Source organism: Lytechinus pictus, unplaced genomic scaffold (genome assembly GCF_037042905.1).
Source record: "Lytechinus pictus isolate F3 Inbred unplaced genomic scaffold, Lp3.0 scaffold_19, whole genome shotgun sequence".
NCBI lineage: Eukaryota > Metazoa > Echinodermata > Echinoidea > Temnopleuroida > Toxopneustidae > Lytechinus > Lytechinus pictus.
Genome location: NW_026974140.1, coordinates 12407244 through 12524634, shown reverse-complemented (window position 1 = coordinate 12524634; position 117391 = coordinate 12407244). Strand labels below are relative to the sequence as shown.

The 117391-nt window shown below is 36.1% G+C and overlaps 4 protein-coding genes across 6 annotated transcripts; 1 reads left to right on the top strand and 3 right to left on the bottom strand.

Annotated features, from left to right (window-relative positions):
• The first annotated feature begins 2221 nt into the window (after window positions 1-2221).
• LOC129260653 (replication factor C subunit 3-like) lies at window positions 2222-16568 on the top strand. Its single transcript, XM_064114121.1, has 8 exons — window positions 2222-2403; window positions 6512-6649; window positions 7256-7323; window positions 7864-7961; window positions 8339-8520; window positions 11350-11486; window positions 13064-13232; window positions 13948-16568. Exons 1-8 carry the CDS (start codon window positions 2317-2319, stop codon window positions 14137-14139), a joined length of 1071 nt encoding a protein of 356 aa, XP_063970191.1. The 5' UTR covers window positions 2222-2316; the 3' UTR covers window positions 14140-16568.
• A 265-nt stretch (window positions 16569-16833) lies between these two features.
• Window positions 16834-59253, bottom strand: LOC129260881 (transcriptional regulator ATRX-like). 2 transcript variants are annotated; one of them, XM_054898874.2, is made up of 26 exons: window positions 59043-59225; window positions 54881-55100; window positions 54007-54032; window positions 52275-52373; window positions 51093-51481; window positions 50425-50544; window positions 49942-50054; window positions 45991-48984; window positions 45345-45506; window positions 44351-44599; window positions 43050-43190; window positions 42235-42412; window positions 36496-36633; window positions 35878-36053; window positions 35183-35422; window positions 33260-33405; window positions 29468-29631; window positions 29033-29204; window positions 27949-28063; window positions 25951-26066; window positions 24757-24934; window positions 24299-24331; window positions 23550-23702; window positions 22755-22955; window positions 22294-22404; window positions 16834-21442 (listed from the first exon to the last, which is right to left on the bottom strand). In XM_054898874.2, the coding sequence occupies exons 2-26, from the start codon at window positions 54899-54901 to the stop codon at window positions 21137-21139; spliced, it is 6741 nt and encodes a 2246-aa protein (XP_054754849.2). In that variant the 5' UTR covers window positions 54902-55100; window positions 59043-59225; the 3' UTR covers window positions 16834-21136. The 2 variants fall into 2 exon arrangements, with proteins under 2 accessions (XP_054754849.2, XP_054754850.2); XM_054898875.2 differs by lacking the exon at window positions 52275-52373 and having other exon boundaries at window positions 59043-59253.
• A 6268-nt stretch (window positions 59254-65521) lies between these two features.
• LOC129260882 (UDP-glucuronosyltransferase 2B33-like) lies at window positions 65522-73254 on the bottom strand. Of its 2 annotated transcripts, none has more exons than XM_054898877.2 (4): window positions 72222-73254; window positions 68330-68549; window positions 67593-67812; window positions 65522-67114 (listed from the first exon to the last, which is right to left on the bottom strand). In XM_054898877.2, exons 1-4 carry the CDS (start codon window positions 73074-73076, stop codon window positions 66829-66831), a joined length of 1581 nt encoding a protein of 526 aa, XP_054754852.1. In that variant the 5' UTR covers window positions 73077-73254; the 3' UTR covers window positions 65522-66828. The 2 variants fall into 2 exon arrangements, with proteins under 2 accessions (XP_054754852.1, XP_054754851.2); XM_054898876.2 differs by lacking the exon at window positions 72222-73254 and adding an exon at window positions 69499-70690.
• A 2327-nt stretch (window positions 73255-75581) lies between these two features.
• Window positions 75582-97747, bottom strand: LOC129260883 (protein dachsous-like). Its single transcript, XM_054898878.2, has 18 exons — window positions 97586-97747; window positions 95970-96113; window positions 95248-95484; window positions 93098-94102; window positions 91815-92093; window positions 90443-91420; window positions 89836-90075; window positions 89408-89542; window positions 88652-88861; window positions 87891-88263; window positions 86780-87028; window positions 86165-86304; window positions 85658-85870; window positions 85194-85429; window positions 84467-84749; window positions 83754-84040; window positions 83160-83298; window positions 75582-82356 (listed from the first exon to the last, which is right to left on the bottom strand). Exons 1-18 carry the CDS (start codon window positions 97662-97664, stop codon window positions 79649-79651), a joined length of 7935 nt encoding a protein of 2644 aa, XP_054754853.2. The 5' UTR covers window positions 97665-97747; the 3' UTR covers window positions 75582-79648.
• Between the last annotated feature and the right edge of the window lie 19644 nt (window positions 97748-117391).

The following is a 117391-nucleotide window of genomic DNA, read 5'->3' as shown; positions in this document are numbered from 1 at the left end:
GGACAATCATACAACTCTCTGTACTGAAATCCGACAAGGCGAGCATAGGAGACTGAATGCCAATCAAGAGGACTTTAACAAGAACACACCGTTAACCATTGCCTCAATGGACAATGGACATAAGTTGTGTCGAAAGATGTCAAGATTTTAGAGAAAGGCTAGGAAGGCTTGCACATTTTAGAGCTCCAAAGCATCAGTAAGGTAAAGCTCAGAATTGCTACAATGCATTAAAGAGGACCAGACAAACCTATAATACATAATTTGTTGACAGGATTGACAATGATCCAGGCTGTAACAATTAGCATGTTGGGTCAATAGCTATGACTACATTGGAATAGCATTATTAAAGGAAGGCAAAGATTTTTAGTCTTAGTATTCACCACTGATCATGATGATGATGATGATGACGCTGCTCTACAAGTCCTGTGACCCAGTCCTGACCCAGATATGGCCAGATAACATATTGTTTAGTCAAACAGGTGTAGCCAGACTACTGAAGAAATTGTTAAAGAAAACACCCTGCATGAAGCTTCTAGGCCAGACGGAATCTCTGCTACACTTCTCAATGAGACTACTCATCAGATCTTACCTGCCATAAGTTTGCTTTTCCTGGCCTCCCTTTATCATTTTCATACGGTGAATTTTCAACAAAGTATAAGTCGTTCCCATCCATATAAGAAAGGGTTGTCAACTCTAACAAACTACACACCAGTTCAAATACTGTGCTTTGTTCTTTCCGATCCCATCATCTTGCCAGACTAACAACGCGGCTTAGGAAGCGAAGAACATATTTCCAGTATTTTTCCTTGAATATAAACCATATTAGGATAGATTTGAATGCTTAGTGATAGCAGCATATTAATTTGAAAAACTGATATGTTTTCACTGCAGTCAATGTGATAAAAATCAAAATTTCTTGACATTTTCCATATAAGGATACCTATTTGCATAATATGCAAATGAGGCAGATTTGCTAGCTTTTTTAAATAAAGACATCGAACTTATTTATTCATCATGAACTTTTGTTTAAAATTACTTGCTGTGGACATTTAATTTGTAATCTTTGGATTAATTTCCTCATTTTTTTTAATGGCTAATTTGCATAATATGCAAATTAATTTTCAGGCATTGGGATGAATTCTCATGCTTAGTGATATAGTAGCATATTAATGTCAACATTAATGAAATGTTTTCAAGCAGTCTATATGAGAAAAATCACAATATCTTGACATTTTTTTCATATAAGGATGCTTATTTGCATAATATGCAAATGAGGTAGAAATTTTTGCACTTTTGATTAAAAACATTGAATTCAGTTATTTATCATGAATTTCCATTAAAATTAAATTGTTTTGGACATTTAATTTGTAATCTTTGGATTATTTCCCTTCTTTTTCTAATTTTTCATGGCTAATTTGCATAATATGCAAATTTCATAAATTTCCACTGCTTGGATTTCTTGGGACTTTTAGTATGTTGTTTAGGGGACCTTCCTGGAAAGCATTTCAGTGGAATATCTCGTGTTGCAATTAGTGGTGGGTTACCCCCCTATTCTGGCTAGATTGACTGGACTATTTATTATTTACAATACTTTGATCATGGACCCTACTTTGATCGAGAAGATGCGTTAAAACGAAAATTGCGATCCACCCACCTTGAACGAAATTAAATATCGATACGGGATGAAGGCCCGGTCGCTTCTTGTAGGATTAATATTGCTGAAAACTACTACTTCATGAGCTTGCGTGAGGAGTCATGGAAGCTCAAAGTGCTTATTTTGCCAAAATATATCAATACTTCTTTTAAATTTGTCTGTTGTTGGCATTTGTATATTTCAGGGGCCGATTGCACGAAAGGGTCTTTCCAAGGACCGTCTTTCGTGTCGCCCATCTTTTATGATACGCCATGTGAAACGCATTTCAAATAAATTATCTGCAAATATATTTTATTTGTCCGTTAAAATAAACAAAATATTTGTTTATAAAATGATGTGATATCTCATGAAATTGTATAAAATTTGATTTAAAAGCAAGCTTACGAATTTTATTTGTTTATCATAAATTTCAGAAACACCCCGCTTATAGCGCATCATAAAAGATGGGCGACACGAAAGACGGTCCTTGGAAAGACCCTTTCGTGCAATCGGCCCCAGGAAGACTATTCCAGTCATTGGCATTGATTACTCTTTTCAATTTTCGCGAAGACTATTATAAAAGGTCATGACCTTTAGTTGCGGGAAATTCGCAAGTTTCGCGCGATCAGTCAGTGTTGTATGCATACATAATTCTAAATCACCATTAATTTTAGACTATCAAAATGAGTTTATGGGTGGACAAACACAGACCAACGTCATTATCCAAGCTCGATTATCACAAGGAGCAAGCATCAAATCTGAAAAAGTTGGTGAGTAGATGTATTCTGGGTCATAAAGTATCGATGGTGATGTGGTGATGAAGTCGCTAGCTTTGCCTTTGTTCGGTCCCATATACCGAAAATCGTGTTAATGTTAGTTGAAGTACGTAGTACACACCCGAAGAATCAAAGGTATTTTATAATGACTTGTTGTGGTCATCATTGTAAAGGAGAAGTATTACTAATCAGATATATAACTTCACTTTTTAAAATACTGATTAGAGTTTGCAGAAATCAGTTCTCAAATTCAAAAATGACTTATTTTCATGGCATAATTTCTGCCTTCGTCAACAATGACCAATGTTGGTTGCTCCAAAATATCACTTGATTTGTTTAACTTATCACACAATTTTGTAAATGGAAAAGAAGTTCATTTCCCCCCATTAGGCACTTATAACCTTATTTTTACACGAAAAATAATACAAAAATTAAGAAAAATCATGTAAGAAGATGAGCAGATACAGATGATCTTGTCGCCATATTTCCGTCTTTTGATTGATTGATTGAATTTATTTTTTTCTTCATTTCATACAAATTGACAAAGTTAGTAGGAACAAAACATAATATGAATAACAGAAATGAAAAAAGGGAACTCACTGGAAAGCTTCGCTTGTTTATGTGAGTCCCCTGAAATAAATAACTGATTAAAATTGATCATACAAATAGAAATTAAGAATGTTCAATAGAATATTTGAAGAATACTAATGGGGTCAAGCTTCGTATGTTATAAAATAGCTATATTATTTCAAGCATCGCGATTGGTCAATACGCGTCACATGACATCCAACTTTTTTTGTGCACTGCACGGGAGTGCAAAAGGTGTGCAACGAAAATTGACATTGCACGCTCGAGCAAACCAGTGCGGTAGAAGTAAAAATAAAAAATAATTTTTTACGAAAATACTCTACCCAGAGGTCTGTACTACACCCGGAAGAAGAAGTCCAACAAAACTGTACTGTAACTTTTTAAAAAATTGTTTCTGTGTTGCTATTTTATAAAACAGATAATGCACTTGCTCTGTCGTGCGTAAAAGTAAATGCAGGGAAAGCTCGGTTTCTTCAGATGGAGCACACTGGGCACTCGCCGCAAGCGGCTCGTGCACAGTGCGACTCCTATCTAAAGAAACCTCGCGTGCTCTGCATTTCCACTAACGCACTCGGCTGCATGCATTATTTGTATATTAATGCACTATAAAAAATTAATACAATCAAGTCAATATTTTGATACCCATGGCATACAAAAATATATACAGTGCGTCTCAAAAAAAACTATACACTTTTGAAATGGCTGCCAAACAAAAAATATGTCACCTTGGGGAAAAATACCTATATATATGAAAAGCCAATAAATTAAACTTTAAAATGACACCAAAAAGTTGGAAAACTATTCATGCTTGAGTGAGCACTACCCACTTAAACAAAGGGTATGAAAATTAGGGTGGTCAGGAATTAGCCTTCCAATTTCTTTCAGTTTTTGAGAGGCGAGTCCCCTGGAACTTGCAAAGTTGAGGGTAATGTGATAAATTAATGATCAATCATTATTAATTTAGGTTCTTAGAGCTAATTTCAAGAATTATCCAATTTAAATTTATGCATGAGTGAACATGAATTACATTTTTTTAGAGCATCATTTTGACCTTTTCACGTGGATCTCAGCAATGTGTTAATGGGAGTCACAATAGGGATGAGATATGACTTAGGTGGGGGAAGAAGGTTGATGGGACAAAGGCCAACAGAACAAGCCACCCCCCCCTCTCTCTCTACCCCTTCCTCCCATCCTGAGAGACTAGCCTTTGCTATAGGGCGAGCAGGAATTAGCCTTCCAGTTTTGTTTAGTGGTGAGTCCTTTGGAACTTGCCAAGTTAAAGGTGTCATGCTAAATTATTGATGAATTGAGATCAGTTTTTGGTTTTACTTAGGCTAATTTCATGAGTTACTAAATTGAAATGCAGTGCATGAGTAAACAGGAATTTTAATTTTAGTGTAGCATTTTAAGTTTATTATGTGGATCTTAGCAAGTGTGCTTGTGAGAGTCAGAGTAATGTGATGGTACATGTACCTGTTGCATGCAAGGGGGGTCAGATAGGGTAAGACTGGGTTAAACAGTTAAAAGGGTGTTCTTCTTTGTTTTCTCTTACAAATTCCCTCCCCTTCACCCCCTCTTTCTCTCTTTCTCCTGGATCATGGTATTCAAAACTTAAATGCTAAGTGACTGATGGTTGATGGGTCTTTTATTTTCCATTGAATGATTCTAAGAAATTTACTAATTATGATGATTTATGAATTCATTGAAAAAGCTGAATAATTGATTGATAATTTATTGAAAAAGCTGAATGTTTAATTGATCACATTGATTTACTAACAAATTGTTGATCAAATGGTAAAAGTTGATGACCGAATTCTCAAAATTTATCAAATTGACAGTCGGCTCTGGACTTTATGCGTACATGTAATAGCATTCAGTCTCGATCTAAGGGAGTCTAAACATTCTGTTGACCTTTTACCCATTAGCTTACTTCACCCATTTAAGTCCTATCTCACCCCTATTCTCCTTACTTCAATGAACACACTGCTGAGATCCACATGATAAAAAGTTAAAATGCTACACTAAAGATTACTACTGACACTCACTCATGCATGAAATTTCAATCTAGTAATTCATGAAATTTGCTCTAACAATTTAAATTGATCATTAATTTATCACAACACCCTCAACTTTGCAAGTTCCAAGGGACTCGCCTCTTAAAAACTGAAAGAAATTGGAAGGCTAATTCCTGCCCACCCTAATTTTCATACCCTTTGTTTAAGTGGGTAGTGCTCACTCAAGCATGAATAGTTTTCCAACTTTTTGGTGTCATTTGAAAGTTTAATTTATTGGCTTTCCATATACATTGTATATAGGTATTTTTCCCCAAAGTGACATATTTTTTGTTTGGCAGCCATTTCAAAAGTGTATAGTTTTTTTTGAGACGCACTGTATATACAAGATAACGATTCAAATATTGTATGTAAGATAAATTTAACAAGACAAGAGGGAATATTAACAGAGAAAAAAAAACACAAAACAAAACAAAGACAGTGTACCGAGGTTCGTAGCCTAGTTCGTAGCCTTGTTCGTAGCCTAGTTTAATTAGTTACAAGACGCGTATAAGAGAGGGCAACGATATCATTATCATGAGCAGTGCCAATTTTTTTAATAAAAAAAAAATACTTCAAAAAGACAATCGGCCGATAAATATCATGAATTATAAAATATTTGCATTAGCTAATTTATATCTTACAATATTTATTAGCTAATGCAAAAATTTTACAATTCATGATATTCATCGGCCGATTGAAGTATTTTGAAGTATTTAGGGTTAATGAAAATAATAGGCCTACAGTCTGGGGAAATAAATGTTCAACTGAAGATGGGGATAAGTTATAACACAAGCTCAATCACACATCAAACAAGCAGATGGAGAGAAGGAGATGGAACTTAACTTGGAAGACAGGAACATAATTGAACTAAACTTGATGAAGTCTGGTAGTGCACTGATTTATTTGCTGGGTTTCCTTGTCTCGTTAAAACTCAAAATTGCATTATAAAATTAGTAAATATTCAAATTACACAAAATCAACAATGAAAATAAAGAAAATAGAGGAGCCAACTGAAAGTGGAAAAGTGTATAAAATAACCAATAAGAGATAGAGGATGGAGATGAATAAGATATTGGGATGATTACATAATAAGAATGTTGAACAAAAGAATCAGATGTGGGAATGTAATGGACACATCTGAATAGGAAAAGAATGACTAGAGAAGCAGGTTGAAAGTCAAATGGAAGCATCAAGAATGTAAACAAAGCTGAACTAAATACCAAAGCTAAAACCTAGAAGTACAAATAACTAAACTATAAAAGGAAACCAAATGTCAAAATACAGTCGGATGAATATAGTGTTTTATTATCATATGAATGGTGTTTTTTGTGAATCATTATTCAATAGTTGTTTTCAAAGTTGGCATTGCTGCTACATGTATATTGAATCGCGTAATGCAGGCAAGACTGCCAGAGGATGATGGATTCAAAAGCCTTTGTTTTTTTAACATTATTACACAGGTGCAATCGGGTGATTTCCCTCACTTGATGGTTTATGGGCCATCGGGTGCAGGGAAGAAGACTAGGATTATGTGTGCTCTAAGGGAGCTGTATGGATCAGGAGTAGAAAAACTTAGAATTGAACATCAAACTTTCATGGTAAGGATATGCACGTAATGGTTAAGAAGCAGTTTCAAGTCTTCATTCAAAGTTTAGATTTATTCAAAGTGCATCTGGGCCAGATCGTATGGTTCTTGTGTGTGTGGCACATACAGTGGCGGACCGTGACCTAAAGGAGACAAATGATTGGAGGGGCACTCTATTCTTCGTGAACAATGCTGTGCCTATCCAATGCTTTGTCTCCTCCGGGTCACGGTCCGCCGCTGGGCACATATACTTCAATAATTCTGTATAAGAGTTATGTTCCTTGGCTAGCTCCATCATAATTTTTAGATGATGTTTACCTTCTTTCCATGATTTTGTGTATTCTGGATTACATTAGATTCATTAATAGTTACTGGAGCTCTTTTCCAAGTATGACAGCTATTTTCAGCTACTTCTTATGCAACTTCTATTCCTACTATAAACTTTAATTTGACTACTGCTTCTAATATTGATATTAATATATCACCTGAATGAATTATTTGTAATTAGTGCTTGGCTTACATCTGCATTTTGTATGTTAATTTTTTTTCCATTTGTTTGATTAGATTGATCAACCATTTACTAAATTTGTATTTTGTTTGCCTCTTGTTCCCTGCACAGACACCATCAAAGAGCAAAATTGAAATCACTACAATTGCTAGCAACTACCATATTGAAGTCAATCCAAGGTTCGTAAATTTTTCATTTAATTCCTTGTCAGATTTAATAAAGTCAGCCAATCTATTCATCTCTCTCATTTACTTTGGGCAAGTCAGTCAACAAATAAAAAAAAATCCTGGACTCCTCTTTTGATGCATATTTGAAAAGAAAGGAATGAATATTTTGCATGAAGATGAAGTGAATCCTCTGTCTCGGAATTCATTACAAAAAGAATTAGTAGCAGAAAATGCAACAATCCATACATTTACATTCTGTCAGTCATGTGTTTATCTAAGATGGGGTTCCATCTTATATTTTCCCACAAATTTAAGAAAATCAGAATAAAAAAAAGAGAGAAAAAGAAAGTGCTCAATCAATAAGATTGATTACTAAGTCAATAATATCTGTTTATATTTTTGTATTTATATAATTTTTTAGGTCAACAAAGCCCAAACATCTGTTTATTATTTTAGCCATTCTCATATCCTTAATAAGACCTTAAATTTGGTCTCATTTGAAAATGTTTCTGAATCATCTCAGTAACTTGTGTTTCATCTTCCTTTCTTCAGTGATGCAGGGATCTATGACCGTATTGTGATTCAAGATTTGATCAAGAATACAGCTCAATTTCAGCAAATGGAAACATCTTCACAAAGAGATTTCAAAGGTTGGTTTAAAATATTGTGATAATTGTTTACAACTACTAGGACTATTTGCCCCTTTCCCTATTTCAGTGGAGTAATTAGGAGTTGTAAACAAATATGGCCCTGCCCATACAGAATAGAACAATATGATATTACATCCAATATTAATTCAAGCACAAAAGTTGAGAAATCATGCTTGGGATCTCATTTCCATCATGCCACTTGGTTTATTAAAAGGTTTGATATTATGTGAAAGTTTCAGTTTAGAAAAGGAAATTTAGTTCTTAAACTTGTTATCTTTGACAAATCTTTGACACTTAATATATTTGTTTATTTCATCTGTCTGCCATTTATGAATCAAAGAAGGTCTAAACGAAATATACAATATCTTTCTCTTCAGTTGTGGTGTTAACAGAAGTGGACCGTTTAACCAAAGATGCACAGCATGCATTGCGTAGGACAATGGAGAAGTATACTTCCACATGTCGTCTTATTCTCTGTTGTAACTCAACTAGTAAAGTCATTCCAGCTATCCGGAGTAGATGTCTTGGGGTCAGGGTGGCAGCGCCTTCTGTTGCTGAGGTAAGAAGAACTTTAAAAAAAAAATTAGTTTCCTTTACGCCAATGCAACATGCTTCAAAATGATCATGAATATGGTACTGTGTTTGCAGTGTTTCTTGAACTCGAACCCAGTCAATAGAAATACTTAATCTTTGTTTGCTAGACATTTATAGATTTTTTAAAGAATAAAATCACTTGACAATAAAATAGAAATAGTGCAGGGTGCGACATAAGCGCTTGCCCGATTGCCCAAGGCAAGTAAAAGTTAGAGTCGGGCAAGTGTTTTGAAACAAAGACAAAAAGTAATTGCCCGAATCGGGCAAGCAAAATTCTCATATAGAAATAATGTTTTAAAAGATTCCCCATATTTCACCATGAAAAATATAGAAAAGAAATAGAGACATAAAAGCCATATCATTTTCTTCTTTCAAAAAAGTTTATAAGTATTCGAATTGCAAAATTTGTGCTATTTTGTGCAAGAGACACACAGCTCAGACACAGTCATACACACACACAGAATCAATGGCATGCAAATCTAGCATACTGTACCTAGCTAGCGCCTGGCCACGTCCACGCAGCCCATATGCATGTAGTTAAGTTTCTACCGACGAACGAAGTTTGCACTGGAAGAAATCTCCTACAGAACTATCAAAATTCACATTTCTTACCAATGGAAACTCTTTGTAATGTCCATATTTCCAAAAAATTGGGGTAACTCTGTCATTTGTAAGCAGAAAAAGAAGAAATCATCACTTCTGTATTGCTTCAAAATGATCGGGTTTCGAATTATATCGTCTGTATCACACACACTGAAATACATTGTTTGACAGTCCCACATATGCATTTGTGTGTATGTTGATAAACTTGAATTGGTTTCTCTCGTAACTATTTTTTTTTTAGCTAAAAAGAAATTGATAATTTTTCTTCTTTATTTATAAGTGGATAGTTTGAGCTTTCTTCCTCTCTGTTTCTTTCCTTCTTTTCAATCTTTCCTTCTTTTCAATCTCTCTTTATTTCTTTAAATTTCCTTCCTTTCAATCCTTTTGTTCATTTTTCTGTTACGAGCTGTCGTTTCTTTTTGTCATTCTTTTCTTTCTTCTGTCATTCTTTTCTTTCTTTCTTTTTTCCATCCATCCTTTGTTTACCTCTTGAATCCTTCTTTTCCCCTTCCCCTCATTCTTTCTTTGTTACTGTCTTCCATCCATCCATTCTTTACCCTTCCTTTTTTTTCCTTTCTTTCTTTAATTCTTTTTTTTCTTTTCTTTCTTTATAATTTCTTTCCTTCATTCCTTCCTTTCTTTTTTCTTTCTTTCGTTCTTTCTTTCTTTCATTCTTTCTTTCTTTTCTTTTTCTTCCCCTCAGTCTTTCTCTATTTTTTTTTCTTTACTTCTTCCTTTCCTTCCTTCTTTCTTTCCCTTCTTTCTTTCCATCTTTCTCTTCCCCACAGCCATTCTCTCTCTCTTTCCTTCTTTCTTTCTTTTTTGTTCTTTATTTCTTTCTTTCTTTCTTTTTCTTTTTCTTTCTTCCTTCCTTTATTTCTTCCTCCTTTCTCTTTTTTTTTTCTTTCTCTTGTTATTTTCAGTGATTTTCCCTTTTTTATTGTGTCTTAGTCCCCTACAAAGTACATGGAAAATATATGAGATTAGGAAATTAATTAAAGAGCATATTGACCATATTTTTTGTCATGATGTAGAAGATAAAAATTAATTAAAAAAAAAGAAATACAATTACAAGGTATACATCAGTAGTAATGTTGAAAATGATAATAAAAAGCCATCAATGGTATGGAATGTAAAACTGTAAGCCTATAACTTGTTTTGAAGCAATAAAACTTTGTTTTGAAGGATTTTTTTCGGGCAAGTGAAATCTACATTCGGGCACGTATTTTCCAACTATTTGAAAATTTACTTGCCCAACTGGGCAAGTGCTTCAAAAAAAGTTATGTAGCACCCTGTAGTGCATTGCAGTCATAACAAAGTAATTTTGAGTGTCTGGTATTAAGAATCAGAGTACATATGGGGATGAAATGTAATGGATAATAATCATCAAAGGACACATGTAAGGGTATAAAACCAACACTACAGTATATATAACAGAATCTGAACAAGAGAATAGGAAATGTGTGTAAACGCAATATGAGCATCAGTTTTAATAACACACAGCTTACAAGTTAAAAAGCGGAATAAAAAATCTTAAAAGGCCCATCTTAAAGGATAATATAAAAGTAATGCTGTATCTCTGTTCACAGAGTTTCATCTTTTAGATGGGGGTTTGACACTGTGACTTCCATTTGGCGATTGATGTTACCTGTTTGATACAATGTGATTGGTGTGTTATTGCAAAAAAAAACTTAATTCAATATTTATTCAATTCCTTTCAAACATACGGATATCATACAATTGCATAGAATTGAGCAATTGATAATGTCAAATATTAGATTAAAGTATAAATGATCCAAAACCAGTACAAGATACAAGAAAAAAAATAGAACAACACAGTAATGGAATTTGGCAGTTATTAAAACCAAGATGGGATTGTCTAGATGACAAACCTTGATAATTATAATGAATTAAATGTTGATACTGGTCGAATCATTGTCTGTTGCCCTATCATAAAATCTGTCTATTTTGGAAACTGATAATTGTTAAATAAATAATTGATTGTCTTTCTTCTTTACAATACAATCCTCCTAAATTATACAGTATATATCTAGACCATATTTTTCATCCTTTCCCTTGTAACAAGTAAGAAGTTTTTACTATCCCTTCAAACTGTAAATTCTGTTATCATGGTTTTGAATCATGAAGATATCTGGTTAATCAACATTTTTGTTTTCATTGTAATACACAGATCACCCAGATCCTCCAGAATGTGTGCAAGAAAGAAGGATTGAATCTCCCTTCAGAACTTGGCAAGAAGATTGCTGAAAAATCAGAAAGAAATCTCAGGAAAGCCATCCTATCATGTGAAGCATGCAAAGTACAACAGTAAGTAAAAAAGAAAATATTGAAACTAGTTTGCATGACTATCTTTCAAACTTTCTAGGTAAATATGATGAATGACCCTGACCATCATTTGCGAGACAAGACCTCATATCCCAAGTTTGGGTAAATCCTCTTTTTTTTTGGGGGGGGGGGGGGGGTATTACAAGATAATCTATGAAGTGAGATTCTGAGAGACTATTCATGATAGCCACATTAATAGGATGAATAGAACAGTCAATATTTATATAATTATATTATATGAGAATAGAATTTTATTTATATATCAGTAGAAAGGTGACATGAATGGGCACATAAGGCCAAAACATTTGCAATTTGTCCAAATGCATTCTCTACAACTGTTCAATATTTTGTTTGAAATTCATTGTGTATATAACACAATGTTAAATGTTACTTAAACTCAGTAAGAATTGTTTGAAATCTGTTAATTTTTAGTGCAATATGTTGAAACTGTCTATTTCTGTTACATGGAATTACCCTTTTCTCTTTGTCTGAACATTAGTGAAAATATTGAACTTTGTTTCACCTGGTGTTTCATAAAGCTGTTTGTAAGTAATGAACAACTTTAAGCATGACTGGTCACTCTCCCTTTAGGGTAAATGTTCCATATGTAGCTGACTTAATACTTAACCCTTATTAAACTGGGCGGTTTGACCCCCCTCGACAAATTTCGCCGCTTCGCCGCCATGCAAATTTTTTTTACCACGCCGCTCACTGACTTTTCACTTTCAAGTCTTGCGCATCTTTTGAGACCAAATTTGCAATGCCCAGATATGCGGTTCCGCAATTATGCGAGATTTTGTATTGTCAGTCCCATAATTGCTCAAAAACGTGATTACATGTACAAAGTCAATGCAAATTGTGCTTTTCAACCAAAAATCATAAATGTATGATTATTTTTATTTTTACTTTTTACTTTTGTTGGTTTAGATGGCTTTATTTCATGTTTTTTATGATCGCAAAAGGGCCCCCAACAAAGTTCATCGAAAAAACAATAACAAAGGTTTGAAAAAACAAAGAAATACATAAGAATTGAAAAAAAACAATAAGATACATAGGAAATTATTTATTTTTCGGCAATATTTTTTTAGATTTTTGTTAGAAATGTAAGAATCTATATGTTCACCAAAAATTTGCACTCTACTAACTATATAAATTGAGTTAAGGGCAAAAAAACAAAATTAGGGCAAATTTCATATGCTTATTTGCATAATTAATTAATAAAAAAATATAAGCTATTAATTTTTTGAAAATTTTACTTTTCAGTCTTGCAGTTTACATCCGGCTCTATGGGCGTGCAAATTTTTGCCGCATTAGCGCAATCAACGGCCGAGATCTGAGGGGGGGGGGCTCAAATTGACCCCCCCTCCCAGTATATGTTGGTCTGAAATAGCCCAGTTAAGATAGGGTTAAGAACATGTTCCGGTTGTGTGCCAAGTTGTTTGTAACTTTATAAACAGCTTCATGAAACATCCAACTGGTCTGAACAAGAATTTAGAATCGAGCACTGCAAAAAAAATAACCATCAAACCTAATAGATGTGGCTATCATTTATAAATCAGGTATCCATTCAGTGCTGATCAGGACATCCCTGAAGCCGACTGGGAGATATTCCTAAGAGAAACGGCCAATCATATCATCCAACAGCAGAGTCCTCGACAGCTACTAGAGGTCAGAGGTCGTATGTATGAACTCTTGACCCACTGCATCCCACCTGATGTTATCCTCAAGGTAAATTGAGAGAGCGTCAATTGCATTAAATCTATTTTGGAACTAACATAACTACTGGTGGTGATTCTGGAGGTTTGCAGCAGTAGTAGGGGATAATGATGTGGTAATGGGTTGGGTGGGAGAGTGCTCATAAGGAATATTCCTGTAATGTTTGGGTTAGGTAATTACACTATGCACTATGTATGATTCTGATTGGTTATATCTGTTCTCCTTGTCTGGTGATGAAATCTCATAATCGTTAGATTTAATATCAGCATGCTCTTTTATTGTTTTGTTTCCAAAGTCCCATAGGCAAATGTGCGTATGAAGTAGGCTACCATCAGTTTACATTAATACGATGCCTGCATTGCATATAATTTGGACCCCTTTTTGACATAGCAATGACTGCATTGTACAATTGTGCTGGATGCTATTTGAAATTTTTTGTTCTCTTGCAGTTTTCATATAATGCATAAGACAAGATAGTCGTCCAATATAACTTAGAATGTGCAGTTACATACATACATATAATTTCTGTCATAAATCATATATCTCATCTAGGCCTACGACTTTGGTGACAATATAAACTAGTTTAAGAAGGATTATAAATCTATATACTATAGAGCATACACAGTTTAAGTCATAATACCGGTTGCCGAGTTATTTCAGCAGATTTCACTAATTGAAGATATTACCTCTGAAACTTGAGAGATTTGTTTTTTCCCTCCTCAATCAGGGACTTCTCCGGGAGCTCCTGAAGAATTGTGATGGTCAACTGAAGACGGAGATTACCCATCAGGCCGCTTTCTACGAGCATCGTATGCAGCAGGGTAACAAGGCTATCTATCATCTTGAAGCATTCGTTGCTAAGTTCATGAGCATCTATAAGAGGTACCTTGAAGAAGGATTTGAAGCCATGATGTTCTGAATGTATTGATAGATAGATATTCATGACCCCTAAATCTGCTGAGAGCATGACGTGGAAAGAAGTATATGGGACTGGATCAGTGACCTATTGTATGTTTTCATATGCAGGTCTGAATGGCTTTTAATGACCCTTAAATCCTGCTAGAGTATAACATGAAAAGAACTTTGTGGGACTGATGAGGAGAAATTGGCAATGACCTCTTGTTTGTTTCATATGAAGTTATGAATGTTTTCATCAATACCCTTCAATTGGTCATAAGCAGTATCAACAAGAATTATGATTGATTGTAATTCATTTTTCTATGCTATGATCTGATGCAGGATTGAATATATGAGATTTATGCTGAACATTGTTCTCTTTCTTTTACCATGAGCCATTGCACAGAATTGAGTTTATTTTCAACCAAATTGAAGATCACTTCATATTTTTGAGCTGGGATAACACCTTTTGTGAATTGGGCCTATGGTTGAGAAAGGGAATGGGAGTCACTGAAGTCTAGATTGTATAATATATATATAAATGTAACCTCAAACACAATTGTGTAACATGACAGTGTGCATGGGTTTGATATTATAAAAATTGTTCTGTCTATAACAATGGATCAATTATACTGCATGCAGATTTGTGCTGCACCATTTCAACCCCTTTCCACAGACCTCAAGATGATTATAGTTTCAGGTTGTTTTTTTTTTCCCAATGTCAGATATATGAAATATTGAACACAATGAGAGTATTGCATTGCATTGTCATATGAAAAAAAGAAAGAAAATTGCCTCAGTTTAGGACTAAACTCTACATGGTTGACCATTGTGCTTGGTTTAATCTTGTTGTGAGCCTTTATGTGATAATGTGAATATTTTGTAAAATTGTACAAGAGAAAAGTTGATATTCTATGGGTAGAACAATCGGCAATGAAATTTGAGCAAGTTTTTTAGACTGGGGGGGAGGGAGGAGTTTCACAATGAGTGCATGACCTAAAGTCTTGCTCGAGAGCTAACATGCACATTTATATTTGCTTAGTTATGGTCCCAATATGTATTAAGAAATTCATATATATTGCATGGGCATTTTATGATTTCATTTTGTGTACATGTATTTTTTTCTTCTGGTTTGACCTGTCCCAGTGAAATCCAGTCCAAAAGAAACAATCTTCCAAGGATTATAGCAAACTAATGTTCTCAAATTATTTTGAGTATTCAAAAAGTTATCAGTGGTTTTGAAGAACTGATCCTAGCGCCACTAATACCCCACATTTTTCTCAAATGTTTATTTTCATTAATTTAGAGATTTTTTTAAATACCAGTCACAAGCTTAGAAATTAGAATATAAATCGTAATAATGGTGCAAATTTATTCCTTCTGAAAGTCATAATACAATAAGAGCTGATGAGATCATACTAAATTAATTTTATAGAAAACTAGTTACAACTTCAATCACAAATGATACTTTTTGGCCAAAATGAAGTTGTAATATGAAGTAATTGTTTTTTCAGTATTGTGTTTGCAACAGGTACAATTTGCTCACTCTTTAAAAGTACTTAAGATTGTTATAAAACATTTGCTTTAGCATAATCATGCCAAGATAATTATCTTTGACGTTCCATTCCATTAATTTGAGAAAAACCAACATCTGGTATGTTTACTTATCATCTTTCAATCCTGAAATTTAGTTTTGCTAAAGAGTGATATTTAAAGGGATGGTCCAGGCTGGAGATATTTATATCTCAATAAATAGAGTAAAATTCACAGAGCAAATTGCTGAAAATTTGATCAAAATCGGATAACAAATAACAAAGTTATTGAATTTCAAAGATTTCTAATATTCCGGTGAAACAGTTCTAGGCACGTCTTCATGAATATTCATTAGGTGGTCTGATGATGTCATATCCCCACTTGTTCTTTTTTATTTTATTATATGAAATAAGGTTTATTCAAAAAATTTCTACCAAGAACTTAAACAATTGGATTGACAACTGATTAAGTGCATTAATTATTTATTGCCGCAACTTATTTCATCACAATGGAGACATATCATGTACACATGTATGAACAAATGAAACAATTATGATTTTATGTAATAACATAAGGAAAAGGAAAGTAGGGATATGACATCATCAACCCACTTAATGAATGTTCATGACGATGTGCATACAACTGTTTTCACAAAATATTTATAAACTTTAAAATTTGATAAATTTGTTGTTATCCGGGTTTGATGAAATTTTCAGCATTTTGCTCTGTAAATTTTACTTAATTGATTTAGATATAAATATTTTCAGCCCGGACCATCCCTTTAATGGTGTCAGACACTGTCCAGGCTTTAAGAGCCCTGCCTTAGAGAAGAAAAAATGGCTAGACAATGTGAATGCTACACATTTGAACTTTAACATGTACCTTATATGTTAATAAAATGTAAAATCTTGTACAGAATACTAGTATTTGCAAGCCATATTCTGATATTTAATACAGAAAAATGCCATGGTGAAAGTGATGATGGAGAAGAGTGATGAAATTATGATAATGGTGATGGATGATTGCAAGATAGAAATGATGATGAAGTTGGAAAAAAAAAGCTTTGAAACTTATGCCAAGACTGATCCCTTGTTCCGACAGAAGGAACTTGCTTTATAAAATTATAAACAGGTTCATGACGGTCATAAATGCCAACACAAAAAACATGTCTCACTCATAAAGATAAGTGAATGTTGACGCTTTTAATTTAAAATGCCTTTTTTTATGACATACATAACTTACATAAAACTGTTGTTTCTTAAAATACTGCATGAGGCCTTTTAAACAATAGAGCAACATGACAACAAAATAAATTAAGTCACAAACTGGTTAACAGTTAATACATGACCAGCACATGGGTCATCTAAAACATTCAAATCCTACACAATTGCTATACATCCGCACATCACATCCATACATCAGGTTGCCAAAGACATTCTTTCTCGCATGTAAAATATGAATATAATGTACATTTTACTAGTATGAGCTTCTCGATTAACTTCTTCGCTGGACTAATATGGATTTTTTCTTGTTTCCCTGTACAATAATGGAAACCTTGCATATGAACTCACTCCGATGGGATAGAAATATATGCTAAGAGCCGATACATACAACCGACTGCCTACATGCATTCTTGGTACATGTACACCACAAGGGGGGCAGCACACATAATCATTTTAAAAACCTTTGCAGAATGGGATTATATAAGAGATATTTGCTGCTTCATAAGTTATGCTTTATTAATTAAGCAAGGTAATTAAGCTAGGAAGTTGTTCTAATTTATTTGAACCACATAAACTGAGCAGAAATATTCTATAGCTATGTATTTTCTGTATTCAAGATGACATAAAAGTTCCAATTAGTGAAACCTTCCCTCATTTAAGATACAGGGGTGGAATCAACAGCTTTAATCAATTTTAAATGAGATAATAACAATTTTCTGATATCATGATAGGCTCAAAACTTTTAAGATTAACTTCAGCTGTAAGTGACTTCCATTTATCTGAACATCAAATCACTCAACATTGGCAGATCTGTATGACATACCATACCAAAGCTAGTGAATGGCTCACAAAAAAAAAAAAAGATGAATTTGGATTCAAGGTTCATCATGTTTAATTAAGACAATATACTGAGAAAAGTCAAATTTTGTTAAAAGCTTCCTTGAAAATAGAATTGGATTATGACCAAAAAAAATCAATTGAACAAGTATAATAGCAGCAATTTTCCCCCGTCCAAGTAAAGGCAAGTTTGTTTCAATTTGAAGAGACTGGTAAAAAAAACAGTTTTTTTTCTTATTTTATTGATATTAAATTAGAATTTATAATCCTTTCAACATGACTAATTTAACTACTGAAGGTGCATCTTTTGTTTTTCTTTTATTGCATTTTGTGTTCATTCATTTTGACAATACACGTCCTTTCAAAGTTTGATTTTAACTGCCAAGAGTGCAGCATATAAGGAAGAAATAAACAATGGTGAATTAACTGTCAACATGAACAAATTATCCTCTCTGAATCATCTATCATTACTAAAAATATTTTTGGAAGACCAATCTGTTAAAAAGGAAACATCTTCTTATTTACCAGAACTTCTCGCAGAATCATGAAAATAGAACTGTCACAAAATGACTTCACTCACTATGAACACCAAATTTTGTTAAAGTGTATGTATCATTTAGGAGCAGGGTGGGGAGTAAATGGTCTAGGCTGAAGACTCAATCACATCACATCATGGTAACCATAGCCTACATCAATAAGCAACCAAACTGGTGTTGATCCAAACCTGGACTTATCTGATAAAGACCTAGAACTGGATATCAACTTTGCCCAGGAACTGAACAGCACCCAGATCCACTTACCCAGACCCCAACCAGGACCAAGAAAATGGAATGGACACTAGCTTTACCCAGACATACACCAAGACCAGGACTTAGAACTAAACACTGACTTGACCCAGAACTCAGCCAAGACCAGGACCTGTAACTAGACTATAAAATGACTCAGATCTCAACCGAGACCAGGGTAAACAAAGGTTAGCGATTAATCCGACCATTGATTTTCATGATTGATTGCACATTATAGTCAATGCAATCAATCATAGAAAAATGTTCTACAATAATTGCTAAGCTTTGTGCTACGGGCCCCAGGACTTGACCAAAACTTAGAACTAGACACTGACTTGACCCATACCCCCAAATATGACTATAACCATGACATAGAATCTGATCTGGCCTCACTTAGACCCTGTACCTATTGCTTCACAGATGAGCTGAATTCAGCACTTCGGTAAGAAAAAAAAGAAAAAAGTTTGCTTTAAAGTCTAGTCAACATGAACGAGAATGATGATTTAGAAAACTAGAAGAAGTAGAGAATTATGGGGCTTTTAACAAAGATAAACTAATAAGTGAAATTCACAAAGAATTGTTTATAATACAATGCGCATTCAGCTCAGGTCTCTGTCTATAAATGCACAAACGGAATACATACTAATTTAAGCTTTTGCGTTTTGCTTCTGACGATTTCAAGACAAACCTTTGCGAATTACAACCAAATATTAGTATCATGTTCACAATCATTCACATGCCTGAACAATGAGTTATAAATAATACAATGCACTGTGTATTCAACATTTGATATCAGCACCTACTACAAATAATTACTAGGTAATCAATAGGAATGTCTACATTCAAAAGCCACTTAGTAATATAAAATATATCCACAGCATCATTACAAAGGAGTATTCATTACAATTCCAAGTCATGGATTGATTTTGATTCTCACAACCATGTTATAATCATTGCCTAGAACAAGCATAAATGAGCAAGGTTGTTGGTATATTCTTCAATAGACAGTGTTCTTGCATCAAAATTAGCAGCTTCAATAGCTACAAGAAAAAGAGCTAGATTTGAATAAACTTGTAAAAAAGGAATACAGAAATTGCACAAAATCTACAATGTGATAAGATACTATAGATAGCAATATGAAACCCCGATAATGAAAAATCTCAAGAGTGCTGAATGGATTTTAATATTAGGATTTAATTCTACTTTTTATATGAACCGTCTTAACAGCATAGGACCTTGGAAGAAAGAGAGCACTTTATAAAAAAAGGCCATGGGAAACATGTAATCTTTAACAATATCGTCAAATTTTGAGGGCAGCTCAGAAAAAAAGCTCTATTTCTAATATAATTATAGCAATGGTGGCTACCTCATATTTTCTGTAAACAGTTTCATAATTCCTGCAGAGAACTCTTTTTTAGGCAAAAGAATGTTGCCATTTATGTCATAACTCTGAAATACAGCTTTATCTGAGCTGCTGTCAAATATTTTAATTATGAGATACAAGGTTTTAATAGTCCTTCCGACAACACATTTCAACTCGGCCATTTAACGGATCCATGGTTTAAGCTTTTGTGAAGTTAGTTCAAAATAGTTTATCAAAAACATTTCTTGGGGGAAAATTTACAACATGACTTAGTCATCTATGGGAGCAATGGAATGCATTTCTTCTGGTAAGACTAAGGAGATGTTGCACAAAAAATATTTGCAATCGATTTTAAAACTCAGTTGCAATATACAAGTGATAGTTCAATTTTAAGTACAGCAAACCAATTTATACGAGTTAATGCAAGTATCACACCAGCAATCCATTGCAAATTTACAATTAATTACAAGAATTATAATTAATTCAAAGTTTTGTGCAAAGCCCCCTAAGATTCACCGAACATCATCATCTATCTTTATTTCAAACGCAATTCATTATCAAGTCGATTGAAAATTGAAATACTTCCTAAGGATCAGGGTGGGGTTCACAAACACATCCCTAGTACTATATTAATTTCGAGATGTGTATTAATTGTCAATCAATGGTTAACTCCATGGATGAATTCCTTTAAATCCAAAAACAGTGCTGCTTCTTCTGGTGTGTCTTTATAAGTCAGAGTAATCATGTGTTGTTACTTTACGTGGTTTTAGAGTCAGGCTCGGGTGCCATAGAATAGAACACAATCATCATATCTAAAAGGCAGTGCAAGTATACAAATATTTTACCCATCTGCAAAAATAAGTACTTTTTTAAGATGAATATATCTAAACAATGAAAACTCATGTTGACATTTTATACTTTGCCTCATGTAGAAGAATCTGCATCACTCACTACTTTGATTAATTACCTATCAGTATCTCATTCTCTTGAATACTGACAATTTAGTTTCCCATATGTCAATCTATAATCTGATTGTAATTAGCACTTCAATAATCAGTCATATTTATGTACAAGAGCTGTTTTCCCATGACTGAATTACATAAATACATTGGATTAGTCTTTATGAATTACGGTGTAATAAGTATGTGGCTCACTTTCTATACAAACACCCATCACTATAATATGTCTCATTACAACTAACAACAAATACTGTTCATCTATGAAAAAAATGGAGAGAAAGATCAGCATGACTTGGCTAGTATCAGTCTCTAGGGGTCTTCAAGGGGCTTTTCCTTCAGAAGACGATGCCCTGGAATTCGCTTGATTTTGACTGAGGAACCGTTCCCGTTGCATTTGTTCTTGCAACCGCTGTTGCTGCTGCTGTTGCTGCAAGAGAGCAATCCTCTGCAGTTGTTGCATGCTGGCGGAGCTGCTGGCAGAGTTGGGCAATTCTCTTGCTTGTTGCAGCATGAGCAGTCGTTGAAGCTGTTGCTGCTCCCGCTGCATCTGTTGCTGCCGTTGCTGTTGCTGAATTTGTGCTCGATACATACTCTGCATCTCCAGTAGGCGCTGCATAGTAGATGCCTATAACAAAACAATGAATGATTGAAACTTACAATTCTTAAGTTACATTCACCAAATTTCCAACAATCAAAATGATAGAGGAATTCTCATAAACACAAAAGTGTCTACGTCAATCATATTGATACGCATTCAACAAAGTAAAACACTCATCACCACGAAAAAATGTACTATTGATTGATACAATCGAACAAGGGTTAGATTCTTTATGAGGCTAAAATTTGAATGTGTTTCATACTGACATGTTGTGCACTACCGCTCACTCCAGCCATGGGCGGTATACCTAGTTGACCTTGAGATTTCAAAGTCATCTTTCTTGTATTGTTAATGAAACTAACAATCTTATGGATGATTACTGACCTGTGGTGCACTACCGCTCTCTCCAGCCATGGGCGGTATACCAGGTTGACCTTGATATCATTTTCAATCTCATAAAATGGTTATATTGTTAATAAAACTAACAATTTGACTGTATGTCTACTGACCTGTGGTGCACTACCGCTACCTCATGCCATGGACAGTATACCAGGTTGACCCGATAGTCCGATGTCATCTTTCAATCTCATACAATGGTTTATAAAGCTAGATTGACTGTGTCTGCTGACCTGTGGTACACTACCACTCGCTCCAATGAAAAGGCGGTATGCCAGACTGACCTTGACAATTCAATGTCATCTTTCAATCTCATACAGTGATTTATAAAGCTATATTTGTTTACTGACCTGTGGTGCACAACTGCTAGCTCCTGCCATGGGCGGTATACTGCTTCAACCTTTGTTCAATGTATTCTTTCAATGTCATATTAAGGTTTTATTGTTAATAAAACGTAACAATTTGACTGTATGTTCACTGACCTGTGGTGCACTACCGCTGGCTCCTACCATGGGCGGCATACCAGGTTGACCTTGATAGTTCAATGCCATCTCACCCATGCGCAAAATAGACTGTCCCTCTTGGTAGAATCTCTAGATGGGCAAGACAAGACAGACATTCATAAAGGTGTGTTACCAGAGATGTAAACAATAAACTATTGTATATTACACTGGAGACAACAATGACAGGCACCATAAGTGAATTGATATTCCTGTATAAACAAGATTCATTTGGCATTTCCCTGAAATTTGGAGTCGACAATCCTACATGTTTATCTCTGAACCTTTTTTTTGTAATATTCATATTTCCAGTTCCTAACATCCAATTGAGGACAAACGATTCTGATTACAGAAACACACTTGGAATCTGGAAATTCAAAGTGCTGGCATGACTCTAGGCCACTCCATAGATATAATATAAACTGATAATAATTGGAGCTAACCTCCATATCTTGTGGATCGATTTGCCTTGGTGGGGGCATGTTAAACTGTCTGTTCTTCTCAGCATCGTAATCGTTCCATGCCTCCTTCCTCTCCTCCTCTGTCAGTTCTTCTTCCATCTGGTTCTCCAATAATGAATCATGCTCGTGATATTTCACTATCCACTTGCTCTGCGTCTTGAGTAGTTCTGCCAGGAAATAATCCTACAATACACAGCAAAGTAGAGGGATGTATCAACTATGACTTATCAGCATGGGCATTAGTGGCACTTGTGCAAATAACAAATATCACAGTCTGCCATAAGAGAGTTTTGCAGGTAAATTCAACTGTTTGACCTTAAATGACCTTTCACCTTACCATGTGAACCCCGAAAGCACCATAACTTCTAACCAACCTTTTATTTATTCATTCTAGTTATGTCTAATATCTGGAAAAACATACTTCTACCCAACTGACACATGTACAAATAGATGTGTACAATGGAAAATGCCCATATGGCTACTATGACAATCAATATTATAAGTATAAGTTCAAATTAAAATAATTTTAAAAATAAACATACCATTTTACATTTGATATAGGATTTCAATGTCTGGGATCTCATTAAAAAGAAAAGGAACTAATCAAATATCTGATATATACTGTAGTCAACTGTCTCATTATCTTTGGAGAATTGTGGTGATTATATTTCTTTGTATGTAAAATCAATGCCATTTTCTTGTTTGTATTACTTGTATCGTTTGTAAATTCAAAGGTCAATTAAATTTTGAAAATACACAAAGAAATATTTGACCAACCTTAGGTAGAACAGGAGTGGGTCTTTCAGGTCTGTTGGGGTCATCTAGTCTGTCTGGTGTGAAGTTATAGAGCTCTGAGAGATCAGCAGATGTGAAGTGACGTTCAATCTGGTGTTCATCAACTACTCTCTGTGATAGTGACTGCTTAATAACCTGTGACAAGAATACAAATACTGTAGATTAATCATCAATATAACAGCACAATATAGTTCCCCTTGATAAACTATTTGCAATAGCATTGAAATTAACAGTGAAATACTGTATTCAAAGGTAGTAGTAGCTAAAGGATAATTGGCATAAAACTGAATGGCCTCATTCTGTCTGAATTCCCACAAAGTATCAAAGCAAGGCATCATTATATTCAACTCATGAATGATCATATATCAATTTCACAGTCTACACAATGCCGCAGTCATTTATATTTGCATCTCCCCGAATAAATAAGGACATGGATTGCAGAAATATTCACACCAATGGAAATTACACAGTGGCCAATGGAACATGCCCATGCACAGGACTCATGACATTTTACATATTTTAGTCATTTCTGAACCTATTTACTCCTCCCCCCAAATGTAACATGTTGGACATTTGTGATCCACTATCTATACATGCCTATGTAATCAACTTCTATCTTTCTTCTAGCTGACAGAATATGAAAACAGAATATCCTCAGCTGTATTGATATACATTGATTTATTTCCAATGTATGCACTTTGTAAATAATTCAATATCACTGTAAGTCTTACCTGTCTGTCATAGATCTTCTCCTCCATTGTACCCTAAAGAAAAAATGAAAGACATAAACAGGTCAATAAATATATTTACTAGGACTCAAACCTGGTTAGATGATGAGTAAATCAATGGCATATGTTTATTACAATCATAATCATCATCATTGTGAATTTCAATGCACCACAAATACAGCAGGCATTGTGGAAATGACCATGACACGCCCTCTTTGGTGATTACCAGGGAATCATATACATCAAATATGGTTTATTAGGTGGTACAAATCAATTATTGATTAATGTAATACTCCACCAAAGGCTTAAAAGGATAGAAAAAAGTGAATAGCTTAGTAAATGGTACATTTGCAAATTGAATGAAAAGATAGCAATCATTGCTTTGCTATGGTGCACCATAGCAAAGCTGGAGTGTAACAATACAGGAATTAACACAACAGAAATGTATGAAATCAGCATACCTGTGCGATAAACCTATAGATGAAGACTGCCCTCTCTTGACCAAAACGGTACACTCTGAATATAGACTGAATGTCATGGCTAGGATTCCAGTTGGCATCAAAGATGATTACACGATTAGCTGCAATGAGATTGGTTCCTAGGGATCCAGCTCGGGTTGAGATCAGGAATAGACGTGCTCTAAAGAAATAACATTTATGTACTGTATTTGAGCATGTGCAAGTTAATTGATAACATTTAAAACAATCTAAAACAACTATGTGACTATAGGCTATGGTGTGTTATACAATTATAGTTCAAATTTGGATCCACTTTAACAGAATATGATGTGGTTAGAACCATACTGTGTCCCAAGTGCTCTCCCAATTCTAAGTGTGATGCGACCTCCTCAGTGAGTCTCCTACCAAAAGCATAGATGCACTTTTTTCCATACCCACAAAACTCTCATACACATAAATTCTTCTATAAAAAGTTATGAAAATCTAAAATCTCCAATCAACGTCAAAATAAACTAATGCATGCTTGATATCATTCATAAGATTATTCAATTTCCTGTGGAATTACACCATTTTTCAAAATCATGCCATCAGTGAAAGAGCAATATTCAGAAGAGTTGAATGAATACTAATAGTTATAATAGAGTTGATCAAAATGTTCTTTAGTATGAAGTTGTGTCTTTGTTGGTAAGATGTCTTATGGTTCCTTGAGATAATGATTTGGGTTGTGGTTTTGTAATATTGTCCATGTTAGTTTGTTATCTGTTTGCATGTGCATTAAGAAATAGACATGGCTATTATATAATACAAAGTAACTATTGAATAAATATTAATTTTGATGTTAGAATACATGAAAACAAAAGCTTCATTTTAAAAACTAACTCAACAAGTAGTGACTTCCAAAGTTGTGTCATTTTGTTGCTTTTAAAAGTTGACCATACCCGATATTTCAAAGCACTACACCTTCATATAAACCAAATTCACACAAAGTAGAGAATCATTTTGAAAAATAATTGATTTTGATGGTATCAATCACGCATTGATTATTACAAAATAGGGGAGAAATCAAAGTCAAATTTCCAAACTTTGAGGGGTTTACACCAAGTTCACCTTGGAACCCTACACTAATACATAATATATCATTCCAAGATAACTGAAGAAAACTGAATAGGATTCATTTGCTATAAGTGTTCTACTCACCGTATATTGTCAAGATCATTAAAGATCTCCGACCATCTTCTTCTCAGATGAGCAGCAGTGGAGCCATCCATTCTAAAATAATCCTCTCCTTTGATCCAAGATCCAGTTCCTCCAATCTATATAGGTAATTAATCAATCAGATACTTCAAAGAAAAGCCATACAAACTAGTAACTATCAAAATATACAAAGCTACAAGAGAATGATAATGTGATCATGGCGCAAGGAGAACACTCTGAAAGAGGGAAAATGCTGGCCAAAATAAATGGTGATAAATAATAAACAGCTCTGTAACTCTTTGTGCATTGTCCCGTAACCTCCGTTTGCTGCATTGTTGTAGTAGCTTGCAGTGAACCCTTTTATGTGGTATAATACTCTGTTAGAGTGCTATAACGTTTATCTTAATATTTAGAAAGGAAATGTGTAGTAAACTTGTACATTGTTTTAAGGGCTGTCTTTTATGTATACATTTATTGGATTACTGATGTCATAAACCATAGTAAATTAGTTTTTCTAAAAAATTTCTTCTTACCTTTCCTACAAAACTTTGTCCCTTTTTATTTTGATTCTTGTGTTAGTGACATGAATATTTGTATTCACACCAAAATCATAATAATCTGACATAAATAGCCCATACTACCATGTGAGAAAAAAAAACTTGACACCTCACACGTTCAATTTAAGAATGAAAATGTCATGAACACATAATCATTATATATGGCTGGAAAGAGTAATTTCCCAAAATAATTTGATACCATATTTTATGGGGTATGTGTTAACACTTGGGTGATCAGGAGGCATTGTTTGCAGTGATGTAAATTTTGATTTTCGCCAAACTAAGGCATGACTGCAATAAATGAATCCAGATGCCAATGATGTCATAATCTATGAGTTAGTAAACATATTTGCAAATCACTTTTCAATGAAATTAACTTAAGAATTGATTCTAAAAATGATACTATTAAACAATTACAATGTAAATTACTGAAAAAGTGTTTTGAAATGGATTTTAATGCAACTCTTGTGGATTATGACATCAATGACATCTGAATCAATTTATTGCAGTCATGCTTCACTTTGGCGCAAATCAAAATTTACATAACTGCAAAGAATACCTCCTGATCATCCAAGTGTTAACACATAAATATGATATCAAATTATTTGAGAGAATATACTCTTTAAAACCATATATAATATGTGACCATTACACATTTTTTCCTTAAATTGGGGATTTATGAGGTGTCAATTTTTTTACTCACAAGGTATAGTGAAAAAGGAAGTAAATCTCCACCCGGGGAGTGTTTCATCAACATTTTCATCCGACAAGTTGTCAGATCTGACATCTTTCTCTGATGTTGATTGGCTGAGAGGTACTGTTACTATGGTAACTGTCGGATAAAATGGGACTTGTCGGATAAAACGTCCGACAAGTCCTTTCATGAAACGCCCCCCTGGTCAAAGTATCTCTGACAAAAGCACCTCTTTCAAATAGGTACCATGCATCATAACTGTTTGTGACGAGGGCTTTATTGATTTTCTCTTTTTTTTTTCAATGCACTTCTTGGGTCTAATGTACCGATATTTTTATTTCAATTGTATAGAAGGAATAATAACTCTCCCACTTAGTGGTTTTGAAAGGGAATGTATCCAAAATAAAATATGAAAACTACAAAGCCATCAGACAAAGGGGCATCAATGGGGGAGTAAGTGGTTGTGCAGAAATGTGAACGAAACATGGCTATGTGTGCGTATTGATGCAAACAAAACACATGAAGAGTTAAATTGCTCTTCACCTAGGAGCCTATTAAAAGGTACACTACATATTACCCCAGCTTTAGAACCAGCATTTGGTGTACTCAAAAGAAAAAGGATACATTAAATGCCACATAATTAGTCAGATTCTATGAGTCAAAAAGGGGCAATTGATTAATAATGCAAAACTAAAAGAAAAAAAAATAAATTCTTGAATAAGATATAATTCTAAGGTTTTGGTGACTAACCTGGTTTTCTAAATCTTGTTCTCCATCAGCTCGTTCCTCCTGTGCTTTTTCATCTAGATGAGCCAACATGTCTTCAATCATATCAAGAGATAGAAGACTCTGACTGAACACAAGACTGCAATTTAATAGAAACAGTCATTATTCAATCTCACTAATCCAACCATCAATTTATGAATCATAAATGTGAAAGAACATTGTTGAAATAAAACAGTTCGGGTGAGAGAAGAAAAGACATGTTTCCCTTACATTAACCCTAATAAGGTTGGGGGGGGGGGCTGATTCAGCCCCCCTCGATATTTTTTGCAATAAATCTGCCGCGCAAATTCTTTTGACCGTGTCGCTCGCTGACTTTTCACTTCAAAGTCTCGCGCAACTTTTGAGATCAAAATCGTGACCCCCAGATGCGCGGTTCTAAAATCACGCAACATTACACGAGTGCATACAGACCCAAAATTGCACAAAATCGTGTACAAATCCAATACAAATAGTGTTTTTAGCTAAAATTCATAAATGTATCATTATTTTTCCTTTTACTAATATTAAAATCAATCAATATCATCTGTTTTATGGTCAAAATAAAGTCCCCGACAATTACCATTGCAAAAACAATAAAAAAACAAAAAGTAAAAAAACAAAGAAATACATAAAAAAATTAGAAAACAATAAAATAAATAAACTAAATGTGATGATGAAATTTTTTAAAAGTACATTTGATCAGATTCCGTAAAAGTCTGTCAAACAAAAATTAGCATTTTAGGGGCATTATTTAATTAGAGCAAACTTTTGATTTCACATATCAATTAGCATAATCAATTATCAATGAGATTTTTCGCAGACTTTGATCTAATAGTTTTGTAGGTTATCCCATGGATAACGTGCGTGCCAATTTTCGTCGCGATCACGGCTGAGATCATAGGGGGGGGGGGGGAATCAGCCCCCCCCCCAATTCTTCTGGCTTTGAAATATCCCATTCTATTTTATAGGGTTAAATAACTTGAAAAGATTGCAAACTTCAGAACAGGCATGCAACTTTGAAACAGAACATCATTTCTCCACATGGTATTAACCACCAGATTTCACTTACACTTTCTCTCCCACACTCTCGGCCATCTTGAGAATCTCAAAGAGAAGGACCAGCTTTCCACTAAATTCCACCTTGAAGGCATCGTCCTCAGAGAAAAACTCAGAGTACCACTTAGTGACCTTCTCAGGTTCTGGGGGGATGTATACTTCAGCTGCAGACGTAGATGCCCCTTCTGGAAAAGTAACAGATTCAATATGTTAAAGGTGTTGATTGTATTGTTGATGCTAATTGATAAAGAGATCATTTAAAATAAAATATTCCATTTTCCAACTTCATGCACAATCTGGAACAAATAAAAACTTCCTCATGAGGCATATCTTTTTACAACACATCCAAATGCAATTTTTTTTTTACATAAACGTATCCTTGAAAGTTTTCAAACATTGCCGCCGCCGCTGCCACAACCACCACCACCACCATCAACATAAATCTCACCTGATAGTCCAACCTCCTTGGCCCTGCTCCTCGTGTTCCAAGACTTGACTACTTCCACACTACTGTCCGAGTTATTTCCATCGTTTTTGTCCTCTCCACTGATATCATCATCACTATCACTGTTATTTTGCCCACGACGTGATGATCTTGGTCGAGGAGAATTGCTACATGATTTTTTTTTTCATATTTGGAAATAACACATTACAAACAGTAAGTCGAAATGACATATAACCATACTGACATACATGTTTTAAAAGTAAAGTTAAACTAAATTTAAGATCAAATTGCTATTTTTGAATATTTAACAAATTTCACTAACTGTCAATAAAAAGAAATGGATTGATTTCACAAATAAAACATGTGAAACCAATTGCATGGTACAGTGTACATTGATATAGGGACAACGTTCTCGCCAGGTTCATTCTGACGCTTGGCGGCGCGAAGTGACGCAAGCCGCGCAGCGGCCTCGGTGCATGCGAAGCACGCACGGGGGGAGGGTTCGGGAGGTATTGAAAATATCAAAATCGACGAGCTTAGATTGCTGCTGAATGCACCACATTATATGTCTATTTGATGCTTCTCCGGCCCCACTGCCGTAACGATTGCGCGGATTGCGATTGAAGCAGAAAATCAAGGCATATACTGATATCAATTAAAAAAAGTTCGAAGGAAAAGATTGAAAGTCAATCTCATTTTATACTTAAAGTTATAGATTTATTCACATCGATGATATCGATAATTTTAATCCATACTTTCCAATGTCTAGATCTCTACATGCAAGAAAGTGCGATTAAGTTTGTGAATGCATGTTGCTTCGTAATATGTCAATGACCGACTACGTCTACGGACTGCATGCGTAGCCCTAGGGCCCTTGCGCCGCGCCATGCCGTTATCAAAATCCAAAGATTGTTCCGAGGCATATAGACACGAGGCTTCCAAATAATGGGCATCAGTATTCATGAGACGGGGTCCCCAACTTACAAAATTTGCATGTTTTTTGTTTTGTTTTGTTTTTTGATGTACTCACTGAAACTATAACTCTCATAATTAATAGACTTCTGTTGATGATGTTTATACTAATAATATCAAATCAAGATTTGTTTCTCACTATCAATTATTGCTCATCTGCAGAAACAACATGTTCATTTGTATCGTTCTTTACTCCCCCATAAAATAATGAATGTGCCCATCACGAGCGTGAGAAATATTTCTTTGATATTGCGATTTTGTTGTTCGTATCAATCAAAGGGGAGGGGTCGTGGAGAATGAAAAGGTGATATTGAGATCGTGTGTGTGGGATTGGTTAAGAAGTCAATATTCAAAGCAAATACACATATCTATACTACTGATTATGAGACGGCTGAATAATCTTTCTTTAAATGTAATTTTGGCGATTTTAAATTTTAAAAATATTAGTCTTGCACCATGAGTGGGAAGAGGTACGGTTTTCAATAAATTTCAACACAATATAACTATAGGTGCAGTTTTAAAGTTACAGAAATTCACGAACAGATTATTAAAAATGAAAAGAAAACGAAGTAAGAAAGATCTTAATTTTATAGCCCTCATCCAACATAAATAATATTTGAGGTCACAAATCAGCTGATTCGCACTCAAACAACAACAGGTCACGCACGTTGCACACATTCCAAGGGCGGGAATTCGGGGATTCCCTTTTTCAAGCACAATGATTGGCTCGACCCACAAAGTGAATGTGCCATCAACTTTGGTGCGTCTTGTTCACATTCCAACTCATTTCATAAATATCACCCACTCGCAGTAATTAGGCTAACGAAACTCTTTATAAAGCATAATTCCGATATAAAAATATATATAAAGACATAAGTGAAATTCAACAATTCATCCAACGATATATACAAATTATATTATACTATAGCAACTCATGTGGGCGTAAACAAACGAAATACATATCCTCTAAAACGTTCACACATATCAACTTCAATAATTCGTATTTGAAATTAATATCTGTGAATGAATTGTTAATTCCACTTTATGTTGAATGTGTACTTCGAAATCTATTGAATCATGTACCCCTCCCGACCCAAGGTGGATTTCCCAATCGCCATAAAGATTATTCAGCCACAATCACAGCAGACATATCCATAAATGAAAATTAATTTCATTCGCTCTGAACATATTGACTTCTTTTCGCCAATCCACCCCCCCCCCCTTATTCTCTCTTTCTCCTTTACACAGATTAATTTCAAATATTTTATTTCAAATTGTAATTGTTAAGCACATGTAGTTGAACAACAAATTCATTAAATATTCAGTGTGATGACTAAAAACATTTCTCGAGACAGTGACAGGCGCGTTCATTATTTAATTGGCGGGTAAAGAGCAAAAAAAGAACAATACAAATAAAAATACACTGTACCGAACGTATCTAACTTATATAAACAATAAGTCGTAATTTGATAAATAGTATGAATAATATTAATAAAAATTATTACTTAGGAAAATTATAATTTATTCAATGAATACCTGAAAATAAAAAAATCATTCAAATTAGTTTTGGACCCCATCCAATTTTGGAAGACTCAGATCAAGGATTTTGATGCCATGTGCGATTTGTATTCTGTACTGCAGCTGATGTGTGGCATGTGCATGTGGCAAGTGAGACAGAACTTGGTAGACACACCGTCGCGAAATTAATCAACACTTTCAAAAGATCGATGTAGAGATCGAGACTTTGGACATTATGGAGTAAAATCGGAATATAAATGTGAATAAATCATTTTGCTGTAAGTAAATGAGTTAGACATTACATCAATCCATTCCTTTGGCTTTGTCATTATTAACGGGATCTTTGAATTAAAACTTTCACAATTCGCTCTACGGCAGTGTCATCGGACAAGCATTCATTCATGTACTCAGGCAGGGACTGGATGAAATTGAGTTTCGATCGAATTTTGATATTTTTGGCACACTTTACTTTTGACAAAATAAGTGACAATATCAAATGAAATTCGTAACATCTGAATTTATTGCCCAAACAAGTTAGCCACGGCCATGGTACTCTTTTCCCCTCACTTTTTTTTAGCGTACCGGTATATACATTGTAGTGAGCAATGCGATTTGCAAATGCAGAATAAACATTTTCGCGCCTCTAGCCTACGAATCGCGAACGAGAGTTTGGGGCCTCGATCCGAGGTCGTATCGTATTTATATCATAGCGTAGACTTCGCTCTGAGTGAGTCAAAGAAATCCCGGGAAGAAATTGTGAACGGAATAATGGATAAGTTTTTTTTAGGATCTGAAAAGCTATTTTTAAAATATATAATTCAGTTTTTGGTGTAGATCTAGGCCTGTTTTACAGTTGGCGGCCACGGTTGTCGGGGAAGTTTACGGTTGGCGGATTTGCCCTGAAAATTTTCAGGGTTGTCGGCGCCCGCCAACCGTGACGCGTGGTAGCGAGAACGTTGTATAGGGAAAATGAATAACTTTATTTGAAGTGCACATTGTCATCATAATTAATTCTCAAAATATCTATATTTCAAAATTAGTCATAGTGATCGGCTCCAACTCTGACCAATGAAATCACCATTTACTTAATTCAAGAATTAAATCGGTTATTGAAAACAAAAACAACTCACCATCCAACTGTTAGTGTTCTAAATTGGCAATGTTGCATAAAACATAAATTCACACTCTGACATTTAAGTAAAACATATCAGTTTTTGCCATATCTCTTAATTTAGTTATTTCAAACACAATTTGTTTTCAAATTACAAACAAAAGTGTTGACAATTTGATGAAACCAAACCTAACCTGCTTGACTTATCAGCTCTCTTCTTAGATGACTTCCAGGGGTCTTCCAGGTCACTGTCTGATGAGATAACAAATGCCTTCATACTGTCATCATCATCCTCCTCCTCCTCGGAAGTGACAAAATCATCCATCTCTCGTTTAGCAGCCTGTCAAGATACAGCAAACAGCATATCTCATTTCATTTCATTTATCAAGTTAAACATATTTAGATAGTCTAGGGTTTGTAAATAAACACCTACTTGATAAGAAAATAATGATCGGTTTAAAACAGCAGCATAACACATGAACTCAACAGCAAACTTAACAGAGACAGATAATAAAGTAAATTAAGAGAATGTCTAGATCTTGTCTATATGTACAGGTCTGAGTATTCATTAAAAAATCTCTCTCTATTCATACACTTTGCCTTCCTTGCCCACATCAAAATGTCGCTACAGTAACATAACATTATTTAAATTAACCTAAAGCTAACCAATAAAATTAAAGAAAATAAAAGAACCCAACTGAAATGCAGTAATCCAATTCATAATATAAACCAATGAGAAATTAAAGACAAAAGTGATAAAGATGTATGGGTGATTATGTAATAATGAGAGTTGAAACTAAGGAGTCAGGTGAAGGATGGAATGAATGAAACACCTGAATAGAGAAAGAATGAAGATGACAAAAGAGAATCAGAGGAAAGGAATTCAATGCAGAGGAGGATGAATGGAAAATGGATATCATTAAACTCATAACTTAAGTTCAGACTGCAAGGGCAGAGCTCAAAAGAAATGCAAATTAACTCAAGTCTAGACTGAACAGAAATGTATAACTGCTGGAGAAGAAAACAAAGAGGAAACAAAAAAATATGAAAATGCCATAATAACTAATCCACAATGGATGCTGTAAATCTATTATCAAGCATTTCGTTGCATCTAAATATACAGTTGAGGCCAGAAGTTTACATACACCCAGGAAATTCAAAGAAAAGTTAACACTTGCCAAACATCATAAAATTGACTGTATCTAATAAAATATTTGTGCCATCATGACAAATTTGATATCAAATAAATAAGTATGTCATTGTTTTGTCATTGGGAGCTGAAAAATATTGGTGTAATTTTTTCCCCCCCAAATCTTCATATTTTAGACAACTTAAAAATAAAACTTGACAGAAACATTTCATATTTGTGCTAGTTACTTCTCAACACAAACATTTCAGAATACACTTGTTTGTTCAATGGTGACATATCATGATAGAAAATATAATATAAATCATAGATTTGACATGTCTATATTTCTGTGAAACAATGTTTGAAAATGTAATAAACAATAGAATGCATTTGGCATGAATATTACTCTTTTTTCAAAGAAAATTCCACCTGAAATATACTTTAATCCAAACGTCATCTCAATTATCTGAAAGAGCTGAATGATACCAAATTCATCATGGATATATTTACATTTATGAAGATATACTAAATTTTACAATGTTTGGCAAGCGAACAAATTTAACTGAATTCCAGGGTGTATGTAAACTTTTGGCCTCAACTGTACGTACAGTAAAATCTGTCGGTTGTGGTATATTTGTTGCTTCTTTCATCAAATTAAACAAATTTGCATGTACATTCATTTTTCCAGAACAGAAAGATATTTTCAAAGGATAAAATTCTTAGGTTTTTTTTTTCAATCAAGAATCCAAGATAGATTCAATTCCAACAATAAAAAAGAAATGTTCACGAGGGGTAAATATTTTAGTAAATCTTAAATATCCATTTCAAAAATAAAATTTAACACCATACTAGTTTAACTTTAAAACTAATTCTAGTGACAAGTGAGCTGATACATATAAAATCAATATTAAGGGCATAAAATCAAGGGTGGCATATCAATTTTAAGGTCTTAATATAAATTCTAAGGATTGATGAAATATCCACTTACATTTCTATCTTCTCTCTGTGTTGCAAGTTGTAGAAGCCTTGGATGGGTCCATACATTCATAAGAGACTGGTAATCAGCAAAGAGACTGGTACATTGAGTCTTGGTACCGTCATCCTTACGTCCAGACAGCGTGTTCAGGTAGTGTTCATACAGCTTTATCTGGACTTCAGATAACCTCACATTTATCACAAACTCGTGTTTGGGCGGCAAGAACTTGGTGAGGGCGGTGTAGTCTTTCCTCTGTAAAAATTTACACACAAAGAGGTTTTCGGTTTAAAATGTGATTAATCAGGTGAAATCAGTTCTGTTTGTACAATGTCTACTTAGATTGTTGCTCATTAGCAATTGGGAGACTGAAGGTGCAACATTCATACCATCCCACAGGTACCAACCAAAATATACCATTGCACAGCCATGCAGGTGCAACATGGGTAGGTCTATGGGCTAATTGCACACTACTGCTGCAGATGTGCACTTGAATCATTGCTCTCTAGGCATGCTGCTCAGCGTTTTACTTTTTGCTTGTAATAATTCTTTCTACATTTCCATGGATTACCAGACAAAAACTAGATTGTTTTTCATTTTTTGCTAGCTTCTGAAGTGTTGTACCACACAAAAAGCGAATATTCCTATTTGTGCTAAGATTTACAAGATTTTAAAGAGAGAGAGAGAGAAGACAAATGATAAATATCTACCTGTACACAGCCTGAAAGAAGATTGTGAAGTACATGAGCTCTCCTCTTCATAATCTTGACATCTCTAGCAGTAGAATCACTGTGCTGTCCATTGGTTATTGGATTCACAAAGCGATTCTTAAACTCCCTCATTGTACCAAGCAAGTTTGGCTTCACAAAGTGAACCATGCAGTGATCTACAACAAAAAGAGATCATCAAAAACATTATCATAATCACTATCATAATCATGATCATCAAAATTGAACCCTGTAGTGATAGACAATGAAAAATCATCACCAACATAATCATCATTGAAATTGAATATACAGTGATAAATAACAATGAAAGATTCTCATTACCACCATCATTACTCATCATTCATATTAGATAGGCATGATAGATCAGTCAGTGGTTTTGCCGATACTAACCCAATTCTTTCCCCTTCCAATGCACTCGGTCTCTATGCTCTATAGCAGTGTAAAACATGGTATGTGAATGTTGAAATATTGACGGGGAAGTATATTTTGCCTTATCATGATATCAAAGTAGGTGATTACCAAATACCCAATGATGCTAAAGATAAACTAAATTACTATTCCATTAGAAGATACAGTTGATTTATCAAACAAGTGACTTACATTCTATAAGGTTGTTCTGCAGCGGTGTGCCAGTCAAGCATATCCTTCTCAGTGTCTTGATGTTGTTCATTGCCTTGGAGATAGCTGAACTCTCATTCTTCAACATGTGACCTTCATCACATACTACTATATCTGGACCTGTTATAAGAAACAGATGAAGTTTATTTGGTAAATTACAATTTGGTCCACACCCCCTTTGTCTAATTTCCATTTGGTCTCATCTCGCTTGGTCTAATCCTAGTTCATCTACAACCAAGCAGTCTACTAACCATTTGGTCTAATTGACTTTTAGCCCATTTTGTCTAATGTTCAATTGTTCTAACATTGCATGATTACAGAACCTATTTATGAATCAATATTTCATTTGACAAGAAGACAAGATGGGCATTAGACCATCTGGACATTACACTGGATGGATATTAGACAAATTGATGGTTAGACTCCATGTCATGAAATAATACTTCACATTCCGTACTTAACCTGTATTCCTACTCACCAAATATTATCAAACTCTATTATTTTTCAGGCTATTGACTTTGCTAATATAATGAACTGTGACCTTGGAACTTTGTACAGTCAAAAATTGGAAAATGACCTGCAACTAAAACTTATCTACCTACGAAGCGTTAATATGAAAATCTTGCACTGAAACCAATTTTCATGAATATACATGTGGAAAGCCTAATCAGAATTTGAAAATTACATTAATTTCGGCAAGAGAAATGTTATATGTACCTTTCCATCAAATATTGTTAAACTCTCAGGCACGATACTACTTCCATATTTATTTTGACTATTTCTCCAGCTCTCTCTCTTTTAACTAGATGCTCGGCGGGTCGCGCGGCCGAGCACATGTATCCCCCGAACCCACCGCGTCATCCGTCATTGCGATAGAGCTCACACAGAAATTTGACAAATAAATACAATTATCATGTCGACAATGACCCTGCCCACATTTTGCCTGTGGGCAACGTTCTCGCTACCACGCGTCACGGTTGGCGGGCGCCGACAACCCTGAAAATTTTCAGGGCAAATCCGCCAACCGTGAACTTCCCCGACAACCGTGGCCGACAACTGTAAAACAGGCCTAGATCTACACAAAACTGAATACTATATTAAAAAAAAACAATCTGCTTTTCAGAACCTAAAATAAACTTGTCGATTATTTCGTCCACGATTTCTTCCCGGGATTTCTTTGACTCACTTACTACTACGCTATATACGATACGACCTCAAATCGAGGCCCAATCTCTTTTGTGGGAAGCGCGAAGATGTTTACCTCGCATTTGCGTATCGCATTGCTCACATTATTTACGTCTTTAAAATGGTAGTAAATGCGCTCAAAACAGGTGAGGGGAGAGGGGTATCGTGTGTTACTGGGTTGGGCAATGTAATTTAGATTATTACGAATTTCAGTTGCTATTGTCACTTATTTTGTCAAAAATAATATCAAAATTCGATCGAAATTTAATTCAATCTCGTCCCACTTAGCTACATTGACTACATGAATTAATATGAATGTTTTTCTGATGACACTGCCGTAGAGCGAATTGAGAAAATTATTCAAATTAATGACAAAGCCAAAGGAATGGATTGATAATATTAATAATGTCCAACTCATTTACTTACAGCAAAATGATTTATTCACATTTAAATTCCGATTTTACTCCATAATTTCCAAAGTCTTGATCTCTACATCGATCTTTTGAAAGTGTTGATTAATTTCGCGACGGCGTGTCTACCAAGTTCTGTGCCACTGCACTTGCGCTTGCAACGGCCACATTCAGAATACTAATCGCACATGGCATCAAAATACTTGATCCGGGGATCCGAGTCTTCCAAAATTAGATGGGATCCAATAACAAATTTAATTTGAATGTCTTTTTTTTCATATATTCATTGAATCTATTATAATTTTCATAAGTAATAATCTTTATTAATATTCACATTTTTTATCATTACGACTCATTTTTAATGTGAGTTATATGTACAGTGTATTTTAATTTGTATTGTTCTTTATTACTCTTTGCCTGCCAATTATTAAGTCATGAGCGCACCTGTCACGGGCCTCAGAAATGTTTTTAGTCATCACAGGGAATGATTTATGAATTTGTTGTACAATTGCTAACTACAATTTAAAATAAAATATTATTTGAAATTAATTTGTGTAAAGGAGAAAGAGAATAATGGGGGGGGGGGTGGTCGTGGGCAATGTATAGATGGAAATGATGGGATGTTTGTGACTTTGTGGGGGAGGGGATTGGCGAAAAGATGTCAATGTTCGTAGCGAATGAAATTAATATTCATTTATGGATGTGTCTGTGATTGTGGCTGCATAATCTTTATGGCGATTGGAAAATGCACCTTGGGTCGGGATCGAGGGGTACGTGATTCAATAGATTTCGATAGAAGTACACATTTAACACAGTGGAATTGGCAATAATTCATTCACAGATATTAATTTCAAGTACGAATTATTGAAGTTGATGTGTGTGAACGTTTTAGAGGATATGTATTTCATTTGTTCATGCCCACAATGAGTTGCTAGTATAATTTGAATATCGTTGGATGATTTTTTCAAGTTCACTTATGTCTTTGTTTTATATCGGAATTGTGCTTTTAATATAGAGTTATCTTTACAACGTCGTTAGCCTAATTATACTGCGAGTGGATGATATTTATGAAATGAGTTGGAATGTGAACGAGACGCCCCAAAGCCGATCGCACGTGATCTAATAAGTATTCACTTTCTTGGTTGAGCCAATCATTGTGCTTGAAAACGGGTTTCCCCAAATTCCCGCCCTTGGAATGTGTCCCACGTGTGTGACCTGTTATAAACCTTTTGTTTGAGTGCGAATCAGCTGATTTCGTGACCTCAATATACTCTTCATGTTGTTTACGCTGGATGGGGGCTATAACATTAAGAAGATCTTTCTCTTTTTTTTCATTTTAGTGTTCGTGAATTTCTGTAAATTTAAAAATACACCTATAGTGATATTGTGATGCAATTTATCATGAATCGTGTACCTCGATCTTCCCACTCATGATGCAAGACAATATTTTTAAAATTTAAATTCACCAAAATATACATGTAAAGAAAGATTATTCAGCCGTCATCAGTAGAAGTATAGACACGTCTATAAAAGTGTATTCGCTTTGAATATTGACTTCTTCACCGATCCCACACACACGATCTCAACATCCCCTTGTCATTGTCCACGCCACGACCCCTCCCCTATCGCTCTCTCCCTTCGACCATCCTACAACCCCACCCCTCTTCCTCTCTCTTTCACACACGCTTTATTTGTAGGCCTACATAATGTAATATGTAAAAATAGAAATCTGCTTTCCTGTCAATTAACCTATACTTTCAAAACATTTTAAATCGCAATTAAGAACAACAAAATCGTGATATTAGAGTATTATGAATGACTAAAAATATTTCTCACGCTCGTGATGAGCACATTCATTATTTTATAGGTGAGTAACGAACAATACAAATGAACACAGCAATAATTGACAGTGATAAAAGAATCTTGATTGGAAATTACTAGTATAAACATCATCAACAGAAGTCTTATGAGAGTTATAGTTTCAGTGAGTATCGAATAAACAAAACAAAAAACCATGCAAATTATATAAGTTGGGGACCCCGTCTCATGAATACCGATGCCCATTATTGGAAGCCTCGGAAGAAAACTTCCGAGGCTTCCAAATAATACCTCGGTCACATTTGCTCTACGGCGGCCGTACGGCGAGTCGATAACAGCCGTTTTATTCTTTTATTCAAACCACCTATATTTAGCTGGTACAAAAAATGTTAAAACGGCTGTTTTCGACTCGCCGTACGGCCGCCGTAGAACAAATGTGACCGAGGTATAAAGTCGGAACAATCTTTGGATTTAGTAAGGGCGTGACACGGCGCAAGCTCAAAGGGCTACGCATGCGGTCCGTAGATGTAGTCGGTCATTGACATAAGAAACAACACGCATTCACAAAATTAATTGCACCTTCTAAGGATGTAGCGATCTAAACATTGGAAAGTATGGAGTTAATTTATCGATGCCATCGATGTGAATAAATCTATAAACTGTAAGTATAAAATGAGATTGACTTCAAATCATTTTAAGTTATCAGTAATTGCCTTTCTGCTTCAATCGCGATTCGCGCAACCGTTACGGCTGTGTGGCCGGAGAAGCACTAAATAGACATAAAATGTGGTGCATTTAGCAGCAATCTAAGCTCGTCGATATGGATATTTTCGATAGCTACCGCGCAACACCCCCCTCCCGAACCCTCCCCCCGTGCGTGCTTCGCACGCACCGAGGCCGCTGTGCGGATTGCGTCGCTTCGCGCCGCCAAGCGTCAGAATGAACCTGGCGAGAACGTTGCCTGTGGGTACCAAATTGGATGACAATAATATGACGCAACAGCGTGACTCTGTAGAACCTATAATATTGTCCAGTATCACCCATTGGGGAATACAATTAATCTGGATATATTTTTTATACCTAACCCTACGACCCCCCACCAAAAATGATAGGCATCTTCGCTTCACCTTCTAATATTGCTTCTGTGTGCCAACTGTTATGACAAACTGGAAAAAAAGCAGAAGTTACAGGTTTTACAAAATTTTCCACAAAAATATGGTTACCATGGCAACCATGTCTCCACCGACTCCAAAATCATTAGGCAGCTTTGCTTTACCATAATGGACCTTCATGACAAATTTGAAGATAATTGGAGAAGAAATGCAGCCAGGAGAGCACTCACAAGAAAATCTCTATTTCCACAGAAACTATTGTTACCATGGCAACGATGTCTCCGCCCACACCAAAATCAATAGGCGGCTTTGCTTAATGGACCTGCATGCCACATTTGAAGATGATTGGAGAAGAAATGCAGCTGGTAGAGCACTGACAAGGACATCTCTGCTATTTCCTCAAAACTCTTGTTACCATGGCAACAATGTCTCTGCCAACACGAAACTCAATAGGCGGCTTTGCTTTACCATAATGGACCTTCATGCCGCATTTGAAGATGATCGGAGAAGTAATGCAGCTGGTAGAGCGCTCACAAGGACATCTCTACGATTTCCACAAAAACTTGTTACCATGGCAACGATGTCTCCGCCCACACCAAAATCAATGGGTGGCTTTGCTTAACCATAATGGACCTTCATGCCACATTTGAAGATGATCGGAGAAGAAATGCAGCTAGAAGAGCGCTCACTAGGACATCTCTGCTATTCCCCAAAACTCTTGTTACCATGGCAACTATGTCTCCGCCCACACCAAAATCAATAGGCAGCTTCGCTTTACCATAATGGATCTTCGTGCCACATTTGAAGATGATCGGAGAAGAAATGCAGCTGGTAGAGCGCTCACAAGGACATCTCTATTTCCACAAAAAACTCTTGTTACCATGGCAACGATGTCTCCGCCCACACCAAAATCAATAGGCGGCTTCGCTATACCATACTCAACCTTCATGCCAAATTTGAAGATGATCACAGAAGAAATGCAGCAGATAAAGTGCTCACAAGGAAATCTCTGCGGCGGCGGCGCAACGAGGCCAAATCCATAGTATCCTCCGAACTCTGTTCGGGGGATACAATAATACATGTTCATTGATAACTTGAATAAAGTTGAAATTATTTATTTGTCTAAGAAATTACAGAGGAGCAATTCATTGCCAGAATAGTCATTGATTTCCGTAATGAACATTTCTTGATCTTACCTGGATCTACAAGAGTTTTCAGGAAGACTGCCTTCAATTTTTTCTTGCGTATATGAGTAAGAAGAGATAGATTCCTGTACATGGCATAGCCCATGATCATTACACCACCCTTCTTGTGCCAATGATCAAGATAATCAGCTCTGCTAGCATTGTTCTTCACTGCACTCATCTCATATACCTACATTGTTAGTGATAGAAAATGGAGATTGGGAGTTTGGGAGATAGAAATAGAGAGAGGGACAGAGACAGGAAGACCAACATTTGATTTATCAATGGTTTATTCAAAGGTGTCACAGGGCCAGAAACTGAATATTTCATTAAGAAACAAGAGTGTCGCTAAGGCGAGCACATAATACGCCCGCCTGTAACGCGGAAAATGGAGTAATACAAAAAGTTTCATCTGTTTGCTTGCATGAGAAGAACAAAACGATTTCTAGTACAAAAAGGATATCAAACATTGAAAAGTATACAAGAAAGTGAAAATGTACAATTAAACCTGTATAAAGACCACTCAAGGGAGAAAAACATGAATATGAACAGGTAATCTTATGGTCAGGTTCCTTTTATATATGGAGAAATCTATTCTAGGGAAACCAAAGTTTGTGGTCAATATAAACTGGTTCTATACAAGTAGCCATTAAAAGTAAGTTTGAGTAGTACATCAAACTCATTACACACAGGTATTATCAAAGAAATGAGTCGAATGTCTAAAAATCTAATGATCGTCCTACGTATATGACATACAATATTATAACAAATATTGTAACAAGACCAATATTTTGGAATCATATTTGAAGAACCACTTTAATACTTACATTAATACCACTGTCCATATCTCCAATCCACTTCTCAAATTCATCTTCCCAGTTGAGTACAGTATTCAGAGGTGCTACCACAAGACATGTCTTCACATCTAAGTCATCATTGGTCATTATAGTGTGAAGGTAGGAGATAACCTGTACAGGTCAATCGTAAATCAATATTGTTTTTCAGGAAATGAACATAGGAGTATCAAGGCAATGACAAATTTCTTGCATTTCAGCATTTTTTATACAATATCTCTGCAGAGCATGATGAAAATCATCCAGAACCTAATTTTGGTGGAATCAGTCCTTTAGAATGTAACGATGTCAACACAGGTTTTAACACCCTTTTAGATATTACGTAACCAGGAGGCCATCGTGACGATATTTGCTTGAGCTGTGATTTACATGGAATGGCTTAAGCCTGATTTTCATTTTGTTAATCATTGCCAAGCTTGGGAAAAGTGTGGAGAAACAAGTATTAAATTAAAAATGAAATGTAAACCCACTTTCAATGATAAAAACTTAGCGAAAAAATGCTGGAGATGTCTGATATAAACTTTAGTTCAGATTTAGTTATGTCCTCAGATCCAGCTGGCACAAAAAGGGTAAAGGTTGTGCTTACTAAGTGTTGAAATTTCAATTTGGGTGGCAAAATTGTTACAAAATGCTTGAATGTATCCATTTTATTTCAATTGACTAAAAGTGCAAGGGAAATGTATGAGAAATGTTTCGCAGGGTAAGTTTGATTTAGCCCTTTCCCCGTGACACAGCGTGAAAACAAGCATTTCTGTGCAAACAGATTTCTGCGAGCTTTACAAAAATGGACAGTGCTCACTCAAGTGTAACATTCTGACAAAAATTTTACTTTCATTGGATAGATGAGACCCAAACCCAAGATTATATGTGAAAAAATTACCCACATGTTGTATATTTTTAATATCCCAGGGCTTTTTCAAAGTGTAAACTTTTTTTTGATACGCACTGTATAACCATCTATGCAATCAATCATAGAAATCAGCTCCTCGATCAATCGCTAGACTCTATGTTACTAGGCCCAGGGCAAGTTGAGCGGGTTCACCTGTAAAGCTTTACTCTCCTCTGCACAAACACACAAAACAGCAAACTCCTGGGCCCCGTTTTACAAAGAGTTGAGATCAAATGAAATCTATACTTGCAATAAATGTCAAATTCCTATCTCTTAACTACATAAATTAAAATCAATCGCAATGAGTTTGATTTCAATCTGCCACACTCTTTAGTAAGATGGGGCCCAAATCAACGTATTAGTGGAATGAGTTGAGTGAACTCACCTGTAGTGTTTTACCCAATCCCATACAGTGAGCCAGGATGCATCCTCCTCCTTTCTCTTCGGCTTTAGAGACAGATTCAAAGGTGCTGTCAAATATGAACTGGATACCTTCAGCTTGGTGAGGTTTCAGATGCGCCACGATGCGTTCATCCACCTCCAACACCACATCATCAGATTCTTTGTCTTTCTCTAGAATGCAGGTCTTGACAACAGCACTCTTCTCTGCTTTCTCTTCCTCCTCATTGATGATCTGCAGAAGAGATTTTAGGTTTACATCATACAATCTTAGCTGTAATACAAGTCTATCAGTATTTGTACCGTTATGCGCCTTCCCAAATTCTTGCTTCCCACAAAGAATTGATGAAAGAGGCCTGTAGATAATATTGCAAGGAGCAAGGATTGACAGCTGAGATCAGAAGGGCTCGTCAATATTCAAGAAATGGCCCAGTCCTTTTGGGGGTTAAGACACTGTCAATGTTAGGCCATTTGAAATGAAACCTGTTGCTTGCTTTTCAATTTATTCATATAATCCTATCACATAAAAACGTTCATTACACACAAATTTTAAACATGATGGCACCTTCCATCTGAAACAAAAATAACAACAAAACAAAGATAAGGCAGAAAGACTCTGCTTATTTGCATATTACTAAGCAATAACTGATTTTCTACCATAATCATTTTGCACATATTCCAAGTCATATGTGCAAAGATTTGGGTATCATGTTTTATATTGTTTGTGCGTTGTGATCATTACCTAACTGGAATTTATATTTAGAATAACAGGAAAAAGAGGAATACTTTTTTTTTCCTAACTTTACTTAACATGTACACCTATTATCTATCAAGTCTGAGTAAATTCCTTCATGCGAAATAATCTTATCATGTAAAAGTAGGCTTATTCTCTTCAGAGAAATATAACTGAAGGTTGCTACTGCATCTAACAATAACTGTTTAGAATCTTGGAAATTACTACATAGTTAAGATGGCATCACCTCTTTCCTCTTCTCTTCAATTCTTTTTCGTCTCTCCTGTTCTTCCATTTCAGCTGCTAGAGTCTCAGCTTGAAGCTTACTCTTCTTCAGCACCCGTCTAATTGTCTTACGTCCTTTCTTACTTGGACTGTCGTTCTCATCCCCACTCGAACCATCAGAGCCCTAGAACATCAAAACAAAAGAATCATTGAAAAAATAAATGACAGATAAGGTCAGGTACATGTACATGTACATATGAAAGTGCTATAAATATAGAGTTGATATTGACAATTGATAGTATTTTTGTCAAAGGGTCTCACCATACTTATATCATACTTACAGTTCATTTAATGACAAAATCTATAAACTTGTTATCCATTCCAGGGTCCAGATCTGCTTAAATGTCTGTTCTCACATTTCCTTCGGTTCTTCTACTCCCCATTGGATGCATTTAACTCCAACAAGATTGAAACAAATTCTTAAAAGTACAATCTTTCATAATAAATGTTTAAAGAAAGTGTCAAGTATGAATTTACTTTAAAAAACATGGGTTTTGTTGTAGAGGGAAACTCGATTTACCAACCAAGATCGTTATGTTTTATGACCAGTGAAATCGTTGGCTTCCCTACAAGTTTTCTGCTTAAAATAAAGAGACAAAAGTACTTGCCTTTTTCTCTTCTTGACTCTCATCTTGTGTCTTGGATTCACCTCCTTCCGTGTCTGAATCAGAAGCAACTTTTATCCTCCTCCTCTTCTTCCCTTTGCCTCCCCTTTTCTTTGGCTTAGATTCTTTATTGGAGTCTGCATCAGAGCTGGTACCAGGATCCTCCTTCTTGGCCCTCCTCTTTTTGGGTCTCTTGAGATCGTCAGCGGAGTCTTCTGTCGAGGTTGCAGTCTGGGATCTTGTCACTCTTTTCCTCTTTGGCTTCTCATCAGAAACATCATCTGATTCTGATGATGAGACGAAATCATCAGTGTCAATCTCTTTCCTCCTCTTCTTTTTTGTCGCTTTGCCACGTTTCTTTGGAGCAGCTTTCCCCTTTGTGCCTTTCTTTTTCTTCTTTGATATATCCTCGTCTTTTTCATCCTCGCTGGATGTAGAGATCTGGACACGAAGCAAGGGATGTGATTTCTTGGTACCTTCTTCTTCAGATTCGTCCTCTAAAGTTTCATCGTCTTCACCATTTTCTTCTTCTCCATTTTCTTCAAAATTCTCCTTCTCTTCTTCTTCATCCTCCTCATCATCTTTGTCCTTTCCCTTCTTATTCTTCTTCTTATCATCTCCTCCTTTCTTGCCATCCCCATCTCCACCACCACCACCAGTTCCATTCTGTCTACTTTCATTGGTATCCCAGTCTTCATCTTCTTCTTCAGGCTCTTCTTCTTCTGCCTTCTTTTGAGCCTTCTTCTTACTTCTTTTGGATCCAGCACCATCTACTTCTTCATCATCATCCTCCTCATCATCATCTTCATCCTCATCATCACCATCTAACTCATCCATCAGAAGAGTTTCTGCCATATCCAGGCTACTACCCTTCTTCTTACTTTTCTTGTTGAGACTCTTCCATCGCAGTCCAGAACAGTCATCACTCTCGCTCTCATCATCATCGGAGGAAGTATCAGTGCTAAGAACTTCCCTGCTCTTGGGGTCTATCTTTGCAGGAGATTTTCGGACCTTCTTTGCTTTCTTGGGTGGAGCTTCATCTGATTCAGACTCCTTCTCAACATCAGATTTTTCCTTCTCATTCACAACACCCTCTGCTTTGATATCTTCAGGCTTATCTTGGGCTTCAGGTACATCCTCAGATTCACCATCGCTATCACTGACACGGTCACGTTTTCTTTTCAAACCTTTAATGCCCTCAAGTCTCTTCAATTCCATTTCTTCCTCGGAAGCTGAGTCCATCTTTTGTGGTTCACATTTCTTCTTTTTCCTGCTTCGTCTTTTTCTACGAGATTTGGTATTACGATCATTGTTCACAGAATTACTCTCAGAAATGTCCTCAGAGGATTCACTTTTACTTGATTCAGAACTATGCTTGCTTTTTCTAGTAACAGCAGATGAGTCCTTCTTTTTCTGAACTTCTCCGTTCTCCACTTCCTCGTCCTGAGAGGCTACTGAAGATTCTCCACCAGGAATTCCATCAAACCCAGACTGTTCTTCGGGATTACTAGAGTCCTCTCCAGGTCCTTCTCTTTGTTTAGCTATCTGGTGGTGATCAGAGTCATCACTAGAGACAGGCTCTTTCTTTACAGCCTTGGAGAATTTCCTAGATAGCCTATTCCTTGCTTTTGCGGGAGATTTCTTAGGAGACCTAGTTGATTTCTTAGGACTATACTCTGATCCATCACTCTCGTCACTTGATTCATCATTAGATTCATTGATCATAGACATCAGTTTAGCTTCTTCATCCTCAGCTTGTGATTCTTTCCTTGTTCTAGGAGATACAGGAGTTACTTTCATTTTACGTACACTATGTTGGCTTGAAGGACAATCAGAGTCCTCACACTGGGCACAACCAGTATTTTCTTGAACGTCCATTTTCGTTTTATCAGGAGTAGCCCCTGTTTGTTTCTCATTTACAGGATCAGGTTTACTCTCCTTGTTCGAACTAGTTTTGGCCTGCTCCTTTCCTATCAGTTCTTTATCATTTGAAGAATCTTCACTGCTTTCTTTATCTTCATAGTCCTCATCATCGCCATCATTTCCATCCATTTCAACATCAGCTATGGGGCTATTTTGACTAATTTTCACATCATTCTCTTTCTGTTCACTTTCTCCCTTTGAGGATACATTCTCATTTGTTTCTCCCGTGTCCATGGACTCATCCACGTTTTCACATTCATTAACACCACCAGCACTAGAATCCATTAGTGGGATATCAGCATCTTTGACACCATGACCAGCTGTTGTATCCATTGCACTCCCCTTTTCCTCCATGGCTGTGCCTTTCTGCCCAGTCACTACCTCCTTCTTCTCAGTCTTAATCACTATCCCTTCCATTTGGGACTTTGATCTCCTCTCAGGGCTATCGCAGTCCTCTGGATCCGTTCCATCAAGGGCAGAATCACTCTTGTGGATATCACCATGGAGCTGCCTCTTCACGCAAGCTTGAAACTCTCCAAGGACGGACTTGACTTCAGCTATGTGCTTTAGGGAGAGATTCATCTGCAGCCTTTGCATGTCAGGCACCTCCTTCTTCAATCGCACCAGGCTCCTCATGAAGAGTGCCCTATTAGTGATGTTCCCGACAAGATACTGAAGAAATTCCTCAGCGATGGCTGCATCATGCATTTTCAACTTCTCCTTTTCCTTCTTCTCATTCTTTGGTGCTTTAGCCACCTTCTTCTGTACAAGAACATTTGCCTTCTCTTTCTCCTTCTTGTCGGTTTTAACTGGATGTAAAAGGAGAGCACTGCATTTGGCTACAAGTTCTCGGATGGGTGAAGGGTCACATACGTAGCACTTCCACTTCTTCTTTGATAATGTACGATTCCATTCTGCTCTTCCCAGGTTGCGCATGATGCAACGCTTGCAGAATGTCTTGCAGCAGAAATCGCAGCAAGAAAGGGAACCGCCTTGCCCACACCACCGACATTCCTCTTCAATGCCGTCTTCATCCGTCTTCCAGGGACCACTGTTGTAGAATTCCATACACCCCTGAAATGACACCAACAAAAAAATTTCTAGATAAATTTCCTAATACAACTGACAAAAAATGGAAATGGAAAATGAAAAGATTTTTAATTATTATTTAAACAATATCACACTACCAACATACCAGTCATGTTATCCATAACAAAGGCCCCTACCAATAAATAAATAAGGTTATTAAATGGTACATAACTTGCTTCTGGCAAAGGCAAGAGATAGGTGAAGATTCATATTAAAATCAGATCCAAGAAAGATATTCTTTGCCAAATTCACATAAACCAACTCGATCACATCTCTTAACACAATCTATAATGGCTTCTTAGTCTAAACCAATTTTACCCAATGCCATTCATCTAGTGAAATATAATCCCATACACTTTGAAGTAAAGCCATCATTTCTTATCAGGTATCAGGCTAAGTGGCTATCAATCTTTTGACTCGAGATTAACAAATCTGAACTAGATGGACTTCAACCAACAATGTTACTCCTCCATTGCCAGATCAGAAATAGATTGTACCCCTTATAGTTTTTTGGTTTTTTTTTTTTTTAATAGAAATTCAAGTGATGACCTGCTACCTTTTACCTTAATCCTTATATTTTGTGACTGAAAATTCTAAACAGATAATGGTCACTCCCTTATGCATACTGTATCATGAGCTACATTTCAGAGGTTGGCCTTGAAACAAGTATTAAGTTATCACACAAACAAGATAACTTCATGTATGTAAAGACTTCTGGGACTTTTGAACTCATGACCCTAAAACCTAATCAGGTCATCCTCACTTACATATGCATACATGAAGTTGATTTGTCACAGGTATCACTATTAATTGCAAGAATGAATACAGAAAGGACAAATTGATGGACGACCGGATTGTATTATATAATACCTCTTTCAATAAACTGCATTGGGTGGAGGTGCATAATTATAACATTTAATATATAAGAATATGAAATCATACCTTACAAAATACAACACTCAGAATTGGATGAGAGCAGAAAGTCCTTTTGTCAAATGGGTTGACCTGGGTTGTGCATGCCGTACAAAACACAGATTCTATGGTTTGAGGAGCATCTGCAAAAGATAAAAGAAAAAAAACATTACAAACTTATTTAAAGTATGGTAAACGGTTTTAAAGGGAAAATCTGGATTTACTCTGAATGCCAATCAACAGAAGAACAAGTAGGAAAATCATCTAAATAACTACTTTTTGTGCATTAAAAAGAGGTACTTTCAGGGTACTTGCATTTGTAAAGTGATATAAGGGGAATTTTGGGTAAATCATTATTTTCACTTTATTTTTACAGATATAATATTAATACTAACATTTGCTTAATAAGTATCATCTATGGAATTTGCCAATGTTACAATCTTAAACAGGGTCATAAAATTTGATTAATTAATTGCAGATTTCACATGTTATTGTTAATTCAATATTTCTTACTCTGATTGTTAGCATCTCTTCTTTCTCTCCGCTCTCGGGGAAACTGTTTTCTAAATTCTTTGCTCTTGTACCAGTCTTCCTCTCCATCTGAGGCTGCCTCTGGCTGTACAATGACTGTACCTAAGATCACAGGAAAATAATCATCAAATTCTTATTGCACTAATCACAGTTCGACCTTACACATTCCAAGAGTTGTTTAGAAAAGGAGGGGGAGCTAGCTCTTACATTTGTGGTCCCAAATTGTGGAACAGTTTGCCAGCTCATCTATAGTCTAGTACATCAGTAGAATGGTTTAAAAGACATCTAAAAAGATATCTATTTTTGTTGTAATGTAACCTTTAAGAGCTGTATTAATTCATTACGCCATAAATAATCGGCAATTTATTAGTAGTAGTAGCAGCAGCAGCAGCAGTAGTAGTATTCTTACTGACCATAGAAGTTCAGAATGAACAAAGAGACATAAGATCAGACTAAGTCCTAACCTGAAAGGCCAATAACGTTTCCTTAGCTGTGTGAACTCCAAAATCTATCACCTTGCAAACTGCATAACATCATCTCTTTAGGGAAACAAGAATCAGGTATTCATGACAACCAAGATCCGAGGGGGCACTCATAACACCCCCCACATGCCTCAGAAATAATTGTATATCCTTACATACTGTTCATACCTTCTGGTATTTCTTCATTGAATGTACTGTCTACCAAAGATCCATTGCACTTCTTGACAGCATCCTTGGAGCAATCGCTTTCCCCCTCCTCAGAATTCTCCTCCTTCTTTTTTATCAGTTGATACACAAAGCCGTTATTGACTCCCGTCAGGGCATTGATCGCCCTTTTGCTTCTAAAATCGGACGATTCAGTCGAGCCGTTGAGGCGCACAAAGTTGTTCTTTTTGGAGTCACTATTTGAAACAGAGCCTCCTATCCTTGTTTTCTCTTTCTTGGTCTTTTCGATGGGAGTACGGGATTGGGAGGGTTGGTTGATGAAGGGGTCTGGTATAGACTCTGATGAATCACTTTCTGAAGACACAATTCGTCGGGTCATGTGTGGCTTCCTTCTGCAAAAGGTTCAGATTAAAATGGGTGATTGATTTGTTCAGTTTAGTATGCTTGGATTTCCCAATACACGTAGATGCAACAAAATTGTAAAAGCTACATTATAATACGATGCCAAATAATATACATTCACGGGTTTTTGGCAAAAAAAATTCAACTTAAAAATCAAAATGGAATCAAAACTTAGAACATTAACAAAAATCAAAAGGACAGGCCACTTAATGCTAGACCACCAAAGAGGGCTTTTTAAAATCCATTTTTCATTATCATATTAGTATGAACAGGTGACATAGAAAATGTATTCCTGAATAGAAATGAGCTATCAAGTCAAAACATCAATATCTGAAATATATTGTAGGAGTCAATACAACGGTGCAGTATCTAGGATTACGGCACTTCGGGCAAGAATAAAAACTGCCGGATTTGCCAATGTATCAACACCTCGTGGGGCCACTCACATCGAAACTTATAATTATACAAACAGCTTTGATGGCGTGGAATGTGTTGTTATATATATATATATACTACAATGTAACAAACATTAAGAAATATCACTTTCACATTTTTTTTTCAAGATGCAACATATCTACAAATACATTTCATTTTTTAATAAAAATAATACAAGCATACAAGTGATGTAAGCAACAAGCATCAGAAGAAAAAAAACATGCACAAGAGAGAGGGAAAAAAAGTATGTTCTGCACAATTTTAAAGAATGGACCCTTTTATTGTTCATGTTTAAAAGCTTTCAATCAAATTTTAGTGAGAAAGAGAGAGAGGGGAATGGTAACCTACACAGGCATAATAACAGCTGAATCTGATGGATTGGGACATCCATCTTTGGAGTCATTTGATTTCAGTGTTGATACTTTTCTTGTAAATGCAGGTTTTCTCCTGAGTGAGAAAGCAGCATTTATAATAATGTAAACATTCATGATACAAAAAATATGAATGAAATAAAAGAATAAAAGATGCACTAATTAGTGAAGCAAAACATTTCTCAAAAATACATGTACAGCACTAAAAAAAATGTACAAGAGTGATAAACCAATGTCAAGGCTCCACATTAACTTTTTTTGGTGGTGGCCCATTCGGGCCACCAAAACCTTCAAATAATTTTTTTTGGTGGCCCGATATTAAAGTTTGGTGGCCCGAAAAATATAAAGAAAAACATTGAAAATTATTAAATGGGTAGAAATGGTTTTTTAACCACTGTCAAAAAAATGAAAGAAAATAATAAAACGGCAAAAAAAAAGTGTGAGAAAATTCCTTCCCTATATTTGCCAAAATGTTGGAAAAATTCACATTTCATATTAATGAAATGCCTTCCCAAAGTATTTACTTTCTCAAGAGTTGTTTAAGAAGTCATTTATAAACAAGAAAGAAAGTAACTGTCTGTTTATTTTTGGCTAGAAAAGACCGGAAAAGACACAGCTTCGAAAGAAACCAAGTAACAAGATACATACAAATGCACACGTGGGACTGTGATGTACTCGCCTATGTGTTTTTATGTGCATTATTTTCATTTGGAAATCGGTCTTTTTGAGTCAAAAGAGAGGTCATGATTCCTCTTTTTAATGCTTGAAAATAATCAGGATACACCAGATTTTGGCAAAAAGGTCTGTAGAAGGGCTTTTCATTGGTGTAAAATGTGACTTTGACTTGGATTTTCAGTTCTGTGGAAGATTTCTTAGCAGCAACGTTTCGTATTGCAGCTCCCTGAGTCTGAATAGGCTGCTGACTCACAGCTGCTTGAAGCATGCAAAGCTCACGCCAGCCGGCCGGCGCGGCCGGCTGGATAAAAGCTACTTAATGCTATAGCGGTAGGCCAATTTTGTGTGTGTGTTTGTGTGTAGATCAACAAAAAGGGCGCATGACGAACTGGCTTGCAATTTGAACTGTAGAAAGTTGATAAATGCGTGCAAAATGGGGAGAAAAATTGCGCTATTCTGAAAATTATTGGTTGCCCGATTCGGGCCACCAAAACTTAATATTTCTTCAATAATGGTTGCCCGAGGTGAATTTCTGGTGGCCACCGGGCCACCGCTAATGTCGAGCCTTGCCAATGTGATACCAGTCATTAACTATTTTTTTTTGGGGGGGGGGTTGTGCAATATGCATTCTTTTTTAGTTTACACTGAACACTCAAATAATTATGACAACATGCAATTTGTTCAAATCTTGGTTGATAGAATGTGTAATACAGTATCATCAGCAAAAGTGACAAACATGAACATTTGCATTCAAAATTCAGTAAAACCTGTCTATTAGGGCCAAACAAGAAAGCAACAAAAAAAAGTGACCTGGTCTCTAAAGACAAGTTCCATAACACATATTCCTTTCAAATCAGAGACAATTTTGGTAGCCAATAAAGACAGCTTTTCACTACAAACAGGTGGCCACTAAGACAGGTCTGACTGTATTTAAGTTATTGGTTCAATATTTTGTAAAGTGATATTTTAAACTTAACTTTTATCCCTTTTTAGATCTTTGAATAATGGTATCAAGATAATAGAATAACTCTTACCTTCTAGCGCCTTCCTGCACCTTGGGCTGATGAAAATATAATTTAAAATACTTGTGAAATATCTGTATAACTACTTACATCAATGTCAAATGTTTGCATAGAGTTTACAGGAATAGACAATGATTTTACTGAAACTATCTTGATATCTGAATAACTTATGTGCTTAAGGAAAAAAAATTGAAGAATTTGTAACAACTCCTGAATTTATCATCTGGCCATGTCAGGCCAACCCACACACTAACCAATTACATGAACATTCTTATAACGATCTATGTCACTACCAGCTTGGTCACTACAATAAATGTAAGTTCTAATTTCAAGCTTCTTATTATACTTACAGGGATTCATTTTCAATAAATAAATCATTTTCTATCATTACTGGCATTTATAGATTTTTTTTTTCATTTGGTGGGTGATAAAGACACAAAATACAGTAGTTCAACCTCCCTTCATCTGGTCATCATTTATCCAGACTAGTTCAAATCATAAAAAACATCAACCAAATGGTACAGCAGCCAGTGTTTAGCAAGGTGGTGTGGGGTGGAGGGGCAAAAAGATTGAGGCCAAATTATGTCATGACTAAAGAAGCAGTTTTCGAGGTAAACTGATGACTGAAGTTAATTGATAAATATTGCAGCATACGCAAAACAATTTTGAGAAGACTGATGCTCTTTGACATTGAATGTGGAGTGGAAAATATAAATCTAATTCTCACTGATGGGTGTCCTATTCGCACATGTATTTTACATGAGATGTTTTTAGTAACATTAAAAATCTGTTTCTAATTCTATTTCAGTGGGGCTGGATAAGGGGTTTGTGGGTATTGAGCCTTGAATAACAATCTATTTCTGAATTACAAAGTTGATTTACGTACCAGCATGATCGTCAAGACCATCTTTGTAAAAAGACAAGCTCACTTTCAGTGAACCATGATGCCAAACTGAGGAAGAAATGGCATGAAATGTGAAAATAATCAGTACAGCGAGTTGCGGGCAGCTTCTGCAATGGACTAAGGAGCAACAAGGGTTCAGTCACACCCCGTCTTGGCCTAGGTGAGCAATCTCACTGCATGTAGGTGTGTGTGAAAAGCCTCTCTGAAATAAAATTTTATAAAGGAAAATTCTCTTTGTGAGCAGGAAATACAATTGGAGCATTAAACTTTCACTTGTACCATAGATAATATTTTTGAATACATACATAAATTTAGATACATAAGCTCATTACTTTCATGTAGTGAGATCTGCTCGTACTTGAGAAGTTACGAGTCTTGTAGTCAAAGTAAATTAGTAGTAGGAATGGAAAGGTTGCATCACAAAAAACTAAAAAATGTCTTCTTTCAGGAGCAGGTGTGAAATCTGTTGATACATTGAAGGTACAATTAATCTCATTTTCAATTTTTCAAGAAAATGACATTTTATTGACCTTTTTGAAAATCACGATAAATGGGAAGCTTGTTCTGCTCGCATATTACATCTCACATGAAGAAATTGAAATTCCAATAACTTTCAATCTTTGATGGCTTTACCTTAAACCATCACCAATATTTTTTTATCATTTTCTTTTTCTGCTATATCAAACTTTTGTCAGGGTGAACTTGCCCAAGTTTGATATCTTAACTTTAAAGGAGAATCCAGCCTTGGCCATAAAATGTTGTGTTGGGTAGGAGAAAAATTAATTAAACAGAATGGCGAAAGTTTGAAAGAAATTGGACAAGCAATAAGAAAGTTATTGCTGCTTTAAAATTGAGATCACTAATAGTATGTAGATTTCAAATTGGCAACTGGGTAAGTAAATTATGACAAGGGGCAAGGACAATTTTCCCATAGGCCATGTACTTTATTATCAGGGATTTGTGGTTTTCTCCTAAGTACCCATTCCCCTGGGTCAGTAATCTAAATATAATCCAGGTAGTATCTTGTTTTATGTCCTCATGAAAGAAAAATATAATTTGAAATTAAACCTTTGGGAAAAATGACATTTTAGCCATAATATGTATTGGAGTACATGGAAGAGTAGTCCTTGCCTTACATCACTATGACATCCCATATGCGGCCAATTGGAAGTCTCTATGGGTATAGTGATTACCAATATTTACTACTTTTAAAAATTCATAACTTTCTTGTTGTTTGTCCAATATTGTTCAAACTTTCACCTATCGACCTTTCTGATTTTCTTTTTCTTATAAAAACAAGTTTTTATTTGGGTTGGATTCCCCTTTAAGGTTGTTTGAATATTTTTAGCAGGAATCAGGCTTACTTTTAGAATCCAATGTCATGAATCGATTACAGATGTGATACATGTTTCTCATGTGTGTAATGCCTCATTCTAAAGCTACAGTTAGTATCTGGCACTAAATAACTGCTAGGTTGTTCTTATAATCGAATATGACATTGGATTCTAAAGGTACTCCAAATTATACATGTAGATCTAGAGTAACACACCCTCAATTCGACATGTGCCGAGATTCGAACACAAAAACACGCACCAAACACATTTTTATAAACATACATGTAGACACTACCACCAGAAAGTCCTGATTTTAACTAAAAATATCCCCTTTAACAAGTCAAAAATTTTCCTCAAAAATGCGGAATATGTGCCATATATCCAGAGCACGCGGCGGCTTAGCTCAGATTTAAGAAGCGGGGTCGCCGAAAAATGCACCGAAAATGAGGAAATCCTTGGTTCTGTTCCAAGTACGATAACTTTTTCGCAAATTTAGGATCGTATCTTCAAAATTTCCAATCAATGAAAGAAAAAGAAAAAAAACTTAAACAGCATTGAATTTGCACAGAAATCAAGTCAAGGCATGCTTGCAGGTTGCCTTCATTCGACAGGGGCCACGAACGCAATGCAGGAGCAAATGACTGCTGGAACTTCAGGGTTGCACATCGATCGCATGCAGTGAGGCGCAATTCAGCGGCTCTCGCATGCATTCACTTTTGAACGCGCAATGCGATAGATGCGCTGCTTTGTCGAATGAAGGGCAGGGGATGTTGAATCTCGGCCGTGAACATGGCGATTCAATTCAAGATTTTATGTCTTGAGATGGAATTTGAAAATGAAAATTGCAATTAAAAATAGACAAATATATTTAACAAACATTGGTGCAAATATTTTGTGAAAATTTTTTTTTTGAAAAAAAAATATTGCAGAAAAGCTTAACAATGTTCATGTCGAATCTTGGATATGTTGTTAGCCTAGGGCCTAGATCTACATGTACATGTAGTTCTACATGTATGTTAGAGATTAAAACTTGATTCTATCTTCATCATATTCAGATTCAGTTTCTAACTCACCTGCTCTGATTTGTTCAAAGTTAGGTCTAACTTGTTGGTTCTAAATCTAGATCTAGACTAAGTTAGATCTAACGTTAGGTCTAAAGTTTATTTCTACAAAAAAGCCCCAGAATGGCTTGTTACGATCATCTGCGTTCGCGGAGCGGGAATGGCTGAACCCTTTAGAGATAACCGGGGGAGCTTTTCTCGAAAGGGTGGGTTGAGGGAGGGGAGTCAAAATAATGCACCTTTTTGAGACAACTGGGGGAGCTTTTCATGAAAGGCAGTGCCAAGTAGTCTCTTGTTCCAGTTACTTATTTGTGTGTCTGTGTAAATTTGTGGGAAGGTATGGAGGGCGCATATGAGGTGAGGTTGTGTGTGTGGGTGCATGTGTGTCATCTTTGGAACACTTTGACGGACATTTGCATTAAAAAAGGAAGAAAAGGAAAAAACACAAATTTTGTGCATTTTCATTATATAGGCTTATCTATTTTCAATATTCTCGGCGGTGCATGCGTTGACCGGGTTCTGCCGTACATGGTAACTATTATATAAGTACTATAGCAGCTTGCGAAGGAAAGCCAGTTTTAAAGTAATTGCTTCAGTGGTGTACAGATGAGGGGGGGGGGGGATTTTCGGTGCTTGCACCCCCCCCAAAAAAAAAAAATCACGACAAAGAAAAAAAAAGGGAAAGAGAAGGGTGAAATATAGTTTTCTGAATATTATTATACATAATTGTTTTTTTTAGATAAAATGTCTAAATTTTGGCTCGCTCACAACTTTTTTTTTTTATTTTGCCCGATATGCCATATCTAGCCCCTTCAAAATCATTGGCTCATTACGCCACTGATTTGTTTCATCACACTTCTATGCAAATGCTAATTTATTCAGAATAGAATACACTATTTCTCTTTAGAAAGTCATTTGGAAAAAATTACAAGCGAAGTTACATCAATTTTTAGTACAAAATGTTAGAAAATATTATGGAGAACAAAATAGAGGATGATTACAACTATTGAATTCATATTTTTAGTGTAATCTTAAGACAAAAAAGAAGGCTTCAAAAATATAAAGTGTCCGGACACCCGACCCCCCATCCTACCAAAGACAAAGTAAAAGTTGTGAGCGAGCAAGAAAAACTTATTTAAACACCCGTTTTTTTTACAAATTTTTTTTTTTAACACCGCAAAGGCTTGTGTGTTGTAAATTTGCATGGTTGTGATTTTAGATAAATGTTTTTTGTAATACTTTTATTTCTTAAGTGGTGAATTATTTTCTTCTAACTTAAAAAGTTAAACTCTTTCTCAACACCACTCTTTTTCTCCCATTTAAATTTTAATTTTATTCTCCATTGCCTTGTCATGTTCCTTTCCTCCCTGTTCAGTTCTGCACATATTCTCATTTTAACAAGCAAAAATAGAAGAAAATGTGTTTTTCTGCACTCTTTAAGTAAACAGACTCTCAATCATTCATTCCTGCAGAAATCAATCGTAAATTCATATCCAGCCAGTCGATTCGTGACCGGCGAACCACTCTCTCATGCACTGCGCTGCGCGCTGCTCGCTCGGCTTTCATGCCGGTTTTGTACACTATACGGGCAATAGGTATTGCATGCTAGCGCCTGTCAAAGCTGTACAAATGTGCATAAGAGCGCGGGAGATAATATACGGTAGTCTCTTTCTCAAACTCATATTAACAGATACGACAATCAATTTCCACAGATATCTCTTCTAAATGCGCTAATGAGGCTATATTTACCGTTATAATTATGACCACCGATGACCATTAAATATCAGTATACTACGTAATTACTGAAAAGTTGTAGATCAAGCAAAAAGGCCTATGAATATCAATTTTTCTCGAGTCATGCAGTTCCCAGCCACGGCATTTCCCCGCTTCCATTTTCTCTCCTAAACTAATTTTGCGCGAGCGAGCTGACCTAACATTAACCCGGAAGCGATTGGTCCTTGCATAAATTAACATTTTTTGTAAATGTGGTGAAAAGTAAAGGAGACAGAAAATGAATAAAAGTGAAAATAAAGCAATGGAAAATATTATGCAAATATCTGATACAGGTAATTGCACTATAAACTTCATAACATGAATGTTAATTGCAGGAAAAATATGACGTTATGATAACAAATAATCATTTTGCTTGAAACTTAGGCTATAGCAGACAAAATAAACAAAGGGGCAAGAACTGGCTATTGCCCATTGTCTATGATTTTCTTTTCGGTTTTTTGTAAATCACAATAGGACCTACATGATCGTTATCAGTTTTGTTGAAATTGTAATTTTTCGAATGTCATAGGAAAAGATGAATTGTCGTCCGATAGGAGAATAAAATATTTGTAGGGATATGTCGAGTCAGATATATTGGAGTTACAAATCCTGGGGTTGGGCCGGTCGGGCCGGGGGGGGGGGGGGGCTATATATATCTTCCCACATACTCTTCTAGATTGAAAATATACATTTTTTTTCAATTGTACGGTTATCCATCTTTTTTAATGGTTATAAGCAGGCCGGGGGTCATAACATAGGCCTCATTTTTCATAGGGATGCGCACCCATGCAGAGGCGGATCCATGCAGGATTTTCCAAAAGGGGCGCATTTTCCCGAGGAAAATTTGACAAGCAAAAAAAAAGAAGAAAGGTTTTCTCCTCAATTTTAAGGTCATTTTGTCCAGGCTTGCTCCCACTGCACCTACGGATGCAGAGAGGCCGCGGATGAGAATCTTGCCATCCGTTGGAAAACGTTATGTAGGCCTATCCGTTGCACTCTTTGCATACGTGTTTGTTTCATTCGCTCTATCCATCGAGCATCCGTCCGCTAGTGATTTCGCCCATTTTCTGGGGCGGATGAAAACGGATGGAGCCACTCCGAAATTTTGCTTGTCCGCTGTATTCATTGGCGGCGGAAGCATCAATATTAAGAGGGGGGGGGGGGAATATTTTCTCCATTATTTTTCCCAGTCAGCTGCTGAAAGAATTTTCTTTTTATTTTTGTTTAGGGGGTAGTCCCCATGCAGTAAAGTCGAAGTTTAAAGTACCAGGATTTTGCACCTCGTGGGCCAGACCTGATATTGGTGCCTCTGTGTCCTTTTCGAAAAATGGTGCCCCCATGAACATGGACAGGATGGTGTAGCTTAATAAACATTTTATGCGAGCGCGAGCTGAAAATATGTAATATGCTGACCTAAAACTTTTACAATATAAGTACTTTTGGTAATCATGAGCAGGAAGGGTATCTAACAAACACTTAATGGAAGCGCGAGCTGAAAATTTTTGATATATTCTAAGCACTTTTGTGACCATGACCAGAATGGATATCTATCTGAAAAAATAGATGCAAGCGCGAAGCGCGAGCTGAAAAATTTTGATATTCCATCCCAAAACTAGATATTCTAAGCACTTTTGTAATTAAGAACAGAATGGGTATCAATCTAAACTATTGATGCGAGCGCGAAGCGCGAGCTGAAAAAAATGATATTCTGACCTAAAATTTGGTCATTCTAAGCCCTTTTGGTAATCATGAACAGGATGGGTATCTAACTCAACATGCTATGCGAGCGCGATCGAAGCGCAAGCTAAAATTTTTTGGTATTCCACCCTAAAACTTGAGATTCTAAGCAGCTGAAATTTTAAATATGCTGACCTAAAACTTTTATAAGTACTTTTGGTAATCATGAGTAGGAAGGGTATCTAACTAACATTTAATGTGAGCGCGAAGCGCGAGCTGAAAATTTTTGATATTCCAACCCAAAATTTGTTATTCTATGCACTTTTTGTGACCATGATTAAGATGAGAGTGCGAAGCGCGAACAAATTTTTTAAATATTCTGACCTAAAGTTTACTTTTAGTAATCATGAATAGGATGGGTATCTAATTCAACGTCTTCTGCGAGCACGAGCTAAACTTTTTTTAAATACATTCCGACCCAAAATTTGCGATTTTAATCACTTATTGGCTCGATGAACAGTATGGTCATCTAACTAAACAATATTGATGCGAGTGCTTGTCAATTGTCATTTTTTTCTGAACAAAATTAAATTGGGAGATTTGTGTATTTCCATAGCAAAAACTGTCATTGTTTGCCTTCTATACAAGTTTGAATACAAAGTCATGTATTTCTTGTTTCAGCTGTTCAATATACTTATCTTTTTCCTTTTCCTTTCTTCTCTTTTTTCTTACTTACTTTCTTTCTTTCTTTTTTTTTCTTTCTTTCTTGCTTCTTTCTTTCTTTCTATCTATCTATCTTTCTTTCTTTCTTTCTTTCTTTCTTTCTTTCTTCCTTCCTTCCTACCTTCCTTCCTTTTTCTTTCTCTTTTTTTTTTTATAGGGAGAACGGTCCCCTCCACCTGAAATTTAGGGGGGTGTCCCTTCTGTACCCCCCCCCCCCCCTGCTTCCGCCGCCTATATATGGCTGTATCCGTAACACGTTTTGTATCCGTCGGCCAATGGGACCAAGCAGGCATTAATCGTGGAGTAATCGGAGAGACTATCAGATCGTAACAGATCACATCAGATCAGTCGTGGCAATCGTATCGATAGTATAAATTTTTTCAACTAGTTCAAAAAATTCCGCGATCTGTTACGAAAGGTATTGTCATGGCTTTCGTTTAAGCCCGTCTCACTCTTTGTGATCCGGTGCGACGCGATTTTTTATAAAATCGCATTTGCATTAAATATCAAAGTTCCCAGAAATAAAATTAAAAGTTTGGCTTATTGTTGCGGCAAGCACAGTCGGAGTAAAGTCCGACTCGGCTTCAAGTCGCAACCGATGATGACGTCATTACGATTTGGAATTGAATTTTGTTTTTATTCATTCAGTGAGGCTCTAACTGGACTGAATTTCGATTTCAGTAGTCTTACCACTATTCTGAACTCTGATCCGTAATATTTTATTAGTTGGAATACCCAAATCAAACTTTATCACAATTAATTTGAAATTCGGATCGCAACGAATCGCATAGTGTGAGACGGGCTTAAGGGATCGCACGCCGGGATCGCATGACAGTGGGAAAAAGGTATTAAGAAATTAAAATGATATCCATTTCTCTAATTATTATTTTTTTCGTAAGGCGCACCTCAATCAAAAGTGAAGAACAAGTAAGGAATAGCGAAGTTTTGATTGTTGAAAGGTTGTGCTTGCATTCCCATAACATGGGGTTTAATATTCCGCAGTGAATGGTCGAAGGGGGAAAAAATGATCCTCGTTAATGTGCCAGAATCACCATAAATCCCAATAATTATAATTGTTCCATGACTATTCTATTTTCTTCTGAGACGGTATGCACTAAATGGACTGAAGGTAATTTTTGGAAAAGAAATATACGGGGTTTTCGGTATAAGTGACAAACCTGCATATTTGAAATAAAAAACGGCAGCTGATATTTAAAAAATGGGAACTATTAATTGAAATAGAACGGAATACCCATGACCATTGACCGCGTAGAATTTTGCATTTTTGCAATATGTGTGTGCGTGGGCAGTGACGTATCTAGGGGGGTAGGGGGCACGTGCCCCGCCGACGCCACTTTCATGCATCAAGCGCAAAAAAGAAAAGGAAAAAAAATAACAGAAAAGGCAAAGGAATAAAGGCGCAGAACCCCCCCCCCCCCCGTCCTATATGCTATTAATGTCATGCAGTTTCCATCACATTTCATCAAAATATGAATCTTGTATGTTACACAGGAATGAGTATTCTTGCCAACTTTTGATAAGTGATATACGTATTCTCTTCAAGAATTCAAACAAACAATATTCCTCACAAGCAAATATCATAACTTTTTATCTGTCAGGCTGCGGGTTTGCATTTTGATGCGTTACTTACTAACTCTTCATTCATTCTTACAAACATTCTGAAATATGTATGTTTTTTTTTGTTTAATTGTCAAAGCTTTTCATCACGCGAAATCCTCTTCATTAAGTTTACAAACAGTCATTAAAAATAATGCCCATTTTTAGGTGAGGATATCACACCCAATAATACTAATCCTTCAAATTTTCTCCTTCAGATATAAGCATATTAAAAATGTCAGCTCATCCCTCTTGCTTGCATATGCTAGATACACATCTTTGGATTTCTTCTCCCTAAAATGTCACGATTTCGATTCTCAATACCAATAATTTTTAGCTCGCTCTTCGCACTCGCATTTATTGTTTCGATATGCACCATGTTAATAATACGAAAAGTGCTAAGAATATTTAGTCTTAATAAAACAATTAGGCTCGCGCTTCGCCCTCGTATTATCATATCGATTCATTTAATAAGACACCTTTCATCTCTATGAATTTCTAAAAAGGGACTTTTTAAATGGTCCGTTTTCAGGTCTGAATTTCAATAATTTTCGGCATGCGCTTCGCGCTCGCGTTCATTGTTTAGTTAGATGCACATCATGCTTATGATTACAAAAATAAAATAGAATATTCCGTCTAAACATCTTAATATTGATATAAATAAGATATTTGCACTCGCATTGATATTATGTTTTATTTTGACTGGTCGTGTGTTTACTATTACATGTAATAGTGCTTCCCACAAAAAAAAAACGAAACCGAGATTTATCAATCATTTATCAATATTTAATCACAAATACAATCATGCAAATTACCTATCACTGTAAAGCGTTTAAAGAGCCCCTCTTTCATCTGAAATGACTTATATTATTCTTCATTCACGCACAAGTGAGCAAAAGAAATTTGAAAAAAGGATACCAAAAAGTCACTTGGCGGGCGGTATCTGAGTTTTAAAAGGAAAATCACATTTTATAAAAGTTCAATATAGATCAAATATGCTTTTCAATTTGATACCTCACTTATGTTAACCGTGCATGCGATAGCTTCGGATTTAAACCGGTGAAAACACTTATGTTTAATGAAATTATGGAAATACAAGCATTGTTTCGAAGAAACAGAACTTTGTTTATTTCTTGACCATTTTCTGTGATTGAGGTATAAAATCAAAAAGCAGATTTTGATTTTTTTAGGCATGTGCTTTCGTTGTTAAAATTCAGATACCCCCGCCAAATGACTTTTAGTATATCCTTCTTCAAATTGTTTTTACTCACTTATAAATGAGTGAATAAGAAATATTCTATGTTATACCAGATGAAAGATGAAACTCTATATATACAAGTTGTCTATTGTATTTGTGATTAAGTTATGATAAATCATCGATAAATCCTGGTTTTGTTTTTCGTGGGACGCACTGTATACACTTCATGGCTTTAGAAACAAACTAGATGAGGGAGGGGTGTTTGATCAAATCAGACATTATAAAGAGACAATGTTTTTGTTTTTTCCCCTGTATATACATGCTCACTCTATATTCGAAAGCCTAATTTGGCTATCCCCCTATACATCTCCTTCTTCTACACTTTATTTTATTTTTGTAATTATATCATTCATGTGAACAACAGAGCAAGGTTCAATATACCTGAAATTATAGTGGGAAAATGTTTGGTATTAGATTTACAGGGCAAGTGCACTCCAATAAAAACTTTATTTGAATGAAAAATCAAACAAACATAACGCTTAAAAAATCATCAAAATCCGATGTCAATAATAAAGTCATGAATTCAGTTTTACTTAATTATTACACAAACCAGTTTCGTTCTGGCTGGTAGGTGTGGCTGAATGCGCCACACGCTATTTTTTTGTATTTCATTCTGTAAAATATAAAACAGCCCTAACTTATTATTTTCCTGAACATATTAACATGAAATAAGGATTAATTTCTCCTAAACTAATGAGGGATCACCTTTGTTGCTTGCACTATATTCAATCAAAATGCTTCCTTATTGTCAAATCTGCAAAAAAATGAAATTCTCATATGATAAAATATAAAAGTGAATGAGTGACGTAACCAGCTCTCATTTGCCTATCAATGTGGTGTTTTGTGGAAAATAAGCAAAACTTTTACAATTTATAACTTTCTTGACATCTGATTTCGATGAAATTTTCAGCATTAAGCTGATTTGATTTTTCTCTATTTTACTCAACTCAACTATTTGTTGAGGAAGACGTGTCCTTTTCGTATAAAAGTAGGCATAATAAGCAAAATATCAATGGGATTGATCCCCTCTCTCTCCTTTTCATTCTCCCCATTAAATTGTACATCTTTCCTTCAAATTAATTCACAATCTCATTCTCTTTCATATTCTAATGTTTTAAATTTCAATCTTTAACGTTGCATAAGATTATACTCACAGAGGGACAGATAATATGGACAATAATTATGATAGAAATAAAAAACATGAAAAATTGCCTTTTATTGAAATAAAGATTTATAACCATATTCATCATTTTTTATAATTATGCACTCCTTGCATTACGTAATAATCTTATTACCAAAATATACAAATATCAAACATGTCAAAGGTCAAACACAAAAGGGTTTAGAACCAAACAAGACCAAGCGGCTTCTTTTGAGACTTCAGATTAAAAATAAATCAAATGTTCAGCTGGTTACTATTCATATGTCAGCCTGATCTAGATTTATGTTAAATCACTGCACATTATTTTCGAGTGTAGCCAAACTGGGATGCAAACCAGTTATAAACCTAACGAAACTCAGGTGACAGTTTGTCAAGTATTATACCGACCTAGATTGTCCTCCCTTATTGTCATATCTCATCAGCCAACGCGCTTGTTCGTCTTTATTAAGATACATCATTAAAATAATTCAAAATCCGAAAATGCCAAATAGCAAAAAATTACTAAATGGTTCTATTGATCGTCCATTTGTTCCATTAAAGTGGCATGTCAGAATCTGACGTAGTCTATCAACATGTGTTATCTGTCTTGGCAACGGCGTATGGGCTGCCAGATATGGCGTATCAAACAAAATTTATTAAAAAAAAAAGTTGCAAGCGAGTGAAGGGAGCGAGCAAAATTTTGACATTGTGATAGATTTTGATACAATATTAAATATATTCTCTTTCCTTTTTTTTCTTCGTCGTGAAAAATCGGGGGGGGGGGGGGGGGGCTGTTCGCCACTGATGTCAATGGGCCCGTGTGCCAGTAGCATCATTAAGCCAAGAGAGGAATGTCAAGCGCTTGCATCCCCACGTGCTGTCTTTCCCTTGCTGTCTTTCCTTGTACCAAAGAAGGACCACTGTCTCTAAAGCGTTCTTATGAATAATGAGGCCCAAGAAGCATTTTGTCGAGATGCTATAAAGAACGGGATGATTTGGCCTTTTCAAGGACATTTATTGTTCATGCCATTTCATTTTTCAAGCGAATTATGACATGTGTGATGTCGGATTGGATTGCACTACTGATTAGCACAAGTCGACTTCCGTACACGTATATTTGCCAAGTCGAAAAGATTTTCACCAAAATCATGTGCGTCTACTGAAAATCGAATTTATCCCAAGTCGAGATGTGGTCTGATAATCCGATTCCACTTTGGCAGAGTCATGAGTCAACAATCGTAACTAACTACAAAGAAACAATTTCTATTAAATATTATTCATTTGGTTTCGATTTATTTCAGATAACTGAGAATATCATTCTTTAAATAAACTTGAAATATTAATAATCAATCTTTCTTCTTTTTACTGTTGTCTTTGCACATGGCAAAGCAACATCTGAATATGCAACGGCAAGAAAAGAAAATGATAGCTAATACTACGACAAGGCAGAAAATTAAAAATGCAATCACATCTAGGAGAGAAAGTTGGATGAAATTGAGGCGTTTAGCAGGCGATTCCATGTATTTCCCGCCAAATTTGATGACGTGTTCTACCCAGAATGCAGCGCGTTCAGCAGGTGTTTCAGGGCGATCGCGGTATATTGCAGAGAGTCGTTTGGCGGTTTCGGCGTACCTGAGGGAAATGAAAACACAAGATTTTTACAAGAGTTATTTTATAGTGTATGAGGAAAAAATAAGTTAGAAGCAATTCTCTCTAAGAATTGAGTGTCAAGTATTATACAGAGGCACAGAAAACAATGATGGGATAATGTTGTTGGCAGAATCATTGCCGACACGACAATGAGCAGATGACTAGGGTTGTCACTAGGGAGGTCGGCGCAGGTCGCATCCGCCAAGCATGCAGCTTTTATTTTATTTTTCCATAGACAAAACAAACTGATATAAAAGAAAATGCTTGATTTTAATGTTAAAGCCCTGAAGCCGACACATTTTTCAAGCCTGAACCGTTACATGGCGATAAGAATTTCCACTATACTCAACAGTACAGTTCCAGCTGACAGCTCTGATCATGTGTTGCCGAATCATTCTCATAAGGAATCAGTCCTGATATTCAAGAATAACCTGGCCAAGAGAAAGATTATTATACTCACGTATTATTGCTTAATATCATTCTAATCGCCTTGTCCAGATTTTCTGCGCTGAGAGTATGAATGTCCAAGGATGAGCCCATTCCTTTCTCCGTGACCCTTGACGCAACGCACAACTGATCAGCAAAGACAGGAAGTACCAAAGTAGGTACGCCATGATATAGAGCTTCGTAAAGACCGTTGTTACCTCCTTGGTAGATGAATAGTTTCGTCCGAGGATGACCTGGTACGGATGATGGTGAAAGAAAGAAAGAGAGAAATCCAAAATATTAATTTTGTGAGATGGATTTGCTCTTGAATCCATGCATAGTCATTGGATCTGGAATCGAGTTATCATGAAAATAAGAACAGAGAGTTGTAGGCCTTTACAGGGAAAGGAGCAGAATAATCAATTAATTCCTCATTTCTCCAAACAATTTGAATAACGGATCTTCGAAGCCACTGGCATTTCTAAATGCACATTCGATAATACATATTGTCATCTATTGCTACATCTATTTATGTGGGCATAATGGAAGTAGTATTTACAAAATGGTGAACGTCATAGACGTGAATAGAACGTCATTAAGTAAATAGAAAATATATTCTGACGCCCACACCCTCCCGCTTTCGACATAAGGGGAGTGTTTCAGAAAGCATATTGTCAGTGATTTTCACTATATAACCAAAAAAACACTTGCAGCTGATTGGCCCTGAACAAAGTTGTTAGTGAAAATCACATGCACGCATCAGGAACATACCAAGAAGATCATTCTGCGGCAACCACCCCATTGTTTTGATGTTTTGGCTCAGAGTTGTTGGTGAATTGTCGGGTAGCTGCCAGATGACTTTCTGAGGTAGGTTGGCGAAGACAGAGGCGAAGACATCGTTGAGTCGCTGAGGCATCACCTTGACGTATGTACCAAGGGATAGGATGATTACCCCATCATCACCAGAGCTATTCATGAAGTCATCAAGCTCCTGTTTAAAATAATTAAGACGAATACATGGTGAAATGTACCATCTCGAAAAATGAAGAACGGCCACCACTGTGTCTTTTCCCACACAATAATACGTACCAAAGCAAACTTTGAAACAAAACTAACTTAAGAGCGCATAGGGACGCATTTGGCATAAGGATGTTGGTATATTATTACTGTTATTATCATTATCAATCTGCAAAATGAAAAAAAGGATAGGGGCTGATAAATGGATATTTTCTCATTTATTTTGATACGTTCAAGGTCAATGACCATGGGTTACCACACTGTAACCACATACAGGGTCAGATCGATCCAGGATTGACTCGGGGTGAGTGGTATAAAATCAAAATTCTGCATGCCAAGTCCTCCCCGAAAATTGGTTAATTCAATAGATTTTCGTGTAAACAGTTGATTGGGCTATATTGTTTGTTTCATATAAAGTGATTTAAAACATAGTTTGAAAGCACCATAGTTACAGTTAAAATCATTGTACAGTTATTTTTTTCTTGAAAAGGTAATTACAATAATATTCTGTTAAATGTATGTGAGGGGTGGGTGGCTCCAGCGCCACCCTCCCTCCCACACACGATCTGTTTTAATCAGTAGCCAACTGCAGAACTCCGGCCAAGAAAATCTCAGAGAGATCATCCAAAGTTCCAAACTGGTTTCCTGAACCGGTTTCCAGTAAACCAGTTTAGAAAGTATTAGAACGGTGTCATAGAATGACGTATAGAATTCAACTCAAGGCAGGATAATAATAATGATAATATTGATAATAATTATGATGATGATGATAAACACGATTTCAATAATACCATTTTATAAAGCGTTAGAGGCTAAAACTACCAATGCTTTTTCACATTTTAATCACACATTTGCACTTCATTCACTCTCCCAAAATGGTTATCAATCAAAACTGAATTGATATACACGAGAGGCCTATATACCTTTTCAAGTGGTTTGGCGGCTCTTGTTAGTAGTCCACCCACTTCAATAACATTGGGAGGTAAAGGATGAATCAAATCAATAACTGGGTCACTGGCAGTCAGTATCAAATCTGTGTTTTTCACGACATATTCCGTTATGGTTTGTTCTTCAAGAATTCCAAACTCATGGCGAAGAGGGCTGTAAAGCTCAACAAACATTTTAAATTGCAGCTGTTGAAATAATAACGATCCGAGAAAACTGATGACCCTTTGTCTGAAGTTCATCCTCTGAGGGGTGCCAAAGACGCCTTCTGGAACCACTGCAGGTATGAAGGGAGTTCCTGCAATATCACGAAAGACGTCGTACTGTGATGCCAGCGGGTTGTAGAGAACGATAGGTGTCTCCAAGTACGCGGCTAGGAGCACACTGCAGCTCCAGGTCAGGTCCAGGATCGTGTAATCAAAGTTGGCGTTACGTAATCTCTCCATGAGAGCCCGGTCGCTAAGTGCCGCCCGACAGTCTTTGGCAAGAGGGTTCAACCATTTGTGAAGGTTGAAGATCATGTCCATGTTGAAGTCGGTGTTGAAGGCATGGGCGGCTATCTCACTCGTCCGTTTGTACACTTTGTCAAGAGGCACTGAATGGTTGAAGATCTCGTAATGAAAAAGTTGAGAATGCTCTGGGTGGAGAGCCCGATTCTCGTACGCATTACTGATGAGATATGTTACATTGTGTCCTCGTCTTACCAGCTCAGCTCCAAATGAAGTGGAAGATAGATAATGGCTACCCTCACCATACGTTACGGATATGAAAATATTCGCACTCCATGCTGCCGATACGTATGCGGATATGAGAGCTAGTTGAAGAACCCACGCCATATTGGAAGCATATATCTTCTGATTCACTCCACACTAAAAAACGACAACCAATTCACTAGCTTGTCTATATAGTGCAATCCTTGTTCTTTGTGTCGTGTCGTGTGTACCTGCACTGTTCAAGCACGTAGACCTTCTGTATATATTAAAAAGACAGCTTTATGGTACAAAGATCATGGACCAGATGAGTGTCACTTAGGCGGGAAAACACTTCCTTGATTCCGAATATACATCTTCGTGATAATCATTACTATAATTAATCTGCGCAAGTAAAAACGAAGAGAATACACACACACTTAAAATGTTGGGCAACATACCCTCCACTGTTTTGGGTAATGTATGTTGGTAATACATGTATATATATATATATATATATATATACACAACAAAAAAAGTAAGTCCCCCCTTAATCGAATTGCTGTAACTTTTGAACGGAATTATTTTGAGATATGATATTTCGTAAGTGGTTTTCTACACTCATTAAGCAACTCCTTGGGAAAAATGAAATTGATCGGTTGAGTCATGCATGAGTAATTAAAGATTGAATTAAAAATGACAATTTTTGAAAGTCACAAGAGTCGTTTTTCAGATTGTGTAAATACAAAGTTGGGCAAAAATTGTTTTTATGTAAATTTTATGGTGTTAATGCTGTTTAACTATCCATCATTTGGCCATGCACTCCACATACAATTTTGATATCGTATATGTTTATGGTTGAGTGAGCACAATGTATTGTGACGATAGGGGTTTATGGTAGTATCCTCTACAACTTGTAAGAACATGTTAAAATTTGAAAATGTCATAATGGTTAGTTTCGGTCATATTCGCTCATTAGGTATACGTAGCAGACGATGCTAGCCTGTTAGTATATAGTATACTTACGCAGACCCTATTGCAAATCAAAATCAATTCTGGACCCGATATTTGCTTCCTCAAACTGTAGCTATATTATAAATATCAGTAGGCAAAGCTTTATAGTACAAAAACATTGTTACTTTCAACATTAAATGCTTCAATTAAGTTTGTTTGGACTGTATTAATTGTTTCAAATGAAAAGGGTCTAGAAACGGAAACTATCATACGTTAGTCACGTGACGTTGTACACAGAAATATGCCATGTTCTGCCTGCGCGATCTCAAAGTTTGGGGGGAAAATGAGATGTAATCATTATACCAGTCATAAAGTATTATACATCAAACTGTAAGTAATCTATTTAGCATTGAGATGACAATCAATCTCGACCTTTTTTACCCTTAGGGATATTCCAGGGGGAAAACAAAGGTGCCAGCGTCTCGAAAATATGGGTGGTTTGAGACCATTTGCCATTTAAAGAATTACCATATTTTTAAACTTTGCACCTTCGATTAGTTTTCAAACGTAGATAGTTGGCGCGAGACAAATGCCATCATCATCACCCTCGGGCATCACCATCATCGTCATCATTATCATCACCAAGGCCACTACTATATTTATTCTTAATTAGCACCATCATCATCATCATCATTATCATCTTCTCAATCATCATTATCACCACCACCAACACCATCACCATCATCATCTTCATTATTATCATCATCATCATCACCACCAAGGCCACTTCTATCTTAATTCTGTTATCACCATCACCATCACCATCATCATCATCATCATCATCTTCACAATCATCATCATCATCAGGAACCTCATCATCAGATTTCACCATCATCATCATCGTCATCATCATTAATCATCATCATTATCAACACTATATTTTATCACCCCGTCATTATAATTACCACCATCATCATCGCTAACATCAGGCATCAGCATCACCACCATGCAATCACCGGTACACTACTACATTATATTATGTTAAGTGCCCCGCCCACCTTTTCAAGAGGCTCTGCTGGTCGAGTGAGGAGACCTCCAATTTCGATGACGGCTGGCGGGAAAGGAACAACGTAGTCGATCACCGGGTCCATACTCATCAACATCAGCTCGACGTCTCTCATGTAATCTTGAAACGATCGATCAATCAAAATATTAAATTCCTTTTGAATAGGGTAAATCATGTTGTTATAAAGGTGCATCATCTGCTTCAGGAATACTACAAGGATTAAATTTTGGACGCGTTGAGAAAAGTTCATTTTTTGAGGGAAGCATACTATCCCTTCAGGAATATAAGCTGGTAGAAATGGAGCCCCTGCGATCATTTCAGCAACGTAGTACTGAGACGCCATCGGATTGAAGAGAACATTGGATGTATTGAGGTACTCACTGATGAGAACACTGCATAACCAGGTCACATCTAGAATTGTCGCATCAAACTTCCCACGCTCTAGACGATCCAAGAGTTCCCGATCTCGAAACACACTTCGGCAATCATTAATATATGGTTTCATCATATCAGTAAAATTCCATATCAAGTCCATTTGGAAGTCCTTTTCAAAAGCCAAACTGAAAACCTTTTCCATCCTCTCGTGTACTTTTTCCACGGGCTCTGAGTGCTTGAATATCTCGAAATTAAAGAGTTTGGAGTGAACAGGATGTTTTGCCCGGTGCTCGTGAGCATTACTGATCAGCACGGTGACATTGTGTCCCCGCCGTACCAGGGCTTCGCCTATCGCTGTGGATGCCATGTAATGACTACCTTCTCCGAGTGTAACAGAAATCAAAACATTACCAGCGAACGATTGACATGAAATTATTAAAATCAAACATATCTTCACTATTGTTTTTTCCATGTTGCTTGTGTAAAGAGAAAAATATCGGCTATATCCGCTCCCTATCACGCGAACGTAGCACGACACAAGCTAAAGTACGGTGCGAGAGACTCGTATCCAGTGCAATGTTGTATACTCACCCAACCCACATATTATGTACCAAACCATTGTATGTGTAACCCGACATGTTGAATACTGTACTTTGCTCACGAGTCACGACCCTCAATGGTTATAGCCTTTTAGGGGTTCATAATTCATATCTCATAGAATAGGTTATTTCAAATATATTAAACAACATTATATTAGACCTCGACTTCCAGGTCTCTTTTTTCTATTGATCAAAATAAACGATCACACAAAATAAAAATATATATCAACATGGTTCATAAGAGTACATGGAGCTAACAAAATAAATCTCTATATACTTCTTGAAATATAAGAGAGCTTCTTTCGGTTTGTCATAGCAACATAATGTTTATGTGTATGATTCTTGATGTTCTGGGTCTCGATTTGGCTAATGTAGTCACTCACTGCCATAGTTGTGTCAGTGAAGATTTTTTTTTCATTGGTTGTACTTGTACAGCATGATCGCATGAACATATATTATTATACCCTGAGTAATATGCCTAATTTAAGTGATTTATTTTTCCTCTGCTGTATTTCTGTTCTGCTATTGTTCATGGTGATGTCGATATTAGTAGTATAGTAGTAGTAGTAGTAGTATAGCAGTAGTAGTAGTATAGCGTAGTAGTAGTAGTAGTAGTAGTAGTAGTGGTAGTAGTAGTAGTAGGAGGAGTAGGAGTAGTAGTAGTAGTAGTAGTAATAGTAGTAGTAGTAGTAGAAGTAGTAGTAGTATATAGTAGTACTTCTGATTATAATTATGTCACATATTTACGTTATTTTTTTTAATGAACTTCGACAACACAATTTTCCATCACAATTTTGGGATCGAGGGGGGGGGGGGGCTTTCATGAAAGAACTTGTCCAACATTCTCTCTGACAAAGACTGTTTTATCCGACAATTGCATAATAACGGTGCTTTTGAGCTAATCAAAATCAAGGAAACTTTTCCGACAGAGAATGTTAATGAAACACTCCCCTGGTCTCCGTATTTCTTTTTCACCCATACAACAATCTGTCTTGATTGTAACAGTCTTATCTCTCTCCCCGACTTGCTCAGTCCCCCCCCCCCCCCCCCCCCCCCATCAGAGTCCCTCCCTCCACTCTTTCGACATACATGTATATAGTTCTCCTATCCTTCCTGGGTCCTGTTGCAGAAAATGATTTTATTGGAGAAAATTTCAAGGGAGCGTTTCAGGAAAGGACTTGTCAGACGTTTTATCCGACAAGTCCCATTTTATCCGACAGTTACCATAGTAACACAGCTTCTTAGCCAATCAAAATCAAGGAGAGTTGTCAGATCTGGCAACTTGTCTGACAAAAATGTTGATGAAACATTCCCCAAATTATCTTAATACCTTTTTCCCCTCTCTCATGTGTGTTATAAAGTCTATGATAGAATCGTGCAAACCTTTTCATTAATAGTTCATCCGCCATTTTGTTTATATCATGATATAGTGTTTTACAACAGGCCCCAGTGTGGCCTCTTATGCTTTGTCTCATACGGTTATTTCTTCCTTATGTCTAGACACCCTTACTTCACTGTCTACCTAAAGCCCGGCGCTTTAATAACATTTTATATGGACATTCCAAGCAATTAATATTGGCTATCAGAGTTCCGAATAGTGGTAGGACTAAGGAAATCAAAATTCAGTGTAGTTCGAGCCTCTCTTTGGGCAAATTCAAATCCAAATCGTAATGACGTCATCATCGGCTGCGACTTGGATTTGGACTTTACTCCGATCACAGGGCTTGCCGCAAAGCAAAAAAAAATATTATGATTTTGTTATTCCTTACATTATGCCGAACTTCAAATGAAATAATTTTACTTCTTGAAACTCACATTTAATGCAAAATGTGATTTTAAAACATCGCTTCGCATTGGATCGCATAGTGTGCGCTGGGCTTTATCTTCTTCTCAATTTCTCTAATTCTCTACTCCTTTGTTACTCTATATTTTTTTCTCCTTTTTTGCCTTCTCAGCTTCTTTTTATATTTTGTTTATGTTCCTCTCTCTTCCCGATTTTTGTTCATTTCATCCCAATCCCTCTTTAGTCTTCTTTCTTTTTATTAAATTTCTCCCTTTTACTCTTCTTCACCCCTGTTTTCTCTATTCATCCATCCTCTTCTCATATGCCTTTAATATCAATTCCCCTGCATATTCTCTCCTTGCTCCGTTTCCACTTTCTCTCTGATTAACTTTACGTTCACCAATTTCCATTCTCTCGTGTTTTCTCTTACTATCCAACTTACGTCCCTAAACCTACTGCAACATTTCTATATAATGTATTTATTTTAGGTCATGAAATAAATGATGAAATATACATTTAGTTCCTATTTTTTCCCCTAATATAGACACACAGCAGAGCAAAATATTTACAAGAAACGTTTGTTCAATTGGTCATATAAGTATAAATTTCTTTATTTGGCTTCAGGAAAAGACAAATTCTCAATATATACACCAATGTAATAACAATACCTCTCAAAGCAAAGTCATTTATGAATACATTTTCACATGAATAAAATTTCAAAGGAAACGAGGGTTCCTTCAATGAATGAATACAAATAAATATGTAAATATTTTCAAAACAATGAACACAAAGGCTTTGGTAAAAACACATTTTCAAAGATAAACATATATAACAAACCAAGCAGGCTTGGTCCACTTGGTATTGATGAATTCAAAGGTTAGTTTTTATATTGCTACATATGGTCCTGTTATTGTAATGCTAAAATTCAAGTGCTAAAAAATTGTAAAAAGAAATGATCCCTTTAACAGAGTTCCAACATCACGTATTGGAAAACAAAAACCTCTTAATAAACAATTTCTGATATTTCATATCAAATTAATAAAAGAGAGTGCCTGCTATGAAGTTCATAATTGACTTTTGTTTTATCTAAAAGATACAGTTAACTGTATAAGTTTTGTTTACAATTAGTTTAAATTAATGTAGCATTACAAATCTTATAACTTTGAGAACCCAAGCAAAAATTGTATTTTCAAGGCTCAATATGCATCCACTGTGATAGTTTATATTCCTTTTATCCCTGATATAATTTAATAATAAATTTGAATTTCTAAATTATACGTTACCAATTAAGTAGATTAATGAATATCATCAATGATTTCTATAAATGTTGTACCACTGTAATATCATGGAAGTTTACTGTTATACAGACAGCTATACTGTTATTTAAAACCCTAGATCAATAGTGTAGTGAAGTGCAAAAAGGTTTGAAGTCTCTGACAAAGCATAGAGGTTATGTCTTTCTGGTATTGAAGGAAGAATGTAAGACAGGCCTTCATCTAAATCCTATTGTAATTCTACATGTGACAATACATCCTAAATAGGAGTATGCTTCAACCAATATTATGCTGGGTGACCAGAATGTCATTCATAAAAGATAGATTTTCCCCCTTTTCCGATTGCCTCAAGTACATGCATTGCTTTAAGCTCCTTTTTGAGTATCATCACATACTTACGTGGATGAGGTCTCTAATATGTCAGGGTCTGGAGTACCATTCATAGCCTAATCATAATGAAACAAGGTAAACCAAAATAGTCACGAATCACATTTGTTATAACATTAACAGATGTATTTGTGAGATTTCCAGGAACTTCTGAAAACTTAGTGACAGAGACACTTGGTAACTGCTTTACAAATAATGGACATCCTAATCCTTATATCCACATTTACATAAGACTGAAGATCACTGACCATAAATTTCTCACATCAGGAAGAAAATACAATGTGATTCCACAACAAGGACATGAATAGGTGGTACATATTGTGTTGGAAGACACATTTTTTAACAACTAACAATTCCAAAGCTTGTATTAATACTGCATAAGAATCATGGCCTTGTACAACTTACTGCAAAATAGAATTTATTTCATCAAATTTAGGGTGAACCTCAGCAGCAGAAGCAGGTTATACTGCTGCTAATATTTTACATCATTTTCAAAAAGCTAAAAACCCTGTCATGAACATATGTTTATTTCACAGTTACATATATATATCTGATGCAATGTACAGAACATCATGCACAATGAACCCTAAATAGTGGTAGAAATGTAAGTACTTTTAAAGTGGTAAGTTCTTACTGATGTTATAAAATTAATCACAATTTGAAAAACATTGTACTCTGTTGTATTCAGTACTATTGTGATGAATGTAAAAGTTAGTACTGTGTTCTCGGATAACAGTTATGGGATATTTCAAGCAAGAAAATATTTTTAGCAACTTTCAGTACTTCTTATAACCAATAAACAAATTTCTTATTAATATATGGATGACAATTGTGACTGTTTCATATGAAGTGAATGAATTACTAATTTGAATACTATTCATTAGATTGAATACAATAGAATATTGTTTATAAGATGGGTTTTTTTCACCATCGATATTAAAAAGCTCTGGGCAAAACATCCCTTCCTAAGTCTCACCATTATCTTTTAAGAAGATCAAATTTGATATTCACAAAATATTAGATGATTAAGTAGATGGGCTTTTAGTTAACACAAAAGTTATGTTTAATTAATTCTTTAAAAAAAATGCAATCTTGTTGTTATTCATTAAGTTAGAATACATTTGCCTGGTAAAGTATTAGGGCAGAAGACATCAATGCTGGATTAAAAATAAAATTACTGTGTTTCTAAAATGCTATATAAGGAGCTTTATCATGAACAATATTGCTACATTTACATATGAACTGCAAAGCAGTATTGGTACTGGTAGTGTAATGTACAGGATAAAAATGCATTCAAATATGAACATATAGTTGACTTATTCTAAGTTTAATGTTACTCAAGAAATCCTACTGATCAGACGACTTAAGTTGCTTTCACGATTCAGCAACGGTCAAGTGTCTGTCATGAAGGTCAATGACATTTAAAGTGACCAATGAGAAATCTGGACAGAAGTACTGCAATAATGCAGATGTATGAGACCATAACGCAGCTTTGTAGACCTTTATTGACTGAAAGAGAACTGTTTAATTCATTTTTCATTTTATTTTATTTCAACACAGTACATGTACATCAGCCAAAGGCTGATCTTCAAAACGTCCGTGATATTCACAAAATATTAGATGGTTAAGTATATGGGCTTTTAAATCAACACAAGCATTATGTTTAGTTAATTCTTTTAAAAAAAATGCAATCTTGTTGTTTTTCATTAAGTTAGAATACATTTGCCTTGTAAAGTATTATGGCAGAAGACATCAATGCTGGATTAAAAATAAAATGACTGTGTTTCACGTAACGATAAATGACCGAACAAGAATCATTTCAAGAATTTCTGTTAAGAATTGTCCAGATGGTCACTCAACCATCACTGACAAACTGACCACTGCTCTATATAGAGTGAGAGCAACTCAAGTCATATATAGGATGCAAGCAAGCATCATTTTTTGATGATATTCAATAGTGCAGTAAAAATAACTTGCAAAATCAAGGTTTACTGAAATATTTTTCAGTATGTTAAAAATTTGAAAGAGTGCGCACATTAAAAAGAGATAGTTCATGCAGCACAAGTTTTCAATATTTCTTTGAAAGTGCTCCAATGCGCAATTCATACAAGTGCTAATATTCAACAACAATACAAGAAAAGAGCAACGCACAGTTAGCAGTTGATAAAACAACTCAATTTTGTCAAAATTAATTGCAAGTAATTAACATTAAATACATAACGTCCAAGTTATTTCAAATGAGATGTTTAAAATTCACAATAATTGAGGATTCAATTTATTTATACATCAAGTGCTAACAAAAATTGCTTGTCTATAGACAACAATGTTTAATTGACATGAAAATACAAATGCAACACAAATTTGATGTGTAACACATCACAAAGATTCAATACTTCTCAAAGAATGAGAATTTTAAATGGCTTGCTTGCATCCATTTAAACCAGTATTCAAAGTTCATTTATACTAGACAAGATCAAGGTTTCTTAGAATTCTCTTTTAAAATTTTGATTTTTAACAATTTAAGATGAATACAATACATAGAGTGGAATTTGAGCAAATAGTATTTACAATACCTAAAAAGCAATGAAACACTCATGCTAAAACAACTGTGTGAAGAAACAATTTAACTGCAGCAACGAGCACTCAAGGCACATTTTATGCAAGGTAAAACTGGACAAGTAAGATCTGCTGCAGTACTCATTTCATATATTTTTCAATAACTGGTATTGAAATTACTTTTCAAATACATGCAAGTAGTTCACATTAGTTAAAGCCTGCTACCTTCTAGTGTATAAGCACCATCACATTCATCTAACCCGACACTCACAATGCCATGACAATAATTGATATGAATACAATTACAATTAAATTTGTGAAAAATAACAGAATGGGAACAAAACAAAAGGAATATAACTAAAGTCAAAATGTGCATCACATAATGCAACAGATACAGAGTTGTCAATGCATAGGGTTCATGAGACAAATGGAATGTTCAAGTGAATTATATTTGGATCTCTTCATCATTTGCCGTAGGGTGGGTGAAGACAATGCCCCCACCGTAGTGCATTCTTTGGGGTGTGGTTGTGCCTGACGTCACCCTACTGCTCTGTGAGCTGACCCCTGTTGATGTGACTAGTGGCGAAAGGGAAGTTGAACCTGGGGCAAGAGGTGAGAGCGAAGGGGAGAGGTCGGGAGAGACGACAGCGGGTACAAAAGCGCTCTCTTGAACAACAGGTGATCTTGGCAAGTGTTGGGAATGGTTTGACATAGAGGTATTATTCAGCACTCGGTGTGCTACAGGCTTGATAGGGCCCTGCGGAGTGTTCGTTAATAAAGGTGGTGGATAGTTCTTCACGTTGGCATGCAAGCTCTTTTTCTGTTGCAGCCTGGGATCTGTTGTTTGCCTCTTTGCCACCGTGTCATCCTTCAGCTTGGCAATTTCGGCAAAAACATGTGCCAAAGGTTGAAACTGTGGTCCCCAGTCTAATAAATAATCCCAGTTGTAACTCCCTGATAGTTCTTCATCGCTATTTACAATAGAGCTCAGTGAGCCTGCCATAGAAGGATGGCCATCTTCAGTGAATCCAAACAATCTGGTTCCATCCATGATGGCATCGTCTTCCTCTGCCCCAACCTCATCTAACCTATGATAGATAAGATGACCGATGTCAATACCACCCCCAGCTTCCCCACCGCCTTCCTCACCAAATACATGCATGCTTTCCACACTTGTTGAGTTCAAGTAATTCAGGTGCTTCTCTCTTGGAGAATTTATATCAGAAACACTTCCATCCTCGTGATCCTGTGCAATACCGGAATCGATGACTTTCTCCCGGACGCTGTTCTTTGGAGCTCCCACCCCACCCTCATTGATTCGCCGAATCTCCTCATCCTCCATGGTTGTTGAGCCTCTCCCGCTGGAAGCAGAGTTGGATGGTTCAGAGATGTTGGTGTGGCCCATACCACCACCAGAACCTGGTATGCCATAGAGCTGCCTGTGAGGGAAGTGACCTGAAGAGTTCATACCGTGGTTGACCATACCTTGCGCTCCCATTTCAACAGGGTCAAAGGTTACATCATAGGAACGTGGAGACATTGATCCAGTCACACTACGTTTGTCAGCCTGAGCCTCCTTTTTATGTCTTCTCCTGCGTTGCCTGCATACCAATATAATCCCAATTACAACAAAAACGAGGATGATAAGTATCGCTACAACTACAATCGCAATAACCCAAACAGGAATGGGGGAAGCAGCATTAACTACAGAGACTGCAGCAGTTGTACGTTCTGTCAAGGAACCAGGTTTACCAGTACTGGCTGTGATCAGGAGAGCAAAGTTGTTCTGGGCACTGAGGTCTATATCTCGTCTGGATCTATGCAAGAATCGATCTTCCAACCCTCTCCTCTTCCTAGCACTGGAGTTCAAAGGCTTTGAAACCCTGATGATTCCTGTGGAGGCCTCTATGTAAAAGAACTCATGAACGAGACTATAGATCACCATGCCATCCTCACCACCATCAGCATCGGTAGCCGTCACCTGGCCAACATAATCACCAGTATCCGCTCCATCGCCAATTTCAAAGTTGTATTCCTGATCATTGAATACTGGAGGGAATTCATCCATGCTAGTGATGTTGACCTCGGTCTGAATGGATATGCTTAGACCTCCAGAGTCTTGGGCTTGGACAACAAAGCGGTAGCTGTTGGTGGCTTCGTAGTCAAAGATTGCCGAGGTGAACACTTCTCCTGTGACACGATCAATGGTGAAGAAATCATCTCCGTTTGAGGAACCCAGACCTCGGATAGAGTAGGTCAGCTCTCCATATTCCCCTGCATCATTATCCAGAGCAACTGCTGTGAAGACGTACGTCTCTACAGGCATGTTTTCTGGGACCACATAGTGATAGAATAGCTGTGGGAAGTACGGAGGAAACTCGTTGAAGTCAGTGATGGTGATTGTGACCAAGACCACAGAGGCAAGCTGGTCTTCCATACCTCGGTCACTGGCCTGGACGGTGAACTCAACTGTTTCAACTTCCTCCCGGTCTAATTCTCCTCTGACAGTCACTGCACCACTTGTAACATCAATGGCAAAGAGATCACTGTATGTACCCGATACAATGCTGTACTCTATCTCCCCATTGTATCCGATATCCCTATCTGAAGCATGTACTGTCAAGATGTAAGTGTCCACTGTAGCATTCTCTGCAATCCTTCCTTCATACTGGACATGGTCAAAGATGGGAGCATGGTCATTGACATCCTCAACCTCTATGACCACCTCAGCAGTTGCATTGTTCTTGGGTTCTCCACTGTCAACAGCACCGACAATCAGTGTGTAGGAGTCTGTTGCTTCCCTGTCAAGTCTCTCTAGAACAGTGATACGTCCATCATTTGCATTGATCTGGAACTTCCCTTGATCATTGCCACTCTCGATAAAGTAACTGATCTGACTGTTCTCTGGTGACAAATCCAAGTCCTCAGCAACCACAGTGATGACATGGTGGCCTAGGGATACATTCTCTGACACAGTGGCACTGTAGATGTCCTCCACAAACTGTGGGGAATTGTTGTTGACGTCCGTGATCTCTACTCTTACTGTGACAAACTCTGCAAGGGCTGGTGTTCCACTGTCTGTGGCAGTGACATAGAGCTGGATGGTCGTCTCTACATTGTTGAACTCAATGACTTGATCAGTGAAGATAACACCTATAACAAAGACACACAGAAAAATATGTAAGTTATACTTGCCAAACATTATTAATACAAGAACACTTTGTTAAACTGAGTTAATGCTTTATATTGTACAATCAGGAAATTCAGGCCAAAATGATGACATCTAGACTCTTTTCAATACTTGTTTACAATGCTGAAGGATATATGAAAAGATGTAAATCTTGAACTACCATTACATTTAACCCTTTGAACCCAATAAGCCGGATTACCGGCCTACCAGTATATGCGCATATACCCAATTGGCCTGAAGCCATGTGACTTAAAAAACATGAGTTCTTAATGTCAGGTGTTTTTTTTTTATGACGTCATCTTCTAGTACATGTAGGGGATATTTAGTTGATAATTTCAGCCAAGGTTGGTATTGATTTCGGAAGGTTTCAGCATTAAAATAATGGCCAAAATATGCCACTCTTCTGCGATGGCTCGTGGGGCATGTGTGGTAATGCACGGTGCAATACTCGGCGAGTCACATGCTGACTATGGGGAAGCTATTGTTCAATCTGACTTTAGTCAAAACAGTGATTTTGAGCCCGAAACAGACACTAAAGTTGATATTTCTGTTTGTAGGCTATTTCTACGAGAAGCTAAACAACTTCGGCCGGCCAGGTCCAGGTACTAGCGGGGGGAAGATACCGTTGGGGCTCAAATCATGGGAGCTTGTGAATGTGGTTGGTACGTGCAAATAATTCAGGGTATGGGTCACAGCCGCCCCTAATAATTCAGGGTTCAAAGGGTTAAGTCTGGACTACAAAGAAAGAGTGAACTTGTAGACTTACCAGTGATTGGGTCTATGTAGAATGACTGATGATCTTCAACAAAGCTGTAAGTCAGAACAGCATTGTCTCCGATGTCTTTGTCTGAGGCATTCACTGCTACAACAGCAACATTGGGCTGGGTTAGTTCAGGAAGAGTCACCTATTGTAGGATAAGAATGAGAAACAAGGTATGTTCTTCATGAAATGCTGATGATTGTTTTCAATTTGGTGTACTCATGAGTGCAATATCTGATTCAGATAGAAGTAACACTACCACTACTTTGATGATATGAATGGATTGCACATAAAAATAGGTGTAAATAGGTGAACAATGAACAAAAAAGCTCTTTCTAGAATATCAAATAAAAAGGATATTACAAATCTTGCTGCTGAAAGTATGAACTGCTATCTGACCTGCATAACTCCACAATAATCTCACACTTTTTCACTTGCTTGAATTAAAAAAGTATCAATTGAAAATGGACAAAAATAGAGTGAGCATGCTGATACATAATTTCAATGCACTTATTTGGAAAGGTGTTCCAATATATATAAACCAAAGTAAGAAACCATGACAACCTATCTGGCTACACAATTTCAACTCTGAGATCTTACCTGGTACGATTCTTGACGGAACACAGGCGCGTTATCGTTCTCATCTGTGACAATGATCTCAAGAGTTGTGGTTGTGGTGTACTCGGTATCCGTCGCTTCCAATTCCAGCATGTACCGATCCTGTGTCTCACGATCCAGACTGTGAGCCAGTGTAATGATTCCACTGTACTGGTCAACTGCAAAGTATCCTCCAGGGTTGCCATCGGGTGTGAAGCTGTACTGGATGTTGGGATTGGTGTCTGAATCAGTAGCCATTACTGTGGTGACGGATAGACCTACACCTAGATCTGGTTTGAACAAGGAGAGAAAGTAAGAGCAGAAGGGTTGGGTTAAATTGAGGGAGAATATATGAGTTGAGAGATAGAATGTGAAGGATTAGCTCCATACCAACAGAATAGTTGAAAGCAGAACACCTAGGGTTTTTTTTTTGGAAAACTCTAGTACAGTTCAAAATTGCAATGTTCAAATATAAACTACATCATAAACTTCTACATCATTTATCTGTGATACCATGGACTTAGCCACACATATCAACACAGTTACTGCATTTCAGATCTAAGTCAATTTTATACATTCTTTCCAAAATGGCACGAAAGAAGGTCCTATCTGATTCTGATCAACAAGTGAAATGTCAGAGACAACATCTCGATATGAATTAAGTGAAAACTATTCAAATTAAAATGTTAAGTAGGAATTGAAGATGGAAACCCTACCTTCACTAACACTGACTGGATCCATTGAGACAAAGACTGGTCTGTTGTCGTTGACGTCCACAATACCAATCCTCATGGTGGCTGTACCGGTCAGCTGGGGTGACCCTCCATCCCTTGCGATAACGGTCAGTATATAGGTATCTTCAATCTCATAGTCCAAGCTCTTGGCTGTGGTCACTATCCCGGTCACTTGGTCAATGGCAAAGGCATTGTCAGTGTTGCCATTGGTGATCTCATAGTAGATAGCTCCATTGGTTCCCTCATCAGCGTCACTTGCAGATACCTACAAGGAATTCAGATTATAATGGTTTCAATGGTCAAGAAATATCCAGGATGGCATTGGATGATATCCATTCAAAGGGTCAAGAAATACATATAATGGTTATCTCTAACTTGCAATTTTCCAATTAATAAGAAATTGATAATTAAATATTGTGGCTGTATTAATAGTATAAGTCATTATTATACAAGTCAATAATGTTCAGAAATATTAGTAACAAATTCAACAGATATTTTGAAATCCAGATCACTTTTTCAAACAGGATTTATACGGATTATCAAGCCTAAAGTAAGTGCCTGGTGAATATAGTTGCATCTAATAATGCATTATGGCAAGAGCTCTTCATAGATTTGTATTATGTATTTCCTACCAAGAATTCTAAATGTAGCAACTGAACTACTCAAACAATTAATGCTGCAAAAAAAGTCTGGTGCGAAGTCAACCTACCTGAGTAACATATATATCTGAATTGGGCACCTCCCACACCCTGCTCTGATAGCGATCCTGTACAAACTGTGGTGCATTGTCATTGGCATCTGTCAGCCCCACCATGACGGTTGTATAGCCGTACATAGGGCTGGAATTCTCAGGTGTCCTCATGGCTTCAACCACAAGCCTAATGTTGGGTTGGGTCTCGTAGTCCAGTTTGGTGGTGTCAGCAACCACAAGGATTGCATTTCCACCTGTTAAATGAAAGAGACATGAGGTTATCTTAGCTACCATGACTGTAGTAGTAGTATTTATTGAACTTGATGATCATTGACAAGACATTCTGTACCAGATCCAAATGACACTTAAATTTATTTTAGATTGAGAAAGGAATATGAATATGATATTCATGATTAATGATATACAGACTAAACATAACTCTGTATCATTAAAAGATTAACATTCTTTGAGGCAGTACGTACCTGATTGGACTTGGATCCCGAAAGCTCCATTCTCATTCCCACTGACCAGGCTGTACAAGATATCATCGGAGCGACCTCCATCAGGAAGAAAGGCTTGTAGTGACAGGACAACGTTTCCATTGTCTGCTGCCTCCGATGGTTGGACTACATAGGTTGGCTGACTAAACTCTAAGCCTCCAGATCCAGATGTTCCAACCCATACCTCTACAATGCCTGAAGATAAATATTGTAAAGAGCCAGGTTTCACATACTATCAAGAGTCTAATTTTCAATTAATCCATAATATTTGTGAATATAGGCAACAGGATAAGTTTTACTATTGAGAAAATCAACATGTGCCAAAAATTTGACTTAAACAAGTACAAATTTCCTTTCTGTCAATCATCAATACATGAATTAGCCTGCAACTAATCTTATCACGATGTTCTTAATGCTATTGTTTTACATTCATCATTACGAGGCAAATATTGACTAGTAAATGGCATTTATTAAAAGGTGATGACATACCATTGCTGGTCAATGATGGTGACCCAAGGTCATAGGCCATGACCTCTAGGTGATAAAACAATATGCCAAGGTTTAGGGTCTTTGTTGTGATAACCCCAGTGACAGTATCAATAGCAAAGGACGAGGACTGCTGGGCAAATCTGAACATAGAAAAAATAAAGAATTACAATTATGTCATTAAGATGCTCTCATCATTAATTGAAATTATTGATATGAGGAGGAAAATAAACAAAACAGCGAGCAAAATCAATCAAAATCATAAAAGAGATCAATAGAATAGTAGAAAATCATCAACTGTTGAATACTCAATTACCAACTTAATGGCTCTGAATAAAATCATCCAATCAATCTGTTATTCATATCTTCATGTACATGTACAGTGACAGCACTATATAGGGTTGTATGATTTAACTCCCAAATATCTCCCCCATTATAACCCTATAAACTACCATCGGGTTCAACACAAATGACAACTTATAGTAAACAGAAATAGATCATAGAAAATATCACTTGCTTCCCACTGATATGTGTTGTCTATCTTTTGATAAAACCCCCTAACATTCCACTCCGCCCCCTACCCCCTAAAAGAGATAAATAGTCAGAAGACGTTCGAACCTGTAATTAACTTCTCCATTGTTTCCTGAATCCTTGTCATCTGCTTCAACGTTTGCCACAAAGGTGTTTGGAGATGCATTCTGGGTGACGTTTGCCCTGATGGGAATTGTCTTGAACACCGGGGCGTTGTCGTTCACGTCACTGATCTCGATGGTCACCTGAACACGTTCACTGCGAGGACCGAAGATGCCGTTGTCGGTGGCTGTCACTTGGAATGTGTAGCGGGTCTCCTTCTCATAGTCAAATTTACTGGAATAGGGAGGAAAGGGTGAGTGTTTATTAAATGATTTTAATAATATTTTCATGACTGATGCCTGATCATAAAAAGAACTTATTGCCATGTATGTACTCCATTAAAGTAGATTATTATAAAACTCTTTCATGATTTTAAGAAGAAAAAAAATTGGTCTCTTTCTGAAAAAGTTTCTTGCTGTAGGCCTGTATTCTGAAGTCAATTTAACTTAGACCATGGTCTAAGCCTGTGCTAAAATTATGGGAAGCCCAAAATTTCAGAATATTCTTTACATTGTATGTTTCTTATGTTTACTGTGTTCTTTCCTAATGCTTTAATTGTGAAGACAACTCTCTTATTTATCATCCCCAGAGAGTTGAGAATGATTAGAGAGTCAAATGAGCTAGTAAATTGAATCTCTACTGCTTGAGATTTATGTCACAGTTGCCTATCCATAGTTAAACCACAACTTTAGACCAGAGTTTAAAATAAACCCAACTTCAGAATACAGGCCATAGAGTTTTTAAACATCCAGTCTTATATGAAGAACCATCACCCTATATATAAAAAGTTGACTAGTCATAAGTTTCCTCTATAAAAATATCACAATTTGCTCAGTTGTTCGACAAGACATTATTAAAAAAGCAACAACGTACAATGATTTTACATCAGATGGTCTTCATGGATAGGTTCTTTAATTCAGGTTCCAATGGATGGTCAGTGAAGCATATATGATCGTATTAATGTGAGGATGTCTTCATCACTAATATGAAATCATACCCAACTTACTTCAGTAAGTTTATTTCATACAAGAATTTTATTTCTACAACAAACATTTGGGAACAAGATAGACTTGAAGAAGTGATAAAAAATACTCACCCAGTGGTCATAATCTCTCCTTCTTCTGGATCTATAGTAAACAGCCCTACGGTAGTATTATCAATGGTATAATACACATCACCATTCAGCCCCTCATCAGCATCATCAGCAACTACTGTAAGAATAGAACTGTTGATGGCAGTGTTCTCTGGAATGCTCTTGTAATATGACATGGTGTCAAATACAGGGTCATTGTCGTTGAGATCGGTCACAGTCACACGGATGGTCGTGGTGCCACTCCTTGGTGATGTGCCCTGGTCTCTTGCGGTAATGACGAGCATGTACATGGCTACATCTTCCCTGTCTAGCGCCCTCAATGTTGATAGTGCACCGGTAGATTGACCGATAGAGAAGGCATTATTTGGATCCCCACCTAAAAAAAAATAAGTTAAAGGTTCATTTAGATAAAAAGTATCACAAAATTTTTACTTTGCTTCAACAGGTTATGCTACACTAACAGTGATATTTATTTGCAATTTCTAACAACTTTACTAAATAACTATTAAATTTCTCTGTGCATCAATTATTGAAAATTCACCACAAATATCTTGTGCAACACACAAGGATAAGGATAATACATTCGACAAAGTTTTTAATCAAGTAATTTGACAAAGATGTATCACATTCTTTTAACTCTGTTATATATGTATTAAAAATCAAATTAATGACAGATTACAGCTTTTAAGAGCACTCAATAATTATGGCCTTGCAGCAAATTGAAATCATATCATTATTCACAGGATGTCACCAATTTCACTTACCTGTAATTTCATAAATGAGATCCCCATTTGGTCCCTCATCTGCATCCGTTGCTATGGCGTTATGGATAACACCAGGACTCTGGTTCTCGGGGAGGGTGATGTCAAACGTTGGTGGAGCAAAGACCGGATTGTTATCGTTAATATCCATCACATAGATGAGAACTGTGGCCATATCATAACGGGCAGGAAAGGCTCCATCCATAGCATATACTGTAGTCAAGATAAAATACACCCAAACAATCATAAACCTATGCTCAGTATGAACTCTCTTTACAGTTCATTACATTTTAAAAGCATATGACATTCATCAACTTCCAAGATAGATGCAAACATTTTCCATTTATTCATTAGCTTAACCTGACATGACTTTCCTTGTAATGTAATGCTAATTACAAGTTATCTTTGAATAATGATTACATAGTTCTTTTACACTCAAGAGACTTCACATACTGGTAATTAATTCATCAATTGTGAAACCGTAGCATGCTTTTGAACCTCATATTAGAATATTTGTTAGATTATGCGTGCATCTCATAACATGATAGATTAAATTCATTTCTAAAATGGAAAGCAACATACACAAATCACAGATTGCATATGAATATGATGATGCATCGTGCTCAGATGAATTGATACGAGTGCATCATTAATTTGACCAATTAGTTCACTCTATTTTTGTTTCAATAGTTGTGACTGATTTGAATGGAATTGATCACAACTCTTGAAGAAACAGGGCCTGCCTGTCTCATTGCATACCTGTAACAACATACGAGTCCCTTTGTTCCCTATCAAGGATAGATATCGTTCTTATCTCTCCTGTTGTAGAATTGATTCTGAAAAGTCCTCTAGCTATCTCCTCTGGTAGCTCATATGTTATCCTGCCATTGATACCTGTAAAAATAAGAAACATATTACTCATGCTAATGTTGAAATATATATTTACATTACGACTATATGTCAAAAGGGCAAGCACTCCTACCGATAATATACACTGACAGTAAGTAGCTATCCACAAATGAGAATTGCAATCTAGATTTATCATGCATGACTTATTGTACATAAAAATTCACAAGCAAATAGCTACTGTAATTAAGATGGCTGTTTGCAGAAATCAGCCCATGATAAATCGCTATTACAGCTTTATGTTACAGAGCCACATCTGTGAAAAGAAATTCAATACATACCTGAATCAAGATCAATGGCAACCACTGTTCCGACGTAGGTTCCAGGTACTTGGCTTTCCGAGACATTCATGGTGTAGATAGACTGCTCAAAGCGTGGTGGTTGGTCATTCACATCAATCACCCTGATGGAGAGGGTCTGGGTGGCCGTTCGCTGGACAGTGCCGTGGTCAGTGGCCAGGATGTCCAGTTCATAGTCTCGTTTGTGCTCATGGTCAAGTGAGTGGGCGATTGTCAGCAAACCTGAATGATAAGAAGATATATTTTACACAGCTGGTTTCAGACTTCATAAATTATGCAATAATCAGTGGCCTGAATTCATTAAAATTTTGCCTTAACATTAGCATCCCTATAAGATGTCTATTGATTTTTTGTTTTATAATATCCTGCAAAATTATTTGGAGTATCAAAAAAAAATTACTGATAAAACTGAAAGAGTAAGACAAAAGTAAAGAGCATAGTTTACAAGACGTTCACCACAGGTGTTCAAAAAAAAAAAAAAAAGAGTACAATCTAATCTCAAAAATAGTAAAATTCAAAGGAATTATATATAAAAACCGCTGGATACACTTATATTCTATTTTCTTTTGAAGAACATCACCAAACTTACCAGTTACAGAATCCAAGCTGAACTTGCCATCCTCATTTCCTGAGATGATTCTATAACCAACTCTCCCATTCTCACCACTGTCTTCATCAGTTGCTATGATGTGAATCACATTGAACCCAATAGGCTCATCTTCCATGACATCTGTAGAAGTCCTAGACACAAACACAGGATCATTGTCATTGCTGTCATAGATCCTTATTTCCACCGTAGTGGTCGCTGCCCTCCTTGCGCTAACATTGACAGCCTGATCCTGTGCTTGGATGACCAGAAGGAAAACATGGTTGATTTCACGATCGACATTCTGTATGGTGCGAAGAGTACCAGTGTACTCGTCAATTGCAAAGAAGTCTTGGTCAGTGAGGATTGAGTAGCGAATGATACCATTGGGACCGGAGTCAGCATCTGTTGCTGATACTGTCCAGAGAACATGGTTGATACCGACATTTTCCTGCAAGGTCAGGTAGATCAGGTTCTGGTCAAAATCAGGGGTGTTGTCATTCTGGTCGATGATGTTGATAGTGACATCAATTGACGTGGAGTGCGTCTGAGGGATACTGTTATCCTGGGCCATGATCGTCAAGGAATAGTGAGCTGCCAACTCATAATCCACAACCCTCACATTGTAAACTTCACCAGTGTTGTGGTTCACCTCCCATACATCAAAATCATTGCCCTCGGTGATGTAGTAATAAATCTTGCCATTGTCCCCGACATCCATATCTGAGGCTGATACCACCCCAACCACTGTAGGAGGGTGGATGTTCTCATCGGCTGTGAAAATGTAGGCAGACATGGCAGCGATTGGGACGTTGTCATTAAGGTCCAAGACACGAACCCTGACACTAGCAGTTGCTTGCATGGGTGGGTTACCACCATCCTGGGCTAAGACAATCAGGGTGTAGTAGTCCATGTCTTCTCTATCGATAGATGCAGCGGTACTGATCACACCAGAGGAGTCAATTACAAACTTTGGAGAACCTGTACATAAAACAAATATGAATATTATTATTCAATGTGCGCAAGAGCTTTGTTAGAATGATTAAGTACAGAGATTGATGCAGTAGTTAACTAAACTTGAAAATCAATTTTTCAAACAATCCAAAAAGTGCCAAACCAGAGTGGGAACATCAGTCATTCTCACGATAACCCTGGGCGTGGAATATTAACAAGTATAATCGTTCTGATTATTTTCCCTATAAGTGAATGAAATTTGCTTGCTTATGTGTTTTTATCATTCTAATGGACAACAAATTATTTTAATAGAACATCTAAAGAAAGTTATAGTATATTTTTAATCCAAAATTTCTTTCACATAACGATACAGATAATATACTTTCAAAGTGAAAAGTACAAACATAACAAACAAACTTACTATTAATAAGTGAATATGAGATATTTCCTAGGACTCCACTGTCTGCATCTGAGGCAACAATCCATGCCACAAACTCCCCAGCTGGTTGCTCCTCCTTCACTGATGCTAGGTAGGTACGATCTTGGGAAAACACAGGGCTGTTGTCGTTGAGGTCATTGACATTGATGTAGACGGTTGCCGAGGAGCTCAGGACAGGGTTTCCACCATCAACAGCCCTGATAGTCAGCCTGTAGCTGTAGGCAGCCTCTCGGTTTAGAGGATGGGTTGTTCTTATCACACCTAGTTAGAAATTGACAAAGGACATCAGATATTGTGCTTTAAAGGGGAATCCAACCCAGATAAAAACCTGTTTTTATAAGGAAAAGAAAAATCAGAAAAGTTGATAGGTGAAAGTTTAAACAATATTGGACAAACAACAAGAAAGTTAAGAATTTTTAAAAGTTGTAAATATTGGTAATCACGATACCCATGGAGACTTCAAATTGGCCGCATATGGGATGTCATAGTGATGTAAGGCAAGGACTACTCTTCCATGTACTCCAATACATATTATGGCTAAAATGTAATTTTTCCAAAAAGTTTTATTTCAAATTATATTTTTCTTTCATGAGGATATAAAACAATATACTACCTGGGTTACATTTAGATTACTGCCCCAGGGGAATGGGTACTTAGGAGAAAACCACTAATCCCTGATAATAAAGTACATGGCCTATGGGAAAGTTGTCCTTGCCCCTTGTCATAATTTAATTACTCAGTTGCCAATTTGAAATCTACATAGTATTAGTGATCTCAATTTTAAAGCAGCTATAACTTTCTTATTGCTTGTCCGATTTCTTTCAAACTTTCACCATTCTGTTTTATTTATTTTTCTCCTTCCCGACACAACATTTTATGGCCAAGGCTGGATTCCCCTTTAACAATGCAAGCAAAGCCCAGGCTTCATGAAAAATTATTACTCTCAAGTTAAATCGGTAACAGTCAGCTGCAGAGTGGATCAACTAACATCCAGATAAAGATAATGATTTTTTTGTTGCTTAAACTTTACATTTTCACTAGCTACATCAAGAATATTGTAGATCATTTCAAAAACATAGTTTGTGAATTTTCTAAAATTGATATTCCCCAATTTTCACAAGAAATCGAATTATGAAAAAACACCTTTTTTTTCAAGATATACTTATATGTTTGACTGTTTAGATTACATCCCAAAGCATGTCTAACTCATTCAAAAGCAAAAAATCAGAAAAGTTTGTTTAGATCAATGTAAAAGTAGTATGTACCTTCGTCATCAATGGTAAAATCCCCGGATGGAGTAAGACTGTAGTAGACCTGTCCATTAGCAGCCTGATCAGGATCCACTGCTTCAACCTGATCCACTTCGGTACCTGCCGGTTGGTTCTCATTGATGTGGAAGTGATAGCTGCTCTTAGTGAAGTGTGGAGCATTGTCGTTGGCATCTACCACAGTCACCTGGACAGTAGCAGATGAGTTCTGCGGAGGGTTACCACCGTCGGAAGCCATGATGTTCAGGATGAAGACAGACTTGAGCTCCCGATCCAGGACCTGTCGTGTGTAGAGCCATCCCTCACGAGGAAAGACTGCAAAGTACGGTGAGTCATCGTTTGGCGTAAGGGTGTAAGTGATGAGAGCATTTGCGCCACGGTCATTGTCAGTCGCCTCGACCTGAACAACAGGGGTGCTGATTGGTTTGTTTTCAAGAATGGATACTGGATAGAAACTTTGAGTGAAGACAGGACCATTGTCATTCACATCGAGGATGATGACAGTGAGGGTCAGATTACCTTTGAGAGAAGGTGTTCCAGCATCGTATGCCCGGATTTCAAGCTCGAAGCTTAGCTGATCGTTGAAGCTCACCTCTTTAATCAACCTGATCTCACCAGTTTCTGCATTTATACCGAAGGTGTTACCAGGGTTCGATACCAGTTCATATCTCACCAATCCATTGTCGCCACTGTCCCGATCTGTGGCTGTAGCAACATAGATAGGAGTTCCAATCTGTGTGTTTTCTGGAATGCTTGTATGTACAGTCCGTGCCATGAAGCGTGGGTTGTTGTCATTGATATCGGTGACAGTAATGTTCACCTGGACGTCGTCATAGGTAGGAGGCATTCCACTGGCTGCTTGGATTGTGACAAGGACAAAAGCTTGCTCTTCATGATCAGGTCCAGAACCTCTTGTAAAGATCTCCCCACTTGTGGTGTTGATCCTGAAGTAGTCATTGGGATCACCGGATGTCAAAGTATAGGTAATTGGAAACGTGATACCTGTATCAAGAACAACAATATATGGACATATATTATTATCTGGAGGTTGTTAATGACTGTAAAATGTCATTTTTGTAATTATATTATATATTCCAGATACTTCATTCTTGGCTATGGCTCATCACACTTAAGGAACACAATGCAAATAATATAGTTATTCTATTTTCAAATTCCAATTACAAAATTCTTGATCAACACAATATATTACAGCACTCACATTTCTATATCTAAAAAAAACCCAATAATCATGGCATGCATCTGAGGATAATTCACATTAACCCATTAACCCTTTAGCACCTGAACTGCCCGAGACCGCCCTTCCTATTACACACTGAACCGCCCTTAACCGTCCGTACGTTTTCTTTGCGCTATAGTATCTCTTGTCTATGATTTACCGTGGTAATATTGCGTGTGCATACCGTATAGGTCGGCTGCTACATAGATCTGCATAGAAAAGTGTATGCTCCTATTGAGTATAATAGAGAAAAAACGATTGACATGCATCGGTGTGTAGCAAGTTTCAGACTGTTGCGCAGTCGATCTCAGCAAAGATGGCTGCGTCCATGTCTCGGAAAACCACTTACTTCGCCGAAGAAGCTCGGGCCTTGCTATATGTTCATCAAAACGTTGGATATCACACAGAGTGACATCTAGATGTGAGTTGGAATTAATTTTTGACATATTTGATCCAAGATTTGGCGAAAACTTTAGTATTCTGTCAGTGATACTTTACATTTTTTTGAAGGCGTGGGACTGGGGCGGCTGAAACCCGAACTTTTGTTTTTTTTTCTTCTCGCTCTGCAAACGATTGTCAAAGGTCAATATTCGTACATCTGATTGAACTTTGCCATGTACATTCTATTCAACAGGTCCTATGCTACAAAATAAATATAACTTGTAATGAACAAAAGTAAATTTATAAAAAAATATTTCAATTTGTTTGGAACAATGCCTACTTATTACCAGTTTCATTGTTTCCTCCAGTGAGTAATTGCCATTATACATAGGAATCTGTAGGTGCTAGAGGGTTAAAGCATTTCTTTTAGAAAACTAATAAAAATGTGAAATATACTATTAATAATACTATTAATCTGGCACATGAATTTAAACAAACTAGTTTGTCTTGTGATATGACTTTGACTAACCTGGATCAGCATGAGTTGCTTTCACCCTACCGACAAGAACCTGAGCTGCATTCTCCTGGACGGCAAAGGTGTAGGATGAGGATTCAAACTCTGGAGGTGAAGTATCTGGTCCAGCCACTGTGATGGTAACCTGGGCATGGTTAGCAGACATCAGTCCACCCCCATCGGTAGCTATGACTTCAAGGTTATAGACTGGGTGTTGGACCCAGTCTAGGGAACCAATCAATGTGATGAGGCCTGCATTGGGATAGAATGGAAGGTAGGAGCAGAAAGGGGTTAATACAGAGGGGAGCAATGATAGAGCTGATTTTCACTGTAGATATAAGAGATTGTGTAAATAATAGCAAAGCTTAGTATAAAAAACAATCCTACAAAAGCATAAAATCTTTATGATTTGATTTTCAATCAATTTATGTTTATCATCCTTTACCACTGTACTGATTTGTTAGTTATGGTGATCTTGATCTAAAAATGTACTTGTTTCAATTGCATTCCATAGTGCAGTTTGCCTACCTCAATGCAATCTAAAGCTTGTTCAGTAATATGTTAGGATTTTTTTTACTAATCATTTCATCTAATGACTGTAAAGTAATTATTGAAATCATGTTTAATTTTGGCCACTGGATATTTCACTCATTTATATCTCAGAGGTTTTCAACCCCCCCCCCCAATAAAAAAATGAATAAAATAAATAAGTATCAAAACATTTCAACTTTACTTACCTGTAGTTTGATTGATAGAGAAAGTCCCATCATTGGTAGCAGGGTTGATGGCATAGGTCACACGGCCAAACTCGCCTGCATCCTTGTCTTCAGCGACCACATGTTTGACCTCTGTTCCAATGGCAGCATCATATTCAATGTGACCTGGAATGAAAAGAAGAATAATACCAGTGTAGTAGCAACAATATTTTGCTTTTTCTTCATTGACCAGAGTTATCAAAAGAGATTCAACAAAGTCTTACAATGAAGATTATTACTTGAAGAAAATAATTACTTTTGTTACTTATTTCTTTTTCTACAAAAAATAGACTGATTTGGTTTCTACCAATTCATCCCTCCCCCATACATAAAATAAACCCACATTTAGTTCCATCAATTTTCACCAGTGTCCTAAACAAATGTAATTTAAAGGATCATTGAATTGCTATTATAACTTTGCACTGGGTGAAGAAAAGCAATAATTTGCTATAACTGCTGTTGTTTTCTTGTTTATTTCATGACTGACCAGCTTAAGAATTTTACACAACATTAGGTTGCAGAAATGAAAGAAAACTCAGAGCTCTCCACAAACCAACAACTTCTTATCAGAATGGTTTCTTTGGGCAAACACACTAAAGGCTGCCCTGAAAGAACATTCTTTTTAATTATGACCCTCATGGGAGTGGTTTGGGGTTCTTATGGAGTGCCATGGAGGGGTAATAAATAATACAAATCTATTTATGTTTGATAAATTTCTTTCTTTTCTTTTAAGTTTTGAGAGGGTCACCTTCAGTAACTGAAGAATGTATGACTGGGTCAGAGAACCATATAACCTCATTAAAACTTTGAAATGACCGCAATAACCAATGAAATGCATCATAAAAGGCATATAACAAAGAGTTGCATGTTAAGCAGTGTAAGCTTCTTGTTGCAGCCATGTTTTAAACCTCCAAGATATCGGATTGTTATTTAGAAACTCTGGATCAAGTCATATGACGCATTGCAAAAAACTTACGTTTAATTCAAAATAAGTCCACAAATCAGGTGGAAATCCTTTGATTTTTTTATAAGCAAACTCGCAGTTGAATTTATTCAATTGTATCTCTACTTTATTTTCTTGCAATGCCTGATAATGCTTGATTTTGGCACTTTCGCTTTAGTTGCAACTGAATGCCAGTTTCTTGCATTGCTCCAACAGATGGCTTTCACGGTGTTTGAATGTCATTTTATCCCAACATGTCTTAGCAGGATCCAAATTCTACTTCTTGGTTTAGGATGTTAAATCCTTTTGCAAATTATAATTCCCATTTTGCTTTAAACTAATAACCATATAGTGGTCCAGCTCCAAACCATAACATTTTTTGTTGTTGAGGGGGAGACCTAATTGTTGCAGTCATTTGAGTCTGATCCGAAGAACATGCAACAATAAATACTAATTAAGTCAATCATGTACAAGTCCTAACTCTGCCTAATCAAATGGAACTCATAAGTCTTATTGACAAGACCCCTCTTTTGTCTTCTTTTATGGTTTGTTTTCTATCAGGTCATGTTTAAATGTATAAATATCATCATTCCAACCGGATTTCTCTAACCAAGTCAAGTTTGACTCTGCAATGATCATATAACACAAAGCCTACCTCTGTAGTTGAGTGATGTAAAGACAGGAACATTGTCATTGATGTCTTCCAGGATCACTTGGACAAAGGCATGCGACATGAGCCCTCCTCCATCCGTTGCCTTGACAGCAAAGTTGTATTCACCCTGTCCATCGTCCCTATCCAGCCTACTGATGACACACAGGATGCCTGTCCGAGGGTCAATGGAGAACTGGGAAGGGGTGGGCACCAGGCCGCTGGAAGGAGAGTAGGTGACCTGTCCGGCACTGCCTTCATCAGGATCAGTGGCATTCACCTGCAGAGGAGACAGAAAGGATAACATTTGGTTTATATTGAGTAACAAAACTAGGAATTGACTCAACAAAATTGTATTCACTTTGCTGTAGTGTTAATAGTAATAATAACATCTCATATTTTCTCATAACAGCTTCTTCAGCTCTATTAGCTGGTCTTACAGCAGGCCCTACATAATACATTATTATTCCCAACTTATTTGTTGCAACACTCTTCTGTTGACACAGTGGAATCATTCTCATTTACATAATCCCTTTTTCAAGTTGCTGTTTTACATCATTGATATTGGTTGACATGAGTCACAAACATCAGTGAAGCATTTCTTCGAGGTATGTTTGCTTACTTTCTTTACATCATGTCAATTGAAAATGAGATGTCATGAGGAAAACAGTGAATTCATCAGATTTACATTAGTATTGAAAATAACATGTTCGTGCCATTTTCATGTTATTTTGTTAGATTTCAATTTGGTTTGAGACCATGTAGCTTTGGAGTTGATTAGCGACAAGATACAAAAGAGTGCTTTTTAGAAATTAACGTTGTGTCACATTCCTCATAATGATGGGAAACCTGACACGGTCGCCCTGAAAAATGGTCCAGATTATCATACCCAATAGTCAATTTGCCCGCAAAGGGAGAATTGTCTTTTGACAAAAATCCATAGAAAGGGAAAGGGGGTGGGGGGGTTCGCTCAATTCGCAGGAAAAACATCTCCAGGATTTGTCCCAATTATTAGCTATGTTGTAGAACAAGAATGAGAGAAGAATGGGGGCCTGGGATCGCTATGTAACACGAGAAGGCAGTCAACTGTAGTCCCGCTGTATGTGTTTGTGCATACTCTCTCTCTCCATCAGGCTACAGGGGAAACATGGAGATGCACCTATGGGTTTGCATACACCTATTCAGGGATCTAATTTCATTATTATCGTGTTCTATCCTTGAAAATTTCTTATGGATGAAGGCCCGCTAACACCCTTTACATAAATTCACTCATGAGATATATGTATGTATGTACAATGAAGAATCAACCAAGGGAATATCTGTAACTGCTTCTATTGAGGGCATCATTCGGGCATGTCCAATTCTTAAACACAATGGTGGGTTATGTAATAGGGTAAATAGCCATACACAAAAGGTGTTTTTATTCAACTGAGAGGGTGTATTGCATGTCTATCCAAGCAAGTCTATTAGAAAACAATGAAGGGATGTTACATTGTATATCAGTAGCAATGAGGAAGGCAAAAAGAGACAATTATGAGGCAGAAAAACAAAGTTAGTTCAGTACTACAACTAAAGATTCATAAAAGCAATAAAATATTGATAACTTTCACTTGAAAGGGACAACTTAACCCTTACTGAGAGTGTAGTTGGGAGAATTTAACGATTAGAGTTCGATCAGGTGCGGAACCGCATTACGGTATTATGATTGGTTCCAGAACTTCTCCGGACACTTTGGGAGGAATTTCACTAAGCCTGCAGCAGGGGTGCAGAATAACAAGGGGCAAGTGGTGTGCCCTCAACTTGTCTGTATAGGCGATCAAAAAACGCCTCTGGGAGTCAAAACCCTCAATAGAACAGTTTGTCGCTTGCTTGTCTTCTAAACACAGCTAAATCAAAGAGCTGCCAAGACATTTCTGCTCCACCACATTCCCTCCTCACTTGCAAGGTTTCCTCCGAAACCATTTCCTCTTTTGTGCCAAGATTGGATTATTTGAAGCATGCTGAAATATGTCTTGGTATGAAGCAGGCATTCAACGGGTATAACCGCCCAGATATCTACAGACAATAAAGAAACATCTTAAAAAACACAAAGAAGATGAGAGAACAAGTTTTGCAGATAGGATTAATCAATGTTTTCAAAGCTTATTTCAAAGGCCGGTTTCCAGTATTTGCACTTTTTCAAAAAATGGCTTAAATCTGATTGCACTTCTCGGTCAGCCTACACTTTCAAAAGTTTGTCTAGGTTGTATTTATTTCTTTTAAAATAATCTGTTTTTAGTATTCACTCTCTAAATTCAAGAAGAAAACTGGATGAAAATAAAAGCACTTCCGATACAGAGGGACGAGTGGGGAGGGGGCTCTCAGTATATAACGAGGTGGGTATTTCAAAGAAATAATTTTTACTCAAAATTCTGTTCAATTTTTACTCAAAATTCTGTTCCGAACCGAATACAATAGTATTTTTCTCTTCTTGAGTAGGCCTATCTATATCTAGATGATTAAAAAAAAAATCAAATTTGAAACATGCTGCAAATCATATTAGTAGTCCAATACTTTTTTTAAGACAGTGGTTTGAGGTATTGACAGGATCTGGTAAAAAAATATCTATTGAAAATTAGTGAGGCTGAACTGATTTGGAAATAATGATGTGAGACTCGATTAAAGCTGCATCAACGCTGCACGCCAGTCGGAGACCTTTACTGCAAGATGGCGAACTTGGGTGTTTTAATTATATCCTGATAGACAATACACCGTAGGACCTTCTGTCCGCTTTGTTTCAAGAACAATAGCCAGGTTGGATGTTTTTCTCATCATCTATGTACTTTGTTATTGATCTACTTGTATTAAATTTGTAATTTTATTTTACAATTATTAAAGTGAAACATAAACTAAAGATATTGGCTTTGTTCCTGTGTTTTATTTTATTAGGGAAGTTTTACTTCCCTAAATGATGTATGCATACAAAGATAACTTTAAGGAGGGGCTATTCTTCATTCTCTATTAAAACCTACAAGCAAGTTATTATTACAATAATTTTATCTTCTCCAAACCCTAACCATAAATTTAATGTTGTCTTGTAGCATTTATATGCCTGCCTCGTTCTTTTTCTCAAATTTATGTTTATCTTTGATTTTATTTAACAGAAATACAAATACGCAACATATGATACTAAATGGATTGGAGGGGGAATATTTAAGTTATCAATATAAATATTCAACACCTTGATTTGATTAACTAAAAGTTCCAATATCACCTGTCTCCATTTCAAGACTGCTTTGATATAGCATTCCATATCCTGTACTCAGTTACCCTGTTTATTTATCTTATTCCATGTCCTCAAACTATATTTGAATAGAATAACACACTAATCAGAGCCTTTAGGATATAACCTGAAGAATTTCTGACATACATGTATCACGTGCATTTTGTTGCACAATTCTATAGATCTATTGCCCTTCTGGCCTGAAGGGCTATTGAATCGTTAAACAGGTCAGCCAAATAAGATTCCTCCTCTCTAAAGGTTAAAAAGGGGAATAAACTTCAAAAGGGAGTTTCCGCCATATTTACAAGAGAGATTGAATCGTGACTTTGGTCAAACTTCTTTTCCTTCCATTAGCTACTGGCAAACATAATCGATTAAAGGGGAAATTCAAGACTATCAAATCAAACAAAAATTGTCAAGAAATATTTTCTTCCTTCCAAAATGGCTTTCTAAAACTAAAAAAAAAGAATGTCTTAATTTGTTCCGACTCTTTATTATAATTCTTTAAGTACTTGTTATTCCAAATTGTGAAGTACCATGATAATTGAAATAAAATTTTTGTTTGGGAATTATAGCATGAAAAGAAACAATTAAACAATAGTGAAATTTTCCAGACATGTGGTTTAAGTGACTAATGTGACAGCCATGTTTTCACTGACAGAACCAACAGGAATGGATTAGAGAGATTTTGGAGGCCTGTTTTGAAGTCAAAACCACACTCTCCATTATGGGATCAAGGGTCCTTATAATGCCCTTAATTCAAAAAGAAAAAAAGTTTGCAACTCAGATGAGATTGCTGCTCGCCAAATTCCATCCTTATTTTTTTTTCTTTCTTTATTTAAAGCTAACTTTCTACCTTTATAATTCTTATCTTTTCCATGATCCCTTACACTCATTCCTTCCCTGTACTTCTGATGGAGTCCAGTGAATGGTAGCATAAGCTAGACTGTGCGATCAAATCCCAAATGCAATGTAAATTAATCAAACATACATGTAAGCTTTTGATAGGTGAAAAATATTTTCATTTTAGTACCAGGGAGGTGTTTCACAAAAGGTGGTTTCAGACCGCCTCGAAGTTCGCCAGTTCCAGGTATTCTCTGATCGGGAAATTTACCCAGATCAGAAAATACCAGGTATTTTGGCGGTCTGAAAGCAAACTACGCGTAATATCCCCGAAAGAAAATACCCGATAAATAGTAGGTACTTGGCGAAATTACGAGAACTTTCGCGGGGATTTTTCCAAGGTCGTGGGTATTTTGGCGGTCTGAAAGCAAATTACGGGAACTTTTAGCCCAGCGTGTCGTTGGGTGCGGCGCCGTGGGTGGCTGCTGGGCTAGTGATTTTGAATCTCGCGCCTTGCTTGCTTATCAGACCATACTGCGCATGCTCCTAACTTCAGGAACTACTTCAGGAACTTATCCCGAAGGGTATGTTTCAGGGCGGTGTGAATGCAGGAATAATTAATGGGTATTTTTCAGCCTAAAACAGTTCTCGTAATTTAACGGGGATTCTTGTGATCGAGGCGGTTTGAAACCACCTAAAGAGCACTTAAATGTCTAGTTGTGTGCAGGATAAGAGGCATGACCGCATTGGTCAGATCATGCAGAGGACGCACACTACTGATCAATACAGTCAGACCGCAGGTCCCTATGCTAATGAGCAAAAAGGCCAGATTCATCCAAATCATCTCGTGGCTGAATCCTCCTCCTTGCAAAATCTCGTGATTCGTGAGATTTTCTTTCTCTAAGAATTTACCCGTTTTAACCTCAAGTTAAATGAAATATTATTGCACCATCAGATAGAGTAAAAGTTACTCTTTCATATTGGTCATTTATTTTGTATACAATATTTTGTTAAATAAGTAAATTTCTGGCCTGAAAATGTGCCTCAAAACTGAATTTTCTTCCTCTGTTTTCTTTTGCAAATTGTGCAAAACTTTTTATTTTGAGCCTCAATGATATTTATATCAACATAAAGCTGAACTTCTGTTCTTTCTCACAATGCCACTCTTGATATGCAGCACCTTTTAATCGGGTCAAGATCACACTTTTCCCACCAAGGTACAAGACGAGATTTCTGAAATTGTGTACTTGCATGAAATCCAGAGTTCTGATTGGCTGGATAAGATTCACAGAACAACAGGCGCGGGGTATTTGAGGAGATTACCACATGGGAAGTGTGACCTTCCCACGAACCCAGGCACTGGAACCGTTGGAATTTGCCAGTGTGCGGTCTCTTTGACCAATCAGAGTGCAGTATTCTTGTTTTCAAGCTGCTTTATGTACTTGGCAAATGAAAAGTGTGATCTTGACCCGATTAAACCAATTCTTATTTTGAAACCTATATCATTTCAAAGCATACATATTCATCTTTATCATGATATAAAAATCATTTGGGCTCAAACAAAAATAAAGTGTGAAAATAGCAGCTTTTGTCAGGTGAAAATATTTATTTTGTAGCATATTTTAGATCAAAATTTTAACCTATATTACAAAATCTTTGAATAAATCCAAACACATGACCTGAAAGAATGATTCTTCTTCTTTACAATGGTACCAAATTCATGAAATTCGATGCACAATTAGAGCAGCAATGACCGAATGAAAAGAGGTGTTTTGGTCCGCATCAAGCTCATTAAATATGCAAAACATCTCAAGTCATGAATATCACTTGGATGAAAGAAGCCACTTTCTTGGGACCTGCAGTCTGACTGAATAAGATTGCACGTTGCATATCATGTTTATTTACATACATATTCAAAAGCATCCATCAAGTGCTCTTACATGTACATGTACTTTCAATGACAGACATGATTATCTAAATTATGGCTTTATGATATTGTTTGAGACTGAAAACATGTGACTGAAGAGTTCATTTATATATGAATTCAAGAATATACGAACCATTTTATTTCTATTTCTTATTGCCATGAAGCCATTTCTCATTACTACACAGTTTTCTATTGTATTTTGAAAATGTGTTTTGATGGGATCAGGAAACGGTTTGTCATTGGAAATTAAACATTTGAAAATTGAAGGAATCGTTAAGGAACATTAAATATGTGTTATTACACAATTACATAGCTATTAACATAATCTCCACAAAATAGTTTTCAACATCAATTGATGAATTCCTATCATTTATCACCTCAAATCCAGCATACTTTTTTCTTGAAAGGAAGAAATTCAGCAAAGAAAAGATTTCTCTTTGAAATACTTATAAACACATTCAGAGTTTAGCAGTGGATTTATGCCGATATGTGTACGGCTTCTTTCCTATATCTTGCAATTTTCAGATTAAAGATCCTAGGGACAATGCTTAGCTTCCTTCTTAAATCTCTATTTCACTCATCATTTTTTCTCCAGAAAGAAATGGGATTATGACTGAAAAGATTTGCAAATCAAATTCCTTGAGTATCAAGAATAGAGGCTAATGATTGTGAGCATTTAAAAGTATCTGTGGCAATAACAAGTGTCAAGATAATTAGGAAATATAATGCTAATATTCTTTTAAGAAAAAAATAAACCTTAATTTTATAATAGATGCGATTAATTCCAAACCAATAAAAGTACATTTATTTAAATTTTCTTTAACAATTTCATGTGAAGGCGATAGACAAGCCACATTGGAGCTATGGTGTTTTACTGATACACTGTACATTCAAACTAGATTACCAGTAAGATGTGTCTTGCTTGCTAGCTTTCACTAGCTGCCCAATGCCCCAATCAAACCATTTTAATAAAGATGCACTTTCATTAGAGTAAATTCATCAACTTTAAAGAAATCTGACATTTCTATTTATGACTTTATTCAAGGTTGTGTGTGTGAGTCTGTTATTTTTCTTTGACAGATATAGATTAATGAACATTCCTTATAAAGCTAAGCTCTTATATCCAATCTCAATGACCACAAAGTTTTAAAGCAAAGTATGCAGTATGAGCAATGATGTTCATTTCTTCAAAGAATTTATTTGTTGAAATTTTTAGTAACCATGTGTAGATATTTTCTTAAATATCAACAATTTTAACATACAAAACAAATGGTGTATAAGACTTCCAGGAACTTTGACTTACATACTAGTTGGAACACGGAACAGGCCCACTCTTGTGCAATCTCATAGTCATACAAGTCAGTAAAATACTATAGGGTTGTAACCTAGGACTTATCATCAGCATTCCCAGTTCATGTTCACAGTATGATATGGTTCATAATGTTGTAATGAGAGACACGGCGAACAGGTGATCAATGGCAACCGAAACATGCTGACCCTTGATGGCACTTTCATCTTGTCTCGCATTCCTGGGTGTCTTAACCAATCAGAAAACCTGGTCTAAAATATGTAGAAATGAATGTTCTCCAAAGAGCCAATCATATTTCATCTTTAGTTTTATTCTACAAGAAGGTCAAGGATTAATAAAGGTGAGACTGATTTGTGAATATTCTTGTTTCTTCGTCAGGGTAAAAGGATGTAGGAGAAAATTCCTCTGAATTACGAGATAACCTATAATAGCAGTAGAAATGTAAAACATTTAAAGAAACATTTCTTCTGAATACATTGACCCACCCACAAAATCATGAGTGCAATGCCTTTTGCACCCTTACTTTAAGACTTATATGAGTTGAGATGAATTTCATTAAAATTGATTACAACTCCTTATCGGATGAGATAAGGACAGTTTTTTAAATCCTGAATTTCTTCTGATTTTTTTTAAAGCTCTGTATGACACCATCTACATTTAAAAACAAACTGAAGCTGACTATTTTTTGCAATCAGAAGTCAAATACTTGAGATGTTATTTATCATCAATCCAATACACAAAGGGACATTTATGATACACAATAAAAGGTGATTGTGATTTCTGAAAAGTAAAGTATTAGTGGAAACAACCACACTGTTTAGACTAACAATAAACATTTTCTAAATATAGTTACTCATGTTACAGTTACAGAATAGCAGGGAGTTACGTTAACTAATAACTTGGAAGTGAACATTTAGAAACTGGATAAATAAAAACAGGATAGAATTGCATCCTGTGCAATAAATTAAATGCTTGTAATGTCGTACACAAAAGACGAAAAAAATGAAAAATCATGTGAACAACTGAAACATATCATACCAGGACGAGGACTTCAAAACTAAAGTTTTCACACCAAACATATTACAAAAATACTTGATATTTTACTACGCCTTGTGTGAAAGCAAATTATCTGCAATATGTCCCAAAGAAAACACCTTAAAAATTGGTCAGTACAAAATTTTCAGATATTTCTCCAGATCACAGAGATATTTACAGAGTGACAGCAAATCAAGAACTTCAGACGTGAAGCAATAAAAATGTGTGATGTATAATTGAAAGCCATAAGGCAATTGATAATTACTGCTGGAGACAAATTTACATGTTACGTCTTTCTATTTCTAAACATACAGACATCATAAAAATTCACATTATGTGAAGAGTGATGTAAAGAAAAGTAATTGAATTGGATCATATTTGATATGTATAAAGAGCAAAAAAGAATTTTCAGTATTGACATACATGTACTTTTGATTCTGAAAAGCGATATCTCATCTTGGTCTTATTCCACTGTTCAACAAAGCAAATCTTTTGATCAGAAAGAGGTCTACTTGATTGGCATTTATCTAATGCTGAATTAAGGTCGAATCAACAACAGATATTGAAAAAGGAAATACGCATCAGTTTCGAAATCAAAAGGAAAGTATTCTTCAAGAATCAGAATAAGGAATGTGTAAGACAGGATTAGAAGAATCATTTCAAAAGTACCTTACACACAGAGTACAACTACCTTTTAATTCTGATAAGAAATATCAGAGAGATTATCGAGGTAGATTGTATAGCAAGAATGGATTTAATTCTACTTTGAGTCTATCAACATAAGATCAACAATGACAGGGAAAGAATGGGAAAAGAAAGGGGAACAATTGCCCAAACTAAATTAAGAAGAGAAAATCAGACATTCTCACAAATATCTTTCTCAGATTAACAGGATTATCCGATTCGGACTGATTTTCTCACAATATGTTCCCAACTGAGGTGTCTGAATGGATTACTTTCTACTCCATAGCTTCTTTCAATTTGGTTACCAATAGTAGCATGCCCTTTATTTACAAGTATTAAAGCAGATGGATTATTAAGCAATGTATTTATTTTATTTTGAATCGTCCGCTATCAGGGTGTTACAATTTTTCAACTGAATGAATAAATAGCGATGATTCTGTTGACCCGTCTCCCTATGCCATCTGCATTATTATGCATTATTCATACACAGCAAACCTCAATAGTCGTTAGACACTGAGTCACAGATTCAACTTTGGTAGTACAGTAGCAATCAGTGCCGTATATATATATGAAAATTGCTTATTAGAATGGATGAAAAATACTACTGAAATATTTCATGAAATAGACTACATGTATCTTTTCTCAAGTAGAAAATCATTTTGAAGTAGATGTATCCTTTTTTCCCCCATTATCGCATAAAATTTGTCCATACTTCGTCTCGTCAGTGCAAGAACGCCCTTAATACAACACTTTTGCATATCGCATGTGCATAAAAACGCCCTTAGCAGCATGCATACATGTAGGTGCATTGCATAAGAGCTTGTTTCTGCACCAATGCAGTGCGTTCCAATGGAGAAAGAGTTGGAATAAAATTTAAATCAAGATTTTTGTGCATCTTAATTTTCAACTAGTAAAAAGTGCGCGTATCAGAACGAAATACAATCCTTTGCGTCCCATTTAAAGGCATCTGAACCCAACCCATCTCCCTCTAACTTTCACCTCTATATTTAGCACAGACCTTGCTCAGCTCTTTATTAACATCTTTGAGATAATAATATCCCATTCCACAATGTGGCTACAGTATGTACCACCTTTTTCCCAGTGCCCCCATATATTTGTATTGGGGTTGTGCAAGTGTATTCACAGTTGTCTCTCTGGGGGGCATGGTGCCCATTGTCCACAGTGGTCAATGGGTGTTACCCCAGCTACCTCTGATCAAGAGAACAATAGATTGTCCACTACTCGCTCTGACCACTCAGCACTGTCCACTGACTACCCCAGATCACAATTCTGTGTGTATGCTACATGTACATGTATGTAAAATAGTAATTATTTGCAGAAATAGCTCTGTGATTGGAGGGGGAGGGGTGTCACTCTCCACATTGCCTTAGGAAAACAATTCTTCCAGCAATTTTCTTCATGTGCAGACCTATCAATTACTATTCAGTGTGAGTGTGTCTGTCTATTTGAAGATAGGCCTACTTGTAAATTTTAAATTACAAAATACCAACAACTAGTATTTGTTTTTTAAACCAAGACCAGGATTTACCCGATAATGAGGCACATTATGCATGCAGAGTTTCTTGGTGTATGGGCTTGCACGAATCGTTCGTTCGGATGCAGCATGACAAATGAATAGTCTTCGGTAAAGACTTCAGGCTCTTGAAAGTGTAGCCAATCGTGTGACAGGTCATGGAATTAAATAAAAAGATTGGTTTCCTTTAAAAAAATAGCATAACCTCCAAACAACACAGAGAAAACTATTCAAGAAAAAAAACTTTAACCAAGTCAAGATTTCATTTACAAAATTTTAATAGACATAGAAAACCAAGAACAAAGAATTTTAAAAAATATAGACAAATGTAAGAGAAAAATAGTGTCACTATCAGGATAACCACATCAGTAAAAGGAAAGATAATGACATCATATTATCTTGTTCAAATAAAATCTTTTATATCAAGAGATGAAAAAGGCAAAAATAATTGCTTACCATCACATTTTGATCGTGGGAAGTGCAATTAACGTCTCAAAGATGTTTGATAATTCACATTTTTTGTGACAGATTGTAGACTACGGGTGCAATTTTGAGCCCTTCGAGGGGGAAACTCTATCCCTCTTTAGTCACCAGTGTCAATATCCAAGTCCGCATGATTATGATGAGCAGTGCACAGCTATGCATCAAGTAGCCATCCACTGTATAGTGTAGTGCATGAAGAACACTTTGGATGTATTTGTCAATTATGATGCAGAATTTGGAAACAACACCATTTACCAATACCATACACTTGATTTATGACTTTCATAGACGACCTGTTGCCATTTATAGAACATTAATAGCTAATTGAGGAAATATATTGCCATAACTCTGTTAACATGTAGGTGGGCATTTTCACCACAGATGGACACAGAGGCAAAAAAATCAAGTTGATATTCATGTCAAATGCTTTATGTTTTTTAATAATACAAGACCTGAAGTTTCTGAGACGAAGATTTTTTCCGACTCTGGCAGCCATTTTTTATTTCAAAATGGCTGCCAAAGTATGGATACAAATTAGTGTTAAAAATAGTATATTGATACATATTTTGTTTTGACAGATTTTTAAAGAACAGGTTTGATCATGATGTTTTAACCTGTGATTTAGCTTGCTATTATAACACTTTTTAAAATCCCACAGAAAGAAACACCAGTAATTCATTCATCTGATAAAAAAACATTGATGAATTATGTGATATGGTATGTAATGTCAGTTACCGAAAACATGAACTTTTTTCTCTCATTTCCTGGAAAAGAGGATATATTATATTAAACTTGGTAGATTTCCTCTCTAGGTAACACCCCTCCCTTCTACACCAAAATTAAAGATTACCAATTAACAATGAAGCCATAGGGTACCATTAAATATATGTAATGTCAGTTACCAAGTGGAAAATGTAATGTCAGTTACCATGATAAAACGTTGGTTACCAATATTAAAATGCAAATATGTGGTCAATTTTATGGTGAAGAAATATTGTATACTTGTTATTTTAGTCTTTCACTTTAAAAGTCACACCAGAAGGAGCTTGCTATTGACTTTTAGAAGTTATAGTTCACAAGGAATACTATATGAAATTATGAAGGAAGTTGCATTCCCTTCATGCAAAAAAAAATTACTATGAAATTGTTTTGTACATGCACTTACCAAGTATACCTAATTGTTTGTATCAGACAATTTTTTGTTTGGTTCTCGGGGGGGGGGGGGGGGGGGTAGGGGGTACTTTTCCCAACCTATTGCCTAAATCTGCAACATTTTTTAAGCTTAACATTGTGATGAAGGGGATTTCCAGGGTCCCTTTTTTAGTTTCTAGGATTCTTTTGAGCATTGTCTTGCTAAAAGTAAATTCCTGGTTTTTATGCCTGTTAGTAGTGTGGATGTATGATACAATTTTTGTGTTTGGTTTACAAGTATAGATGAAAATTGAAATTTGACAGTTCTGATCAATGTTGCATGGATCTACTAAAACTGTTTTTTCCAATTTACAAATACATGTAGTTCAGTTTCAGTTTAGAAGCTGGAGTTTATTTTTTGTTGACAGCTTAAAAAAGAAATTAGCAAAGTAAATGATTAAACAAATTATGAAGAGAATAGAAATCCAACAGATGTAAGCATTGCTTGCACTGACCAGAATAAAAATCAATAAAACTACATGGCTGCATGAGATTCGGGGGAGGGGTATGTGTAGCCTAGGGGAGGAGACCAATATTCATTTTGCCTTTTTTGAGGGGAGGGGGAGGTTGGAGAAGGAAAAGGTTTAAAAAGTCAATATAAAACTGATGAATATATTATGGGTGTATAGTCAGAAAAATCCATGTGTACAGTCAATGCAATATTAAATTACTATAGGAATACATGTACATGTAGCTGCTATGACCCCACCCCCCCCCCCCCCCCCCCGAGGAAGTAAAACATACATTTCTTATCTTTTGATAATTAAAAATGTGAAGTATTATGAAACTTATGATTTTAAAAAGCCTTACATATAAGTACCAAGAAAATTATGCCTTTGAAAATCATATAGCACTGGTAAATGTTAATGTGTATTGTCAGTTACCGACAAGTAATGATAAAATGTTCAAATCAAAGAAAGGAATTAAGAAAAAGAAAAAGTTTTTTCATTGAAATGTTCCTATAAGCTCGGGTATACTTCCACATCAAGCTCACTTTCATGTGAAGCCCTGCACAGAAGATCCAATGCAATGATTCCACACATTTGACTTCCATGTGTTATCTCTATGGCAAATTAAGTGTAATGTCAGTTACCGTAATGTCAGTTACCAGCATGTTTGTGGAAAAATTATCATAGCCCCCAAAAGACAAAAACTAATTGTTTCATATTTTGACAAATCTTAACCTAGTAACGGAGGTATATATACATATTCAAATTATTACTTTATCTACTCAGGGACATGAGATATTTCAATTTTAATGAACACCCTGAAATTGCATGTCCTTTTGTGTAATGTCAGTTACCGACACATGTTTGCTTGCTGATGCGTAAAAAAATGTGGTTACATAGGAAAACTTAGTATCAGAGTATACAGCAAGGTTCACTTTATTAACTCTATCAAAAGCAAACTCCCGTCATTTGTTGTTATAGAGATACACACAATGAAAGGTGTGAAAACATTGTGCCGTGTAATGTCAGTTACCGTGAAAATGCCCAGGTGTTGATGGATTGATGTTAAACATAACCAACTTAATGGTGTTAAAATGTTCGGTCAGCACACATCAGTAACCATACTGACAATAAATTTGTGATATTGTGCTTCATAATTATGATAGTCCTGAACATAATTATGCCCATATAAACAGAGAAATACATAAACATTGACACCATTGATTTAATAAGATGAGGTGTGGAGGAAAGAGATGATCTGGCAAAAGGACAGTATTCGAATAGAAAAGTTGGTTTCCGACAATTAGGAAAAATAGAAATATGAATAAAGGAATCTGACACTTCATAAAGCGCCTAATGATACCTAACAGCTCTATCTACCATTGCTAAAATTTATTTTTTTAAACAACGTTTCCGGAAAACAGACCTATAAATGGAGCTCCAAGACACCTTTTAATAAAAATTAAAAAAACATTTTTCAGAGATAAAAGTCATGGAAACAATAAATAATATTAATGATATAAATAGAATGGATTTATTATCCACCCAAGCAATTAATTACCATCATATTGGAATACTTTTTATTCTACTGTGTACTATGTGTATTTCAATGTTGATTTTTTAAGTTTGATAAACAGGATAAGGGGTACATGATTTACAATCTGAAATTGTGTGTATCAGTGACAAGAATGTTGTTATGGAGAGTCACGTATCATTACCATTTCTTTTTCGTATCTTACAACCACATCCTGTGTTCTGAAGTATATAATTCAATGCAATCTCTGTCAAAAATATTTAATTTCACACGTAATTTGGTGCACTATGCAACTTATTTTTAGTACGTAACTAATGTGCTTTGCTACAGCATATGGCCTTCAAACAGCAATTACTCAATCTGTGGGTCATAAATCAAACAATGCAAATCAAGCATGAATTTATAGATAAGTGAAACTGGATTTAGAAGTAGAGACAGGCTAGAAAATAAATGGATAATGATATTTCATTTTTACAGTTCCTAATAATTTGAATCATCTGGTACACGTAGCTGTGGTAAGGATGTACGTGTCTAAAATTTCAATAGTTGCTATTTTAATATGGGAAGGGCATACAATGCAATTTACCTAAACATGCTTTGAATATCGAGTAATTCTATTAGTGCATATCAAGAGTCATGTGTGCCAGAAGTAATGCAATTCGACTGACATAAGATTGTTCTCAGAGTAGTTACATTTATGATGCATTATTCTTAAATTCCAAAGCACAAGTCACAGGACAATCAATTACCAGTATCTAATTTTATTGAAATGCAATATGTGAATTTAGCCTACATTCCCATGAAGATAACGCATGGCATCCCTGATGACATGATGAAATAAAAGAGAAATACAAAAGCAGAGTTAACTCACAGTGACATGATCCTTACGTATGGACAATGAGCATTTTTTTAGGGGGGTGGGTCAATGAAAGATGGAAAGATCCACAGAGAATCAGAATGAAAAGTATAAAAGCAAATCCTTAATGCATGTAGATATTTGTAGTTACATGCGAACTACACAGATCATAAATCTGTGATAAAAATCTCAACTCACAATGCTCAAAGATCACGTCTAACACTCCAAGGGGCCAGGATATATTTTCCCTGACAACATCACATAACTACTTTCAGCAAACTTTCACTCAACCTCATCATGACTTCTATGATTTATTGCATCTCAAAATTTTAAAGTTTTGCATTTAAAAACAAAAAGCTGAAACAGTTTGTGGGCATTTTCTTCCTTTTGCCATGAATGTACTTGTACATAAAAAATATCATGAGAAATATTTAGTCAAAGATGTTAACCACATGATTCTGTTCTAGTTTTTTTATATGCAGAGATATAAATCACCAACATCTGCTATTTCCACAAGAACTTGTACTTTCAAACCTGACTAAAATACTTAGATATTAATTTCAATCACATGTTTATCTCTCAATTTGTTGCTCATTCATATTTTCTTACTCATTTAATTCAAGAGGTAGAAACATGTGATGTTAAAAAAAAAAGCATGGAATTTTGAATTAGCTAAGTTCACACTCTCTGCATTCAAGGGTCATTTGTAGCAATGGGAATGTACTTTCAGGTAACGACTTGGGAATGTGGCTACATTTCATAGCGATCACCTGAATGGGTTGAACAGGGTCATCAAAATGTTTGGCCTAACCCTCATCATAGCGATGACAGTCATAAATGACAAAGATGAATTACACTTGGCATAATGTTGAGGTTCCAGAATGATGCACCATTTTATTTGAAGTACACATTGCCCTACATATACCTCAGTACAACAGGTGCTAGCCACACCAGAATTTTATTTTTAGATCATTTGGGGTCCATGTTTTCATTTTTTTTTAATGAGTAAAAATATATACTCAGGTACATGAAAGTAAAAATAAGAGTTTTTTAACATAAAACAGCACAAGAGCCAAACAACTCAACTATGAACCATGGACCTACTACTCTGACAATACATGTAGGTCCATGAACTAACAAACGGGCAAATCTTCTCCCGTCACTGGATAAAAGGAACTGCTTGTGAGCTTAATAAAGGAATATAGAAATCAGTGAGCCTATCTAACAACATTTTGCATTTTCATGTATTTTAATTAGTTATTATTTATAATCATACAGACGGATTATGAAACAGGTTTGTACTTCCATTTTAATGCATTTTTCCCCGCAATTCTCACCCAAGAAGCAATTGTAGCATCAGCTTGGCTTTGTGAAAGGCCACCCATAAGACATTGTTCCAATCTCATCAAGGATGTCTGAGTCAGAAGGGCTCCACACTCTACATCATTATCATTTTACACAGAACTAAAGGCCTTTTACTCCCAAAGTATACACAAGGATACAAATGTTTCACTAAAGTACAGTATAGTAGCCAACTGTTTAATCTATTTTACTGTGATGGGATGTGATCACTTTCGGAAGATTTTTGTCTGGATTCTAGAGGAACTGTCACAGGTTGGTGGCCTACAGTTCATCAAGCGTCACCCTAAAAAGACCTGCTGATGGGAATAACAGCAGCAAGTGTTGGAAACTAGAAACCAGAGGAACTGTATACTAGTACATTGAAGATGACGCAGTGAAGGAGGAGGGGTTGTCTTGAAGATATGGAATACATTGTATGTGCTCAATGCTCTTGATAAACCAAAAACTTTTAAGTGTTTCAGTAGCATCTCCAAGAAAATTAAAAAGGAGCATGAAGCAATAACACCTACAGATTAGAATTGAAACATATTTTTACATAAAAGGCTCAAGGGCTTTTACAGTATTCTTTTCCTTTTTCTGACTCACTGAATTATCTTAATCCTCACACGTATTCCTGCGAGATCATCACTCACACAAACAAAAGTGCTCAGGATTTGATTAAATGGAGGAGACATTATCACTATTTCATCAAATAATCCTTTAAAAAGCTTCTTACAGAGATAAATGATGTCTACAATACAAACAGGCAGGATTTTGTAACATGGCTACCAACTTGGAAGTTGAAAATATCAGAGATGTAGGGTAACAATAGATTTTCACACATTTGCCCGATTATGTTACATAGCTACATGTATTAATTGAGAACCCAAAGTACATGTGTATTAAATCAAGTAATCAAGATTTTAAGGTGAACATATTTTTGCCTTAAAACAGACAGCAAAAGTAGAATTGTTTAGAAGGACTGGGCTTTAATCAAGAAGCTCCTTGCTTTAATCCATGGTGATGGCATGCAATAAACACTTTTACAAATGATTCTAAAGCTTTTCATGGAACATAAATTTCTTTCACCTGTTTAAAAAAAGAAATCAAACTATAAATAGCAGGCTTCAATTCGACTGACTATACTCTCCATACAAAAATAGAAACAAACTTTTAACAAAAGTGGACATCTTATCATTTACCTCATTGTTATGTGAGACTACTTACACACTTATCCCTTTTACGAATCAAATAATGCAGATAATAGCTGTATTCTTGGTCGTAAAATAAGTTTTATGAACAGGAGTATCAGAATACTTCCGAAGATATAAACACAATCTTAAATAGTGTGCATTATTCTTTAGAACAGTCTATGGTCACTTTGTATTCGTCTATCTGCTGTACCACTCTGTACAGTCACCATTATATTATTTCAGTCTTTTTCAGGTGTTTATAAATGGGCACTCATAAAAATGCAGTGTTTATAAAATCAATGTTTATCGTAGTATGATATATAAAAGAGAGATAATGGGAGATTTAATTTAAGAAATAACTGTTATTCATCCAAACCTAATCAAAAGGCCTGTCCTTTAGATTTCAGCATCCCTTCCTAATAACGAAAGAGTTTAACTCTTTTATGTGCCTTGTTCTACATTTTGATCACTCCTTATTTTTTGCTCTACAACCATCATCCCCAAAACTCCTTCTCTTCGTCTCCTCTCACATCCGTTCTCACCCCATCATCAACTGAAGCTCAGGAAACCCTATCCCTAATGCTCCATCTATTATTCCACATGCTCCATCACCTGCCTGCCTTCCTCCCCCATACTCCAGGCACAGATTAGCCCCTTGTTTGTTAGTCCCACATGCAGGCAATGAGGTCATGGGGACAGGGTGTCGGCAAACAAAGATTATCGGTTACACTTGGACTGGGACTGTTTTGTACCACACAATGAGGTGGAAAAACGGTTTTCATTTTTCTTTCATCTGGTGCTTAATTGGAATAACTTTCTATTATTTCACTTTCCTTTCACATCGATCTATAGAATGTTGATCACGTAACCACATCCATGTACTTCTGAATTCAATTTCAGTCATGCATGAAGCCATGAAAATACTATTTTGAATATAAATCTGCATGTAGGTATAAAAACCCTACAGTTGTTTTATCAGGAAAGTTGGAAATACATGACTGAAATGTAGCCATTTGAGTTGGAGTTTATCAATGGACAATGAAGTCTGCAAAATCATTTTCCTTGAATTATTTTACTTCCTTATTCAATTTTACTCATAAATGCGATTGTTAAATTAATTTCAACATTGAAATTATTTCTGATCCAATAAAATCTTCAATCTTTAGACGATTCTGTAACAGAAATATCATTCTTAGAAGTAGAGGATAGAATAACTTAATTCCAATAAGTGCAGCTCAGATTTCTCGAAATATCAAATGAAACTTTAAAAAATCAATCAAGAGAGAACAAGAAAACATTTTATTTGAACATGTACTTCATATTAGTCTGCCATTTTGTTTTATAAAGTCACAGACCGCTGGGGTAAAACTGGAATAAAAATATCTCCTTGAACAACTTTAACATACCGACCTAAATCCCAAATTCATACAAAGCCATTCTTTGAAGCAACGCTACAGGAATCACGTTTATTAGGAAAAACATCTTTGTTTTCATACAATCTCAAATTTGACCCTTTCTCATTCAATTCTTCATCCTATTCTATCTTATTCTTAGAGATCTTTCGGAGGTCGGTGAAAGAAATATTAGATGCCCCAGTACTGTAAGCCCTGTCCAGTGGGGATATGGGTAGAAATTTGCCTTGAAGAAGTTTTGTCACTATCGCTAAAGTTACAAGATGTATTAGACTCTAGATTGGTTGTTCACGTTGGGAGTATATGATATCAACTAGTTTCTATTCCACATAGCTTGCCCCTTGCTGAATTGATCAAGCCACTAGATCTAGTAGGATCCATGTTTAAACTGAGCAAGTAAAGTGAGTCCAGTACATCATCAAATCATCAGACGGCTGTCTTTGTTGCTTCATTGAACATAATATTTTTCCTTTCCGATTTCCACTCTCTAAATTTTCTATAATCTATTAATATTTCCATGAATAAAAACTAATAACAAATTAAAAAAAATTATAAAAATGTAGACCCATTGCAGCAAAGAATGCAGAAGGCAAGGGTTTAATTTCAAATGTGTTGCAAATCACCCTATGCAATAAATAGTCAACCAAGCCATTTATTTAGGGTAGAGAACAATGTATATCATGTGCATTAAAATGAAGATTAGATATTACGATCAATATAATAAAAACCACAGTAATTTACACAAATTACTAAGTTGCC

What these genes read in the sequence shown, in the direction of transcription:
- LOC129260653 (XM_064114121.1), top strand. Translation starts at nt 2,317, where the DNA reads ATGAGTTTATGGGTGGACAAACACAGACCAACGTCATTATCCAAGCTC. An exon ending in CAGCGCCTTCTGTTGCTGAG is followed by an intron (nt 8,521 to 11,349) that starts GTAAGAAGAACT and finishes TGTAATACACAG; the next exon opens with ATCACCCAGATCCTCCAGAA. An exon ending in CACCTGATGTTATCCTCAAG is followed by an intron (nt 13,233 to 13,947) that starts GTAAATTGAGAG and finishes CTCCTCAATCAG; the next exon opens with GGACTTCTCCGGGAGCTCCT.
- LOC129260881 (XM_054898874.2), bottom strand. Translation starts at nt 54,901, where the DNA reads ATGGTCTTGACGATCATGCTG. An exon ending in CAATGAAGAAATACCAGAAG is followed by an intron (nt 50,545 to 51,092) that starts GTATGAACAGTA and finishes CTGTGATCTTAG; the next exon opens with GTACAGTCATTGTACAGCCA. An exon ending in TTGAAGAGAAGAGGAAAGAG is followed by an intron (nt 44,600 to 45,344) that starts GTGATGCCATCT and finishes TCTCTTCTGCAG; the next exon opens with ATCATCAATGAGGAGGAAGA.
- LOC129260882 (XM_054898876.2), bottom strand. Translation starts at nt 70,356, where the DNA reads ATGGCGTGGGTTCTTCAACTAGCTCTCATATCCGCATACGTATCGGCA. An exon ending in GCCGCAGAATGATCTTCTTG is followed by an intron (nt 67,813 to 68,329) that starts GTATGTTCCTGA and finishes CATCCGTACCAG; the next exon opens with GTCATCCTCGGACGAAACTA. An exon ending in ATGATATTAAGCAATAATAC is followed by an intron (nt 67,115 to 67,592) that starts GTGAGTATAATA and finishes CATTTCCCTCAG; the next exon opens with GTACGCCGAAACCGCCAAAC.
- LOC129260883 (XM_054898878.2), bottom strand. Translation starts at nt 97,664, where the DNA reads ATGTCGCATGCCTTTGTCCAAGTGATCCTGGAAGACATCAATGACAAT. An exon ending in TACATCACTCAACTACAGAG is followed by an intron (nt 96,114 to 97,585) that starts GTAGGCTTTGTG and finishes TTTTCATTCCAG; the next exon opens with GTCACATTGAATATGATGCT. An exon ending in TGCCATTGATCTTGATTCAG is followed by an intron (nt 89,543 to 89,835) that starts GTATGTATTGAA and finishes TTATTTTTACAG; the next exon opens with GTATCAATGGCAGGATAACA.